The sequence below is a fragment of the Temnothorax americanus genome, unplaced genomic scaffold (genome assembly GCF_048541705.1).
Source record: "Temnothorax americanus isolate GAGA-0224 unplaced genomic scaffold, ASM4854170v1 Scaffold88, whole genome shotgun sequence".
Lineage (NCBI taxonomy): Eukaryota > Metazoa > Arthropoda > Insecta > Hymenoptera > Formicidae > Temnothorax > Temnothorax americanus.
Window position 1 is genome coordinate 361,789 of NW_027509811.1, and position 144,179 is coordinate 505,967.

A 144,179-nucleotide genomic window follows, 5' to 3' on the forward strand; every position below is an offset into this window, starting at 1 on the left:
CGTGTCTGCGCGTGCCGACACGTGCGTGCCACTCGCACAGGTCCGACTCCATTTAATTACTGGATCGAGCGAGCTTTCACGGCCGTTAAAGGAAATTAATTGCCCCAGCAACGTCCATGCTGCCGGTTTCGACAGCGTACATGATGGATCAAGCAGGACGCCAGATAGGAAAAAATTCTGTGGGTGAAGAAAATAAATTCTCTCACGCATGGTGGTTTATGTATTGTGATTTTTTATCTGCATATTGTTGTTTATAACGCTAACGCTTTGATATTTTTGCGCGCTTTTGTCAGGTGAGAAGAAAATTTTAATAATGCACGAAAAATATAAAATAAAGTAGAATATGTCGTTTCAGAAGATATTTTTTTCCAACGTCCACATTTCGAATTTTTTACTGTTTTGAAGGCATTATTATCACAAGCGATATTATATCGAAGCATTATTATCATCGCAATGTCATCCAATTTACTTTTATTATTGCGGAGCTTATTTTATATCTGCTTTTCGTTCGACAAAGTTCCCGCGCTATTCACTATCTTTGATCTATCCTATCCTTGCTTGCCTCGTATTTATCGGACTTCCTCCCGAGAGCGCGCGGTTGCGAGATTTCCTTCCTCCTGATCTCTCTCCTCGCCAAGTTGTCTGCTGCTACGCTCCTCTTCGAGTTACCGTAAATTGTTCTACTTAGCTAAGACGAGTAGTGACCCTCCCGAGCGAAGTTTAATTAGCTTTTAAATCCCTGCCGCTCATTATGCCCTCCTTTTTCTCTTCTAAATTGAAGGGACGGGGGGGGGGTTAGCTTCTTCTCTTATCGGCCAACTTCTCGCGCAAGTAATCGCGCGGAAAGGAAAAAGGAAGCGCGCCCTTTTCAGCAAGAAATCCAACCGGGTAAGGAATTTCCACCGTGAACGACACACCGAAAACCGATCGGCGATCGGTTTCGATTTAATTGGCTGGCGGATACTTTTACTCGCTCGACGCGAGTAACACAAGTAGGGACAGTGCTCGATAAGCAACGCTGCTGTCTGTGATAATTAAACAAGAACTTTACACTGACAAAGAAACGAAAATTGATACCGATAATTAATTCTTAGATCCTCTCGTATTCTTAGGTTCTCGCATTTCTCAGTTCGTTATGTTTAGTTTCTTGAATTTCCTTTCAAAGTTCTTGATTTTCTACTTGGTGTTAGCTTCCAAGCGTCAATATCTGTTGAAAGTAGAGGAAGGTGGAGTAATTCGAACCACCTTAAGCCTTTTTCAAGACAAATTGAAGTCTATTAAAGATAACTAAACTTCGTTTTCGCTTGTTACAACGTGTTTCTAACAAATTTGTTTATTTATAGTAAGTATTAATGTTATAACAACTTTTTCGAAGATAGATTTTTGTAAGGTAAATTGAACCATGTTGGACAAGGTGATACACTTTATTAATCTTTGTAATTTTTCTCGTATTTTAAGGCATATTAATAATAATGAAATAGTTTATAATAATTGTTATATTACATAAAGAAGGATAAAGAATTTTACTTTATATACCCCAAGGGGCCTTAAAGGGCGTTTTGAAGGGACGTACCCAACCCTAACCTCCAATTCATCCACACTACCTTACTGTTTCCTCCTTTGGACCAACGGTTCAACGTCTCTTCCGAAAGACGGAGCCCAGTTTTCTCCGCATCTTGCACAAAAGGGCGCGGTTTTTTCGGAAAAAAATTTTTCCATGATTCATCCCAAGCAGCATTTTGACGTCCGCCCGACGTTAAGATAAACACACTTAACGTTGGTATCCAACGTTTTCGCTACGTCGTTTCAACCCTCTTTTGCACTAATTTGGGGAATCAAATTTAGGTTGTACCAACGTTGGAATCCGACTTATATAAGTTAAATTGAGGTTACATTTTTTCCACCAGTTTTAACGTTGGTATGTAAACTTTGATTTTGTACACTCTGCTAGACCTGAGGTTATTTTTTCACAACGTACATTTTAGGTGTAGTTTTCGTGCTTCCATTCAAACCATATGACGGCATTGGTGTAATAAATGTATTATAATACGTACTTATCAATTTGGTACAAATAAAATGGCTTTATAGGAAAAATATAGTTTGCGCAGTCTTTGATACTATTGTAATTTTGCCATAAATACACGAACCCAGCACTGAAATTGTATAACAAAACCCACTTTATTGATAAATGTGGAAATGATAGGTCAAAATTAGACGAATCCTTTCTAAAATATTCCAATTTACTAAATATTCTAATAAATAACTAAAATTTTCCAAAGTGTAGATTTTAATTTTTTTTCATCAAAATTACTTTTAAGATAAATATGTTGTCAAAACTTTAACAACAGATATTATATAAATGCTTTAAATTGTTAATAAAGTGCGTTAAAAAATTTAAATCTAAATATACTGGAAAATGGCGGATTATTTGCCTTCCTCTTTGAGGAATGAAAATGGCGAAGTCAGCGTTCCACACTATATCAAACTTTACGTAGTAAAAGGTGCGATAAATTCTACTAAAATTTGTCTTTTCGTATAAAATAATTAACTTTTTCCGACTTTTCCAAACTAAGTAGTATACCACTGTAGGCAAAATTGTACCTATATTGACTAAAAGTCTTAACAAGGTCGCCAAACTGACTTAACATGTCGATAAAGTATTAATTAGTTGAAAATTCTATACTAGATTTGTGAATGAGTCGTATATCTTAACCAAATCCGACCTATGCAATACCATCTATATGGTGATCTAGAGCATGGTTATGGCAGCCGTGCAGCCGAGCGAACGCGCTCTCGAGCTGTGAACCGCGCGGCGCGCGCGCGTTATTTCCCGACGACGCGACGATAACCGCGTGAGATGAGATGGACCGGTTCGGCCGTGGATCGTCAACATTCGTCGCATAGTCCTCGTAGCTCACGCACGACGCCGCGAATTGCCGTCGACGATGCCCACTTGACGCAGCAGTAATCTGCTCTACATTTTTTTAGGCAGAATTTGTTACCATTTCTCGCGATTTCTTAACGTCAGTCAGAAATGACCACAGGCGACGTTTCACAACGTTAGCGTTTTACAACGTTTGATAACAAAACGTTGGTTTACGTTGGGAATTACGTATTGAAGTCGCTCGAAAAGTGTAGTGCAGAGTATAACGTCAGGCGAACGTTAAATATCTTAACGTCGGGTAATAGGACTTAAACTGTTTCGAATTTGACGTTGGGAAAGTGATAAAAAAAGCACGTCGTAATTTTAACGTTTAGACAACGTCCAAAAAACGTTAGTAATTATAAGTTACATTTTATAACTTTCTTGAACCGCTTACAACGTTGTGATTAGTAGAAAAGTAGTCCTTAGTCGGAAAGTTAACCGAAAAATGCTGCTTGGGATGGCTCTAGTGGACTCGAACCTGGTTCCTCAGATTACGAGTCTGGCGCTCTGCCACTAGACCACACCGCCGCCCTTAATTGTTATATTACATATTTATTATATTCTAATTTATTACAAACTCTAATTTTTGTGATCTTTGTAACAATTTCATACAAATATATGTGACATGTTTAAAACTTTTACTCACAATAATACGTAGAATAAGTTCATATACTAACCTTACGCTGTAAGCGATACACACCAAATCTTCAGTTTTAATTTTTAACTTTATGACACGTTGTGCCACGCTGCCGCTTTGTACATTAAATTAGGGAGTTAGCAGCTAGTAATTCCACTACTGCCCACTAGGTGGTGACACTTATATTACAAATATCGTGATGGTTCAAGTTGCTCGCGTGGTTTACATTACCCCAACTTCCTGTAAAATAAATCGATCCCGAAAAATAATCGGTATTGAATCAATTTTGATAAGGTATATAACTGGTACGAACGTTTAATACGAACGTTTAATACGAGAGAAAGACATTCTTACTAAGCTATCGCTAGTCATTTCCGGCGACACATAGCGCGTCTTTAGCGTCCATCTTTTGATTTATCACAACGCGCGGCCACCCGCGGGGTAGGCAGCCGTGTCGGAAGGCTCCTCTATACGCGGCGATGATAAATCTCGGGCACTCTCGGCTACAGGCGCCGCCGCTAAATCTGCGCGAATCACGCAGTGTGCGGCCGGTATCGCTGTAATAAATCGCGCTTCGATCGCAAAACCGTCTTGTAATACACGTACCGCGCGAGAAAAAAGATCCAGATATAGTAGGATTTATCCTCTAATTCCCGGGGGAATTAAATCCCCGCGGATTGAAGCGCTTCAGAAGAGAATAGCGTACGAGATCAACACCAAGTTGGAAACTTTATAATAATTTCGAAAATGACATTCAAAAGAAAAAGCTGTACCTATATCTTATAATTTTTTAATTAATAAAATATTAAAAATAGTAATTTGAAAATTATTTTAATGCAACTTAAATAGAAATTACAGTATTAATGATAACTACACTGAAAAAAAAGAAGCGTAAAATCAACATTGATATACATACTTGTATATACGCAAGAATATATATTCTTCTTATAAGAGTTTCAACTTTTTATTTCAACTTTTTTTTCTTGATTGAGAACTACATAAAACTTCGTTCAACTGTTTAAATGACTTCATTCAAACAAGTTTTCTACTCGTTTAACGTAATATAGTCTCATTTCAAGATTATATATATTCTCGCTTATATGCAAGTATATTTAGTGTTGATTTGACACTTCTCTTTTTTCTATGTAATCTGAAAAAATTGCGTAGTATCTAAAATTCTCTCGACAAGGGATGTCGTGTCGTTACAACGCAGCAACCGACATACCAGCATATATCGCCCTAAATTTCAACCAATAACCGTTTCACCGTAGAGAGAATTCCCGCCGTATCCATGCACGGAAGCAGCCAGTTTTACGTTCGAATGACTTTCCGTTCTCGGCGAAAGAGATAGAACATAAATGAACCTCCACTTTTGCAAAATACTAACGCCATTGTGTACATTTATAATATACAACTTAAATAAAAAAAGTTATAAAACTCTCTTCTTGCTTTTTTCTTACGCAAAAAAAATAAATAAAAATAAAATAAATATGTATATTATACATTAATTGTGAGAAAAAAAAGCTGTTGCTTCAATTAAAGTGCTATCACAGAGTGCCAAAAACGTAATTAGTTTATTCAATTGTATTATTATTAGACCCAATATCTGGATTATTAAATCAATAATTAAATTATTGGTTTCATAACCCAGATATTGGGTCGAGTATTAGGTCTAATAATAATACAATTGAATAAACTACTTATGTTTTTGGCACCTCGTGATAGCATTTTAATTGAAGCAACAGCTTTTTAATAAAAACTAGAATAATATATAATAATAAATATGATATACATTACATAACAAATACAATCATATAACATTTAAATTAGAAACAATAAATATGATATGAAGCACTGATGCTTTGAGAGAGAAAAAAAAGGATATGACATCTCGTCGTTTTGGCACAATCTCGCGGCGAGAACATCGTCCCGTTGTGCATTATGGAACGGCGAATATGGCGAAGATCCTTATGATCCTTCTTGCTATCAACTTGGCTCGCAAAATAAGTACGCCCGAGATTCGGCTTATTCTGAATAATATATCAAACTTATGAAGGCGGCTTTGAGGTCGACGTCGCGGCAAATCCTTATATTATAAAGTAGAAAGACGAACGGACGAAATTGCATTTCGGCGACCCATGTGTCTAAACGATTACACGTATTTCGATAAAATCCGATAATCCGCAAACGAGGATTTCATGTGACACACGTGTGGTGAAGGCGCGAGAGCGAGATCGAGAGAAAGAGAGAACAAATATGTTATGCTCCGTAAGTATAAAAAAGCGATTTTAGATCCTGTATCAAGGACTCAGAAGTGAAAAAATTAACAAGATCTAAAAATTCAGGGCATTAATTGCCTGCTCTCTTCCTCTCTCTCTCTCTCTCTCTCTCTTTCTCTCTCCCGCTCTACCCCTTCGAAAGTTTCTAAACTCTAAAGAGCTAAACTTCCAGTTATAAAATCCATCTAGGCGAGGTTCCTAGACAGCATCTACCCTTTCCCCATCCTCTTTGTGTCTGCGAGATGAGCTAAGTTTATTATCGTAAATGAGATGATTCCGAAGAGAGCTACCCATCTACGGAACCAGCTACCCGCGTCCCGAGGGGGATCGCCTCAAAACCTTCTTATCGTAGATTTAACACGTCGTTACGTCCCGTGAATACGCTGTGAATACATGTGCGTAGACGCAAAGCAGATAATTCGGATACAAAACTAATTTTGCGAACTCCTTACGCGCATTAAGCTCGCCGGCGACTTCCTCCGAGAGTTTCGCGCATTTATCTGGAACTCCGAATAACGCATTAACGTAGATTTATTTAGCTTGAGAGAAAGTTGTAATTTGTAAAAAATTTGCAAAAAAATGGTTAAACTGGATTAAAGTTAAATTCAAGTTTTGCATCAAAATTGAGTTCTACTCAACTATAGGGCCAAATCAGTTTCATTATTTCAACATTTCTATTTAGATTTAACTTGAACTAATAATTGTTTATTATATAAAGAATTAATTAATAGCATTAATGGAGCCAGTTCTAAACATTATTTTAAGATTTTGAAAAATAATATAAAATAGTTACTTGACAATTTAATATATAAAGTTATTGAAAAAAAAACTTTAACAAATTTTTATTTCAAAACAACATAAACTTTATGTTATGATTTATTTCATGTATAATTCCAATTTTAATATTTATTCTTTTGCAATTCATACATCAGAGATCGACGCATGCAATATCGCTATTATTTATCAATTTGATCTCAAGAGCATATCTTTCAAACTACGAAAGTTCGTGCTTTTCGCGTTCTCGCGGATCAATGAGCACAAACAAGCATCCGGAGCGCAAGTATCTTCCTCTCAACTCGATGCACCTCTCTACTTCTAGACAGCCGTCGACGTGCATATGCGGACACATTTCAAACAACAGAGACGATTTGACGAAAACGAAAGTTTCCGCCTCGAAATTCGCTTCGCCTTGGCGGCGCGCGGCGTGGCGCTCCGTTCGAAGATTCATCCGCGATTTAATTTTAGAAGAGCTTTTCGCGCATATGCGCCAGCTCAGTCCACTCGTAAGTTTCATCGGGACAAAACGAATTTTCGACGTGTGCCTTCGTCGCGAAAGAAAGAACATAAGTGTGTCCGATTATTCAACAATCGTCAATTTATGTGACACTTTTAACAGTTTTAACTGTCCAATCCAAACTGTTCGGCGATAACGATGTGATTGGAATGTGGAGTGTAATTACTCAAATTAAATTTATCATATTTGTTAAAGAAGATACGTGAATCAGGAATACGTAAAAGGAAGCGAGATTTATTGTTGCTGTGCTATAGAAATCTTTTGTCGGGCATGCGAAAAGGGGTAAAGAGTCAGTCCTCGACTATTTTTGCGACGCGAGAACCTCTAAAAATAGAAATTGTTGTACAACGTAACAGCGTAACAATTTGCCGCAATTTCGGGTATACATTTTTGCCCGAGAAAACAATTTTTTTACAAAATTCGTGAAATAAAATTTTTTTCCGAACAAGAGATACAATAGCGGTATGATAACGGGGGCGGGATAACCGTGGCGGGATTTTCTCACCTCTCGAAAAATCTATCATAAACATCGGCGAAAGTAAAAAGAAGTATTAATGATGGATGCGGTGAATTCCTATAAGCTTATCCACCACAAGCGGTCGGCAAAATAGGATTTGCCGCAATAATCGCTTACGCTCGCTCGTTCAATCCTTAATCCCTTAACAACGCCAGGAAATAAAAAAAATTGTCAAAAATATTTTATTTTATACGCTATTGTTGCGGAATATATATATATGAATGAAGTTGACCTCGTTAATAGAAAATATACAAATTAAAAATATACATTTTAAAGTAAATAAATATACCATGAAAATGTTTATATAGATAATATATTTAATACACCGCTGTATAAATATACTGTAGATATAATTTTTCTTCATCTTAAAAAATACCTTTTAATAAAATATCTTTTAATACATTTTTAATACATTGTTTGAATATTACAAAGACAAAAAAATACTTACTTTAATAAATGTTTTTCTGTTTGCCGAGCGTGTAAATAGGGAAATAAAACGAAACGTTCACGCGTGCAGAGGCAACATATCGAGCGCATGGCATCAACTGTTATTGAGTTCTCACCCTGAGAAGCGCTCATCGATGCGAAAATGTACAATTCGGCTCTGTTCGTCGAGGAGGCTCTAGTTGTCATCGTCAACGTTAAAAATAACGTTGACGGCTTTTTCACAAGTGTGAATCTTCTCGCAAAAATTTCCAGGAAAACTTTGATAACATCTTTTTCTTTATTATGTTTTTCAAAATTATGTACTATCACGTATACACGACTTCTCTATTTTATTTAATAGATTTTCTATTTGTGTTATAGCGTGGAAATAATAAATTACCTTTATTAAAAATAATGTACGTCCTACCATTAAAAAATTCTTCAAAATTTTAGGATTGTTTATAATTATGTCTAAATAGGCCATAAAATAATATATTTTCTTACTAAATATGTCTTAATAACAGTGTTATTTACTAGAAAAGTTAATATATCGAAGTAGAACAGCATTTCGAATCTCGAGAAATTTGTAGTGGAAATATTACGTTAAAAGAAATTCAAAAAACTTGGGAATTGGTGTTGCAGACTACACCAGCTTGACAGGTAGAGCTGATATGGTCTGAAAATCGTGCGGCGTGTTCAAGTCTTCAAAAGTTTGCCCACCGTAAACGTCACAAATATCGGATTTAGTTGGTTGGCGCTCCCTCCCTCTCTCTCTCTCTCTCTCTGTCTCTCTCTTTTTCTGTCTTGCATTTTTCCAGGTTAGTTTCGAACTCAACGTCATTTATCCGACGTAAATTACAAGACGCTCGCGTATATCGCAAAACTGCGAGCAAACTATTATCGCGATACTGGGAAATGAGCACTTCGCCCGTCACGCGATCGAATTTTGCGCGAACGCGACTTGCCGCTCGATGTTAACGTGCGACGTTTTATAAAGTTTTTTACGTCGTTGCCCATGTAAAAATATCGGTGACGTTCTTAGGTGCGAAATTTTTTCTTATGACTCCACAAAATATTCTGGATAGAAACATTTCGGCGAAGTATGTATCGTTAAGAAAAATTTTCAGGAAGTCATTTTATATAAACTGTTCGTTTAATAATTTCGACGCACTGCGGTTGGAGTTCTTGACGTTATAAGTTGAAAGGTCTAAACGCGGCGACGCGCGCGGCGATGTCCTCCTGGAGGCGATATTCTTGGCGGGACAAACAAGGGTGAACGCACGTACGAGGAGAGAGCGACGGCTCGCGCGACTGCACGTACTCTTCGCCCCAAATAGAACGCGCCGCCTGTTGGTAAACTCCGCTCTCTCTCTCTCCCGTGCATCTCGATCGCCAGCTCGTTTTCTCTCGGTGCGCGCGATTCCTTTCGCTTAAATACAGCCGAGGAATGCTGTGTCTACTAAAACAGTCGCAAGAAACATTTCAAAATAAGATAATTGATAATACCATCGCTCGTAAGCCCGTGAATATGGATACATTGAACTTCAATCCTTTTGAGTTTAATGGGAGAAGTCTTTGACTACAGAAGAAAACTAAAAATAAAGCTATAACTATAACTGTAACTATATATAGCTATAGCTATATTTGTATCAATAACTATAACTATAACTACAATTATATACGATTATAACTACAATTATAACTATACTAGGACTATAACTATGACTATTTACACTTTTAACTATACTTTCATAGTAAAAAGGAGAAGTATATATATTCTACTATTATTCAGATGTGTTATTCAAATTTTTATTACAATTTTCAGAGAACATGTATCTTTATACATTTTAAATCTGCTTTCAAAAAGATAATTTTAATAGAAAAAAAATTTGATTTAAACGCAGCAGAGCTGTATGTACAGAACAGAATTATACGTTAATCGCGCTAAATATAAAACACACGTGTTTGTTTGATGCACAAAGTCCCGGCCGACGGAGATGTTTAAAAGTTCGAAAATATAGATACAAAATATCAATGAACTCTGCAATAAATTGTAACTCGGATAAAATTGGAGTGGCGTCCCGAAAATTGTTCGATAGCTACGAAAATGTGAAGCTCCGCACGTATAGAAAAGTAACTCCTCTCAATCCGCGTAAGGCAGCGGAAGCTACGAAGTGAAAAGTTCCAACGACGGCCGAAAGAGCAGTCGTTCTCCTTCGCATCCGGTTCTGAGCGGCAGCCGGAAAAATTATTTTTACTTCAATCGCGAGTGTGTGTGCTACGTCGCAGTTGTCGCTTCGTGCCATTGTGAATTTCTTAAAGATTATATTCTACAATATTTTTCTACTTCTGTGATTTTTTTCGCACGGTGTTTCTTTCGCGAAAAAAAAAACGCTGATTGTGAGTTGTTCTAGAAATTGCAACAAATTTGGTGATAATTCGGACTGAGTGCTCTATTCTCGTAAATATTAAGTTATTATCACGAAATGGAGAATCTCAGATTTGACTAAATTGCTGAGCATTAATAAATTTGGTGAGACAATTTCCAAAGCACTGAACTTGGTGTTGTGGAAATCAACAAACGCGTGGCAAATGTCCAAAATGTTGCGAATAGAATTAGTGGGCCTACTATTGTTGGCCTGCACGCAAATTCTTACGGAGCACCGCGACTTTCATGAATCACGGGATCAATATGGTTACCATCAGCGACACTCTTTTCACGACACTCAGGAAAGAATAACGAGGGAGGTGCGCGTCAAGGAAGGCCGATTACGCGGCATGGTGATCCAACCCAGAACCAATCACAATTTGCAGCTGGTCGACGTCTTTCTCGGTAAGTTTCAGAACGCCATTACGTTTAATTATAAAGAATTATCGTTTACATATAGGTAGATAAGAAATGATACATTGCTTCGCGAGAACCTTCAGCTTTCTCGTTGCGTTACATTTAATGCTAAAAATGGACGTTGATCCTTCGAAGAAAGGATGCATAGAAAACAACCGAACCATGTACCATTTATATCGATTACATTTAACTCGATGGAGACGCCAAGCTGGTTGACGCAAAGCCGTCGTTTCATATGCAACAACCTACTACAACGGTATCTTGATAACGTTCCGATACTCCGAGGGAACTCGGCTCCGGTCAGTGAGCAAAAGTTTCCTGGCAGCTGCATATATCCGCGCTTTGAGAATCCCGATACGTCAAAGGATCCAAAACGAGAAGCGCGCGTCCGTGTATTTCGGGAACAGATATTACTGCCGTCTCTTCGCGGCATGGCATGGCGCATCTCTCCCCTCTGGTTTTCTCCGTCTTCGCTTTCCACTCGACTCGCTCGACGCTGCGCTGCGTGGCGTCCGTCAACTTGCACCGCCACGCGTCAAATTGCATCCGCGTGTGCATCCGTATATGCAAAGTCGAGCCCTTCTTGATGTTGATCCGCGCACTTGAGTCGCTTTTCGATGCGAAAACCTGTCTCAACCTTGATAAAGATAACTGAATTAAAAAGCACCGATGGGAATTGCAATCACGAAATTTGATTAAATTGAAAACCGAATCGAGGTCGGATAGAATTTAAATAGGAATTGATGTTTAATTGTGTTAAATAAAATTACATTGGAATTTAATTATAATTAAATTTCAACTGATATGCAGAGAAACGATATTCAGCTTAATGAGAAGCGAAGTTAAGCGGCACTGACGTAAATCCTTTTTCAAAAATACATTTAACGCTATTAATAGCAAGCACCGATGAATAGTTTGTTTCCTCAAACACATTTGTTTTGTAATGGAGATGTCAGTTTACCGTATTAGTTTGGTATTACGTCATGAATCTATGGAGCCAGTGTGCAAGGCGGTCCTCTCCCCTGTGTTTTAGGAGTTCCTTACGCGGAGCCTCCCGTGGGATCCTTCAGATTTTCTCCGCCACGCTCACCGCAGCCGTGGAGGGGGGTGCGGCAGTCGCAGGAATTCGCCCCAGTTTGCCCGCAAGTCTTGCCGAATCTTCGTGAGGAAGTAAAACCGGGCAGGTACGAGTACCTGGAGAGACACTTGCCGTACCTGAGGAACCAGAGCGAGGACTGTCTGTACCTCAACATCTACGCTCCCCATCAAGCCGAAGGTGAGTGCGAGAGTGGTTACGGGAGAATAGGATGAGTAGTATTGCCGCGGAAGTCATTTGGTATCGATACCGAAACTGGATCAAATCTACAAAGTCCGGGTACATTGAGAAGTAACTCATCTGTTTCTGACAAATTATTGAATTAGATGAGAAATTTGATCGCGATGTAGCAGAATCTTCATAATTCAGTTTAAACTTATATTTTGGGTTATACGGATCAATATTCAGCTTAAAATACTATTTTGAGTTACACATTGCAGATTAATATTCAGCTTGACTGTACTATTTTGGTTATAATGATGTTTACTTGAATTTAATAACCATTTCTATTATATAGCTTCCAATTAGATTTGATTCAATTTAGGAACGAAATGTTCTCATACTTAACAAATTTAATGGGAAATTTTTTATTCACATAACTTATTGTTGGGCGTGTACAAACTATAAAAGCAAGTAATCAAAGTATTTTACATCTCTACTGTATATAATTCGCGAACACGATGATCCTCATATTCGAAGTCCGGATAATCCGTATAGGTGGAATAATCCTTCGACAAAAATGGGAAAAATATCCCGGATGAATTGAAACTTCCTCCGGATTTTCCCTTGCTAGCAAACGAAACATGGAATATCCAACTGGAAAAAAAGGAAGGATCGGATCGACCGTCCCGTCTCGTCCCATCTCGCGCGGGCTCGCGCGATTATGCGGGTGCATTCGGCTCTGCAACGAGCTTTTCCGCACGGTCAACTGCGTAAAACAGCTGCCATCGATTTACGCGGGGGCCGGCGTCACGGTGGAAGGAACGGTCACGTTGGGTTCGGCTTTCGCGTGCGCGTTATAAATTCATTCCTCCCCTCTTGCGCGTTCGTATATATTCATTCCGCCAGTCGGTCGCTCGGTCGGTCGCCCCCGTCGCGCCGCGCCGCGCCGACGTGCGTATATTCACCGTTTTACAATACCGTCGGCTCGAGTGGGTTAAAACTCGCGTCGCCAGGCCATTTATGAGCGTATGGAAATATCTGCAAGAATTCCAAATCGAATTGACCGGCGGGGGCTATCGGTATATAGCCTTGCTACGGAGAGGTATCGCTCGCAAAACCGCACCATCGCGCCGCATCAGCCCGTTTGTTTCACGCCGCGATACATCCGCCATGAGCTGAAAATTTTTTTTCTATTGCATTTCCATGACGGAATATGATTTTGAATTGAACTCTCATTTTTCGATATCCACTTTAGAATTTCCCCCACGTTTCACGCGGGATCGAAACCGATATAAAAATAATCATGGAAAAGAAATCGATACTGCCTAATGTTCCTTTTTCATAAAGCTTCTAAATTTCTTATGACTCAAACAGTTTAAGGTAAAATTAGGGAAGATTTGGTTGAATCGCAATCTTAGGTTTCTAACGTTCAATTTAATTTTCGCGTTGAAAATATTTCAGATATATTATAATAATCTGGTCTGATTATGATATAATTCGCTTATAAGTTAACTTCCGCGAGAATGTGGCGTATCTTCTTTATCTATGTCCCCCTCCTAATGTGGAAATAATAGGTTAATCTTTTTATCGCTGTTTGTAAAGAACACTTCTTATCTCCTCAGATAAACACGATAAGCAGCACTGGATTTCCTCAGCGTTTTCTCGGGTAGGCATTAACCCCTTAAAGCAAGCTCGGTTCAAGGATACCGCAATTACCGCAATTGCGGCGGTTTCGTTATCTCGCGAGATCAAGATTGCAAGTCGTCATTGCAAAAAATAGATTAAAGAATATAATATAATTTAATACACACGGCGTTCTCTAAAATTCTCGAAACTTTATGGAAACTCTGTATCGTCCAGTATTACACTTTATTAATTCCGCGAACTCTCTTTATTTCCCAGTTTATAGAATATATTCACGCGTTGTGATAATTACACTTCCCAACACAGAATAATTCAAGCAATGCGATACGTCGGAGTTATCGCGTTGCTTCCTCCCTCAGAGCGATACAAACGTTTCGTTGGAAAATTCGGTGGATATATGTTTTAATTTTGTTTCTATCTCAACGCAACGACGAGCTTAACTCATTAACGAGCGCATTAAAAGAGAAACCGCAAACACGGAATTACTATTACGCGTCACGGAATTATACCATCCCGCGAAAGATACGTCGGGGTTTGCGGGATAAAGCGTGCGTTGATGACTACTATACCTTCCTCGGTGGAACTCTCTCTCTGCTTTGGGGTTCAGTGAAGCTAGAGTAGAAAACGTGTGCACGAGTGGTACTCGAGAAAGTCGCCAGAGCCAACACGAGCCTTTGTACCGCCTTGTCGTTCTACGGTTCCAACGAGACCAATTTCTCTTCCATCGTGCTTTATCCAAGAAAGGAAAGAGCACGGCAGAGCGGATGGCGGGAGGGAGAGAAAGAGGATAGAAGGGCGCACGTACTTGCAGTACTTTGTGCTTAGTGCCCTCACCGAAGTACATACGTATATAATTATATCGGCGATGCATTCATATGCACTCGTACTTCATTTCCGAATGTGAAGCGATTTTCGCTTGTTAATTTTAACCTAAGCCCTCCTCTCTGCAATCTATTCGCGAATGCGCCTTATGCGTTTATTAGGCTAAAATTAAGCTGTTTTTATTATTGTTGAAGTGAAAACAAAGCGATTCGATCATTATAAAGTAAAAAAATAATAATAATTAGTTTTTCTCAATTTTAATCGACATATTTTAACTCGAGATTACTTTGTTGGATGGAAAACTGAAACGACTAAATAAACGAGAAGCTAAATCAACTTTATATAGCCTAATTATTCGCATAATTACGCATTTTTTTAGAGCATGAATATCGCTGCGAGAGTCGAGAGATGCGTAAGTAAACACGAAAATTATTTATTCCGTGAACGCTGTATAAATTTGCCTTTCATGGGAGCAAATCGTTAGAAGGAATTCTTACGATGTCTCTTTGAATCCTGCAAATTAATGGAAGGCAAATAACCGGTCTTCTGAAGCGATGCGAGTATGTTTAATTCTTTTAGAGCTTGCTCTCCGTCTATATAAGTTCTGACGTGGGCGCGTGAGATCAAATGTCAATTGAATTCGAACGACGAATTTACTATTCTCTGTTTCGTCATATATGTAAAGATAATCCTTGGATTCTTCAAACCCTCGCTTGCTCGCGATTTCTGATCCTCTTTTGGATTGTCTGCTCGCGGATACGAATCTGAATATCGGAGGTGAGAAAGCTAGCATTTGAGATTCTCTTTACGGTCGACGCATATTCGGTACGTCGTCATATTGCTTCCCTCCGGCGAGATTTATTTGACTGTGCACCGTAGATCGAGCATTAATGAATTTTCCGATATTTTACAGCGCCGCAGGGGTTGCGATCGCTGAAAGCCAACCCCCCTCGCCCCTCTTCTTTAGCTTCGTATTTTTCGCCTTCATTCTCATCCTTTCTCACTCAAACGTATACGTATACTTTCTCCTATTTCACTCATGTATATTCATGAGTAGCAGAAGCCTGAGAAGTAAGAGAGAAAATCGTGGTTCGTATTATAAAATTATAGTACATATAAAACGCCATTTAACAATTACATGGCACATATAATGCTATAAAATAATTGTGGGAGAAAATACAAAATACTCTTGTCTAGTGCAAAATTCAACTCCGTAACTTTTTATTCTCAAATCGATTATTTCTTTAATCGTTATATAAGTTATTTATTATAATTGAATGATTAAACGAACTTACCTGTAAGTGAAGTTCTATCATAATTGTATGAAGCGCCTCTTCCGAAGAGATCAAATTGTAGTACCTTCTACTATATACCGATGTCGCCACAATATTCCAAGTATAAAACTTTTGTACGTTGTCTATCCTGGTAGGCGTGTCGCTCATTCGTATTTAAAGTGCTTTCTTTTTGGGAAAAATTCTCGGATTTATATGTTGAGAATTAGGGAGTATTTGTACTGGGAGGGATTGATCTCTTCGGAAGAGGCGCTTCATACAATTATGATAGAACTTCACTTACAGGTAAGTTCGTTTAATCATTCAATTGTATATCGCGCCTCTTCCTCGAGATCAAATTGTAGCTGTTCAAAGTCTTTTACAGCACTGATTTCACGCCCAAAATATTTATCAGCAACATTCGTCTATTTATAGGTACACGTACATATTATCTTATTAGTATTATGATATTGCTATTAGTAACATTAGTATTAATATTTACTTATCTAACTTGTTTTTTTTTTTTTTTTGTTCAAAATTGCCAACGCATATGACTTATTGTCTGGAATAACTGGACGGTTATAAAACCTGGCAAAAGTCTTAGATTTTTTAGTCCATCCGGCGGTTTTAAGAATTAAATCTACATTGATGCCACTACGCTCAGCAGCAGACGTTGATGCATGCCTTGTGCTATAAGCACTGAACTTAGAAGTATCTAACCCGCTATTATTTAAGACAGATTTTATCCATCGACTTAGAGTTTGACTTCCTACCGCTTTGTGAGGCTTCTTTATTGCAACAAAGAGTTTATTCTCTCCACCTCGAAGAGCTTTAGTTCTTTTCAAATAAGTAGTCAATGCAGTCGCTGGACATATTGACGAGTTACTTTCAAAAACCGGTATTATCAGGTTTGGTTGAACTTTCCCGGGTTTCGAAGTCTTTATATTTTCTGAGATCTTAATTTCGTATTTATCCTCATTTTGCATAATATTCCTTATATCTATCAAGGTCAACGTTTGCATACGATGGCCTGTGACCAGAGCCAGCAAGGTGACTAACTTTTTTGACAATTCATCAAGTGTAAGATCATCATTTGAGTTTAGTTTATCTAGATACTCTAAGACTATCTTCGGATCCCAGGTACAATCGTATTTGGGCCTAGGAGGCTTCAACTTAGCTACACCTTTGAAAAAACCTTTGATTCTGGAGTCATCTGCAAGACTGGACCCTTGGATCTTCCCGATAGCAGATCGGAAACAATTTAAGGTTCCGTATGAAGCACCATTTTTATATTGTATGGTCAAAAACCTCAAGACCATGGGCACTGTAATCTGATAAGGGTCAGACTGATTGACGCCGCAGAATTTCCACCACTTCTTCAATCCAGTATTGTATTGCTTCAGCGATGATTCACTAAGTGACGCTATAATAATATCTGTAGACTCTGTCGGTGTCTCGTTTAATTGGAGTGCTCTCCTGATATAATTCCTGCAACCAGGGTAATCCTCGACCAAAGGGGATGAGGTTCCCTGTTCGAAAATTGTAACAAATTAATATCAGGTTTGAAATAAATTGGTGATGACTCAAGCATGGACATGTACACTGGGAACCAAGCCTGAGCTGGCCAACGCGGGACTACCAGAATCCCTCTACTTCTTTCGAATCTAATTTTTTCAAGAGTACGCAAGACAATTGAAAAGGGGGGAAAGGCATAGAAAAAATATTTTTTCCAGCTCACAGTAAAGGCGTCAATTACGATTGACCCAGGATCCTTTTTCCATGAGATGTATTGCTTACATTTCGTGTTCGTTCTAGTAGCGAAAATATCAATTTCTGGATTTCCAAACATTGAGACTATTTGACGGAAAGCTGATTGTGCTAACGCAAATTCTGTCTCGGGCTCTAGTCTTCGAGACTCAAAATCTGCCTCAACGTTATCTTTAGAGGCTATGTAGCTAGCGAATATCCATAAATTTCTATTTTCGCACCACTGCCAGATTTTCTTTGCAATTTTTGCTAATTTTGGAAATCTAACACCCCCTTTTTTGTTAATATAAGCTATGGCTGTGGTGTTGTCTATTCTCAATAAGACATCACAATCTCTTAACTCTTTAGCGAAGCATTTTAAACCGAACCACGCGGCCAATAATTCCAGATAATTAATATGCTGATCTCGTTCCTCCTCATTCCAGTAACCATTGACTCTATGTTCGTTACAATATGCTCCCCAACCTGAAGAGGACGCATCCGAAAAGATTTCAACTGCTGGGTCGAATCTCCTTATATGATTCTTTGCCTGACTTATATGTTTACTCCACCAATCAAAATCCTCCTTCAATTCAGACGATAATCTCATGATAGCCTCAAAATCATCATTGTTACGTTCAAGCGCCAAAAATCGTTCTCGTTCGAAGGCTCTCATGTAGACTCTCCCGTACTTTAAAGTTATACAACACGAAACCAAGGTTCCAACAAAAGATGCAAAGTCTCTTATTTTACATCGTTTTATGACTCTGAAATTATCAATTTTAGATTTTACTTTCTCTTGTTTTTCCAATGGAAGCTCTACAACCATTTCTTCTGAATCGTAGATGTTTCCAAGGAATTTGCGCCTAGTTGAAGGAACCTTGTGGCTTTTTCGTTCATTAATTAAAAATCCTAATTTTTTGAGTAACCTAACAGTAACCTGTACGCTTTCCAGACATTTGATTTTAGAATTCTCAATAAACAAAATATCGTCCAAGTATATGACTAATGTATAACCCAAGCTCCTTAAATATGAGATAACTGGTTTCATGACCTTAGTGAATGTATATGGAGCCGTACTTAATCCAAATGGCAAACAAGTAAACTCAAACAATTTTTTTTGAAATCTAAATCTTAAAAATTTTCGATCTGACTTTCTAATTGAAATGAGATAATAGGCGTCTTGAAGGTCGATTGATGCCATGTAACAGTTGGGAGTTAATAACCGTCTAACAACTTTATCATCCTCTAATTTAAAATGTTCCGTATCAATGAATTTGTTGAGATTTTTCAAATTTAAAATTAACCGATACGACCCATCTGGTTTCGTAACTAAGAAGATTTTTGAAATAAATTGTCCTTTAGTTGGAGTTACTTGACAAATAGCACCTTTTTTAAGCAGCTCATTTAACTGTTCACGAATTGCAGTACTTTCCTGCAGTGACCACTTAGGTTCTACAGGTGGAACAGCCTGTGATACCTTGGATACAAATGGTATTTTATACCCTTTAATCCAGCTCAGGATTAGCTTATCAGACGTGATGTCCGACCAGTGTGACTGAAAATGCCTGAGTCTACCTGCTAACCCACTTACAGTCGTTACTCTTGCTTCTTTGCTACTGACTGATTGTCCTTCAGTTGTGTTGATTGACGGCTGGGCTGTTTCTGCTTCTGGTACGACTGGTAAGGCCTCCGCCCGCTCGACGCCGAGTTGCGCGTCCATTTGGACGGTTGACGACGGAGCGGGCGTTTCGAGTTTTTTGATTGACCCGTCTGGTTCTGTTGAGTGTTAGGCTTCAAACTCTTGCTCGAATATTCAAGAGTTTTTGCGGCTTTTACTTTTTCTTCCAACTTCTCTCCGAAGAGCCATTCACCGACGGTGGTTGCGTTAAGCGTCTCTCTCATCGATGCATTGATGTTCTTTACAATAAGGCTCCGACGAACGCTGGATTCTACATGCTGAAGATCTGCCATGAGTTGCAAAACTCCCCACAAGGATTCTGTCAATTCCTTGGTTGGCAGCTTCTCTTCGCTTTTAAGACTCGTGATTTTAACGAGTACGTCCAACAGACCCGCTAGACTAGTCGTTATTCTCGCTTGCTTCTCAACGATTCGACCGTCTCTCTTTGTTATGGTTTCCTGAAGGCAAACTTTTAATTCTGGATTCAATTTGGGAGGATCCATCATTAGACAATTCTCGGGTGAAGGAAATTTTTCGAGCAACCCTTTCTTTTTGTCCGCAGGAAGACCTTTTTTGATTACTTCCTCTATTCCGGCCACGAACTTTGTGTGTATGGCAGGCGCTAGCTTCCTATCCGGATGAACCCTTTCTCCTATAGCCTCAAGGATCTCGGGGGCAAGGTCTGGTTCTTTCTGTATACCTGCTGATAAGGATTTCTCCTCAGATTGATTCAGTCCTTGAACAGGCGTAGATCTCTGAGCGACCTGGCCAGATTGAACAACCTGATCTGTCAAGGCCACTTGGTTCTGTTCGCCAGCGTCGCTGATTGGCGTTGTATCTTTTGGATCAACGTCTTCTGAACTCTGAGATCTTCCTCTGTGTCTTGAAGATACAATGGGACTGTTATTCGAGACCGAGCTTCCTCGTGATCCACGATCATGGTGTGAATCACTACAATTATCATTTTGCGTCTGATTAGGGCTTCTAGTACGTTCTTGACTTGAACGTCGTTCACGACTGGCGCTGCGACTTGAATATCGTCCCCGTCGGTCATAATAATAACCATAGGTATTATAATGGACTCTTCTATCGCCATGTCTGCTAGAACGTTCCTCACGATAGCGCCTATCATGATAATCCGGATACGATCGATGTCCGTGTTTATCGTCTCTTTGATAACCTGTTATATCAAAATCAGATCGTAAATACACTTAGATATGTCAAACTTTTGCACAGTTGGACTGTGAACGAATTGTTATTTCTATCAATGTCAGTTGGACCGACTTGATAGGTTATGCATGTCGACAGTTGTCAAATACGGTCGGACCGTACGTGGTAAGGTTATGTGTAACGTTAGCATTGTCAGATGTCGGTTGGACCGACCTGACCGCAACTTGGCACATAATTTTGATAACATTTGTTCGGCGTAATAATATGCAACAGCTCTTCCGCTGTGTACGCTCGATCGCCGGCTTGCGAGCCGGTCTCGTGTGCTTCCGATTAGGAGAGCAATTACGAGAGAGCGAGGCACGTTCCGCGTGCCGAAAAACGAGCGAGGTGTCGTTATTGCCGCCACGGCTTACGAGCCGGTCGGCGACACCGCCCTAAAATTAGGTTAAGTGTGTTTTTAACTTACCACATGATTTATCTTTCTTTTGACGATCAATTCTTTTCTTTAATCGCTTAATTTCTTTCCTCAACTCATTCTCCTTGTCTTCATCTCTTACTGAATGTCTTTTCCTTTTGTTCGACATTATTCTCTTGCTGATAATTTTTTCTCGTGTGACGTGTTCGGCACAAAGAAGAAGAATGAGCGACACGCCTACCAGGATAGACAACGTACAAAAGTTTTATACTTGGAATATTGTGGCGACATCGGTATATAGTAGAAGGTACTACAATTTGATCTCGAGGAAGAGGCGCGATATACAATTTATATTATATAGGTAATTAATCACGCGCTGGTCGCGCGCATTAGGTATTCTTGATTGAATAGAAATATTCCGATATAGAGCGCTTAAAGATAGTTAACGAAAGTAACATTTGCATAATTTATATTACTTTACATTCATTAATATTAAGTATATGTAAGAAAAATACAAAGTTTTAATAATAAAGTATTATACATATGTATATGTTGAAAAATACATACCTACTTTATATACGAGGGAAGCTTTTCTCTTTTATATGCTCTTCTAGCATCTTTTCTCTCCTAACGAGTAACGGTAACGAGTTACTTTGTACAAAAAGTAACGGTAATAGTAACGTATTACTTTTATGAAAGTATCATTTCCAACTTGGACTAAATCTTAATTTTAATTTAGAAATAAGTATTAGTTAGGTTAGTGTTTTCGGCGAGGGGCGAATTCCCTCAATATTGTCAATATAAAGAGAAATATAATAAAATATTTGGTAATATTATTAATTAATACATAACTTTTATTTGCAAACCTATACGTTTAGCTATGTAAATGTGTCAAAGAAATAAAAAATATTTAATTATTACATATTCGCAAAATGTTCAAATAAAATGTTCAAATAAAGCCATATGTTGATTAAATATTTTTTTATTCTTTGATTTATTTACATAACTAAACATATATAAATTTGCCAATAAAAATTACGTATTAATTAATAATATTATGAAATATTTTTATTCTATTATTCTTATTAACCTTCATCTTTTTCATCCGTAAAAATCCGTTTAAAGGTGTTTATTTTGAAATTATTTACAACATTTTCACCAAAGAATATGTAAATAGAACGTGGATAGTTCTTTGGAAGTTTACTAGTATCTACAATTCACCTCACAAACATCATCTTACCGTTGGAAAAAAGAATATTGTAACGTTTACACACTCCAGTGAAATTCCAATATTTAAGAGAGCGAACATATTTTACGCGGAGAGCAACCCCTTTAACCCGCGGCCGGCCGGACGGTTCCGATTTATTCGCAGTCTCGGCACATCTCTCATCGCCTGACCGCGCGGTCTTTTCGCATGCTCTCGCCAGCCGAAATGCACTGGGAATAAGTTTTGTTTACCAACCGCGCCGCGAGCGGTTTCAAATTAAAACGTCGGAGCGGCCGCGTGGGGCCGATTTTTCCGCCTCTCACGATGAAGGTACCATAAATCCGTAACAACGGCCCCTCAATGACGCCGCTGGACGTTTATGAAGGCCAAAGAGGAGAGACGTAATAAATGAGGGACGATTAGCGGAGCACAGAGTCATGTGTGTGTGTGTGTGTGTGTGTGTGTGTGTGTGTGTGTGTGTGTGTGTGTGTGTGTGTGTGTGTGCGTGTGCGTGTGCGTGTGCGTGTGCGTGTGCGTGTGCGTGTGCGTGTGCGTGTGCGTGTGCGTGTGCGTGTGCGTGTGCGTGTGCGTGTGCGTGTGCGTGTGCGTGTGCGTGTGCGTGTGCGTGTGCGTGTGTGTGTGCGTGTGCGTGTGCGTGTGCGTGTGCGTGTGCGTGTGCGTGTGCGTGTGCGTGTGTGTGTGTGTGTGTGTGTGTGTGTGTGTGTGTGTGAATGTTGAAAGACATTGAATATATATCACAAATCAATCGAAACTCTCTATTATCAAAATTAAAAACATTTATCAATTTGTTGATAATATCTGCTGCTTTATTAACAAAAAATTAAATGCTTAGTGAATAACTTTAATCTTTTATTATTTATTAAAATTAAATATTTTAAATTTTTTACACGACAAACCCGCATGTGATAAGTATAATATATATTTCATAAATCTAAAAATTTAAGATTTTTAGTTTCATTAATCGAGAATCCGCGTAGCGGTACCGAGGTTCCGAATGTAAGAAGCCTGCAGAATTTCAAGCTCTCCGAAAACATCTAACAAAAGATGGCAGGAGCTCTTAATCGGTTCAAGGGAGTCGATGGCCGCTTACACGGTACGGTTTCTTTTAAAACTTCCTTAGTTGGATTTCCTTCTTTTCCGTGAAACTTAAGCGAGAGAGAGAGAGAGAGAGAGAGAGAGAGAGAGAGAGAGAGAGAGAGATGCTATCGGCGAAATGAAACAGGTTAAGCTTATTTTATCATCCTGTTTAACTCCTGAGATGATGCTGGGAACACTCTTCGATGTCCTCATCACTTTTATCAATATTAAAATCAAAGTTTTAAAGTGTGCTTACTAAGTCTGCTTAATAAAAAATTTGTCGATACATCGTCGCTTCATTAGGAAACTTCGATAAATAAACTTCGAGAACTCCGCTGTTCCCCAGGCGAAAAAAAAGTCCGTCGGTGATAATCGACGTTTTCGAAAAAAGTTTGGATCACCCGGGAAGTTCGGCCCGTTAGCAGCGTTACGATCGACCGCGCGGACGCCCCAAAGAAATTGGCTTTGTTACGTCAGAAAGCGAAACCGTGCGTTTCCGTCATGTTCTCGAGTTTCGTGAAATACATCGCTCGTCCTCAAAGGCCGCGCGTCTAATGGCTCGTGTCGTAAAAGTTGCCCCAGTCAGTCCCGCTTCGTCTCTTTATTGCTACTTCCGTTTAACCGGCATCGCATCACACACATCATTTATTTATACAGGGCGTAAAGACAGATAAGTTTATAAGACGCGTGGAAATTTTAAAGCGTATCAATTCCTTATCGGACGAGGAATATAACAAAATAATAAGGAAAAGTAATGATTGTGAAGATCAAACAATTTCAGATCGTTTGAGTGATAATTGCTTTTACTTTCAAAATCCTTCAATTTTGAATGTCTCAAAAAATCTATAAATCCTACCTTCGAAATTCCCTGAATTTTTTCTCTGAGGAAACTCTTTGGAATTGGCTTATTCGCATTTCTGGGGCTTTTAGAAACTATATACATTTCTCGGATGTTAACTGCATCGAGTGCTAGACGTTTTGAATCTAAAGTCTCTTGAATTCAAGATCCGTACAGTACCTACGCTAATCCTCCCCCAAAAAATTTAACTCAAGCATAAGCGTCTGCCGAATTTGCTGAACTGTTTTAACGTCATTAATATCCATTATCCGCTTTCATCGTGCCTTTGTCATCTCGAAGACCTATTAAAACCACGTAAGCAGAATCGGGCGGCAGTAGTCGACGGCTCCTTCAATACGCGGGGAAACAAAGATCCCGACGTACCGGCCAACAACAATGACGAGAAACAGCGGAAAGTATCGTCTGAAGCGAAAGTTGCAGCCGTCGCAACGAGCACGCCGTTTATTTTAAGTTCTTTCAAACTCCGCGAGGAAAGGAAACAGCGAGTTGAAAGAGCGCTGAAAAATGGAGGGGAGATGTAAAGGAGGAAGAAGGAAAAGGAAAGAAAGATCGACCGAGAGAGAGAGAGAGAGAGAGAGAGAGAGAGAGAGAGAAGGGAGGGAGGGAGGGAGAGAGAAGGTATCGCGCTGAAAATAGAGGAAAACGGAGAAATGGCGGTCGCTCCAAACCATTAGACAAATTTTATATATAGCATCGAAAAACTCGTTTGTTTTTACCCACACGTCGATTATTGCTTTTCACCCCTAGAGTAATAATCGACATTTCGACACGCTTCGAAACGAAAACATTATCTTTTTCTTCCTTTTTCATACGCGATAATTGAACAACTATCGTCGTCACGAGCGAGGAAAGTTTCTTTATGGGAACAAATAATTCTTTTCCAGTCACCGGATTGTTCCCAGAGGAAAGAAACTTTTTATATTTGGGCAATAAATATAGAAACTACATGATAACCCATGTTCGCGCAAAGGCGATAGATCTACAATCTCAATTACAACAATCAATCGTGATTCCAAGGATTCGGTAGGTTTCCCTTTCTCTTCAGCTTCGTGGATTCTATGGATCCCGCTCTCTAAATCTCATAGAGCACATGGTTTCGCCACGAATATATTTAGAGTGACTGCGATAGTCACTCCAAAAGAGACGGTTGTCACCCTAATTTGAGTAAATGCGGGCACTCATAAGGTAGGAGTGAATTTTTCACTCAAATTTTTAGAGCGGTTACTCTACCGGAGTGATACGATCTCACTCTAAATGCTATAGTGAATCACGATTCACTAAAGATCGACTGATAAATAATTGTAACAGAGTGAAATTTTCCACTTAAAATGATAGAGTAACATAATTCACTCCTGGACACTGATCTACTGCACTCGAAAAAAGTGCCCTTTCACTCAATAGAGTGCAATTTAATTTTTTCTTAGAATGACGAATCACTCGAAGTGCACAGGCTAAATTTTCACTTTTTGTTACACTTCCGTTTCACTCGTTTTGAGTGACCTTTCACTCTTGGACTTTCAAAGAGTAAATTTCTCAAGCGAACAAAAGTCACAATTGGCGATTCGCAACAAGTAATCCGCAAATTCTAACTTGTTAGCGCCTCGATTTGTGTTACTTGAGTGTAATGAAATCTCGGCCGAGGCAGTTCATTAACACATGGATCACGTTCGATTCCTCACGCGGTATCTGCGGGCAACCGCGGCTAAACATAATCGGCTGAATAGACGGATATTCATGCATGCGGGTCGCCAGAAGGCACCTTCTTGAACAGGGTCAAAAGGAGGGGAGAGGGGGAAGGGGGAGGGGACGGCATGATTCGAGACTTACATAATGATGAACCGAAATCCGTGGCATGCACGGCCGATATGTTACTGTCTGCTTCGATGGCGTCTGGCCGCAAGTAGATAGGGGATGAGCGAGGGGCGTATGGCGCTTTCCTTCCATATTAAGTGGCTAACCCGCGGCCTGCCAGGATTCAGTATAAGGCATTCGCGTGTAACTTCGCCGGATGCTCGCAAGAGGACTCGATGGCGGTGGGAAGTCCTGACTCGATTACTGTCGACTGCTAATATCGGAAGTCCACTTCATGCGACCCTCCTTTCTTCCCCCCCCTTTGAGGACAAATTTACAAGAGGTTGAGGAGAAAGGAGAATAGAAGTGAGAAAATAAACAGCGAAAAATGTATTGTATTTTGGACGGAATCCATGAAAGCACTAACAAGGAACTCCGTGGAGCAGCAAACTTCGATAGCTTAAAGGATGAAGTTAGCATTTAGTTGACGTGGAGAGAAAAAGACTCAATTTTGAAGCGGCGGGAAAGAATCATCTGCGAAAGACTAACCCGTCGACTTTTCTTTATATGTCTGATAAATATTTAAAAGATGTTTTGTAATAAAAAGCGGCAAAACATTGGATTTATAGTAATTTATAATTCATATTATAGTAATATTAATAGTATATATTATAGTATATTATATTTATAATACACTAAGAAAAAAAATTTGTTAATCTCAAAAAATATTTAGTCCGATACGTTCAACTAAACATTCTAGTTAGTTAACTAAACATTAGTTTAATTAATTAATTCTTGATTAACTAAATAAATTGTTAAAACAACAAATGTTTAGTTAATTAACTAAAATGTTTAGTTGAACGTATCGGACTAAATATTTTTGGGGATTAACAATTTTTTTTCTCAGTGTAAGAGAATGATAACAACACAATTCGTTTTAAAATAATTACTGCAACGGCCGGATTTATATTTGTTTCAATTTTTACCCGATAGAGATTGTTAGATATCAAGGGAACTTAATTAAAACAATTGCAATGATTTTGCTTGTTAGAGGTATTAGAGCATTTAATTGGACGAGTTTCTAGAAACGGCCGGGAGTCGTTTATGACGCTAATAAATGGAAGCGATTTGTCGGCAATAATCACAGGATCACAGAAAAACTTTATGGGCTACCGCGTCATTTGTCGAGAAATTTACCTCCACGCCATTTATCGCGCGCTAATATTTATCGCTTGTTATTAAATTAACGTTTTGTTGCAATTGAAAAAGTTCATTTTTCCTCAATTTAAAATTAGATCTTGATTTATCACGCACTTCCAAGAGAGAAAAGAGCTTTTCCATATTTTCTTCTTTAACGTTATTTTAGTATTCCGCTCGTTTCTTCCCTTACGCTATTTCCACGTTATTTCTTTTCCTTTGGACTATTTTTATTTGCATTCTGATCCTCTACAATCATTTTATGCGTGTTTATTGAAACGGATGACTCTCGCAAAGAAACGCATTGCAGCTTCATCGATCTTCTCGTGCGGCGATGCTTCGTTTCGCGGGGGAAAACGTCTTCGACCATTTCCGTACGTTTGCACGGGCACGAAAACACGAAGCTACCACCGCACCGCGAACGGCGCACCACTTCTTCCCCCTCTCCCCACCTCTTCGCCCACGCCATCGGTGAGAGACAAATCGATGCTTCATGAATTTACAGCGGATGAGTCGCTCGGTCGTTCCATGAAATAGCGCGTTACAAACCGATCCCCACTCGATTCGCTGCGATTTGTAAACCATCGGTCGCTTCGATCCCTCGCTCTCACCCCTCGCCCACACCCTTTCCTCCTCCGTGTCGCAAGAAGACGCAGCTGCTAAGTTTTCGTCCGACAAGATAAGCGGAGCAATTGTGGCACGAGATGTCCTGGGCGGAGTCGCTATTTCCCCAAAATGGATTTCTGTGAATCGCTAATATGCTGAGAAATAAGATTTAACGGAATTCCCCGGACTTCGGAAGAGAGTTCGCAAAATATCGTAATGTCCCGAAAGATGTATTACGTTCTGGCAAGAAGTACGCCAGCGTTTTGTAGTACGCCTTCTCTTACAGCACACTTATTCTAAACTTGAATATCCACATTTTTCAAGACACGATTAGGCTTCAAGTCCAGTTTCTCTCGCACGAGTTCAAAACTTTTCAACCTAAAATACTGAACGTCTACATTTCGAAACGTATGGTTCTTTAAATTTCTAAATTCCGGCATTTTCACTACTTTCCAAATAATTTTCATTTTTCTAAGTTATATTTATTTACATCTATAATATGTTATATAGCAGTTATATTTGGTGTTTGCTGAATAGTTATATTTATATAGTTATATTTACATAGTTATATTTACATATAGTTATATAGTTATATTATATATATACAGTTATATTTATATTTATACATCTTCGCTTAAAGTGCAATATTATATTTTCACCATTTTCATTATTTTAAAAATAGATTACACGCAGGGATATCCTTGCAATTTTTTTCTTTTTCTCTTTACTTACTTAACGTTTGTTACTAATCGCGTGCGAACTTTAGTTTTCACAGTCTCGAATAGGATTTATCTTGAACTGATACAGCCAATGTTTTTTCGCAGAATTAACGTATAACCAATAAGGTTACGCAAATTTTGGCGAACTCTCGCAAGCTCATCTACGCGTTTTACCGGTGGCTTTTGCCTATACGACTGACAATATAGCTAGCACTCAGCCCACTGGCATCCACCGAAGCCACCCTTAACGCATTAACATAATGGAAAAGTTATCGGAACGCTTTAGAACGGATCTTGAAAGTTACGGCAACAAATTCGCGAACGTTAACTTATCGACTTCCTCTTTAGAACCTCGAAACTAATAATGTATGATGATATTATTAGTTTTCATGTCGAGAGAGGAAAGCCGATAAGAGAAAAATGCTCGCTGATGTTGAAACTGCCGCGCGAGTATACGAATTCAATATTGCAACTTCTAATTGATTTTATCTCATTTCACATCACGCGCGCGATTTTGGAAAGATTTGAATAAATTAATTATGAATTATTTTCTAATTATACAATTATCAAAGAAATATAGATTATTAAAAATATCTTGCTTGATATATATTAAATTAAATATAGATTGCGAGAAATGCAAGAATGCAGGCGTATCGTTATAAATTATTTTAGGCGAAATTTCATACGGCTCATTTTATCCGATTAACTTTATACGATTTGGTTTGCGCAAATCATTTTACGCGAGTATTATTGAAGAGCATTTTGCAGCGATGAACATGGAATATTGATGTTGGAATTAGCGAGCTCTTTTGCAACCTAATTAATGCGGTGTCTGTTTACCATACTGACCGTATTTAACGTGCATTACGTCAACATATTACAATATATGAATATACAAGCTCGCGTTGTTTCTTTCGACAGTAAATTCTTTTAAGAATTCGGATTCGATTATTCGCCATATACTCTCACAATTTTATTAGTAGAAAATTTAAAGAAAAATAAAAAGACATTTTTCAGCATTTCCACTAGCGAAAGCGGCCGATTCCTAATGAAGTCGGTGTAGTTTATCGCGAGAAGCACATCAGGAATTATGAATGGCGGCCGTAAACGGGAGCCAACACTTTTCTAGTTGCAAGATGGCTGCAATGGGTATCGTGCAGCGGGTGCAACTCCCATTAAGCATCTCCGAGCTGCAAGTAGACCGGACTAACTGCGCTCTGCCCGACTTCTTACATTCTAATGAATATAAATATCGCCCTCTCGCTCCGTCTGAGAGAGCCGTTTCTTCCCGGCCCCGGCATCCCGTATAATTGTTTCCGTGGAATCTCCTAGACTTCCAGATAAAGTTCCTATTGATATAAAAAGGATTAATGACCGAGCAACAATAGTTGTTAAATAATTAACTTTATTAATTTGCATATACGATATATAAATTGGTTAGGTTTCGACTTCACTGAGTCTTCTTTAGCCGTGACATAATAAAACATTTAAAAACGGTAGTATATATATTGATGTATATTATATGAGAACAGATTTAAATACATAAAAGTCAAACGTTGAAACAAACTATATAAAAGTAAACGGAGAAAAATAAGATGTGGAAAGTCGTAATCTAATAAAATTATCATAAGAAGCCACATCACAGTTTGAAAGCATGACGAATACATAACTAAAAATTGTCGTTGCATCTGTATGAAGTCAGAATGTAAAACGAAGATGAAACACAGTCAGCGGTTAGATTATCCATCATTAATTTCTCGTTCGGAGGCGAGCATAAATCGGGTCAAATAGTAAGAATTAAAGTCGTCAGAAATGATTGGTTAATTCCGGTTGGGTAGTCAATCATGTAAAAAAATTTTCTAAAAAAAAAAATTGAAGAATAAAGCTCTGCCAGAGAGAGAAAGAGAGAGAGAGAGAGAGAGAGAGAGAGAGAGAGAGCCTCTCTCCTTCTCACCCCCTCCCCTTCCACCGCTAGCTTCTGTATTCCCCCCCCTCCTCCCGATAGCGGTCGAGAGCCCCGCTCGAAGTGAACTCTCGCTCCGCTCGATAAAATCTTCCGCGGCTCCACAAATTTTATTTATCGCATTCTGGAAGTACTTGTTTAACACGTACGTTCGAAACGTATCGCTCGCCGAGAATCGATACGCGCGCCCTGCGCTTGCCACGCCCCCGCGTTTATTTTGACGGAATTCCTGCGAGCGAAATAGGTATATATATAGGTATATCGTGCTCAAAAGTACGTCGCGCCGTCAAAAATCTGCGGAAAGTCGTTGAAGAGGCTAATAGAGATTCAACGTATCCTAATTCTTGTCGACAGCATTGGAATTTTTACTTTGAATTCTGACGTCAGAATTCAACTTTTTTGTCATTCTGAATTCCTGACGCGTAATTTTGGCTTTGATTTCTAGAATTTCTGCGTCTCGGAATTAATTCGTAAATTTTTTAAATCTAAAATCTAAACTTGGCACTTTGTAGTTTTATTCTTAGAATTATTAATGTGCATTCTAAACTAAAGTTTTAACATTGTTTCTACACTCCATTTCCTTAAATATTTGATATTTTCTTAGATTTCTGTACTTTCTAGAATTCTCTATATTTTAATTATTTTGAATTTTTTAATTTCCTCTTGTATAAACACTTTTTTACTGCCTTTTGGAATTTTTACTTTAAATTCTGACGTTAGGTGTTTTTGTCATTTTGAATTCTTAACGCGCAATTTTGGTTCCGATTTCTAAAATTTTTATTTCTTGGAATGAATTCGTAGGTTTTTATATCTTAAGTTGGCAATTTGTAGCTTTATTCTTTGAATTATTAATGTCTATTTTAGATTTTCGACACCTAAATTCCATTTCCTTAAATATTTCAATAAAAGATTAATATCTGAAATGATTTACATTAAAAAACAAACAAACGCGAACGGCATAAATTTGCAAACGGACACGGAGAATTTACCAGAACTGTATATATATTATAAATGTTATTGAAGGTCTTGCGAAAATATAAACACATTGTTTGTTTTCGACGAGACACAGTCCGTTCCATTATTGCTTGCACGGACAGTTGTACGGGGAGAATAATTGCGATGTAACTAATGACTGCATTATTTGTAAGTGCGTATCTCATAACTTGTTATATATATACAATCCTAGTGTAGTTGTCACTCTGAGTATCTATACAGGTGTCGTTTTAATCGAACCATGACGGAATAATCTGCAAACAAATTTCCTGGCGCTCAAACCAGAAAATCACACACTAAAATATTTAGGAAGGCTTCGGAGTGTGCATCTGCCCAAACGACGGTTAAGAGTAACTGATTCGCTAAGAGGTTTACGGAGAAGGAAGATCTCATGTAGATAAAAAAAGAGTCGAAACGTACGTAATATTGTAATTGACACTTTAATCGTGATGTTGATCATTTTGACATGTAATAAATTTTAGCGATTGTAACCACGCTCGGCTCTTATTGCCTAATTAATTCAAATATTAAATATTTGATACTTTCTTAAATTTCTATAACTTTCTGGAATTTCTAGAATCTATTTCAATGCTTTCTAAAATTCTCCGTGTTTTAATATTGGATTTTTAAATTTCCTCTTTGCGTAAACACTTTTTCATTTCTACCTTTTGCCATCGCATATATACGCGAGCAAATAAGAACACCGGAGTTGTCGTGAATGTAATTATGCCCGCTGTTTTTATTATAAAGCCATCGCGCAGCATTATTGCAATATGATATTTGCAATTGTTTGCGATATTGAATGTCAAATGTGAAATGCTGCTTTTAAGTGACAGCTAGCCAACGGCGAGCGGCGTCATTTAATCCGATTCCACTCTTTTGTGCCTGATAGCGCAGCGGGCGTTCATATTTCATTCCTTGGAGCCCAGCGACAGGGCCGGGATGTCATTAAAATATTTATTTTCCCGGCGGAAATAGCTGTTCGAACGCAAATACAGTTCGCTGATGCTCCGCGTCTATGCGTGGATGCGGACACGTTCGCGGATCTCGCGCGCGAACTGTTAATCTCTCGCTACGTATTATCTTCAATTAGCCGGATGGAAGTGAGACAAACCCGTGCCAGTTGACCATGGTTTAAACCTCACTTAACCCGAATTAAATTATGCATTTCAATGTAGGCTATAAACGACGTTTGTCTTAATTTTCCAAGCGAGTTTCCACGCCAGGATTACATGGCAGGATCTAGAGCGGGGATTGTAAGAGAACGGGATTCAGTAGACGAAAATTACAGGCAACGAGGTGGATGAAAATACGGGAGCGTAGATCGCTTCCTAGATCGCTTTAAGCGGTATTGCATATAAGCAATGTCATTGAAGCAATTATCGCGTCTGGGAGCGCAGTCCTTAGGATGATATCGAAATTGTCTACTTGCCATCGTAATTTTCGATTCTGTGCTAACAGCAAATGTAAATGTTTTTTATACAAAAGACAATAATATTGTAATTATTTCTTCAATCTCGACAAAAATTAAGTATCGAAAATCTCTTCTAAGGATCTGACACTTTAAAATCTCGAACTCTTTTAAGAATCCGATAAAATTACGGAATCTACAGATATATTAAAAAAGAAAAAATTAGTATGTCTCGATCGAACTATAATCCAGATTCTAGAAAATGTTGTAAAAGACATTTCAAGTTAATTGGACATTTGGAAGAATAAAGCCAAACTGTTTGGCGATAAACATTGACGTACTTGGAAGTAAGTATCTTTGGACTTGTCCGCGCAAGTTTAATCGATCGAGACGGCACATAATCGCGAGGCACTCGCGGTGGAGCTCCCGGCATGTAACAGAACATCGTAAGTCCTCTTAACACTGACTCGCACAATGGCGGGCAGTAAGGCCGATGTGTTTCCATGACCGGGTCAGTTCCATAATACCACGCGGACGGCGGGGCGCGGCTCGGCGAGAGCCGACCGTGGGAATCGTGGGATGAATGTTACATGTGCATGCCACTCAGTAGATTGCAGCCGACTGAAGTGCAGTCAGATATGCCGCACAACGGTAGTAGCATCATCCTCGAATGGCGCGGACACTAGCGATAGCGCTCATCGAAAATCTAAGCTGTCCATTGGCGTAGCTAATTTATACCATTCGGTAAACAATATCGTTTTAATTTCGTAGTTTGCTTCAATTATCGCTCCTTTTTTACCGTTTCATTAAACAATTTCAGATTTTTAACAAAAATTATAATTCTTTAATAATACGCCAATTGCTCAGAGCCTTTCAGATAATTGACTAATTGAGAATTATAGTAATATAAAGAAATTAATGAGAAATATAAAAAATATATATTTCTATGTAAAAACGATCTAACAAAATTAAAAATATATGTATTAAGAAAATTCAAAATTAAATGTTATAAATAACAACACAGACGCCAAGTTCGAAATCGCTCAAAGTGAGTTTTAAGATATATATCACATATATTCAAAGCTCCACAAATTGTGCTAAAGGTTAACAATTCCAACTATCCAAAGTATATACTAACTAAAGTTTCGCAGATTGAAATTTTCAAAGATTCAAAGTTTCAAAGTTTGGAAGTTCTAATGGCTAGAAGTTTCAAAGGTCCAGTGTTCTAAATATCTGAACTTTCAAGAGGGGGGCCCGGTAGATACCAAGATGGCGCCAATGTAAAGGGTAGTTTGCCATCGTAAAAATGCCGAGCGGTCATCTATACAGCTGGCGGTACGACGCGGTCGAAATAGTTAAATAGAGATAATGGAGCGGAATGGGATTGGCTGCCTCGATGATGCTGCTCGTTGTTCGGATTATGAAGATGGATGAAAGCAATCACACTCGCCGCAGACTGTCCGTAATTTCACATTTTACCCGGAACAAATCATGATCCAAACCGCCCATTCGCCTCTCCATCTTTTTTCTGTCGTTTTACACATTGCTTCAGCACTTCCGTCATTGTAAACACAGCGAAATGCGCAAAACACAATTTTTAGATTGTAAAATTATCTTTGGTAACTACATATATAATAATTATTTTCTGTTATTATACACCGTTGACCTAAAAAAATCGGTGTTTCCATCCTGGGAAAAATTTGTTATTGCGATAAATATTACCACATGCCTCAGTGGTCGAATTCGTACGACGCCCTACACAGAATGAGGGAGGTTCCAGGTTCAAACCCTGGCTGAGGTAATATTTTTCGCAATAAATTTAATAATTTAATTTAATAAAAATGAGATGCTTATATGTAAGTATCAAAGATTAGATTAATTTAGAAACGACCAAAACCTATATATGGTCGAAAAAGTCTTGGCAATTAATCTGACCAAAACCAATGGTCGAATTGTCACATTAGCCAAACGTTGTCGAATATAAAAATAGAGTCTTTCTCAATTATTTTTTAATTGTAAAATTAATTATTAATATTGTTTATCAATATCGCGTATTCAATATATCCTTCGAATCTATTTAGTTATTTGTATCGCACGCGCCTTTTACAATTTATATTGTGATAATTAATAATAGCGATTACAAATATTAAAAATTATAACATTCCGTTATTTCACCTTCAAACGAATACTTCTTATTAAGCTCCACTGTGTGTGTGTGTGTGTGTGTGTGTGTGTGTGTGTGTGTGTGTGTGTGTGTGCGTGCGTGCGCGCGTGCGCGCGTGCGTGCGTGCGTGTGTGCGTGCGTGCGTGCGTGCGTGCGTGCGTGCGTGCGTGCGTGTGTGTGTGTGTGTGTGTGTGTGGGTGAGAGAGTGAACTCTATTGATATATTCTGCTGTTCACAATTGAGCATTGTCTTTAAAGAGGCAAACATTAGACATTGTGTAAGCCACAATATTAGGTCTAATCTCATCCCCCAGTAACTGAGAGATAAAGGTAAACAACAGTAACCATCAGTAGCAGCAATGATTGAAACGCGGCGCGAGGTATCCATTACTTAGAGAGTACTTTCAGTCAGCGCGGAAGTAGCCGTTCTTCATTTAATTATTTTGTCCCGATATCTCACGGCTCTCTGAATCCATCTGTAAATTAAGTTGGCCGCCGCGCACCGCTCGCCTCCCTGAAGGGGTGGCGCGCCGGCAAAGATTGCGAAAGCGAGGCTCCACAGACATCTGCAACCCTCGTTTTACTCGGTACAAAGAGAGGGCCCCCCGACCCCTATTCTTTTTCACAGCACGCGTCTCTCTCACCTCGGCGTTCAATTATCCACCAAGGGTAATGGAGTCGCCGACTTCTCGACCGAGAACCTGCCTCTTAACGTGTTTCCGCGCTAGCCTCTCCGCGCGAACAATTTACGAGTGTTTTCTTCAAGAATGCATTTACCTCGGAATACCTGGCGTATTGTACTCTGTAAATTTGACATCTACAATTTTCCTAGCGTAGGCTGCCTTCGCAGGCCTGTTCAGAGAAGATTGTATTTTTAATGCGGCATTCACCTGCGATAATTAAATCAATTGTCTGAGAAACTAGATAAGTTAACTGTCTTGCATTTCAGGAAAATAGTAGAGCAGGAAGGTGGGGTAATTCGAATCATCCTAACCCTTTTCAAGATAACTTGAAAACTATTAAAGATAACTAAACTTTGTTTTCACTGAGTTGTAATGCCAAATGTTTGTTACAACGTGTTCCACCAAATTTTATTTATTTATAGTAAGTTTAATGTTATAACCAATTTTTTAAATGTTAGGCAAAATGAAACACTTTATTAATCTTTGTAAAAAAACAATTTTAAGGCATATTAATAATGAAAAAAATAATTTATAATAATTATTATATTACATATTTATTATATTCCAATTTATTACAAACTCTAATTTTTGCGCTTTCATACTCATACAAATATATATGTAACATGTTTAAAACTTTTACTCACAATAATATATATACTTATAATGTATACTCATCATAATATTATTACTCCTAAAAGAAAGGAACAATAGAATATGAAATGCAATACTTCTAAAAAGTATATATTATACAGATTATCTCAAAATTATCCGATATCGCTATTTTTACCTTTATATCATACACTATAGAAATGTACACTTGCTAAATAGACATTAAAGTTCTATCTTAGTTTTACATTTAACAAAACTCGACTAAGAAACTATAAAGTAGATTGTCTGCAAAATAAAAGTTTATATACTAATCTTACGCTATAAGCGATACCTACACACCAAATTTTTAGTTTTTATAATTTTTAACTTTATGACACGTTTGTGCCACGCCGCGCTGCCGCTTATGTTAGATCAGGGAGCCAGCAGCTAGTAATTCCATATTGCTGTCCGCTAGGTTGTAACACTTAAGACTTAGGGTCACTACTTCCAACGTCTGTTATTAACTTCTAATTGACCATTAGCTATCGAAATCGCCAACTTCTATTGGCTATTCTGAAAAGTTAACGATCGGTTAGAAGTTAACAGACGTTGGAAATAGTGGCCCTTAATAATTTAGATATCGTGACGGTTCATGTTGCCCACGTGGTTCACACGTTACCCCAACTTTCTCTATTTGTCCGTTTTATTCGAGTTTCACGTGTGAATTCTTCAGCGCGGTTCGATTTTTTCGCACGTTCCCTGTTACGAGAGATTATTTTAGGCTTTCGAATTCACCCAGATTTTCGGGACACGTTTGTTTCAGCTTAACAAAGTGTAGTCCGCATTAATGCGGTTTGCATACAATCGATAGCGCGATTTCAAAAGGCGCAATATTGGCAAAGCAAAATTTCGGAATCGCGGGCACGTTGGACCGCGATGCGGTAAATGATAATAGTTGCTCCGAATTTACGTTTTCGGAATTTTTCATCGCCTAGTCATTCCTGATGAATGGAAGCGCGGAATACAATACGCGGGTGTACGACGGTTTAACATATTTTACGTGATATATCGCGACGCCTTTTGCCACGGGGCCATTGATCGCCATGGGTATCCGCGCGATATTTCATATACGTTTCGATGAGGTATTTTGAGATATAATCGTCGGAATCTGGAACCAGCAGCGCCGCGATAAAAAGTCATAATGCCCTCATTTATAATGGCCTCAGGCTAAGCGCGCAATCTGCCAGCGACAAATCGATATGCATTTTTGACCGTGTTAATTGGAAAACCAGTGACCCCAGAAACACGCAGATTCACACCTCGTTTCACTTTATCTCACATACAGTTAGGTCCGGTTAGTTTACGTTGTTTACGTTTATATTATATACCTATATTATGGGCAGATCAAAGTCCAATTTTAAGCAATCTAAAGCGCAAATAATCTCTAATATCATAAATCAAATGTCTAGATATATAGAACAACAAAGATAAAAATTTGAGGAAATTAGAAATCTAAAAAACTCAAAATTTAAGAAAGTTCAAATTCCAAGATTAATTAATTTTTTTAAATTATTTTTATGTAATAATTTTTAAAATCCTATTAATTTGATACTTAAAGAAATATTTTTAAATTACAAAAAGTTTTAGCCCTGGAAGAACTTTTAAGTCGAAACGGTAGCTTAAAATCCGAGAAGTCCAAAATTGCGACGCACCAATATCTGCGCATAGTAGAGTCGGCACGCTACAACGAACAACTCGACTATGAGTAAACGTAAATGGCCAGAGGAGTGTACAAGGGGGAAACGCGTTGTATACGAGGGGAAAAAGGGAAATACGCGAAGCTGAATGCGAGGGCGTAACGATGTAACGACTTTTGTGCGAGGAATGCGCGCGATACCCGTGACGAGCCCCGAGTGCGAGGAATCTCTACGGAATGCCCCGAGATACAGCAATATGCATATACGAAATGCAACTCGGGAGTTATGCATAGCATTAAATGTAAAGTGTAATATGGGAAAATGAGGGCCTTTTTAGTAGCGAGTTCTGATCATGATAATGGAATGTTAATAATTTGCTATAAATCATGCCGACAAAAAAGTTTCAAACTCTTAAAAAAATCCGAAATTTACAGAAATACATTTTACAGTCGCAAAGTAATCCAGTCACGTTCAGCTATTTTTTGTTTCGTTGTGCAAAAAACGGTTCTAATGGTGAAAGCATCCCTTTAAAGGGAGTCTCTTATATAGTTTCAGGCTGATATTAGCAAAAGCACAAAAATCTGGATTCTTTTTGAAGGAACATTTTTACCTGCGGTGTTATTTTTCCGCTAAAACAAAATGACTATGCAATTTTGTTTGAATATACTACATTTTTTGTAAAAATTATAGATTTGCCAAATCTAGAGGAAAAAAAAACTCATATACAAATTGAAATTGGCGAATAGCAGAATTAATAAAAAATTTGCAAAGTTTATAAGTTTACAGGTATAATAATTTAAAAATTGTTTAATAAATTTATATTTTAAAAAACTTTGAAAACTCAATATCGTAACATCGAGAACACCAATTTTCACGCAAACAACCGCCACCAAAAACCACAGCGGATTCACGGCGGTTGCTTTCGTGGCGTCTAGACTGATGGTGATGTATTTGACCGGAAGTGAGGTCGATCGATTATAGTGGAGAATGTATAACGATTGACGTGCCGCGGTACATCGCTCAAGCGGATGTAACGGTATCGTGTCGTAATTTCGGAAAACGACGCTCGAGGCAACGCTACACTCGCCGCGGTAGAAATACAAACAGCGGGGGACACGGGGAGGCGGGAGGAGTAATACAACCTCCCTCTCCCATTTCGAATTGCCAACTCTCCAGTCGCAACCCCTCAACCCTCTTCCCGTCAACCCCTCCGCCGCGCCGGCTTCTCTGCGATAAATTATGTGCGTAGCCCGTGGGGTAAACTGCGACCTGTGGCAGGTATGCAGTAACGATCGGAGGAGTTAGATTTGGACGGCCACATTTCCAACCAAACTTGCTTGATTTCGAGGGAAGCTTCATGATCATTGCAAATCGAAATTGTAATGTTGCTTGGGAACTTCATGATTATTGCAAAACTGAATTATAACGTATCGAGGGAACTTCATATATATAACTGCTGCAAATTGACATTGTAATGTTTCATAAGGTTCTGATAGATTTCTATATAAACTTCAACAAATATTTTTGAGCTTAAGTAAATATATATTCAAAAATATTTATGTATGTTGTATAAACTTACATATATGTATAATATAAATGTAATTAAAAAATGTACATGTTTGCAAAATGAACACAACCAGTTCAGCATTAAAACAAAATTTAATAAAGAGTATAAACTAATTACCTCTTTTACGCAAAAATGTGATTACATTTAATTGTATATTTTATTCAACCGAATAAATGCGGGTTGTAATTAAAATTTTTTCCATGAAAATATTTCGATGCTTTTACAATGGAAATTTAGAAGTTATTCAAAGCTTATAAAATCCCGCGAATATCATATTTAAATATTCGAAAATTCGCGTTTTTTCATTTTTTCCCCCCTTTAATTTTCATTACGTTCCCTTTGAGGGGAGAAATGGGACATGAGAACGTTTTTAAACATACGAGTTATTGAAGATGAAAGCCAAAATTAATCTCACGTCGAGGTCAGTACCGCATTACCGGTGGGAGGGGGTGAATGCAGATATAAATTCTTGAATAATAAAAGACTATTTCTCTGATAATAGAAGTTTGAGTTAATCGCGTTTCCAGCGGAAAGCGCGAGGCGTTACGGTATCGCGTTATTAAATGCAATAAAGCTTTTAGAGAGACGCGTTTAAATGCATGAAGCGTAGGACTCGCAGGACTTATCCCGCGGAACCTAGCTGCAGGAGTCGCGCGGCTTATCCCGGCGTGGCGGACAGGAAACGGGCAGCTACCTCCGCGTCTAGACATATTTACGCGCACCACGATAACCGGACTGTCTTTTTTAAAGCGAAGCTTAAAAGCTTTCTCGCCCCGCGAGAAAGAAAAAGTCACACTACGGCGTGACCGCGACTTAAAACGAATACTAATGCGGCTTGGAAATGCCTCTAGATTTTTTTCTTTTATACTCCGTCTCACATTGCGCGCGTAATTTGTTTATAAGCTGCGATACCTATATGGCGTTTATGATATACTAATGAGATGAGTATTTTAAAACTGCCGCGTTTTGCTGAATGCGATTATTTTAATTGTGAAAAATTAAAATAATTGTGTATTCACACGCGTAACAGCATGTAGAGAGACATATAACGTATATTCCATCTCCTGTCATAACGTCATAAATCCTGGAAGATGTAAAAAATCGCTGTTGTTACTTTCGAGCAAAGAGAGACGCGGACATTTTTATAGATGCTTTCTCGTTACTTCAATCCTGGGCTATGGCGTCGGACCAGCTGCCGAGGATGTTTCGCATCTTGGAAAACGACTACCACCATTACTCTTTCGACATTGATAAAAAGAACAGTCAACGGCTCGGAATAAGATGGCTAACGCAATTCTCGCACGACTCTTTTCGTAATGAAAACCAGCTGGGAATTAATGAGATCCGGCGTAGGTGACATATTTTATTATGCTCTAGTTTAATCAAACTTTTTTAATTTCTAATGCGTCAAGTCCGTAACTAAAAACTTTCATTCTTTTCTTTATACTCTAATTTTTTCAAATACTCCAGCGGCAATTAAATCCCGCATTAAATTGGCAAAATTTCGACCAGTCTCGGTTGATTCTTTTCGGAGATGCACTTTGGGCTTTCCCTCAATTCGTGAATGCAATGCTAACGCGAGGTAATCGTATACGTGCTAAAAAGCAGCGGGTTAACGTGTCCGAGGACGTTCATTCCTTATATGCAGCTGCAGAAATTGCATCTGGCTGGCAGTGGAAGATGTTCGCCACTGAAATAAGCGGTCACATTGTTCCCAGTATCACAATCCTGGAACGAAGACATGATAAAATGTAGAGTGAAAGAATCGAGAATGGAATAAACAAGGAGAACCACTCATGAAAGGCATGCGGCAAATCGTTTTCTTCCTTTTTCCACTTTCTACCCGCGTCTCTCGATGGACGCCGCGGGTGACCACCGTAAATATTTCTCTTGCTTACTTTCCCATCAGTGCTATTATTAGTGGAAATGTCAACGAATATACCGCTATCGTCCAAGCAGATGGCGAATTTCATCTCGAGATCGCCGAAAGCAGAATATTTCGGTCGCGGAAACAAGTCGAAATCGCAGCAAGGAGAGAAAATAGCACGGAAAATAACAAGATTTTTTTCAAGTTCTCGTCTTACTTACAAGAAATAATGAAACGTATCGTTAGAAAAAGTTGGAAATATTCTGTTGAATAATGAATGTATAACTTGGTCACACAATAATATTGAAATTTACTATTGCTCTCCAAAAATACTTTTTTAAATATTAAGGGAATATTGATTTTCGTTCTTTATTTCAGCATAATTAAAATCGGCGTTTTAGTCATTTTATATAAAAAGATCGTCCCATTTATAAAAAATATATACACTATTAAAATAATATCTTTAAATTTTTAGAATAAGTCCTTTTTTAGATAATCTATAATTTGTGCGGGGATTCAGGATAGAATTATATTTATAATTCATATGGCGTGTGTAATGCAAAAAACATTTAAAAACTCAAAATAAAAATAAACAACATAATAAATAAAATACAAATTTATATTAATATTTGTATTAATATTTATGTTAGTATTTATATTAATATTTATGTATGTACGATATATAAAATTATAAATAAAAGTCTACCGTGAATTTCACGAGCAAATTTATATATTAATATTTATATCAATACTTATACGGTATGTAAAATTATAATAAATAAAAGTCTATCGTGAAATTTGACGTGAATTATAGATCATCTAAAGTGTGCTCCAGACATAATTTATTGAATGTCACTGGCCGCGATAGATTTAGAGAAGAAAAAGACAGAGTGATTTTGAATTTTCCAGTCGAATACATTACGAGCGGTCGATAAACGTGCACGTTCATGGAGAGCAGCGTACGTGAGGGGGTCATCGTTCCGTCATCCTATCTGCTCCAGACGCTCTGCGTGTACATACATTGGAATACGTGTAGTACGGATTGAATAACGTCGTCCACGATAATGGAAGGCTTTGCCAAACCATGTATCTACAACACCGCACCTATCGGTATCGAACATTCGGATCTCTCACGGTGCACCGCGGTTTCCTCGAAAAGCTAGAAAGAGCGCAAAATCCCACTAATCACTGAGGATTTAACAACTCGATCGCTCTACGGATTAGGCACGATGGTATAAACTCGGATTTTACAGCATCTGAGATTTCTGTGTGAGTGTATGTATGTGCGTCGGAAAGAGAAAAAGAAAGAGAGTGAGAGAGAGAGAGAAAGAGAAAGAGAGAGAGAGAGAGAGCACAATAGATAAGAAAAAACACACTTTGTGCAGAAGAGAAGTTGTCGATAAATCCTGTAGTTTGTAACAAGAAAGCAACGTTGCAGTGTTTTGCAACAAATAAATCTCTATTTTTATACGAATTCCTAGTAAACTTATAATAATATAAAAGCAATTGATAGAAGATTTATGTAAAGATAATTTTATTATGTTTCTATCTATACTATTATTATAAAGCAACAGGGTTTGCAGTTTTTCAGTTCACTATGATCTCGAAAACTATTTGACCGAATTTTTACCAAGCATATATGAAATAGGGGTAGAATTTTCCGGGGAGTGTTATAGGGTGTATAGTTTTTCGTTACCGATCTTCTGGAAACCAATTTTTTTAATTTCCGTCAATTTTTCGGTAAATAATAATTGACGGAATTTCAAAGAATTGTATATAAAATAGGAGTAGAATTTTCCGGGGAGTATTATAGAGTGTATAGTTCTTCGTTACTGATTTTTTTGAAAACCGGTATCCAAAATTTTTTCAATTATTTGGGAAATAATTGACCAAATCTTCCTGTGATGTTATTTTGTGACCCGGTATTTATTCTTTTTGAGTAGAGACTAAATAGCAATATAGCAAAAGCTACGCGTATGAGAGCCATGCATATGAGGTCGCGAGCGAAGCCGCGAGGCATGCCAGTGTTACATAAAATTATGAGTAGATCATTTTTATATTTTAAAAATTATTTTTAGTGATCGGATTGTGTGTGTATGTAAAAAAAAAGGACATATTTAATATAAATACATTAATTTATATAACCGTAATATTTAAATTAAATTTTAGTAATGTTACGCTGAAGATGATCAAAGAAAGGGTCGAAAACGTTCGTATTTACTTGTTAATATAAGATTTATAAATTGCGTAATAATTACTGCGTATTTGATTTTGATTTACTAAAGAGAAACTCCATACATTTTTATTTACAATATTAAAAATTCGCGACGTCATTATATTGCTGATTTTAAAAACACACGTATCTTTTCGAAGGATGCAATGCTCTAATCGCACAAATAATGGCCCAAAAGGTACATCGAAATGAAGCGTAACAAGCTGGTAGCCAAGAAGCTTCCCCAGGTTCGCCTGGGGGATAAAGTGAAAGAATACGGAGATGATGAGACTCGCGGTCGGTACATGTTCCGTCGTTTCTCCAATTTCCGGCGTTCAACCGGCAGCTCGCGCGATTTTGCGAAACGGCCGCCTCGCAAAAAATTCCCGACACGACTCCGCACTTTGCCCGAGCGAGACGAGTATATCGCTTCTCTGAAACTGCTGCCGGGAATCCCCGTCGCTTGTGACCGAAAATGGCTGGTGATACCAGCCGGGGATTTCAGAAGCTTGAAGTACAGAGCGATGGAAAAATAACTCGCATAAATATAGACACGATTTTTCTCTCCAATACACACATATACATATCGCAGGATATACATAAATAATCATAAAATAATCTTTACTTTTATAAATTTATAGCTATTTCATCAAACTTTCTAAAATTGGTTGTCATCCAATTTTACTATAAAAATAAAAATTTGCAAATTTTTTGCTTCATTCAATAATAACTAACTAACGTTAATTTTTATCTTTTGTTTGATTAAGATTCTGAATTCTTTTAATGGCAACAATACAGAATGTCAACAATCTGCAGAGTTAGTTGATGTCCTGCTGGAAAACAAGAGATTGACAGTACATATAATTTAACGGAATTAAAAAAATAAACAAAAAAATATTGTTCGGCTAGAGATGATTAAAGATGGCGGATTTTCACGGGTTTGAACGTATTGATTTGTAACCTCGCGCGAAAGTCTTTGCGAATAATGACATTTCCAATTTCCACCCCCGAGCAAAATAATATCTGTGCCGACATCTGTACAGGGTTGTGGCAAGCGGTGGTACCAGAAGTTTCCCGCAAGCTTCGCCAGATGGCGAAGGTTGACGCGTTTTCCACCCTTCCGCATCCCGGGGTGGTTTATCACCCCCGTCTTTCGCGTCGCTCGCAAAAGAAGCCGTTTCCGTGTCGCAGGCGGGGAGGAGGAAACGAGCAAGGGGGGCGGAGGAGAGAGTATCGGTCGATCTTTAGAGAGATTTTCGTTGATTTACAGCGCCATTATCGATGCTGCGCTCGCTCGCGTCAACCGGGTTTCTCCGGGTATATGGAGACGCCGTAAAAGGGCTGTAAATCCATTATTTACACGAGCATGCGAATATCGACTGGAAGAAGGTCGATCTTCGAGACGCCGTGAATTACGGGGACCGACGTTTCTGCGCGCATCGCGCGACGCCTCATGAATATTTATCCACGTACCGGCCAGAAGCAACGCACCAATAAAACTGATTATTACGTCACGCGATAAAAACCGTTTCGCGTATCGGGAAATTGATTTGTTCATGGCGATTGGAATTTTTCCGTGCTAATCCAGATCTGAACAACCTATTTCAATGAAGAATGTCTCGATTAATCCGCCGATATATATTTTGCAATCTTAGTCTTTAATGGAAAACGTTAGTCTTTACTGGATCTAACAGATATTTTATTTTTCGCAAACACACAATACTTGGAACATATATAATTAAAAAATTAATTTATATCTTATTTATTATGTTTGTGCTTTATATTTATTTATCCTTTATTATGTTATTCTATTACTGAGAGAAAAGTGTTTGGTATTTGCGACTGGAATTACATAATAGAATAATTATGATTAAGGTTTTTCTTTTTATAGTTATTATTGCTATAATATTAGTAAAAGTAATTTTATGTACATAGATCTTTCAATTATGATCGTTTTCACTATATTTATACTTTATAGTACGATCTTACTACATTTACTATACATAAATCACAAGTTATAGTGTATGAAACCGTGTGTATGGTTGAATGAATGCATGTTAAAGCTATGACAATACATAACAATAATAAATGTAGTATTGAGTCAACATATGTTAAAGCTGCATGTAAAGCTATGACAACATATGACAGTAATAATGTAGTATTGATTCAGCTGTAATTCGCATTGCAAAAACAACTATAAAAATATAGTTGTAGCAAAAACAACTAAAAATTATACTGAAATTGCGGTATTAACTGCAACTACTTTTTCTCTCGGTATATTTAGTATGTTTATTCGTCCTGTTATATTCTACATCTGCACTTATTTTATTTTCTATTTGTATATCAGAAACCCCATAACATTTGGTTTCAACAAATTGTCTGCACGTTTTCTTGGGCGAACGGAAATGCATCTCGCATAGGCGACCTTCATAAACGTTTCGAGCAAAAGTTACGAGGGTGCGTGCGTTTTTTTATGGTGAAAAATACATACCATCGTTCGGATGGAGAGAATGGTTTTCTTTTTATTAGGTTATAGCTTCACGCGAAGTGATTTATGGTGGCGAATGGCTTCGTTGCACGCGCGCGCGAGCCGCGCTCACGTGACGCAAGATGAAAATATCTCCGCGCATGATTCGCGATACATCAATTTTATGCAGAATGCATCGGATCGATCCGCCTTTCAATTTTCATGTAAATTTCGTGGCGATCGCGTGTCCCTGTCGCTTTCTCTTGTTCTCCTGGCGCCTGTTCCGGCTCGAGATCGCTATGATGTATAGGACCCAACGGAGGGATGCGAGCGTGGACGACACGATTGTGCGGCAACTATCGTATAGTGTCTCCCGTACAGGAGAAATGAGACAGAATATTTGTCCGTTACAATGTCGCCTGTGTTTCATAAATATTATGGACTCCGATATGCGAAACTCTTCTTCTCCTCGTCTTCTTCTTCTTTTCTTCTGAAGAAAATGCATACTTAGATAGCTTAGCTAAAATAAAAGTATGATTATGCAATATTATGGCAATGCAGCAAAGTTATATTATATTGTAAATTATTTACAAATTATTATTTAAAGAGCAAAACAAATATGCAGTCGGTTGGTGTAGCTTTGTTATTGTTTAAAATATTTCTTCTATTTTAACTACACATTCACTATTCTCCAACTTGCTCCAAAGAGGCTTTTAAGCATTGATAAATCGATATTCACACCGTGAGATATATAGGACGAGTTGTCGTTGTCAGAAGGGAGAGGCAAGAAGATTCGGTAGGGAGAATGTCACGATCGAGTGTCTTGATTTATCGAGATGTATCGAGTGCGCGGGAGCCGTTCTATCGAGCGTTTCGGGAGGAAATAGGAGATACGTTAGGTTCGACAAACGGCCGTCGGTGATAATTGAAACCGTTAATTAAATCTCGGGATAAGCGTCGCGGCTAAATGAGTTTTTAGATCGCCGCCGTCTCTCGAAGTCGCCAAATCTCTGCTATTTCATTCCCGATGTGGCCCGTCACGTAAATTATATATTTATGTCTCTTTTCTTTATATCGTTTCATCTCATTCAAAAAAGACCTTTTAAAAAAATATATATATAATATATTAAATATATATTTATTTTAAAATTTAAACAATCAATATTTTTTGGCAAAAAATAAATTTAGTTTTATAATAATTTTTTTTCTTAGAAAATAGATATTAATATTAGAAAAAATAAAAAATTTTATTAAATAATCGAAATGTAGTAATCCGTTATACATAAAACTGATAAATATCGACACTCATATCACTGGACAATCGCGTTTGATCTGCTGATGTTATCGTCGCATTCGACGGATGGAATGATTTACTTAAAATCAGCGGACAAATTCGATATTCAAATGTCAGCAGAAAGTATGGCGGAACGGATTTCCCGATAAATCTTACAGAAGACTGTCGTCCCAGTCTAATTTGCGGATCGTAACGCTAAAAGGAAACTACGTCGTTCGAAAGGTGAAGGTGGAAAGAAGAATTTATAGTTACCTTAATATCGAGAACTCACTGTGTGTGAATAGTTCGCAAGGAGGGTGATATAAATTTCGGCTCCTAATCCCCTGCTTCCATTTTCGCCGAACAAACTCCGGTGATAATTTTTCGCCTGATGTAAATCAGAGATTCTCGAGGAGCGTTCCAGGGAGGATCCGAAAGCTTCTTAAATACAATTAAAAAATTACCGTTGCTGCGGACGATAAAGTATTGCCGATCGCGCCCAAGAATAATGTCGCGATGGAGATTTTATCCTTACTCGTCGATTAATATGAAAGAATCCTTCGAAGAAAAAAACTGAAAGATTTATTTTGCAATCAAAAAATCATAAATATTAATAACGAGGAGAGCAAATGACATTTGCGATGTAAATATTTGTACAATTATAAAATGTCTAATTTGTTTATATATATATATATATTGTTTCAGGTCAGAAATCTCTGAAAAGGTATCCGGTTATGATGTTCATCCATGGTGAAAGTTTCGAATGGAACAGCGGTAATCCTTACGACGGTACTATATTGGCGGCTTACGGCAACGTCGTTTTTGTTACGATTAATTTTCGACTTGGCATTCTAGGTGAGAAAAACGTAAATTTGTTAAAGAATCACAATAGATACGCAGATCATTGTCAGCAGAAATAGATTTCCCTTCTTTGTTACTCTTATATATTATAGGCGGAAAGCTGTCGATCGATCCACCGAGCAGAAAAGTACTAACGCCTAATATATTTTACTGTGTACCGTGCTGTATAAATAACTTTGTTACGGTTTGTCGATTACCAAGGCTGCTGCCTGCTTCGCAAACTTCCTATCTAAATTTTTATCGCTTCGAGCTTTTCAATATTGGACTTCGCCTTCAAAGAAAGTTTACCGAGGTCACGCGGTACGAGGCAGTAGATTTATCATGTCACCGGAAGTGTAAATGATGCTCTTCGCTGTATCGGCTTAATCGCATCGCAATACTTAAAATTAAAAAAAAAAAAGAGCGAAGCGTTCTTGCGCGCTTGTGAAATTCGCGGGAGTAACATAGATGTAACGTGAAGTTTTATCTTTCGGATTGCTTGAATCAGTTATAAAAATATTCGTATTCATGCAAGCGATTTAACAACAACGAGGTCGTGCTAGATTGCGGCTCCGGTATACTTTCTGGTATGAAAAAACGTTAAATTATTCCACGAATTATCCGGGCGTGCACTTTTCTCATTGTTACGTAAAAAAGTATATAACTGATGTGTAGCAATAGTATATATACTTCTCGCTGCACGAGGGCGGTCATGCGAAAGCGTCATTATTCAAAAAGTTCGTTAAAAACTGCCATCCAAAAGCGCGTGGCACCGCATCGCGCGCGGCACCTGCACAATCCGAAATTGCCGTGTACAGTGGTCGTCCTCGAAGGGGTTAACAGCGAAATTCCGGCAATCCCTTCTCGCGAGATGACAGCGCGACGCGACGCGGCGCGATGCAAATAGACGAACTAGTGGTGCGGCGCACGTGTAACGCGCGCGCGCGCGCGGGTGTGTGCGAGGGTACATTCGGTATATCCGGTAAGTGGAGTGGTTGGCGGGAAGAAAAAAAGAGGCGGACGCGAAACCATAATCATAAATTAGGTTAAAGTGCTGGGGAAGCGCTTAGTAACCCCGACCCGCTCTAGGCGGCTCGGAGTTAGCCCATGAGAAGCCTGCGGATAACTTCAACCCGCCCTGCCGCCGCCGCCGCCGCCATGTCCGCCCTGCGCAAAACAGGGGAAAAATATGGTCCCGAGCGCGCGAGAGGCGGCCGCCGAGCAAAAAGAGCCTCGGCGATCGCGTTACCGCGCGAAAGTGCTTCATGTTTAAGCACGAGGGGAGAGAATTTTGCATCTCCGCGGAGCTAATTAATTGGGACACTGAATACACGAGTCCCTCGGGGGGGATCTTGAAACCTGGAATCCCAGTTATTCGAGATCCTCAATAAGAAATAAAAAAAAAAAAAGAAGAACAATAAGGTGTGTCTCGGAAGCTTTCAGGTTGTCGAGCGGCTGAGTATTTATGGGACTTATTTTAATGAGCTTTATACTTCTTTCTTACGCGGATTCTTGGATTTTCAGGTTCTAGCAGGTCTTACCGTCTTGAAAAATTCAGGGATACCTCTCTTGGATTATTCCTTAATGCGCGAGTTTGTAGCTCCTTGACTTTTTAGATTTTTAATTGGATCAATAAATTCTTACTTCGTTATTTGTTTAGGATTTTACGGTTGTTTAGGGTTCCAAGTCACTAAATCTCAAGATTTCAAGATTTCAATTTCTTATATTCTTTATAGTTTCCTCAGTTTTTCCTCATTGTTATTATTTTTTAATATTAAAAAAAAAATAATTAAAAATATGTAATAATTAAGAAATTAAATGTTTTAAAATAATTAAATAATTTCTGTAATAACTGCGAGACTTTTGTTGCAGGTTTTCTAAGACCTGGAATTAGAGATGATACAGCAAGTAATTTTGGACTGTTGGATCAAATAGCGGCACTGCTCTGGTTAAGGGAAAACATTGCGGAGTTTGGCGGCGAACCTAATAGCGTTACTTTGATCGGCCATGGAACTGGAGCTATCTTTGCCAATCTGCTTCTAATTAGTCCAGTTGCTAACAAAAAAGGTAAGGGGAAGAACAAAAATTTATATATTTATGGGTGTTATATTATAGTCGATTATGTTAGTTTTCTTGTCCCTTTTATAGAGCCTTTTTTCCTTGATGTTTCTTTTCCATAGTTCAGTTTCCCTTTCCCGTTTTATCGTCATTCGATTCTCGCTAATTTCTGCCAATCGCTCCGGGAAAAAACTCGAACATCCACTCGTAATAATACTCTCGCTCGCAAGAACCGAAGGACTATATGCAATCCGAGCTAATCCCTCTCTTTGCTGTAATTGGAAACATTATCCATAGTCATAGGAACGTACTGTGATCGCATATAGAGATTACGATTCCCGAGTCGGCGAGAGATAATCGTGGGATTAATTGGAGGAATCAGGGCGCGAGAGAGATAGGCATACGTGCCGGTGCACTTGTATTAAATGCAATACACCTACGTGTATACGGTCGAAACAATATTCGATCGGTGTGCGCGCTCTTTCGAATGAATGATTCATTGGTCGTGAAAAAATTTACGCTGAATTTGCGATTAAAACTGACAGGGAATATTTATTACAGTGAAATTATGGAAAAGCAATAACTATTTAAAATATAGTCATGCGTTTAGATAACTATTGAGTAATTATTGGATATAACAATATAGCTGTTAGATTGCAAAATACTATATACTAGTATCAGTGGTCGTTTATTCAGATCTCAACGACTTCGATTACTTCTTTCAAGTTTCCCCTTTTCCGAGTTAGGAACTTGCATTGTGATATTTTTGAGTTTGACAAGGGACTAAGAATCGCTAGTCTACACGTGTTCAATGGCGAGCGCACATCGACCACGAGCACTCAAGCACTCTCGACGGGCGCTCCGGCGAGGGTCAGCGAGAACGAGCAAAAGCAAGAAAGAAGATGTCGACCATTTTTCACTCGACCGGCTCGCAATGGCGGCCGGGAAAAGGAACTTTTCTCTTCCGGCCGGGCGCACAATGCCGCCACGTCCGGCCAATAATTATATTGTGCAATGAAAAATAACCGGACTTAATATTTTACACGTCGAGACAGAAATGCCCGTTGCCATGCCGAGGGTTCTCAAATATTGGTGCCATTTTATATTTATAGCGGCACTCCTTCTTTATCCACACATGACAGAAATGTGATCATTTGTTAGACCATATATAGTTGGAAAATACAGCATTGTTATTGTCAGAAAAAAAGGTTGGCGTATAACAAATAACTTATGTATAATGGCTGAAACAATTCTATAAATTCCTTCTTTAATTATGATAAATGATCCTTAAAAGCTTAATTTTAAATGCAGAAATTGCTTATGGAGAATGAATTTACACAAATTAAATTTTTACAATCTGAAATTTGAGAATTGTTAATGTTAAATAGCTTAATTGTTAATCAGTTATACCCTTATTTTGTTGGTGCAGGATTGTTCAAACGGGCTATTCTGATGTCTGGATCAGCAATGAGCGCGGACGCCATCGGCAAGGCGCCATTGCAAATTACCAAGCAGGTAAAGAAAGACGCCACTGCATAATAGTCGCGAATAAAAACGCGAGATGAGGATTGATGTGCTCGGATTTCAGTTTTGCGGAATGACAAATCGCTACACGCGGCATCTATTATCATTAATTCTATGCGATTGACTTAATTTCAGAATTTGAAAGACCTCTACATCTTTTAGTTTTTCTCGAGTTTATAAAATCCTAAATTAGATGCTTAGATTCTCGAAACGTCGAATCTTTTTGCACGAAGAATTCGCTAAATCTTGGATTTCTATGATTCTGAATATTTTTTGGAGAATATTAAAGATAAATTTTCAGATTATATATGTGTGTAATAGAGTGGCCCATTTTTTTATGAATTATAGTCTTAATTTATTTTGATGTAAAAATGTTAGAAACTTTTCGAATTTTATAACGTTTGAAATCGTTAGATTCTTATTTTTTTGTTTTGCCCTTTCACCTAAAGTCTCAACCACTTGAGACTCTTCAAAAATTGATGTTCTTGGACAATTAATTATTGGCAATTTTCCTTATTTTTTTCTATTCTTCAGTCTTTTCTACCTCTACTTCATATATAATTCTTTAAGATTCGGTAGATTAGATCCAGCTTTATACATGATCAAAGGTCCAAAAGTGAGGTCCATACAGACCATGTAACCTTTAAGAGTGAATTCTTGATATATAAATTTGCTCTCTTTGACAATAAATTGAGTTTTTTTTTAATTTAAATGTAACTTTTGTAGTATTATGATTTATAAATTTTCAAACTCTAAATTGTTTGAATCCTCAGACATTTGCCATGATCTTCAAAAAATTCCGAAACGGAGGAATCGCCGTTTATCACAGTTTTTACCGCGGTAACGTATGTTTCAACAAACAGCGGGCGTCGTGTTTCTGCTCCGCCCCGCGGATTTGAATTCGAACGGAAAGACATATCGTTGCTCGTCACGGCGAAGAATCGTTACACCAGAGTTACATCGATCCTGAGGAGGGTACAGGGTCGTTGGCCGCGTTCATTGCGCTCTCGGTGAGCAATGGCGGGGATCGTTTTTCAGGTGGCTCACGCTCTCAACTGTCCCACCACCAGCGACAGCGAGCTGGCGCTCTGCTTGCGCAACCAGGACGTAGACAGGCTGCTACATGTGAAAATCCACAAGCCGAAATACGTGCCGGCCTACGCACCGCTGATCGACCGTGCCGTCATCCCCGACAAGCCGCTCAGTTTAATGGAGAACGCCCAGCTCTTCGGCAGGTATACGATTTTTAGGGGATTTTTTTTATTGAATAGTACACAGGAAACAAAATTGATCCAATGATCCTAGAATACTAATCATGGATATTAATCTTAATCAGAATGCTTTATTATTTAAAGTAATAAATTACTGAAAAATAGTATGCGAGAGATATAGCCAGGTGGGAACTATCAATAACATTTACCGATGACCGATGACTACTATTAATATTGCTAATGATTAATGGATTTTGAGATATATTTGTTCCCCCAAAGCATACAAAGGAATGAAAACATTGTGAGCAAATTTGAGCAAATCCTCCATTTATATTTGGCAAATTAAAAACAACAAACTGTATGTTGTTTTTAGGTTCGATCTGATGTACGGCGTAACGGAATCCGAGAAATTTCACATCCTGCCACCAGTTGCTTTGTTACACGGCATGCTTGATGGACAACGAGATGAAATCCTGCGAGACCATGCCAAAGTAAATTTACTCCGTGTGTTGAGTTCGTTTATCCCAATATGAACCAATCCTATGTTCTATTTATTTTCCTTCTTATTGGATTTATCTTTGAGACATTTTTTTTCCTTAGGGCTTCGAATCTCCGGATTTTTACGTTCTCTTCAGTTTTCTTCTTTTTCCATCAGCTCTCAAGTCCTTACGTACTCCGCAGATTAGAAATTGCTGCTCGAGACTCCTTCAATTTCTAGACTCTTAAACAGATGTAATAATTATAGGTTCTTCCATTACCGGATCTTCCCCATACCGTGTTCCCTCTGAAACTCTCGTAATTTTCTGTGTTATCAAAATATATCTTCAGGCGACGCACGAGCTGGAGCCGGAACTGATCCTATCGAAAGTGTTGGAGCAGTACGGCGACTTCGCGAGCGGTTTCACGAAAGAGTACGCGACGAAGAATCGGGACATGGTGCTGGAGGCGCTCTCCGATAGTGGCACCGTGGCGCCGTTAATAATGACTGCCAATTTGCATTCAAGGGCGTACCCGAAGAGCTACATGTACGTCTTCTCGCATCCGAAAGCTATGCAAGACTACTCTGGCGTAAGTAGGTCTCGACGATACAACGAAGATCGATTATCGCGGGCTCAGACGCCCCTCGACAAAGCGAGACCCGACATGGAGCGAGAAAAATGTTGCACCGCTGCGTCAATGGGCGAGGAAAGGATGCGAGAAGGGTGAAAAAGGAGGGGGGGAAAGAGGGACGGTCTGGCGGGGATGATGAGTTAAAGTGCACTTCCTTCAACGCTCCAATTCGTGCAGTTTTATGCAACGTTGTTATTCGTCGATGCGGAGTGTTGCGGTCCTAAAAACCGAGGGCATTTTTCATTGCCCGTACTTTATCGGGCAAATCTCTGAAATGGGAAATTTACTTCTTCTAATTCTCTAGCCGCAAAAGAGAGAATATAGGAAGGGGAAAAAGGATATCTCCGTTATGATTTTTCGCAAGAAGCGTAAGATTGTTTAGAGAGCAACGAGCGGAATGTTGGAAAGATTTTAGAAAACAGGCTCTTAGAATTAGCGGATGACATTTCAAGAATTCTATTTTTAATATAAGCTACTAATATATTAAATATTTAAAAGTTATTAACATTATTACCACAGAAATAACATCTCTAAGAAATTATAAAGGACGTTCTTGCTCTAATGTTTGCAATAATAGAAAATGGTATTAGCAACGGTTTCCGGTCGAAATCTCTTAAAGGAAAATCAACTTATTTGCCAATGAACTGAACGAAAGAGGGCGCGGAATTTTCGGGGACGTCCCGACATAGTTAGCGCATTGTACTCATTGTCCTAGGTTATCTTAAGTTTCGGGAGGGACGAGCTGTGACCTAGTGGCGTCCATTGTGCTCACACAGTTCGCCGAGAGAAAAATCCGAGCTGCGAACCCATTTGGATTTCGGCCAACTATTTTTATCATCGTTGCGTGCGCTTCGTTGCAACGACCACGCCATGCGGTAACCGAGAATATCGTTAAATTGAATGTACCTCCGGGTACAACGCGCCATCCTCACGTCAACACAAGGATATTAGATTTTAAATCTGCAAATAGCGATTCGCGGCGTGCATCATTTCCATGTCAAGTTACGTCAATCTCTCTCTCTTTTTTTCTCGTAATCTCTCTCTCTCTCTCTCTCTCTCTCTCTCTCTCTCTCTCTCTCTCTCTCTCTCTCTCTCTCTCTCTCTCTCTCTCTCTCTCTCTCTCTCTCTCTCTCTCTCTCTCTCTCTCTCATCTTCTCTCTATCTTTCTCTCGCTCTTGTATATACGTAGCGAGCAAGGTCAATGAATTTTAATTTCCACTCGTTCTCGTAAATTCTGCCTTTTATTGAACTTTGCAAATTGACGCGTTTATAAATACGCTCGGTTTATCGTGCTAAAAATAATTACGATTCCGATAAATCTGAGAACTCGCGCCCAGGAAATTCCATTTGAAAATTGTTAATAGGATTGATGACGAGCGAGTTGAAACTCAAAATAAACTTTATTTTAACAGGAAAATTAATTAAAAATGGCTTGTTAGGTAGCTATAAATATTGATATATCTACATTTCTTTATTTAAATAATTGTAGATACTTAAAAAAACATTAGAATAAATTTAAGAATTTAAATATCACCGAGAGAAATAATAATTTTATTAACAACCCACAAATTAAAAAGTTACTAAAAGATTTCAAACACGGAGAAAATTTTTTCTTAAAATTTACCCTGAAATCATGGTAGTTGTGGGATAACATGTACCACCAAGAATTTTATGCGAGCTATTCTGATTAATATCCATCATGATACAAAATATTAATATCTATTACATTAAAATCTATAATATATTTGATTAATTTTACTAAAATATATCTACGAAATTTCAATAATTTTTCAAAATTTACCAATCTGCTTGGTAATTTTTATCACATTGTTTGTAAAATGTATATTTTAAAATTTCCTTGGTTGCCAAGTTGTCCCAAGTTTGTAGTGAATTTAAGGGTAAAATATAACAAAAAATTCTCTAAGTAAAGCTTTATAAAATTAAAAATGGTATTTTATATTTGAATTAAATAATACATTTTTTTAAATCCATATATTTGTTTTATAAAAAGATACATATTATCTGAAATAAATATAAATTATATTGAAAAAATAAATTAAATAATAAAAATAAATTAAAATAAAATAAAATATGAAGAGTTGTAAAAAAGGACACTGATGGTTGGATATATCAAAATGGAAATTTTAGAGGATATATGTAGAAAGAGAATAAAAAAGGAGAGATGGACCGCGGGAAGTGCGTTGAAAAGGAGTAACAACCTGAGCTTTGATATTTTCGAGTTATGCGAATAGCATATAGAAGTGTCGATAAAATCCGCGTTTCGGTATAAAAGCACATCCAGTGATCTCGTTATATTGCAGCAACAGCGTCAACACACGGTGCACGGAGAAGAGTTGCCTTACGTACTAGGTGTTCCATTAGGTAGCAAGTACAACTTACGGGGTCGATACGACATCAGAGAGACACTGTTCTCAGAAGCCATTATGAATTGGTGGTGCAGCTTTGCCTACGTCGGGTGAGTTACCGAGAAAAAGTATTTAGCCATAAACCTCTTATAAAATAACTCATACATTGTAAAATTTAGAAATAGTTAACTGACCTTTAAAAATTTCTAATTAAAAAAGGTTTTAACACTTTTTTAATTACAGATAAATATTGACATTTTAATTAAATTTATTTTCATTTTACTGTAGCTCGAATTATAGCTTAAGATTATAGATAATCACATTATACATAATAATAGGAATTAAAAGACATTAATTTAATTTATTTGTAATTTTTACAAATTGAAAATTTATTCCTCCTGCGCGACTCATATTTTCAGAAATATTTCGCGTTTTATTCACTGCAGCAGATTATTAATTAAATGTAAATAAAATTTGCAGAGCTAGATATGGTATAGTGATTACGAGAGTTTGAAAAAAAAGAGAATAATCAATTCGCGTTTATAATTTGGAAAATAATCGCAATGCGCATTAAAGTTAAATTTTAGTTAATATTAAAAGTTCAACATATGAGCAGGCGGCAACCGCGTAGAAACAATCGCATTTAATAACAAGTGGCGAACAATTGTTGTTGGGTGTTGACGCGAAAATCCGTAGTTGGTAAAGTTGGACTTTGTATAACGCACGTATCCGGAAACGTGATTTTCAATTAACTAAACACATTCAGGCGTTTAATTAAATCAGGTGGTAATGTATTTTTCCGTTGCGCATTTGGAAACAACTGAAGTTTATAAGCACATCTCAATTCAAAAATAAACGATTTAAACGATTTGCAGAATATGTTATAAATTAAAAAGCAGATAAATTTGCAGAAATGGAATTTTTAAAAATACGAAATGTTCATTTATAAAAAATAAATTAAAGTTAAAAAATATATAAAATTATAAATTGTTTGAAGAACATGCGTAAATTGAAAATAGATAAGTTTTACAATGCGTTTGAAATTAGTTTAAAAATTACAGCTTTGGTATATTATGTTACAAACGCGGTTTTAGGTATAAACAAATTTAGTATACCTTTCAGAAGCGACATATCGTGATGCTTTTAATTTCAGACAAAAGCAGGCATTGTTATTCCAAACGCTGAATTTACAGCGTTAACAAAATAGGTAAACAAAGTAATGTCGGAAAAACTACAATGGAAACGCAATTTCCGATTGCGACATAATTTCATTTCTTACTGTAAATACGCACAGAGACCGTAATTTATATAAAAACTGCGGAATAATCTCTTTCAAATTGTCGCCAAACTAAGTCACCGATTCTGTTATCTTTCGGTTTGTATACCACGAATATACATGCATTATACGCGCATGTTCGGGTTTCGCTCCTGTATCGCGCTCTGCGCAATTTGACGCTTGTTATGCTGATGCTCGATACTGTCGAATTAACGATCCGGCGAAACGGCCCGTTTTAATTTGCGCGATGAAAGCAGATTTATCCCACAGAATTATTTCGATATTTCGTTTTATTCAACAAAACATTCCGCTTTATTTGGTTGAACAAGCCCAATATTCTCGCTGTATAAAGCCGCTTTGTTTAATGGGAAAATACTGCATTTCTAATTGTATTAAAAATTTATTCGCAATTGCGAGACGTCGAATTTTTAATTACGTTAAAAGTTTAAAATCTCGAATTATAGAATATCGAATCTGTTACGTGTTACAATTAACATTAATTATATCAATTCATTTATGTCTTATCATTGACAATTAAAAGAATAAAACAAATCAAGATGCGAAAATTTGATGTTATACCCGAAATCTGTACCACGAGGAATATACTGAAATCATAAATTACGTATTAAAATATGAATTAAAAATAATTGTTTTACATTTCAATTGTATGCTACTTTAACATTCGTACACGGCATTTTATTTCTTTCTTTGCGGTAATTCGTTTCTTGCGGGATACATCTGTAAAACTATTTTGTATCACAATTAACCCACGCTATTTTTTGTCAGACACTTTGAACATATGGCTCGACTAGAACGCATACCAATGCATTACGATAGTGACAGAACTCAGTGAGAACTAGGTCAGCGCATTTAAGCAAAACAATGATATTTGAATTTAACGGGGAAACGCTATGCGTTTGTGTAAACGCCACAGCTGATCGATATTTCATGCGTTACCGTATCTCGTGCCTCATAAGGGCGTGTTTCTTTGCCATAATAAACGACGCGCGGCATCTGTCCTGGAGCACCGTATAGTCCGTGATAACGAATGGCGGAAAAACGTTGACGGTTTGCTCTTTTTTTTTTGTTCCACGTTGTATGAACCACGCTGCCGTCACGCATGATCGATCGGATACGTCGCGTTCAGTCAACCCGTCATTAAAAAATCATTTCCTCGCGATGCCGAAACCATCCTTGTGCGCGCGGGCGGACCGTATCTTTAAAATTGATAGAGATTTTTAAAAGTCGATGGCCCACCGGGTAATCTGCTGGGCCCGTATTCCGTTCCTGCCTAGATAAGTGTCGTTGCGCAGGTTTTTCATATCGTGTAAAAGCTGCGCAACGACACCGACAATTGTCGGTAAGCGGATTTTAGCGGAACAGAATACGGCCCCCTGGATTGCTATGTTACGATTCGGTATTTTAAATATACAATATAAGAGTCTATGGAATTTCACGACTCAATAAAGAAGGTTTAGATTTTACGAGTTTTTTAGATTTAATTTGCAAAACGCGCGCGTGCTGAACTTTTCGTGTAACTCTAAAAAGCGTTCTGAAAACTTGAAGTTTTATGAAATTGAATTCTATATGAGATTTAACTGCACGATATCTTTACAATAACAGAAAGAAAACCGGTATCGAGAGTATCCCCATGGATTATTCCGGATTATCCGATATCTTCTTCTGCTCCTATATCACTCCATTTTTCTGACGGTATTAATCCCAAGCCACTCTCTGTGCGGTTTAACAAAAGTTATTGGTAGCGTTTTCTACCGCGCTGCTACATTAATCATTTCCGATTATTTATCAAAGAAATTATTCGAATCCCCCCAGGAGTCCCAACAGCGCGAAGCGATATTCCTATCTCACTAACGTGTTCAAGGAATGGGGTCAGTATGAGATCGAGTGGCCGGAATATGATCCTGTCAATCAGACGTATTTCAATCTAAGTAAGTCTCGAAGCATCCAAGCGCTAACAAAAATGTAACGAAATATTGTTGAAGGTTTCAAATTAATGTGTCTGAAATTAATCTTTGGAATTAATGGAATTAATCTCTCTTTCTATCTTTATTTTGCGTCACGTGGTCGAAATAATAACGATAAAATAAAAATCTTCCACGTTTGATTGAGAATTATATTTTTTACGACTTATTTGGCATATGTTACGTAACATTTTCCCTCGCACGCAGCCATACCGCCTAACATAGGTGCGCACTACCGCTCGGCGGAGATGCAGTTCTGGAATGAGGACCTGCCCAATCTGCTCAGGCACCCGAATAAAGACATTTCGAGCCCGACACGACCGAGAGGACCGCGACCGCAGATTCTTGACTTCGCCGACGGGATTGGCAAATATGCCAATCGGAATTACGAGAGCCACGATACTGGGTCAGTAATAATTAATTTCATGCATTTGAAATTCTCCATCGCTTTATTGTTAAATGTACATTTTTATTTGGATGATCTTTCTAAAGATAATTTTATTTGTAAATTTATTTAAAAAAAATAATTTTATAAAAAAAATAATCAATTTGAATTTAAAAAATTTGTTTAATTTCATATAGTTTAAGTACAGAATTAATATTTATACATTTTTTTTCATGCTTTTCGAGAGTTGCGGGTTGTGTAAGATATTTTTCCAGCAGGTATACGTCCAGCAGCACAGAGAAGACGCAACTTTCAAATGCGGTTACAACGGGTGGGAGCGCCGGGGAGGGCTCGACGATAGAGCCGGGCACGTTAAGAACCTCGTCGGCGATGATGATGGTGATTGTCTTCTTCGTGGTGTTTATACTGATAAACTTCACCGCCTTCCTATACATCTATTATAAGAAACAGAATATAAAGAGGAAAGAGAAATCGTTGAAGAGACGTGGCAGCGAGAAGAAAAACGATTCTGTCAAGAGGTCAAAGACTGATAAACACGAGAACCATTACGGCCAGATAGGTTACAAAAGCGACAGCAAGCCGGATTTGAACGACGTGATAAAGAACGACAAGGCATACGACAACAACTCCAACTTCGGGCGCAGATCGAAGCTATCGAGGCAGAATTCCAGCTCCACCATCGACACCCATATCAAGGTTAGAGAATGGATTCAGCAGGAGATTGTGCACAGGTCAGTGAATCTCGGAACAATGTTTTGCATAATTAATCTTTAACATTCCTTTTTTGCTCTCGAATATAATAAAATAAAATTGTGAATAACATTTTATTGCAAATAGTTATGAATGTTGTATTTCCATTTCATAAAAATAAATTTTTGTTTTTCAAAAAATTGGATTAATTTAATTATCAAACAACGTTTTTTAAAAGATTAAGTTTAAAATAATTTAATTTTTTAAAAATAAATTTTAAAGCGCTCGACCTTTTAATTTTTAGCTTTATTTTATTAAATTAATTATTCGAGGATTTCTTTAAAAGATTTCTGCTTGTGATACCTATTTTAAAGAATGCCTTTTTGGAAAATTTTTTTAAAAAATAAAAGGGAAATTTTTTAAGAAAATTTTGCGTTTTTTTTTAAAGTTAAGAAAAAAAATTTTAAAAAACTAATTTATGATTTTTTTAAGGGGGTTCGATCTTAACCGGAGTAAAAAAATGCGACTGAAAAAAAGTCATTGCAGCCCATTCGAATTATTGCAATATTGTATAATTATTGTGGATGCTACTTACTTTCTTAATTTTTTCAAATTTTTAATTATAGAATATATAAATATTTGGGGGGATAAGCGTCAACGACTCGGGAATCGCTTATTATACGCCGGAACCTGTATTACTTTGTGACGATAAAGCCTTCAATCCACATGGTAAAGTCCGATTTTTTAAGTCTTTACACAATCCTTGATGTTTCACCTATCAAATGTTAGTTTTTCAAAGTCCTAACGTGGCTATATAAGTGTGTACTAAACTAGTGATAATCTACCTCGGAGCGACTTTCTCCATGAGCAGGGTATAGGCTAAAAGTGGTCAACTTCTGAATAATATTGTAAAAAAACTATATGGTCAATATTGCTCAAGTTTTGCGATTATTTGTGTAAAGTGTTTATGTAAATCATATAAAAAAATTAAGGCTCCGCCGTGCCTGTCGAGTATAGAAAGCTTATTGTCACAAAGTGACCGGTTCTAACATATAATGTTGGCCAAATAAGCAATTCCCGAGTTGTTGACGCTCTCATCATACCCCAGTATATGTTTGTTAATATTTTATACACTAATAATTGACGAAGAATATAGCACGTAAGTAGCATTCACAATTCATTATACTAATATTGCATATAATTCGGGATCGCTGTAATGACATTTATTTTAATCGCATTTTTGACTCACAAGTAATGATCGAACCTCCTTAAATTACTCGCCATTTCAACGCCACTCTATATTGTACGCCACGCGATGCTCTGGTAGCAGTTAACGTTTTGAACTCGATTTGTACGTCTTTCCTAATTGCGAAGAGAGCTGAAGATACTTGTGAAACGCTTACCCTCGCAAATTCGTCGATCGCGGTAAGGGGTTGCGCGACCCAGTAATCCAATTAGAGGGTTCCGCTTAAAGAGTGGGCTGCTTTGAGACGTGGCCCGTATCATTCAAATCGGGAAATTCAGTCCCCTTTCTCTCTTTCGCTCTACTCGAATATTTCGTTAGATGTATTGACTCGTGGAAAAACGCTTGGCAAATGCTGGTCTACAAAGCTAATTGACAAAACAATTTCCGTCGCCAGCAAATAATTCAAAATAAGTCGTTTTATTTTCGACCTAACTGGCCAATTGAAACAAGATTGCACAACGTTTCGACCGAATTCCGGTCCTTATCAAGTGCTTTAATTTAAGTTACACCGGTCCGCATAACAAATTTAATTGCATCGTTGACGTGGTGTTCTGACAACGTCAAGACAAACGCAAAACTAAACAAAAGAGAAAATAATACATTTAACAATAGAAAACTATACAAAATCGTTACAATATCGCGCTGGTCAAAAACAATAAATTAATTAACACTGTAAAAATCAGTTAAAAGCTTACAATTCTTATGCGTTCCAAAACAAACGGTGAAAACAAAACGTCACAAGCCATATCGAGGCACAACGTCCAAACAGTAAGACAGTCAAAGTGAAATGAAGTTGTCAAACGTAATCCGCGGATAGCAAAAGGCGCTCTGGTGGGAAAAACGAGCAGAACCGAATATACAGGGCCGACTAAGTAATACCAATGACACGGTTATAATGTTAATTGAACTCGACTTACAGCTCGACTTCCTACCTCGTTTATCTAACAAGCGGCATCTGGTTTGCAAATGACAATATTGTTTTTGATTGTTGCCGTGCTAAATTAAAAAAAAATAATAATAAAAAAAAATATAATTTAAAAAAACGTTACGCACATACAATAAAAAAAAATTGTTGTAAAATTTGTAACGTGTACAAATTGCGTGATAAATATTTTATAAGATAATTCCATTTGCAATATTTTGAATTCCTGAAAAAAGGAAAAAATTCATTTTTTATTTTTGAACTGTATCGTAATATCTACTACAATATGCAACATTGTTTGCTGGTTCGTGTAATGTAGCTGTAACATATGACGTATCGTAAAATTATATATCTGAAATATGTTTAATTACAAACCCTGCATTATAGGACACTGTATATATAAAATAAACAAATGTAGTACATCATTAAATAAATGTGTTTGGAGCAAAGTACCTTTTTGCCTGTTGGCATAACGTACGAGATTAAAAGTAATTAATTAGCTCCGGGATGTGAAAGTACAACCGCTATTATTACAGGTTGTTACCAAAATCGCAAAATTAATGCGTACCTTTCATTCGCGCAATACGTAAAATGGTTTCCTATGATCAATAACTTCCAATAATTCGACGCAATAACTGGTCTGCAGTTATAACAACTAGTAACATTAACGGTACTAACGTTGAATTTTACATAGAGTTTACAAAAACATATGTTGTTATAGTAAATTGCATGGTAATTGCTTCTGTCAACAAAATTATTGTTCAACATTTAAATATTTTACATGATGATGCTGATCAATATCCTCGAGCAACTTTTGGTTATAATCATTAATAAAATTATGAAAATAATATATAATTTTTGAATAATTTAAATTAAAACAACTTTGTAATTAAATTTTATAATTAATAATTATTGTAAAAACAGTATAAAATTTTTGAAGATTGTCCCTTAACGTATTTATTTTCCTGGTTTGTGTAGAAAATCTTTTTAAAAAATGTTCGTGAATTCGATCGAAGTTTTATCCTTCAGTTTTCTTTTGTTCGTATAGATGTTCGCCGAGGTTCTTACGTAAAACGCGAGAAACACTGCAGAAGGAGCATCAGGAGAAGCTGAGTAAACAGCAGCAAGAGGAGAAGCAACGTATAGAGGAAGAAGCGTTGAAGGAAAGAAAGGACGAGCCGATATACGACGAGAGTCCGGCGTTGGTGGTGCGCCCGGGAAAAAAGTCGAAATTGCCCAAAATTTCCGTGGCCATTGACGCCACTCCTGCGACCAGAACAGAGTCCATTCTGAATCAAGTGCCGATCGAATTGACGAAGAGTATCGAAACGACAAATGAATACGAGCCGAGCGCGCAACAGTTGATGACCCCCGAAGTGGTCGTCATAGAGCACCATCACTCCAGGAGCGATCCTCTGCCGATGGAAAACGTTTTGAAAACGATGAAGCCGAATTTCTCCACTCCGAGGATTCACGAGACGTCGGATTCGGGTAGCGCGAGCAGCCTGTACGCCAAGATTAACCCGAAATTGAAGTCTCGCTTGCCCCGTCCCGGTCTGGGAATAAACGCGGAAGCGCCCGCGTTGCCCGAACAATCGAGACACGAGAAGCCGCACGACGAGGAGATCTACGTGAAGACCGGACCGATCTTGACGACCTTCAACACGAACGACGTGAATGTCACGTGTCGAGAACCCGCCGCGGAGAGAGAGTGCATCAGTCCCGAGGAGGCCTTGAAGACGATAAAACGTCGAAACTATCCCAAAGTGCTGCCGGATATCGAGAAGAGGCGATCGCTTCCGGCGCCGAGCAGCCTTTTCGTGCCGAAACAGTACGCGAATTCGTTGCAAGACTACAAGAGCGGTAATCGCGGGAACTTGTTCTCGAATCAACCGCCGTTACCGCCGCCGAGAATATTTCGAACCTCCAAGAGCTTGGAGAAGAGCAGTTTCTTCGCCGAGGAAAACGAAAGCCAGATCGAAAATGAGCCGATCACTACGAACCTGCACGTGGGTCCGTTGCTAAAAAGGCCGGACTCCGGGCGAAATAACTCCGATCCGAACATAATCGATTCCTTGGAAGGAAATAGAAGTGTCCAGGCGGGCGGAAGTGTCGACGCTATTTATGCTAATCCAAAGTGCCCGCTACACGGGAGTCAATATCCCTTCTCGCCGACCTCGCAGAGCGTCGACGACGATATCGGCAAGTCTTCCGGGGTTTTGGACGTGGGCAACCCAAATTGGTACAAACCGGCGGCAGCGGGCGAGTCGTCAGCTATGATGACGTCGACCGCGTCGGAACCGCAAATCGTGATCAGCAGCAGGGACGAGCGAAGCGCCATTGGCGGCGTCGCGACGCCAACGACGGAACCGAAGATCGTGATCACGCCGAGAACGGTTAATCCGTGTCAAATCAACCGACAGCCGAGTCCAACGGCGCGTCCCGACGATAAGATCGATCGCGAACCGCCGAGAATGATTGATCCGGCGCGAAATGCGGGATTATCGGAAGGTACAAATACTTCCGGCGCGGGCGGTTTGGTGATTTCGCGAGAAACGGAAAGGAGGGAGCCGCGGATAATCATTACGGCGCGGGAGCCGAGGAATTACGCCCCGGCGGGCGGTCTGAAACACCCGAAGATCATCATAAAGCCGACGGCGACTCTACCGAGGAGCAGGGATCAAAGGAATATACCGAAGGTGTCAGCCATACCGTCGCCGGAACAGCAGAATTGTCAGAACAGCGAGCGAGATAGAGCTGCGCTGGAGCAAAGGGAAAAGCCGTCCCTGAGGGAGAAGCCGAGGGTCACGAGGATACCGTCGTTCTCACGCAGGCGGGAGGAGCCTGGTATTGAAAAGCCGTCGTACGTAGAGAGGACAGAAATCGCCCCGAGAACGGAGGCGGCCAGTAAAATCACAAACGCGCCATCGACATCCGACGCCAAGTCGGGCATACCTATGCCAGGGACAACAGCAACGATGACGCCAAAGAGCGAGAAGACCCCGAGCACGGATTCGTCGTCCGCGAGCAACGGGAATTCCAGTAACTCGAATACCGGTACGATCAAACGGAAGCCGGCGAACAAGAAATAATTGGCGGCAGCCAATTCGAGAGCGCCACGCGTTATATCATCCCGTCCTCTATTTCGCGAACGACGCGTAGATGGAATGCAGATGGGTCTCTATCATTCCGGCCAAGTGTCGATATCCAGTCCTGATGGCGCCCAATCTTTTCCGCGATACATTCGCAAGTGTGTGCGTGCTCATAATACAGCAACGAAATTAACAGAGCGCTATTTTCTCTTTACGTTCAAACTCAATTTAAATCGCGCGGTCTCTTTTTTGAATCTTTCCTTATTTATATGATGCTGAACTCGTCAAATCACAGGATTAGTCTCTTTAGGATTAATATTATTTATTACTATTCTAGATATAGACGTTGCAATAATGCATGTTATTATAACTATATCTTTATTATTATTAATTGCATCATGCTACTTTTCTATGACTATAATTAGAATTACGCGACAGACACACACATAATCCAATTGTATATCATGTAAATAATAATGCTGTGAATGTTTATGATACTTTGAATAGAGTGACGATCGATATTTTTAAGATTTAGACTATATGTCGATAAAACATATAAATCGCTTTCGCGAGCGTTTTTAAACCGGTTAGACGTCATGAGTTAGATGTTAATAATTTTCAAGGCATTTGTTCTTTTGTACGCCCATAACTTTATACGATGAAAATAAACGTTTTTCGTACTTTTCCAACAGAAAACTCGAAATGAGAGAATACATCCTATCACCGATTCATCTTCCCTTCTTTTTTCTTACATAAACGCCATGTATCCCGCGATGTTACATGTGTCTCGCAAACTTTGTTATTAAGTGAAGCGGGTCTGTAAGTCGCTCCAGATGTAGCGGGGGGACGGCAGGTTAAAATGGTCGGCGAGTTCTCACTTATATTATACCGGTGGATCGAATTGATTTTCAAAGTTCGCCCGATAATGGGATTCTCCTCTCTAACGTCGCCGTGCGGAAAGGAAGAGGCCATTTTCACGGTGAACCCACTTCTACCCTTCCCGCAATCAGTCTGTCTCTCTATCGCCTGTCGTTCATCTCTTTCACCCTACTTTTCTCGCGTTTTCGTTTCATCTTGTTCTACGTCATTCGATCCGTTCAAAAGCGACAGCCTGATAAGAGTTCAAAGAGCGAAAAAAAGTCGGCAGAGAATTATAAATTATAAAAATATTTTCTAGTCTCTAGAGAGAGAATCTATTCATTTCCGAACCTATTCATTTCAAGGCAATTGATTATAATTTTTATAATATAATAGTTAATTTGTAATATATTTTTATATTCTTAACATTTAATTTTTTAATTTTTTCTATAATAATTGTAGGTTATTACACAAAATAAATAATATATTCAATAAACATATTTTATGAGATTAAGTAATATTTTACTTTACAGAACACTTTACCGCTATATACATTCATTATTATCACTGCATTTTAAATAAAAATTTTAATATAATGTCCAATAATTGTTAGAAAGATTGTTCGTGATTCTTTTATGATCTTTTTTCTCACACATACATTTTATTTATATGTGTACCATAATTTTTACAAATCCATTGCCGTTGAATTAAAATAAAATAAAAATAACTCACCGACCCATGCGCAACAGCGGAGTTGGAACTCATCTGCGTTGATCTGAAACACAAATATTTTTACATTAAAGTAAAGTTCAAGATAATCAATACTTGAAATTAATACTTATATCGCGTCCGTCAAATTAAAAAAAAAAAAACATTTTAATAGATATCTGATTTTAAAATGCTTACGAAAAACAATCGCGGCCACCGCACATCATGGCGCAGCGATATTACGACGGTCGTAGTCCCGCAGGTAGACGCGACGAGTGATGAGTGACATGGCGGAGAGAATTTCGTATTTCGTAAGTTGCACGGCAACTCGCCAGAAGCAACCGTCGCGAGGACGTTTAAACGTACGATGTTAAGGTGGTCCTTTCGTGAGAACAAGTATTAGATAATAAGTACTTAAATTTGATACATGTTAAATATACAGTAATAAGGGACATGTGTACGAAAAATCAAGTAAGGTTACCGACACTTTACAAGAAATAAGTCATTCTAAATGTGCGTTCGCGAAGCGTGCCATTGTCATTCTATCCTTGTTTACATCTAATGAACGAGAAAGATAGAATATGATGCAAATCGCCACGGCCGAGGTTTTCAACGAATAATACATGTACTTAGCGATCAGATGAATACATTATTCATGTCTTAAAATATTCCCTGAAGTTTCCGGATTTCGTACGTACCTTGAAAATAAAAGCTTGCCGAATGTTTTGCGCTCTGATATATGAGGTTAAATAAGTAGTGGATCCACGCGCATATTGCTTTACTCGTACTGTCATGCCTGACCTAACATAAATCGAGTCCAACCGCACTACTATTGTGATATTTTTTTTATTAGTAAATAATTAAATACGATTAAATCGTGCGTGTAAAATCATGTTATATTATTATAATTATTGGGATGTTGTGTAATGTTTGTCACTATGTTTGTTTTCAATTACCTCATAACGGACTGTTACTTGACTAGCTGGGTCCGCGAAAGGACCACTTTAACAGAGACCGTGAGCGATAATTAAACACGTCGCGGCGTCACTCAATTTAGGGTGCACTCGTATACTCTTTATCCGATGCGAGTCAAGTTAACGGTTGAGATAAGCGAGACTGATCGTCCGAAAGAATGTAATCGAATGCGATATACCTCGGTATCCGTATAAATCCGCAAGGCACGTGTATTAACGTGTGTATGACCATTCGATATATCACGTCCGTAATCTCAACCACCGGAGTCCGACGATACGTGTAAAAAAATGTTTCTGTAAAATTCGTAATTTATTGCATATCCCCGCAGGGTTCGCAATCTACTACCAATACTGTCCTTCTCCTCTCACTTTAACCCTTTAGACCAACACGACTTAACGTCTCTTTTCGAAAGACGGAGCCCATGCAGTTTTCTCCGCACAAGAGCTTATCTTGCACGGAGGGGCGCAGTATCGGAAAAACATTCCATGCTTCATGACTATAGTGGACTCAAACCTGGTTCTCCTCAGATTACGAGTCTGGCGCTCTACCACTAGACCACACTGCCGCCCCCCGACGATACGTGTATAAAAAGCCTTGTGTACACGATACACGATACTAGAAATCGGTCCGAGTTTCGGTTTAAGCCAATCAACTTGCAGCTCTTACAGAAAAGCAGCAGTTTCATTGGCTTAAACCGAAACTCGGACCGATTTCTAGTATCGTGTACACAAGGCTTTTACTCCACGGTCCGCGCCATCCGCGCTGTGATCCTAGAATTGCAGAACAATAATGTGGTAAAATGACGAGCGCGCGGTGCGTCGCTTCTCGTCAACATGAGCGGTAGGGGCGCCAGGGGCGGAGTGGGGCTAGACAAGGCGAACGCGCATCGCGCCTATAGTCACCTTGCCCGGCTTGCCTCTCTCTTTCCCTACTGCTCTCTCGTGTTGCCGCGGCGCGACTCCGTTCTACCATTGGTGCTCTCGAGCCTCGGATCGCAGCGCGGAGTAACTAACGAATCGGCAGTATAGATTATGGAAAACTGTGATACATCAAATGTTTATTTAATACACTTTGTGGAATTTTTATACGGATACTGAGGTATAGGTACCGCATTCGATTACATTCTTTGATTGATATTTCATGTGTCGTACGTACGACAAATTTCTCAAGTATGTTAATTGTCTGCAGGATAGAGAATATAATAAGTTCTCGAGTTTCTAGAAATCCTCTATCTTGTAGCCAATCAGTACGCCTGACAAAACTTATCGTATACGACACATGAAATAACAGCCTTTCGGATGACACGGCTTCCGATAGGTTGAAAATGTTGTCTATTGCTATTCGCTATCGGTATCGCCTATAGCATTGTGCAAGGGGCTTTAACTTGACTCGCGACTCTCGCGTCGTGTCGCGCGACCGGCGCGGCGTGACTTCAGAATAAATTAAGTTGCCGTCGTTTTCGGAGCACAAATGATAGAAGCGGACCCTAAATCGTGTGACGCCGCGACGTGTTTAATTAGCGATCACAGTTTTATTAACTTCGTTTTTAATCGTGTTTTAATATGTGATCGTAGGGGATAGACACAGTGTTCATAAATTGACGATTTGATTGCGGTTAACTAAAATCCCGTCACAAGCGCAAGTGTATAGCGTCCTCGCGACAATTGCTCCTAGCGACCTAGCGAGTGAAGTTGGCCGCGCGATTTACGAAATTCTCCCCGCCATGTTAGTGTCTACCTGCGGAACGTCACGAGCGTCAAGCGGATTGTATAGCTTCGTTCGTAGCGTCTCCGTCGTAATATTTTTGTTGCCGTGTAACAAAAGTACGCGCCGCGTTGCGAGATTAATACCGGGGGAGGCCGTGCAAAGTATATCGCGTGACGATAATCGTCGATTTTCGCTCGACGCTCGTGAATGTCGTGGGTGAGGCCGCCGACGGAGATGTGACAACGGATCAACGGAGGAGGATCAAAAAGAGGAGGAGGAGGCCTGGGGCCTGAGAAGCATCGGGCGACGGCGGAGCAACCGTGAGGTGAGTAATTATTATTCATTTATTATTTCGCTGTCCTGTGTGACGGATTTCGCCACTTTTCGAGGTTTAACTCCGGCGTAATTTCGGCCGGAGTTCGATCTTCCGCATATGCCGCAAATTCTTCGTAAATTACTCTCGACAGAATTACGTATTCGGAATTTGCGAGTGAGGCTCATCAGTTTAGCGCGCTGAACTGCAAGACAATCTGACAGCGATAACTCGGTCGTATCCTCGGATTTCGGGTATATGCATCCGCTAAGTTAACGTTTAGATGCCCGCGCGGTGTTGCCCTCTCTACCTTATGCACGACAGCGCTGCAGTAAGCGCGCACGACGAACGGGGAAGGCCTTGTACATACTCGCCATGACAGGTGCGTGACACTGCGTGACCCATTGTCAGAATGATATACTATCAGAAGTAACGGAGGGAACAAAAGCCATCAGAGATCCTGTTTTCTAGAGATGCTCCCCCCGAGGCTGGATTCCGATTTCTGTGGAATCACGATAATCGCGACGATGAATGACGAGCTTCATTTTTCATCTTTTAGATCTTTGTCAACTAAACAAGTTTTTTTTCTGTACATCTGTAATATAAAAATTATGTTATTAAAAAATAACGATTTAAAAATTTTTAATCAGTAAATAGAACATTGGTAAAAAAATCTGTAATAAATCTAGTTTTCGAAAAAATATGAATAGAAAATGTTATTATATATAAATATTATAATATTTTTTATTGATATTTCTAAATAGTAATTAATTTCAAATAACATATTTTGATAATTAAACAAAATTTTCATTAAAGTCAAGTAAAATAAAGTTACCGATACGGTTAAAATTTAAGGTAATAATTAAAAAACAATGTTTATAATAAAAACAATTGCTTATACCGTAAATTAAAATTAAGATAAATTATAATGGCTTGAGGTACGTTTACAGTTACGCTACGCAAGTTTGCAATCGTTTCCGTATCGTGATTATCTGCGGCACGCGCGTCTAATTATCACACGATAATCAGCGATTAAGCACGAATGTGCGGCAACCTCATTACTATGCCTCTCGGACGGCGCGGCGTCGGAGGGACTGCGAGTGTAGTAGATACATAATTTTGTCTTCTCCGTTCTGAACCAATTAATAAATTTGCACGGGCGCTGCCTGCCCCCGTAGACAAGGTCGGTCCGTCTATTTCCACTAGTGGCCATTGTTTCCGAGACAATAAGCTACTTGGCAGTTGGAATACATTGTGCTGCTTTGAGAGTTGGCTACTGTGAACATGAGATGTCAGATTAATTAGATTTTGAAATGAATACACGACGTGTCTCTATAAGTAACTTCTCTTTAATTACAATGCATGTGCAATGACATTTAAAAAAATATTACAGTTTTAATAATTTTTAAATAACAGACAATTGTTTTAAATTTTTTAAACAACGTATGATTAATCACGATTCACTTTTCTCGCGTGTTCGGGCAATCTTGATTAGTTCATGTTAATAGTTTTCTATTAAAAAATTGTTCAAATGACGATCTGCTTTCTCAAATACAGTTTGTGTTATTTACGCAAGCAACATCAATTAAGAGCGGTGTGATTACAAATAAACATCTCGTATAATTCTATAAACGATCCCTCTTTCAGTTTTAAGCTGGGTGCGGGAAATAATACGTTCGGTGGAAATGACAGTAACGCGAAGAGACCGCGCAGCCGTCCGCAGTTGTAAAAGTTTCCATTGGCGAGATTTGTAATCTCTATTGGGTCCGGGGATTTTCAATTTCCAAGGATTTTAAAAGCAAAGTCTCCAAGAACAATATCTGTACAATTTAAAAGGATTAAAGAATCTCAGGATACGAGATATCCCCTCTTCTTTCCCTCCCTCCCCCGAAAAATAAATAAAAAATATTCGGTTAAAAAATTCCTGCAGGTTTCAGAAACTCAAAGATCTAAGATTGCAAAGGTATAAGAGAAGGAACATTCAAACGTCCGAGGAGATGGTTGAGAAAATTCTTGAGCAGGGCACAAACGAGAGACAGAATCTAAAGAAAATATCTTTAAATGGAAGCTTAATCTCACCTCGAAATAGCTATCTGATCCACGAGAAAACAATTCAATGTCTATGATGAGCCATGTCTGATAGCTGCTTTATCAAGTTTTTTTTTTATCAAATGGCTTCACATTTCCCATCGTCCCTTTTTTTTTCATTAAACAAATTTATTCAGTTCTTTTCACATCATATAAATTAAAGAAATTAAAGCCTCTTTTCAAATCAATATATCAAGATTTGAAAAAATTACAATAGTATTATAAATGTCAATTTTCTTACATTTTTAAATTTTTTACTCAAAGATATATTTTTTAAATTTTGCATCCCATGTTCATGATTTGTACAGTCTATCTGTTTCAATGTCTGAAAATTAAAAAAACTTGACAGAACGCAGTACATATGTTAATAAATTGATTGTTTAAAACATTTTTACGAATTTTTCCCGGATTACGTATTGCGACTGATGAGATGATGTTTTCCAACGTAATTAGCCGGGTACCAATACAGGCTCAGTAATTCTTTATTAAGAAAGTTCCGAAGGATAACTTCATTAATGTTTGTACCTGTTCGACAGACGCCGGGGGCGATCGAAGTTGAAAATTGTCCGTCGTTGCGGCGACACTCGATAGCAACTTGCAGCAACTCAAATCCAATAAAAAAGTATATGTGCCCCACAATGTCGTTACGAAAGATTAATTCTCATGAATCGACAGACAAAGTTTTTGCATTACGTGTATCGGCATTATAAAATTGCCGATACACGTTAACAACTGTTCATAAATAAATCTCAAAGTCTCTGAAATTGTTAAAATAATTAAATTATAATTTCTAATAAATGCTTTATATATTCTCGGATCTTTACTCTGATGTTTATAAATAAATGTCAAAGTCTCTGGAAATATCAAAATTCTTAAAATAATTAAATTAAATTATAATTAAAAATAATTAAATATAATGTCTAAGAAACGCTTTACATTCTTGGATCTTTATATTTATCAGCGCTTCTCTCTTTAAATCTCTATATATATAAAATAGAATGTCTGTATGTATGTTTGTTCTTTATACACTCTTAAACTATTTGACCGAATTTTTACCAAAAGTATATAAAATAGAGGTAAAATTTTCCGGAAAGTGCCATCATATGTATAGTTTTTTGTTACCGATTTTTCTAATTTTTATAATTTTTCGGGAAATAATTAACCGAATCTTAAAGAATTATATATGAAACAAGGGTAGAATTTTCCGGGGAATGCTTTTACATTAATCTACCGATTTATCGATTTAGTTAAAACCGGTTTAAAAATTTTATTAATTTTTCGAGAATGGGTTTAATTGCCACAATGTGCATTATTTTTCGATAATAATTTATTTTTTTTTAAACCGGTTCAAAAATTTAATTAATTTTTTGAGGATTTAAAGGATTCTTTGCAATTGCCTGATAAGCCATTGTCTGATAAAGGAATTTTTTTTTTATTAAGGATATTGAAACACAAATGAAGTTGTTTGAAGAAAAACGACTCCCGGGCGAAGCCCGGGTAACCAGCTAGTTATCTCTATTTATAAATTAAATCTTTTAATTTGAATATTCAATGCAATTAACCGGCAATTTTTGTATAGTGAAATAATATATTTATAGTTATAGGAAAGCACAGAGCGAAATAAACTTATCAAACAAGCTTTTTTCTTGAATGCTCGCTGTTTCGCATTAGGTAGTCTTTGTGAATCCTCATTTCCATCTGCGAGGTAAATCGAATCTTCTCGCCTGTGCTTCTTTTCATCCTATTTTCGCTTTGGCGAGAGAAGTGGGAAAGGCAGCGTGAGAAGCGCAATTCGGCGTTGTTGCTTGTTGCGAGACGCGAATGTGATTTTGCTTCTGCGTTCGCGTCTCGTTAGAGTGAAAATCTTTCGACACATCGGTCGCTTCGAATTACCCAACGATCCTTTATAGCATGCTTGACGGCGACGTGTGATGATAAAGTTGATTGCTCGACTACTCAAAATGTAAATTGTGCATTAGCATCCTCGATCTTCGTATATTTCGCCTCAAAAGAGAAACGCACGTGCAATCAATACTTATTATTCCTCTCATTTACACAATTAAAAGTTATACAATCAAAATTGTATAATAATGAAGATTACATATTTGTTATTAAAACATAAACGTTTTAAAATAAGTTCATTATTTTTTTCATGTAATAGAAGAGTTAACTTTCTTATATCTATATGCTTTAAAAGATGTATGATAGCACTTCTATAGTCAAATGGCTATCTTGATTCGGTAAATTTCAAGATAGTAAAATAATTGTTGTTAAATTACAGAATTGTTTCTGAGCGTAAGTACCATATTTTATTTTTAGTTTGTTATTTATTTCTAAATGAATTATTAGTTAATTTTGAAGAAATTAATTTATGAAATAAAATACAGAAGTTCTCTTGATTTCATTATTAATCTATAAAACACAAAATTTGTGTACTTTGGATCATTTCTTTATTTTTAGAATTATAAAAACATCTATGTGTCTAATACATTGTTTTATATACATATTAATAAATATCTTATTGTTAGTAAAATATTACGACAATGGTGATGTTATCTTTGAAATTCTGACATACATCTTTAATAGATCGAGATTACATGAATAATTGCTTTGAGGACTTTTGAAGGACCTTAGATTCGAATATCTTTGAAATTCGCTCTTTTGTATGCCAAGAACACCGTTCTGGTTTAAACTATTGAAGGATCACTTACGTCTTACCGCGTAGGCCTCGCAAGCCTCCCATTATTCATTGCGATCCGATTACGCGAGCTTCAGAGTTACTCGCGGCCGCATTCTGGATGTTCTCGTTAAGAACATCGACCGAGCTACGGTTTCCGGTTAACCGCCCTCTTCAAGGAACGTCTTCAACGTCGTCGCTTCGCGGCCTTGTCTCGCCGAGCAAATTGAATTTCGTTCGCAGTCATTTCCGCCCGCTGAAACCCGGCCGGGTGAAGAGGCTGTCCACCCTTCCGGCTGACAAAGAGTACGGCTCAGCCCGGACGGAAGAGATACGGTGTGAGTCGTTTTCTTTCATACACTTAGACATCAGCTACGTCTGCATCCTGTCTTTGGGATGCCCAGCAGACCGATTCATCTTCTCAAGAATTAGAACGGGTTGAACGCGTCTAAAATGGATTGGATCCTTAGAAACTTGAGGTTTTTTTTAGGTCCACAGATTCTTAGAAATCCCTTTGGACTCTTTCAAGTAGTTCCTCGATTTCTCTCGAAAATTGAATTTTTGGGTCAAAACTTTGAAGATCATTAAACAATTTACTTTTTATGTTCTTTAGGACTATTTATTCTTTTCAACAAAGTCGTTAAAATAATTTTGAGATTTCACAAAAAGCATAATATTTTTGTATTTATTTAAAATGAAATTGGGAAAAAATAATTAACTTATTACGAATAAACTTTTGAAAAGGGCAACGTAATATGTACAACAAAGTGGCACTCGGAAAGTCTTTATCTTTTCGAGGATTTTTGTGGTGGAATAAATTTCATTCACGCGCGAAAGAACTCGAAGACTCGGCCGTTAACGAAATTAGTAGTCCCGCCGGGAAACTTTTTCCGCCGATCCCTTCTGTACGTTGAAAATGTTTCAAACTCTTGCATGCTGCCAGCATGGATAGAAGTCTCTGATATATCTCGTCGAATTTCGACTGTGCGCGAGATCACAATAGAGAGCCTCTGAAAAAGGAGCAGCGGAAGCACGAGTATATCACTTAGCTTGCTCCGTTTACTTCGTTTCGGCTCGTTGAATTACTCTAAACGCGTAACGCTCTGCGAGCGTGACGAATATAAGTGTTAAATTCCTATAGATAAGGAGGGAATGTTCTATCGCGATTTGGCCTGCATGCCTGCGAGAATTAGAGAATTTTGCACACGTGAACGTTTATATATATAGTATTATAGCTTTGCTATATATACGGTATGTAACTACTTAATAAATCCTAAGAGATATTGTGAGGAGAATCCGTGAAAACACATTTTACCCCTTTTCACTCCGTTAGGGGTCAAATTTCTAAAAATTTAGTGGGTGCAATGCTTACGTCATGGAAAGAATATATCTACTTCTCAAATTTCATGTTTCTTAGGTTTAGGAGTTTTGGCTAGGCGTTGGTCAGTCAGTTTGCAGTAATTTGTTTATATATATATATATTATAGATGTAACGCTCGCAACAATGTGAAAAGATTTTAATCTGGAATGATATTATCAGAATTTCAACAGTATAGCTTACGGGTTCTGGATTTTCGACATTTTAGCCGTATGACAGTGGTTATTATCTCGCAAATTTCATTGGAATCTGAATAATTTGCACAAGATCAGAATTTATTGGGAAAAACTGTCACATGCCGCATAAAAAGTTTGCGAGCGCGCGCGCTTGCACATAAAAAATATTATAATTTCGTGAAAGTTAAAAGCGATGCAATGATGAGCTTTATATTGTCTCTGGAATATTACATTATTTAACGTAGATCGCGCGATATATTATTACATTTTTGTATTACTGGATTCAAAGAAAATAAGGATTCATAAAAAATAATTAGTTTTTTATATGTTAAATTTGAAACATTGATACAGTCCTTTTATAAGATTATTGAATTCTTGGTGTTCTCTACTCAACGATTTTTGAATTCTTGGATTAAACCAGTTTTTGTTACATTTTAAAATTGTTGGATACCAAGATTGAGGAAAATCTCGAAAAATTCTCAATAAGCTTCAAATCTTAAAATATTGTTAAATTTTATTATTTTTGTATTACAAAACTTTTGTATTTTTTGTTATTTGTATATCTCCGCTTTAAGTTTAAGTTCTTAAGAATCCTACAATTATTTCTCTCGTCTAACAATTCAGATTTCCTGAAATCTTTTTATTTCGGCTCTTATTCGGATTATCTTATTGTTTCATCGCTTCAAATTTTCACAACCACCAAAGTGTCAAGTTACGAATATCGAATCGTGCGCAGAGCGTCAACGCATCAAACCGCAATATTGTAGACATCCGAAATTACAACGTCAACGTTTGTAAACAACATTGTCCGCTGCAGATGCACCTGAGCCTCTATGTGTCAAAAAAGTTTTTCGCCAATTGAACGTTCAACTGTGTCGTTAATCCGATGCGACATTTTTTAATAAACAATACGCTTTATGGGATGATTGTATTTCTTTGTACATATACAAAAATGTTTAAACTGGGGTTTAAACATTTAACATAATAATAATATATTTAAGATTATAAGGATTTGGGATAAAAGTATATAAATTCTGATTAAAAATCCAGAATTTAATTCTTGTACGAGAATTTTTTTTTTAATAAAAGATAATTTTGTATATAGAGCAATATAATATAGTAGTATTTTTTAACTACGCAGTGGCCCAGATTTTTTTTGCAACGTTGTGACTCTTACACGGCCTTTTTCCGCCTGAATAAACCGGCCCGCTATTCACGCATAAGATTAATTAGCTTCAAGATCTCGGGCAGAAGACGGTGTGTGGGATACCCGACAGTGTAATCGAGCAATCCAATTAGCGGTCTTGGCGCAAAGCTCAAAAGCTCTCGAGCTCTTGTGGTCGATGCGAGTTTATTCGGCGCGTTTGGACTCGCATGTCCTTCGAGAGGACATCGATCTACCAGGTTACCGCCTTGTAAGGAGCGATACGTACTCCGCGACAAGTCCCTAGACGGCCCTAAAGTCACTGCAAAAGGGTCCGTTCGTTGGCAGAACTGAATCGATAACCGACTGTCCTTTTCTTCGCGCGTCCCCACGAGTCTGCGCGGCGCGCTTCGACGACGCTCGAGCTTTCCAGACATTCCAGCTTGCGAGGCCGGGTTACGCTTTACGACTCCTTCGATTTTCTCATTTGACAGAATTTCTGATGTACTTACGCCACGATAAGTCCACGTAACTCTTCATAGGATAGTCAAGTCCTATATAATTCGTTAATTATAATATAAATAAGCTCGAGCTTTGACACTGATTAATATGTAGTTGTAAGATAGATGGCCGCTCTTCTTCATTATTTCCTGAAGCTTTTGCACAAGTTAGGTACATCTATTTATGAAATTAAAAATAATTTATTAAAAATTAATGTTGAAGTTTTTAACAACAATATTTAAAACGCTAAATTTAAAAAGGTAATAAAATTCTAAAAAAAGTTAGCATTTAAACTTCTTTTTGTGCTTTTACTTTTTTGATGCTTTTTTCCAAAAATTAGAATTTTTAAAAGGAGCTTTTTAGGGAAACTAATTATTAATTTCTTGAATAATCCGAGTTAAAACAACAAATATATTAAATAGTATTAATGTGATGAATTGATATCTCGAGATATCAGCGAAGCTTAAGCGAGCCCGGGAAATGCAGTCAGCAGTCACGCTTCTGGTTTCACAAAAGGGAACCCTCTGTCCGCCCGCGGGGTTTCGCGGCACCCCCGAAGTGTAATCCGTGGAATCGACCGTGGCGCGCTCGGCAGACGAGAATGGAGGCTCTGGCGTCGCGTTGCGCGAGAGCTTGCGGAGCTTTCCATTCCGGTGCCGTAGTTCGTCTCGCGAACCTCGCGGTGACGTTACACACGTCGCGTCGTGCCGGTTACCGTGCCGCTCCAACGTCCGAAGGGTGCCTCCCCCCTCCCCCAACCCCTCTCGCCGCGTCGGTCGCAACGTCGTCAACCCTCAGGGTGTTAACGGGTGTCTGCGATAATCCGGGCGTCGCGCTGCGTGGCGTCTCTCGGCGCCGCGCTCGTCGTGCGTTCGCGAGCGGAATGCGCGCGGATGCGGCATCCGCCGCCGCTGGTCCTGTGAGGGTTGAAACATTCCCTCAGACTCACTTCCGGTGAACGCGGGCCGGAAGACACAAGTTCGCGCTATTCGAATATCCGGCGTTGACGTTGATCGAAGTGTGATACGGTTGAAGATAACGATAAAATAGGGAAGAGTTAATTAATTTGACGAAACTAAGGAATGTTACGAACTGAAATGTGTGTAACAATTAGTTAATTAAATAAATTAAATTGTTTATGGACGTCAAAACTGAGAGATTTTAAAAAAGTAAACGGTATCAACGAAGAATTAAAATACTGAATGTTTCTACCGGTAGAGACCGTTCGTGCAATTAACGTAACGCATTATAGTAATATATCAGCGATATCGGATCGCTGTACAATTGTTTACTCTGCCCATGAATGAGGAACAGATTAACTGGCGGAAGAAGATGAAATGTTAGGATAAAGAAGATTCATTGCGTCGTAAACTTGTGCAGTGTGCGGTTCGGTAGATTAATCAAAAGTTCGCGTGTTGATTGAGTTGATTTAAGCTCAACTTTCGGCTACCTACGCTCAGCCATTTGTAAAACGGGGAGTGAATTTGCGTTTGTGTGTTTGTGCGTTTAAAGTGATTATTAGGAAAAAAATGTGAATTCAGTGAGCGGAGTCCTTCCTCTTTTGATTCCATCGAGTGAAGCCTTTTTTATTTCTGTGGTGAGTTTTAATAACAATAATTATTTTTAATCTTTACTTAGCTATTGTATTAATTATATCTTTTATAGCATATTTTTTCTGCAACCCAAAAATTGTAGATTTCTTAAAATGTGCGTTTAATCATCGTTTTATTGGGTATTATTAATATTTATTCAAATAAATCTGTGTAATCTAATAATAATGATAATATTAATAATAACGATAATAAATTAAAAATAATGAAAAAATATATAATGCAATAAAAAAAATATATAATGCAATTAATGTACATCGAGTAGGAACAAGACTATTGTATTTATTAAAGCATTAATTATATAAATCGTGATAAGTAAGAGTTGCAATTACAAACTTTGAATTTTTGACATTGCAAAACTATCATTTTGAAATAATATACTTTAAATTATATGTACAGAATATAACTCGCATTAATTTTTATTAACAAATTTAAAAAAATTAAAGTAGATATTTTCTTGCAATTGTTATTTATTTATTTGAATGAGCATTTCTCGTTAAAAGGAAGTTAAAGATATCCACTATATAATACCTCGCTCTATCAGTCAATGAATATCTAAATAGCTTTAATTAAAAGCATTAATAGCATCCCATATTATATGTGAAACATTAATGCATTTATAAACAGTTTCGAAGAGAAACCAGTGCCGCAATAAATATTTAAATTGTTAAATTACGAAGCAAACAGTTTTTCACGTTCGTTTTTTCAGAAATTCAATCATAATAATAAAAAAATGTTGTTCATTTGTTGGACAATTGAAATGTTCAATAAGTTAAAATTAATGAGGGAAGATTTCCGCCGGTCCCACGTTGAATTCGGAGCCGCGTGGCGCGGCGCGGGCGAGCGGGGGGTTAAACGAGACCTCATCGTTTCGATCTTCCACATCACGCGGAAACATGGCGGGCGTTCTCGTTCAACAGTGAAATTCCTGTTTTTCCAACGGTAACCTGCCGCGGGGGTTTCCACGTTTAAATATTCCCGAAGTATGCAAATGCTGTAAATTCGGTGGAAAATATATGTGGAGAGCCGGGGCAGAGCGTATAGCCTGCCGAGGTATCGAATCGTTATAGATATCGCGAAACGTTGCACGCGCGCACGCGAAAATGTATTAACCCTGTGGCCCGCCGATAATTTGCATAAACGGCCGACGGAATTTACGTGCGACCGCCATGTCGCCGATCCGCTTGCGCCCGCCCGCGTGCGCGCGCGCCGACTTCAAAGCGGATTATACAAGTTTCTGACGATTTACGTGCTCATTATACCTTTGTGAGCTCTGTGGCGGTTAGTGCCGAAGCGCACTGCAAGAAGTTTCAGACACTTCTGGAATAAACTCCGGCGCGATATATCTTTGGCTTCGGCGCGGTTACACGAGGCACGTATAATGTTGTTCCAACCCTTAAGAGCGTAGCTTAGCATATATACACTCTTTCGAGCATGTAAACATAATTAAGTGTCTGCAGATGCAATTACCTAGACAGCACGCATGTCTAAAAGATGTATGTCGCAAAGACTGAGTACATTTCTCCAAGATATATATTTATAAAGATAATTCCGACGGGGATCAATCGCGATAATAATTGTGATTCACGTCCCATTTAACAGGAGATTGCCTTTTTCCGCAATATTTTTTGCGCGTGTCGCGACATTTTGAATAAACCCAAGTCACATCATAAAAATACCGCCAGAAAAATTTGTGCGATTCTACGAGCGGTGCGATATTGTTCTCGAATCGAAACGTGTCTTTCGACGACGACAAACGTCCAATCTCATATTCTGTATTTTCTTTGAAAATACGCCTCTTGTATATGTAGCGTATTGGAAAAATAATCCCGCCCGCGCCGCCGCGCCACGCCGATCTGGCATGGGAGCGAAAGAGGGCCCGAAAATGCAAATGTGTTTCTATATTGATAAATGTAGGAGGCGCGGCTAACAAACACACACGATTCTCGCGCGCACACTCGCGCGATTCCCGCGATTGAATGAAATTTGTTCTGCTTACGTACATATAAGATGCCTGATTTATCTTTCCCGACGCAACGGCGAAACGCGGATTACGTGCCTCGCATGTGTACACTCGGCGTTTCCCGTCTCAAGAAATATGCGGCGAGATTCGACGGACGAATGCGCAATCGCTTCCGCTATCATCGCGCGAAATCGTTTATCACCATCTTAATATTCATGACGACACGGGCGAGAACCGCGGCGCCGTACAAGACTGTTGATGAAAGTGCAAAGCTTACATTGTGCGGGATAAATATTAACGATATCAATACGTGCTTTCTAAATCTTAGCGCGTATGATCGTGATAGTCACTCTAAAAGAGAGGATTGTCACTCTAATTTGAGTAAATATGCAGACACTCATAAAGTAGGAGTAAATTTTTTACTCAAATTTTTAGAGCTGCTGCTCTACAAGTGATACGATCTTATTCTAAAGTTACAGTGAATCACGATTCACTAAAGATAGATTGATAAATGACTCTACAGAGTGAAAATTTTCCACTCAAAATTGTGGAGTAACATAAGTCACTCCTATAGACACTGATCTACTGCACTCGAAAAGAGTGCCCTTTTATTCAAATGGAGTGCCATTTATAGAGCAATTTTACTCTTTCTTAGAGTGGCGAATCACTCGACTTGCATAGGCTCAATTTTCACTTTTCGTTACACTTGCATTTCACTCGTTTTGAGTGATATTTCACTCTTCGACTTTTAAAGAGCGTGCAGAGTGTAGTTGCTTACAAAAAATGTACATATTAAAAAAAAATTATTTTCTATAATTACAAACCTACCTTTGTCTCTGATACATGCAAGTTCAAGAGTGCCGCACATACCCATAGAATTTTAGATTCCAACTCTTTGTTCCTCTTTCTTACACACAGATTAACCATCGTCGCTAAAACTAAAAGGAAATTCTTCGACTTTCTCCGCACGTAGCCACTCGCAAGATTACTTCAGGTAGTTGGAAACTTATTTCATATGCTGTAAATGGTCTCGCTCATGCACACGGAGTACGTCCGGAGTATATATAGTAAGTGTTCGGCTACGCGATATCCGAGATTGAGAGCCTGATTCACACCGTTGCGCGGTAGTGAATAGGGCATTCGCTCTCGCGGTGACGAGACGAAAGCCGCAAGTTTTGATGAAACGCATTCTATGCACTGCGGTGTGACTATATAAGAGGAAGACTTTCGGTAGGCGTATGCGTGCTGTTGTAACGCGTTTCTGGTTAGGCGTGCGCATACACGAGACACAAAACGGGAGATCGAGACAGCGAGCGCGAACAGGAGAATTCATCCCTTTCGTCGGAGGCTCTCCTCTTCTTGGCTCTACTTCGACTTCATCTCAAGTTGTCCTCGTTTCGCGCCATAATCAGAGTTCAGCCAACTTCGCTCTTTCTTCGCTTCTGCCGCAGTCCCCTTCAACTTTAGACGTATTATTCTTTCTTTCCCACTTTTTCCTAAAGTTTCTTTTCGGCGTGAATAGAATCTTGCCGGTTCAAAAATCAAAGATCCAAGGTTCTAAAATTGAAATATAAGGGGTTTTGTAAGGAATGTGTATAACGATCCCGGAACTTAAAACTGCATAAGATTACAACGACTCGATAAAGAACTCAAGTATATTATTATAGTCCTCTAGATGAAAAGGCCGTTAAAATGTAAATTTATATATCGTATTAAATTGTGCTTAGAAATTGCTTAAGTTTTAAATACGGGCATTTTTTATGTATATATTGTCGATATTCTAAGTTTTTAATTTGCATCCTCATAATTATTTAAATTTTAAGACCTGTGAGTATACTTTTCAAAAAATTTTTACTTTTTTGATACATTTTTAAATGTCGGATTTCAAATCTTTTAGACTAAACAATTTTGGGAAAAACGTTTTAAATTTCAGATTTCCTGAAAACTGTTAGATCTTAAATGTATATTAGAATCTTTTACATCTTAAGCCTTTTAAATCCCAGATTCTTCAGATGAAGATAAGAGTATCTTTCAGTTTTAATAAATTTTAGAATTAAAAAATTTTTTTGATATTCGTTATCTTTAATTATTAAATCATGAGATTATAAATTTTCGATTATATACCTTATCTTCTTTTATCGTCTTATCTCCTTACATTTTCTAATTTTATCTCTATAACTTTTTTTTTTATAATTTCAAGATTTAATTATTTTAATCGGGTATAATACCTTTTCTTCCTACGCTTTTACCAGGAATTTTTTGAATTTGTTTGAGCGTTTGTATACAATTATAAGTAATGAGAAGTCAAAAATGTAACAAATTATTTTTCACTCATTGATATATAATAATAAATTATATCAATATAAATTATATAACGATTTATACGGATTTATATGAAGGGCGATCTCTTCAGTAAGAAAAACGTTTATTATTATTCTAGCTACTAGTCTCAACATTAATTGGATGACAAAAATTTGTTAGCGTCTGTGTATTTGCAGCATATTCGCGCACATTGCGCCACATCGGCGCGTTATATTCCGTCGAAAATTGCGAACGGAGAATCCTGCGGACGCGTGGAACTCGGCCAAATGCAATGTGCACACTATGACGCGCTGTATCTCGCGCACGCGGGCACTGGAACTGAAAAATGTCTCACTTTACACCGTAGTTTTAGTATCGCCATTTAAGTAACATATCGCGGTAACTTCGCCTACCCTCGAGCAAGCGAGTTTTGGGCCACGGGTCGATAATCCGTCGTAGCGGATTTGATTACGATATCGCCTGACGCGCATTTCTGGAATTATCAGATGTCGACTCCGAATCTATCAATACATATTTGATATTTTTACGATATGCTTCAAAGTTTGGATTTTTCAATGTCCTCCAGTACTGAAATCCTAAAGTTGCAGAAATATCAAATATTTGTTTAATACTGTGGTTTGAGAATGAAACTTTTGAATGTGACATCAGTGCCTCGTCGCAACCGTAGATTTTCAAAGCTTTGCGATCTTGAATTAGTTTGGAATTATTGGTGAAAAAAAAAAAGATTCAAAATTCTGCTATATGTTTTAGACGTAAGGTATAAGATAAATTATTCTTCTTGCATTTTTTGTTGGTTTTCCAACTTCCTCTAAGGAATACAAGAGTCATATATAGTGCTAAGATCGTCTAATCTCCAAAAAGGAGCAGTGCAATTTCGCTTCTCGTCTTTTGTGATCGAACGGCAGGAACGATTATTGCCCGTGATGTAATTTGATTCCTGCCGCGTTCGGATATGGACAGTTCGATCTTGGTTTACGTGAGTGCCCTAATACCTCGGGATATTTGGATCTTAGAACGGAATCAAGCCGAATGGCCGTAATCGCCAATAGCGCGTCAGGGATTTCATAGCAAGACCAGTTAATCCGATCGCTTCTCTTAGCTCCGAAAATGAAAGGGGAAACATTTTATAAATAGCTATTGGATAAGACCAACTGTGTGTAAATTTAAAAGATGGTATTTGTATAAAAGCCACTCAGTTATTTGTCTCGTGATAGGAGGAATCGAAGTTGTTCCAAATGTAAACGTTTCGCGCGGCTCTTCGATTGAGTGAGTCTCTTCACTTCTCGGGGGGGCTTTTGCTGGAAGAGGACGACGTTGATTTATAGAAAAAGTTTGTGCCGCATGCGCGTGCGCGCGCATAGAATCTTGTTTCGGTAGCGTTACGTCGTTGTAAGTTCTTCTCGAAAATCGTGGGAGTTTGGGGCGCGCTCGATCTTGCGATGATCTGCTTGGGAAAGTTTGCCGGTGAATCAAGATTCGCTAAGTTTTTATTTACTGGTAAGACTTATTTACCGGCGTAAACGTGCCCATAATTTTCCCATTCTTTGCGTCCATATTGCATGCATTTTGTAAAAGTGCAATAAGTTTCGAGTATTGTTGGGATACTCTGCTTATTGCTAGCGATTACCATTCTGGTTTAAAGTATTTTAATAACGACCTAGACAGCGTTATATCCAAAATCGGACATAAGACGTCTTAAAGATATATGTCTTAAAGATGTATTTAAAATGTTTTATGTCCCAATTTTGAACATGCTTGCTGTCTGGGTAACTTTAAGTACTGACAATGAGTGTATTACAAGTTATAGTCAGTCGATAAAAATTCTTATTTATCCTTCTTTTTCTGAGATGTCATCAAACTTATGGGGACATATATCAATATATATTAGGAAAGGACAATTAAGAGCTGCTCCCTTTTTTTTTGTTCCGTTCCTTTTCTTTTTTTGGGGTCACCTTGACAACCGCTGTATCCGTACGTATGTATAGAGTGCACGTACGCGGGGTAACAGGGACCACTAATGCCGCCATGAAGATTTATCGTCTCGTGCCAGACCAGGAGGTGCTACGTAAGGTTAAGCTCAAGGTCGGGGCGTTAGAATTGAGATCTGCCGCCGATCATTCTGACAGCTCTCGTCCTCGCAATCATGTAAATCCTAATGAAGCGGAAGCTACTACTCCGCGATTCCGCGAGGATCTTCCCCAAGATACACTGCATATGCGGAATGGAACTGTACGCCGCATACCTTTTAAATCCCGACGCTGCTGGTTTACGACTTCGTCATCACCGCGTCCCGTTTACGACTGTAAAGCCGGACTTTATCTACGTTGGATTCATATCGCGTTCAAATCGCGGTTAATGCCTCGTACCACACCGATTTGTGATTTACGAGGCCGGGAGCAAAACACGCGATACCGTTTTTAATGAATAGCCATGGAATTACGATTGAATCAATTTCTACGGCGCGCATTTGTTACAATCGTAATATTGAGCAAATTTTTATTTTCCGGTCGCGCTCCAATTTTCCCTCCGGAGATTGTGCAATGCGAGCTTTGACGCTTCATACACAGATTTTCCAGATTATCCAGAAGAATTCAAAAATGCCATATTGACAAGAATCTCATTTTAAAAGATTTATGACGTCAAATATAACATGTTAAAATCTCTGCTATAATTAGTTCAATTAGTTAAATTTGAAAATGTTAAAATCTCTGCTATAATTAGTTCAATTCGTTAAATTTGAAAATGTTAAAAACTTCCCTTCTTTCTTTCATTCATCAGAAGCACTTAAACACGCAAAAACGCATAAATTCAAACCAAAGAACACAATTTAAAAATACTAATAAGAAAAAGTGTATTATAATTTTCAATAATTCGGAAAAATATAAAAAATAGCATAGTATTTCAAAAGTAAATTTTAAAACGATAGAAAGTTTCTGACGTTTAAGGTAGTTCGATGATGAAGGGCCGAAGTCACAACAATGTTTATGATTTTTTTATCCAATCATTTATATGATCATAAAAAAATAGGATAATGCATTGCAAAGCTTCGTAACAACGTAAAAAGACCATCAGTAAGTAATTTATACTTTGTAGAATAATATTTTGCCTGAAATAGATTAAAATGAAGTGTGTGTGTTAATGCGTCGCTTGACTAATTTTCAACTTGTGCCAACTCTTGAGTGTTCTATTTCGGAGATTATTTCGATTGAATTATTGCGTTATTATGGCGATTTACTGAAATACAGTAATTTCGCCACAAGGTGCATGTCATTTTTTACATAAATAATTTTCCTTGCTGCCCTCATGTACGATGAGATGAGGGCAACGACTTGGCAACGCCAAACAGTTCGTGCGGTTGGTACACTTGTTTGTCTTTGCGCTCACTCACACCTAACGTGCACCTAACCTTACGCCGACGATCCCAGCGTGCGGCGTTGCCACGTCGCCACGCTCGAGTTGTGAATTAAATCAGCGTTTGAGCACCGGAAACCATACTTTAATTATTAATTTAAAAAAAACTGTACGGTGGATCGTGTTCACCTTCAACTATAGGCTTCTTCACAGTGCAGTGTCCTCTTTCTATCGATATATATTGTTCGGACATTTTTGGCAAAAGATTTTTCGCAAACTCGTGTTATTCATATAGGAAAATATCTTTTTTCCTATTAGACCAATGTTAAAATCACCTAATTTTAAAATTAAATATCTTGAGAACGGGACGGTGAATTATCTTCTTTCTGGGCTTAATCGATTCAGGAGAGTTCCTTATTCTTTCGATATAAAAAATAAAACTTATCACTTTTGGCAAAAGTCGTTCATCATCAAACTACCTTAAGGAATGTTTCTCAGTTGATACAGAGCATCAATTTCTCCTTGTAATAATTTTGTACTTAACATATATGTTGTTACATTACATTTTCATTATTGAGTACGAAATTATAACATAGATGTAATGTAACTGATGCTCTGTGTCTACTGGGTCGACATTTTGTCGTAAAAGTTAGTTGGAATAAAAACTGTGTAAATTCAAAGAACAGATAGTAGATAAAAGTTAAAGCAGAAATTAACAAATTTGAAGGTTCAATCTATGTTTGATAACTATGAAGTAACTAATGCTCCGTGTCGATCGGGTTAACATTTCGTCGTAAAAGTTAAATTAGTTGGAGTAAAAATTGTGGAAACTCAAAGAATAGGTTCCATATAGGATTTTATGACCGGCCCAGTACTAAGCCATTACTGTTTCCCAGAGTTGGTACACTGGCACAGTACTGGTAACCGTACCGAAATAATACTGGTGCAACCATGGATGATAACTCTGGTCCAATACTGGCAGACAGTACTGGCCCAGCCGTTGTCTACTTGTACTGCCCCAGTATAGGATTTACTATCGGCTCAGTACTGCGCCAATACTGGTTGCCAGATTTCAGACTGCTTGATAATTAATTAAGAAACGAGTTTTGTTATAAAAGACATGCGTTATATATATATATATATATATATATATATATACATATATATATATATGTTTTGTTTATTTAATTATTATCAGTCTTCAAAAATAAGATTTTATATTAACGTTAACATTAATCCAAAAGTGTGTCACATTTTATTATAAAAGTGGACTCCACGATACAACTGATATAAGTTGTGCAGTTCCGTCATTTATACATCGTTCTTATAACATCGTTGGTCGTATTTTAAATAAGAGAAACGGATCCTATCAAATGCCATCTATTGGATGATTCGGACATTTGCATAGTCATTTGCTAGTGATGGTTTAGTACTGTCTGACAGAATATTGGCCGATGTGCGGGTGCCAACTATTGGCCAACCGTAGGGCTTTGACACAACGCCTGGCTATTCTATAGGTATAGGCAGTCAGTTATTTACCACTGTTGGTCGAGTACTGACTGACAGAAATCTGGCCGACAGTTGGCTGCCCTACGTTGGCCAAGCGTTAGCCTTCATCACAACGCTTGCCTATCCTGTATAGGTAGGCAGTCAGTTATTTGCCACTGTTGGTCGAGTACTGGCTGACAGAACTCTGGCCGACAGTTGGCTGTCCTACGTTGGCCAAGCGTTGGACAACGCTTCGTTGTAACGCCTGACTATTCAACAACCAGTAAATTGCCAATGATGGACCAGTATTGGCTGACAGATACTTAGCCAATGGTTGAACGCCTTTATATAGCTCCGGCCAAGCTTTGGCTACCTTGCCACTACGGGCAATTCCTACATGGGGTATAGCGGATAGAAATCCAAGCGGAAACTAACGAATTCGAAGGTTTCTAACTAGTTATGTTTGATAACTACGATATGCAAATATATTCATATTTGACTCGAAACTTATATGCAATGACGCGAGACAGTTGAGAATAGTCCGCAATATCTGAGGTTCAATTTTATGGAAGTGACTCGTGGTGGTTCACTCACGTCTCTAACCCCGCGCGCGCTTTCAGTTTCAAGAGCGATCCATCGTAGTCCATATCTATGGTCGATTTCATATCTGGGAATCCCAGAGTGTGCGGTAGACCCTCCCCGGTTTCCTCGCGAGCTGCGCGAAAGATAGATATATAGGGAGAGACAGAGAGAGAGAGAGATGGGATGGATGGAAAGAGGGCGGAAAAGGGCTTCCAGCGGCAAAGCGAGAAAATCGAGTAGATACATACGTTAAGCTAGATTACGTGTCCAGCGGCTAGATTGCGGCGCGGGTTGTATGTTGTATCTGCTGGATTTATTAAGCAACGCCATATGTATCCAGTAACGTGACACCGCGGCCACTCCACCTCCCCACCCCTCGTGAAGGCCGAAGAATTACAATTTCCAATGGCAGATCATTGGCACGAGCAGCAAGCTGGTGTCTCACGCGAAAATGTTATTTTCATTTCAACGTCATGGGAAATGTTTACGTACGATTTAATATGCCGTTCTGCGCGTACGCAAACGCGTTTTTTGCCGAAGTGTAACTCAAATAAGGTTGATTGTGAATGCAAATATTTTACGAATTTTCGAAAACAGACGTTGCTTTAATTATGAATTTGAATTTCTAGCTACCAGCAAAATTTCATTTAATATTCTTGGGTTTAATGTATTTAGGTGTACGGCGCACCACGCCAAATTTTTCAAACTTCTCTATATATCTATTTTGTTAAGCTGACGTATTCTATTTCGTTATTTTATTTTCTAAATAATTTACATTGGATCTTCGACTGTGAATGTTTAACTTAAAAATAAATAAAAAAAAAAAGAAACTGCAGCACGAATGAGAACGTCGAATTGAAAATTTACTGATGAAGTGTGCAAATTCCTTAACGAATAGAAACCAGGCGCAGAGTACGGGATTTTGACTACACGTACTGTAGAATAAACGATTCATGCAAATCTAAGCTGTACATGGTGGCGAGTGCGCGAGTTTCCGTGCTAATAGGAAAGTATTTAAAACACGGCAAACCGCAAAGAGCGGAGGTAACGGTACTAACCGTATCGTTGCAGGCATGGTTGAACGAAAAGAATTCCTACCGCGTAAATTTCCAAACTATTTGCGCAATTCACTTTTATTAAAGCATTTTGAACGGTTCTTGAATCGCTCACCGGCACGTGTTGATTATTACACGGAATTTTTTCCGATGATTATAATGTCGGATATTAATCTTTTTGAAGATAAAATTGAAGCAAAATTTCTATCAATCTCTATTCATCCGAAATATTCGACAATATTAATGTTCGTAGATGGTATAAATCAGAAAAAAAGAATACTTTTTTACAGATGGACTTGTTTGTTTCTGCTTAATCCAGATGACGCAGAGAATTCGAAAAAAATTCTTTTTTAATTCTTGAATTATGAAACGAATTTTTTTCCATCCTATTTTTGCTCTAAAAACATTCCTGAGAGTAAAAATATTTCACTGAGCTTTCATGTCACTGACAATGAGCTCTAAGCCCTTTTTCAGATTATAAAAAGAATTTTTTTATACTCTATAAGAATTCGCAATAAATTCAGAATAGTCCTTGAATACTATTCTAACGCGCAGAGCTTCATAACAGGTCATTTTATGTTCTTTTTGAATTTTTAAACTTTTTTAAACTTTAAAATTACAATACACAAAAAATAGTTTTTTTTTATTAAACGCATATAAGGGGGAATATGCCACACTTAACAAAAATTTAATTTTTTTTAATTTTTCTTTTTTTTGAAGTATCTTTGCATACTGGTCTCCTCTTTCTTTCTTTTATTTGTCATTTGTACATGAATTTAATAAAATATTTTGATTGCTTACTATTAAAAAGAAAGAAATACAAAAGTGTTGCAAGATGGCATATTACTCAACCATATGGGTAATATGCCACATAGTATAAAACAATATACTTATACATACAAATATGTAGTAATAACTTCAAAAGTTACTTTATTCATAAAAACATTACAAATAATCTTTAAAATAAGTCACAACTAATTTTAAACATAAAAAATAATATTTTAAAATTAAATTGTATAAATAAATAAATAAATATATATATATATATATATATATATATATATATATTAAAATTATTGTAATATTGGATTGCAACAATTAAAATTAAAATAAAAAATAAATCTTAAAAACTTTAAAACCTTAAACTTCTTACATATTTTAAAACCTTATAAAACTTAAAATTTTAAAACTTTGTAAATTTTATAACTTTAAATTTTATAACTGTCAGCTACATTTTCTTTAACTACATTTTTTTTTATTCTTCCTCGTATACACTCGAGGCATTATTGTTTAAAACAAGCGTTCTAAAACGTGTAAAAAATGTGTTTTTATTACTTTTTTTGAATTTCAATAATATTATTAAAATAAAAACTATAATACTGCCAGGAAATAAACAAAACTTATGCAAAACATCAGATATAGAACTATGAACAATTTCATGGTATTTACAAGAGCGTTTTTAGCCGTAGCTTTGTTAAACACAACGAGTCGCATATTCCCCCGAGTTACCCTATTTTTGTTATGCACGTAATGCAATATATAAGATTTGATTATCACCACGCCTGGATAAGGTTGTATTTGAAATGAATAAATTCAGTAAAAATTCAGGAAAAATTAAAATTAAAATCTAAAATACTATGAATTTTTATAAAAATGATAGTAAATAAAAGTATTGTACTACTTTTTTTACTTGTGTGTCAAAATGCAGAGGTGTAACTCAAGCAGTTTTTGACGTTTATAGACGTTTGAAATTTCGGGGAATATGTACATACATACACGTACACACATAAAGGACATTAAAAAAATGCGATTTTTCGATGTTTTAAAACATTCTGAACACATTGACATAAAAAACTAAAAAAAAAAAAAAAAAAAAAAACTGTTGCAAAGCTTTCTCTATAAAAAAGCAAAAAAATAAATTCTTTTTGAATTTATAACAATTATGAATATTATCTGTGTTATTTGGAATATACTATAAATAATGGAACAACAATCTGTTTTTTGGTTATACATAAGATATGTTTGGATTACATGTTCTTGATTTAAACAATCAAATTGTATGGAATACTGTTCGTGCAATTTGCATTTACTCTCGTTTCGTTCTGTATTTTAGGAGTTGTCTCATAATTTATTGTAACCCCTTTTTGCAGAACATGCGCTTTGCAGTTTGCTATTAGCGATCCTTCTTTTTTTATCTTTTTCACCCATCGTATTTTGAAGTCTCGCTGCCGATACGTTCCGATTTTTCGCCATCGGTGACAGCTGCCAGGGCGTTATCGAACCCTCGAAACACAGCGCGGGAGTCGATAATGCACGAGTTGGTTGCAATGAAAACCGCAATAGCTAAGAGCGGGCGCGAACCTGTTTCACATTTTATCGCCCACCGAAACTGATGTCGAGTTGCGCGAGCAGATAAATACTTTGACCGCAAAACTGGAAGCTATCGCAAAATTATTCGGTTCTCTTTAAAGTTTGAAAGAAAAAAAACCAGTTCTAAAATTCGACTCGATTCACGATCAAACCGAGTCATTTTCTTGAGGGCGAACAAACAATTGCATTAATTGCTCGCTCTAAGTTGCAGATAAATCAGGTAGATCAAATTCTGATTAGTCGAAACTCGCGGAATGCCGTCGGAATCTTTCGCTCGTATATACGATAGACTCTTCCTTGTTCTACGCACGCCTTGTTCGTACATCGGTTCGTTAATTGGCTGCCGGCATTGTTCAGATTTCAATTCGACGCGCATGAAATCGCCGGTTCTGTATCTCCATCGACGCGTCTTATTAAGAGAGAGAACAACATCACAAAAGCAATCTGTGTATAGCGATACGCGAATTTCGCACGGCTATGTTCTATTAGCCGCCACGTTATTCGCGGGAATCGCTCGAAACGGGTACAATTTAACATCGCGTTACACACCATGGGCAACCCACCACCGGTCGGGGCTTTACATAGGGGTTTTGTGTTAGAATTATCTGCCCGGAAGCACGTAGCGGTTAGCCGGTTGCTGCCGCTTCTTGCATCGTGCCGTATAGCTAAAGCATGTTCAATGCGCGGTTAAACGCATTCACTAAATTCTTTTCTAATTATTCCGGTCCGAGATATCTCTGATTGCTTTATCTCTCGGACTTGGAGAAAGGATTTTAAATTTTCGCGATATTTGAATCGCGGTGTAGGATTCTAAACTAATAATTAGTGGATTTTGACACTGGAGCCCTCCTTCTCACTTTGGTTCTTTACTTTTCGTACCTTTTTAAAAGTTGAATTTTATAACTTGGAGATTTTAACACTTTATAATTTGGAATCTTCAGTGCGTTCGCATGTATACTTTAAAGTTTCGTAATTTTAAAATTTTACAACTATTTAAAACTTAAATTCGAGCTTTGCAGTTGGGAACTTTTTTCAATATCGAGACCAATCAGCGTGTAATATTGCAAGCGTATGCGACGAGCGTATTCTTGCGACTATTTGGATTTCTCTTTCTTCGATTTTTGCGATGGTTGTCGATTCCGCGGTCGTAATCTTCGAAAGAGAAGCTACGACGCGATGATGATTTTTGAAATGCCTTCTTTATAATCGACTTATCTTTGTCGTTTCTCTTAACTCACGGATCATGAAATGTCTGCCGCATATATGCGCCGCATAATGCGCGAGAGAGAGACTCAACGTACCTACGGCGTGACGTACCGAGGGCGCAAATGTCATATCAGAACATTAGCATCAGTCTGCAGGATGCCTGATGATTTTCGACATCACGGAAACATTCGCCACGCTTATCTCCTGGTACTACGGAATCTTAATACGCGATAAAAGTGAAATAAATTTGAAGGAACTACAATATGATATAGTAGAAAATTCTGCGGACTAGCAATTTGCTTTTATTTTACTTATGAAGCACAGAAACAGATTTTATATATACCAACTCATTATTTATACAGAGATGTATATAATCAGTAATTATAAGTTTTAAACAAGTTATACGGTGTATCTAATGTAAAAGTACGTATTTTCTAAATTATTATTGCTTCAATTAATAATTATAATTGCTTTAATATCTTTCTGCATTTCTCTTATTTTACATCGCTTTTTGCACAATACTATAGAACTACCAAGGGGGTCTGTTTAACATTTTTCCTAATAATTATTATTTATTTTTGAAACATTACTTTCTGAAATTTTCCCTGATTTTTATTGAAATATACAGATAATTGATTTTATAACTTTATTTTTTCCTTATCTCTCTTTTTTTCTCATTTAGATAGGATTTTTACTTTTTGGTATATAGAAATATAGGTATAGGTTAATCTTCGGTAGCTGAGTTAAAGTATTTCGCTTATCTAACCTTAGCCATAGATGTGATATTATTTGTAACTTGTAACTCTGAGGGAGGGGGGGGGTCAAATTTTTAGCAGAATACACAGTTATGTGATGTGCTTGTAGTTTAGCCTCGCGATTATTTTGCATGCATGCTGGAGAGTAAATTTCACGAAAGGATTCCAAGAAAGTAGGTTGGAATTTGAATTTAAACGAGGAACCCTTATCCACTCTCGGTGTCGGTGTCGAGCTTTCCGGTCTTCCATACGCGCGGGCGACAATAAGTACCGCCAAAAATTATTTTTGGCCACATTGGAGAAAGCAGCTTCCGTTGCAGCGTTTCATGTAAAATAGCGCGGATATACGTGTGAGACAGAGCAGAATACATCGTGAAATTTAAGAATCGATAAGGGAGCAAGCGTTTCATTCTTCGACAAGTTCAAATAAATTCTTCCATGGCGGTAATTTGATCTGCAATAGTATTTAAAGTTAAATTCGATCCGACGAGTTATTATTGCCCGGCGATGAAACCAACTTAATTTGCAAGCTCAATTAGCTAAAAGTACGATCTTGTTATTTCGTTTACAGTATTCCAGTATTCCTGTAGCTTTAATCTGAAAACTCCTTGCTTTGCCGTGTTAACTCCGTATAACAAGGTCTTTACTTAAATTTTCGTTAAGGAAAAGTTGCCCCTAATTTTATTCAACGGAGCATCTTTATTGAAAATGTTCGCAGCTCGCGAGAGAAATCTAGCGTTAGCCGGGGTCCTTCGTTTCCTATTTCTCCGCTGCAGTTCTCAAGTTGCAGCGCGGTGTTGTTTTAGAGGTTCTAGATTTTAGTTTAGTCGAGTTTCAGGATGTTGCTCTAAAGTTTACGGATTCTTGACGTATCCTTTTACGGATCTCCCTTTTCCCGTGAAAGTTTTATTGTAGCGCGAGAGGACAATGTACACGCGATTCACGATCTGCGGTCAACACGTTTGGTTAGAATCTAGTTTTCTTCTATATGTCGTTTGCGCAATTCTCTTAGCAAATTTCGACGCGACTATTGTTGTAGAGCGCGATAAATTCTGATAAGAAAGATATTAAAGGACGACGGTAAAAACGGTGAAATTAGCTGGAGTGCATGTCGCACTATAACTTTTCATCCTTCACCTCTGGCTCGCCAACGATTTACTATCATCCGTTACGTTTTCTTTCTTCTCGGCTGGCGCATTTAGCACCGAAATGAGTGTGAAGCAAAAATTCATGGGCTCGTTAGAAACATGGCGCAAAAATTTCGCGGCAATGTTATTTTATGTTACCGCGTTTCTTTTTTACGACGTTTTGTTTGACCAAGAAATATTCATTCGACGACAAGTTGAAATTAATACCTATCGTTCGTCCCGCTTCGAAACCGAGCGCTGTTCAATATAATTCAATAGAGATAGTTTCGTATGCGCGCGCACGCGCGCGTCTGTATTTTTGTTTTATATTTTAACTGAATTGAATTAAATATATCAGTATGCCGCGGTGACAGACAAATATTGAATTTAATTTTATATTCTATTCTATAGAGAGCGAAATTTTTAAATAAAATTTTTAAAGTGCCGCAATATAAGATGCTTAAAGCGCAAGAAGGTACAAACAAAATAAGTAAATAAAAAATAAGTAAAATAAATATACAAAAGACGCGTGGAGAAATAAATAATATATATGTTATTGAAAATAGTGACTATATGCGACTCATGTCAATCTATAGAAATACGATTCTGCGATATCAAAGGTTTATGGAAGCACGTATTTTTACTTCTATAACAAAATAGGGAACTATAAATACGAGTCCGTGAAATAAAATATCTATGAATATCTATACTCTGGAGATCTAATAACTGACAGAATTGTTCTGAGAACATTTTTAAATGAGAGAAATTAGGTATATTAAACTTGTAGCAAAAAAACTGGGATAATGATCTGGAGTAGTGAGCTGTAATATCAAAAAACTTTATATATACCAAATATAAAATATAATTAAATATAGAAATGACAATGTATGGGATTGAAGAACTACAAAAAGCATGTAGATTTACAGTGTCATAATAATATGCAGTATCAGAAACATACTGAAGGTGCCTATGTTATCAAAGATTTATTTTGCCAAAAAAGTTTCTATATAATGCCGCAAAGATCTGTGACGGTGCGTTTCGGGAGCAGCCACGCGAGAGTGTATTACGAGACAACAGTTGAATATTGAATTTGACGCAACGCCGTGCTCAAATTGCTTTTCAACGGGAATTTCTGGTTACATCTCAGTTCGGAAGCACGAAACACGTATTCGGGTAATTGACAAGCGTGCGGAGAGCTTCTCGATAATTCGACGGGCTGCGCCAAATTTGCACATGCACGTGCCGAGTAAAGGTAAACGATGTACACAGTGTCCCCCGATCTGCATTTAATTACGGCTAATTTTATTGTTGAATAAATAATGAAACGTCAGCGTTCAGGGATAACTGGGGACAGTTTATTTTATGTGCTCGATAAAATGTACACAATTATGAGTTTTCAACTATATTTTTTTCAACTATATCGTGTTTTCAACTGTATTGTACATTGAATTACAATATAGTTACTATAAGCTTACAGTACCCTAGGGTACTGTAACCCTATTGTAGGGTAAATGCATATTCTCTAAGAATGTTTAGAGGATATCGTAAAGTATAAGATATTATAAGGATGTTCTCTCAGTATATGTTAATATTAAATATATCCTTAGTATACTAAATCTAGCATATCTAGTTATGCAGGATATTATTGTCGTTAGGGTATAGTTTTCGCGGTTTTTCTGGATTTACAGTAACATCGGTAACATCAATATTAATTCCATTTATCCTTATTAGTCTTAGCGATTCTATACTCCTGCGAATTCCGACAATGATTTGCATCTGCAAAAGGAGGAGCGACGACTTATTCCTATGGGAACATAATTTGTCTGCCTTGACGGCGAAATTTGTTCGTAGGGACGTTACTATCCTGAACTTTAGAGCAAGTTTCACAAAAGACTCATGGGTAGTACAAGAGAGGTCTTAAGGGGGAGCGCGAGGTTACCTCTTCCCGGCTTCCGCGGATGGAGAGGATGGACGTATTGTCCTAAAATGCATCCTTTCCGAAGTATAATGCTTAAAGAGCTATATGCACGCGCGCGTAGATAATTCACCTACGCTTTTTTTTGCAGCGCACGCTGTAAAGCGGGTACATTAGCAACAAGTTTATTCCTCAAGGAATCTGAAATTTTTTTTCATATGAAAAGTTTAATAGAGTTTACTTATCGCGAATAGTTATCGCAAACTTTCTTATAAAAAAAAAATCACAAATTAAAAATAGAAAGTAAACACAATGTTTATTTTAATACATTTACAGAATACAATCTCTATCAAAATTATTGATTTAAAAAATATTAATATTATTCTGTAAATTGTAAAAGAGAAAAAATATATTTAGATAAAAAACATTTAATATTCTTAATATAATATAGATATTAATTATATAAAAAATTTTGAATAATTAATGTAACAATATTTGTAAAAAGTTGATTAGTGACCTGTTTATCCCTACAGATTAAACTATTACTGTTGGTTGAGTTTTTGCATTCATTCCACCTCCATCACATAAATTTCAACTGGACGTAACGATCTTCATTGATTTTTCTCGGGAATATTACCATTGATGCAAGCAAAGAAAAGGGCGTTCGTGCGTATCGGGAGCGACATTGCTCCAGTTGCAAGGTGGGGGATGAGGGAAGAGGATGTCGCGGTGTAGAGGCACTCTACTGACGGATCCGCCAAGAGAGTACGAGTTCAATTTTCCAATTTCCCGAACTGTCACTCTCCCCCTCGCGGCCGTTCGCCCGGAATATTTCCTCGATTTGCCGGCACCCGGACGCGACGCCACCCATCCCTCTCTACTCTCCCAACACCTCGTGCCCTCAGTTATTTAAGATTCCCGCGGACGCTCCGTCTTCTGTTTTAAAAATCACTCCCGTTCGCTTAGTATGCCGGGACGGCTCGTGCTAGTCGACTGTGATATTGCCTCCGCGCGCTATTCGCCCCCACTCTCTAACCCCTTCGTGCCCTCCGCCGACGTTGCCGTCCCCATCTTTCATCCAACCCCCATCGGCCTTGTCTCTTTTCGTTTCTTCGTCTCTCGGCTTTTACTTATTCGATCCCGCATACCCGGGATCCCAGAGGCTCTTTCCCGCGAGTACCTAGATAAAATATAACTATATATATATATATATATATATATATATATATATATCCTTGGCCTCTTGCACATTTTAAGCCCTCTCTCCGAATTCGGAGATTTAAGGATTTGCGAGATACTTAATTCTTGGACACCGAAATTCCTGGAAGTCTCGGAAGATATATCGCGCGAATTACATATTGAGATAATACACGTTAGAAATATCGCGGAAGATAATTCGCGAGACGTGAAATTTCCTTATGGTATCAACTATTTTAAACACGCGAGAACGTTATTAAGCCAGCGGCAAGAAATTCTTGATACTTAGCGCAGTACTTTAGCAAGTATCCGTAAGTTTAAAAGAAAAAGCGCGGCGTTAGACGGCGAGAATATTTCTTGAGATCGATCCCCGAGAGAAAGTATCTGATAGCTTTAATTATGTCACTTATCCGCAGTTACGACATTTTCCGATAATTACCGGAGAATCCATAGAGCGTGTCTTACAAAATAAAAGAAGTCGAGGGGGAGGTATCGATGAAACAAGCTAGACAAAGTTTCCCAGGGGTCAGGTTAAAACTCGGTGATTCGGTAACGATTTGATCGAAACTGCCGGGACTTTTACTTTTTAATGCATGGAATTTAATGAAATTAGCTTATTATTGCTGCTTTTACCGTGCCTCATGAAAATAATGTCCAATTGTGCCACCGTGACACCGACAAAGTTTCGAGTTATCCGCGTTTCTTCGTTTTCTCGCAAAAAGCTATTGATAATCGATATTCACTAAGGAAACAGCATGAGAAATTACACTTGTAAATATTTTACGGCGGTGAATAAAAACCCACCCGGTCGTTCTTATTTTTATTCCGCCGGCATCGTCGCACGTTTATGAAGGGGCCGCTTCAGAAACTAACAATTCTGCAGGATTATGGAATTGGAAATTCTTGGAAAGCTGGAATTCTATAAATTTCAAGGATGTAAAAGATGCAATATGGATATATATAATCAATATAGAATATTGAAAATAGATATAAAAATTTATGGAGCTAAAAATTCGTGTTTTCAAGTAGAAAAAAAATATAACAGAATATAATATTTCTGCAAAAACATTGCGATAATATTTCAATTTGTTATTTTAGACTGATTGTGAGTAACGCATTTTTTACAAACAGAAAATATTTCTAGTTTTGTATAGCCAAAAGTAAAATAAATCAGTGATGTATTAAATGTTATATTTATAAATCTGGTCATCATATGATAATTCTAACTGTGTCTTTAAAATCATTACTTTAAACGTAATAACTTCCAGTTATGTTAATGTCTTAAAACATTTCTTTGTTTAAACAATAATCAAAATATCTAAATATAGAAGGTCGGGGCTGGTTGTGACAAGGTAGGTTGTTACTGCTGTTCTATATACTTTATATAATTTCAACCAACTCCGTCGATGTAACACATAACCTCGGCATAATATAGCGGTAGATATTTTAATCTTATGTAAAATTTCATCTTTAACACGTCTCTTATTACATATCAAAACCAGTCAATACGGAACATCAGTTAAATTATATCTATATTATAATTTTGCACTCAATGTAAATGTAATGTAACACATATATTGTTACATGTTGTTATTTCTCTTTAATAAATATATTATACTTTGAAAACTGGATCTTTCAAAACTTAATCCAGTACTGTAACAACTTACCCCGTATATGGGGCTGGTTATTGCAAATGTCGTCGCCTTATAATTGTTATTGGTGCAACAAAATTAATTATACTATTCAGTTAAAAAAATAATTTTTGTGTTGTATATAAGCATGTATATAAGCTATTGAAAAATTATTTTGCGGGTTGTATTCCATTTATTAGTTACGTGTAAAAAAATCTTAAAAAAAGTGTACCAACACTAGCCCCTACTATACAAAAAATTGATTTAATTAAAATACAAAACATTGGAAAGTGCAAATTAAGACTAAAAAATAAAACCATGTAGAAAAAAAATACAATTTAAGAAATTAGAGAATTAGAAAAACCAATTCTAATTCTCTAGAAATATGATTTCAATAGCCAGAAATTTCAAGCATTTAAGATCTAAAAGTGGAATAGCCTTCGACTGATTGAAATGAAACTCGGAAATTTAGTTAGTTAATTTCTTATATTCCCGCATCCATATTAAAAGACGGAAAATTGAACAAATTTGATCAAGGTTAATAACTTAAGTTAAATCTGGAGAAACGGCATCGGCTATCCTTGTCCCGGGGTAATTCCCGTGATGAGAGCTGTACGGTAGGGGAAAGTTACTTTCATTTAATTGGGTACAGGGCCATCGAGAAGTTCTTCATCGTGATGCCGATAGATTCTCTGCCGCGATAGCGGAGTTCCAGCCGGTATCTCTGCAACTCGACTCGCTGACAGGAGTCTGACGAAACGTGACGGGCTAAAATCCAATTAGCGATAATTAAGGTTTCCACGCGACTTCGCCCTAAGATGCTCGCCGAATTTTCTCGCTCTTTCGGCTCGATTAACCTCTGTAACAGACACCAAAGACATAATTATGATACGTACACCCTTGAGTCTCAATATTTGCACTTCGTATATTAATTCTGTCCTCTTGAAGCCTGACGCCGTTTTTCAATTTTTTCGGTTCAAGTCTTACAATAGTTTCATAAAGTGTGGAGATTTTGATATTAAATCTTCAACATTTTTAATTATCTCTAAAGTCGTAAATTTTTAAATAGACTTTCTTAGGATTTTTAATATTGACAGGTTTTCCAAAATTTACGATCCTAGCTTTATTCTAATTTTTATTTTATAAATTTTTTGCTCGATCTCTATCAAGTTTCTTGTAAATCAGACTATCGTGATTACACACGCGTCCTATTTCTCGGGCAAATTATTTTTATCACAGCAGGGAATATCCCTTTATTGTCACGATAGTGAAGACTTTTGCGTATTAAGCAAGTAATAAGAAGTTTTATTAGCTTCTTTGTAAGCCCTTTGCTAAGATACATAAAGATACTTTAATGACTGTTCAATGAAGTCGTTAATACGCCCGAAAAGCTGACCGACTTTTCCGGGCTTGAGGAATACTTATTCGTTTATAAATTTATAAGAAATCTAAAATAATAAGAGCTATTCCAACGTACTTCGATAAAAGGCTTCTCAAATTTAATATCCATCCAGAAGTAACTTTTCCATATATTAAAAAGTTTTAAGAACAGTTCATGATCAAAACTATTATTTATTTGAAAGATGTTATTAACACTTTTGTCTTTCCGCAACGAAAATTTCTATATTGAAAATTTGACGGAAATAATACTGTGCGAGTGCTCCCGTAAAATGATGGAAATAGAAGTAAATTGTATATGCGTGATACCGTAGACGATGAATGACGCAAATTCGGAACACGAAACCGCCGTAGCTCCGGCAATTTGTTTGTTTTATGGCTAGCCTCGTGGCAGATTCGCGTTGCGTATTATACAATGCGTTTGTCGCTGGAAATTCCGCATGCCGTCACGCCAAGACGAACGGAGGCGTCAGCCGTGGGGCGCATTAATAACGACTCACGCTGGATTAAAAAAAAAACGCATATTTTTTCGATCACGTCGCAGCTTAATATCTCCGTACATTTTTATGCGCAACTACGCGCGTACTGGTTCTGTAACATGTACGGTAACATGTAACGGATGCGCGAAATATCAGTAGAATAATCGTATTTAAAGTACATAATTGCATGACAAAAAGTTAAGGCCAAAATTCGTAATTGTCAAATAAAACAAAATGTTCAAATTAGATAGACTTAATTCTTAATTTTTTTGTAAGTAAAATACCGCAAAACGCGCATCATTTATTTTCAAGCATTAAACATTTTTAATAACATGTAGAGGAAATGGTAATGTAAAACTCCATTTTGTTTTTGAGCAATTTCTTGTAAATTATAAGATTTATTTTTTTTTATTCCTGGTATGCTTAGATTCCTTAATTATTCTATTGACAATTCGTTTCTAACTTTCAATTTATAATTCTTTACTTATAAGAAAAGCTGTATAAATACTGAAAGAATGAAAAATAGGTTGTTTTATTAAAAAAGATTATTATATAATAAAAAAATTGAAAAAGAAAATTCATTTTCTTTTGTCTATCAGCAAAAATTACACGTATTCTTTTTTCTCTGCTTCTGCACACTCATTGTGGACCCTGCAGAGACTACATTGAATCCACAGACATTGACCCAGCATCTTGGTGATCCATAATACAAATATTGCCATTTTGAAAAACAATAATATAGCGCCTACAGCAAAAAGAAAAAGACTGAAAAATATTTTTAAACACGTGGAAATGTTAATTAACATCATATGTTAAACTTCTAGCTAAAAGTTACCTGTTACAAATAAACAAAAGTTTTACGTATCTTTCAAAGGTTTGTAACTAAACAGAAATAGGTTAATTAATCTACCGCGCCATTAAAGAATTAATGAACCTAGCGCTCTCACCGCCTAGAGAGCAACCTAATACTCCTAAACAAGTTCTAGTTGTCACTTTTAAAGTACAGCTATAAGTCTTCTTGAGATATTGAGGGGGTTCCATATACCACCTTCCCTTTATCAAATTTAATTTTTACATTTATTTAACGTCATGCATCAAGATAATCAAAATCACGATAACATATCATTTGTGAGTTGTCAAACATGATTTCCGCGCTGACAATTATTATACTGTCGAAGCGAACCAAGCGAGAGAGCCAATCAGCATATTGCGGAGAAGGGGGAAGGGGCAACAATGAATTTAATTTGATTTAATATGGCTTTTTTAAGAGTGCGGATATAATAAAAAATCAAAGTTTTTCCTTTTACTGTGTAACATGTGTGTTGATATTCAACATCTTTTTTTGACTTGTAAGAAAAATGCTCGCGTTTGTATATTCGGAAGAATTTTGAGGAGATTTTTCCTCTGGAGATACGCTTCAATCGCTGAATCCTCGGCTCATCGAAATTCTCAGAATTTTGATATCTACTTTATTCTACGTCGATATGATGTCTACATAAGAGACTGAATGCTGCTTAATATTGAAAAGAGCAGCCGATATCTGCTGCGGTGTATCGACCAGCCCCGGCCCGGCGACGCAGCTACATTAAAGATGCTCGTGGGACATGGCGAAGTTTCGATACTCGTCCAAACGATCGTCCTCCTCAGCGTTTCTAGTAAGTGTCACGTCCCGGAAGCAATGCCCAGAATTATTAATAACCAATTCCTAGTTAGATCTAGAGTCCCGTGAGAATAGGCGCGAGGAGAGGGTAGCTTTTCAAATTGCGCTTTGAATCCTCGGGATATACTCGGGTACCCGTGGTAATTGGATTCCTGGGTCATCAGATCCCCGAGTTCTATACATGTACACCTGGGAACGGGTCCTCGGGCACTCACTTTCAAGTACGTGGAGGAATCGTCAATTTTCCCCACATTCTTAAGTTTCCCCTCCGAAGAATACCATCACGGAACATATACATTTTTATTATGCGCAACAATTTGCGCTCGCTATTTCTAACGTAAGTAAGAAGAGAGGAGGGCATGTGCGTAGAATAATTACACGCAAGAATACGACACAAATAATGGAACACCGAAATGACGTTAATCGGATTTAGGTGGACAATGCAGGAAAAATTGAGAGAATGTAGCTACAGAATATTTCGTAAAAGTATCGCAAAAGAATCGATAGCGAAAAACCGCGGCAAAACGCGAGCGAGAGAGCGACTCGTTACGATAATTGGACTGGCGTTAATTTATTTTAGCGAATCTACGAAGCGGCACAGCCGACTCGGCAGCACACCAAATAAGTTTTAATTTGTATAACGAATTTCTGTCTCCTATATTGCAGCGTCAATGAGATACAAGAATATACGGTCCGACACAATACCAAGCAATTACCATCAGCTCGTCCGAAAAGTTTAAGTGATGTCCTGCGTTAAATATTCATTTATAATTGAGGGTGACGAAGATCTATTTGCCTCGCAATTTATTTGCCCATATCTATTCAGTTACTATCGGTAAAACTAATATAGATCGCAGATTTCTTCTAATTATGAATATTAAAATGTGGAACGAGCGCGACGACGAAATTACGAGCCGCGGTAATTTAATTAAGGTGGAAATACTCTTGCGATGAATAAAGTTAATTAAAAAATTATATTCTCGTCTCGCGCAAATTGTACAATAATTTTATTCGACAATTTATTTTATACTTGTATCATATTCTATCTTTTTTAATTTCTTTAACGATCCTTCAAGTTTTAGGTTACACCCTTATACATTTCATGAAGCAGCGATAATTTTTGCACTCACTCAAGCGGAATTACATCAAACACGCTGGATTACAACGTTTCATAACTTCTCTTTCCTCTTTATCCTTTGTCTATCTATACATGTTTTAATCCTTGAACGGTATGTACACCATGACTCTCTCATAACTGACGTTTCTTTGGGGGTAGGTTTCCACAATATCCTTTCTTATCAATTCCCTCAAGATCACTCGCAATTTCACCCGAAATAACCAGCACGCGCTCGCAGGGTGACATGAGCGACATTATCGTTACGGCGTCGTTAAAAAACGTGAAAAAACTGTCTGTGACGTGTCTCGCGGGAATCCACGTCCCGGAATGACAGCGATATCACCCATGCAGAAGCTAATCGTTGGAAAGCGGGATATCGCACCTGGCGTGTCAAGCATGTGCTAACGCAAGTGACATCGTCGTCGTCCTGGGATGAATTATGCGAACTTGGCGGGATCCTAAATCGGGGGGACGGGGAGATCTATCCTTGCAAGTGCAACATGCGGAGCCATAAACCATTTATCGGTCTCCGCGTGCTTGGAACCGCAGATAATGCATTGGACGCGAGTGAGCGAGCGAGCGAGGAGCGAGCGATCTGCCGAGCGGCGCGGGAATCGGCGCGATTGAACGCGCCGTCGCGCCAGGTCGATCGATCAATCAACGTTAAATGGCCATCAAATGGCCTCGCGAATTTGTACGCGCAGCGAGGCTGCACGGCCGCAAATTTGTAAGCGTGGACAGCTGCAATGCGTTCCGATTCGTTCTGTACTTGCCCGTTCAATTTGCAGAAAATTTCATTTGAGAATGATTTTTCAACGGACGCCATTAATCCGCGCTATTACTCTAGCGAGACTGCAAGAATTTCATTGACTCAATCGAAGTGAATTTGGTGATATCAAATTTGCATTGTTTGATCTAAATAAGTAAGATCGTTTCGCTCTAGTTTCTTTTTTAGTTAATTTTACATGGATTTAAGTTCGAGTTGCCTTGAAGAAGAAAGTTACATCGCCTTGAATTTTAAAATTAATGTTAATTTTATCTTTAAATATTTACTAAATTTAGTTAGCTCAAGAATTTAGTTAAAGCTTAAGAAAGTTAAATTAAATTTGGATTGTGTTAATAAAATTTCAAGTATCTTTGGACTAGATATTAATAAATGTTAGTATGTTTTACTCCAAAAGCATTTCACGTAGAAAATTGCGGACTTTGTGAAAAAAAATTATAAATTGCAATTAAATTTTTATTAGAAAAAAACATCTGCTGCAAATTTATCGGGAGAGAAAAAGGAAAAGCTGCGCGGCTTCTAAATCCTTAAATCAAGAACGAACAATTATAGCTTCTAAGGCGGTCTCGTGCGCCCGTCGTTGAAACGTCTGACAGCGTTTCGCCATCAGTTTTAGAAGCAAAAACTGGATAATAAGGTATAGACGTTGCTTTGAGGATGCGGTTGACAGAGCCCGGTCGCCTGTTCGTCCCTTAGTTTCCCCTCGGTGTAGTAACGGCAGTTGCGATAGTAATCGAGGAGAAGTTTGTCCGGCCCGCTCGCTTTTGAGGGGGTGCATGTGTACCTACTCGGCACTCGGATCGATCTAAGAAGGAAGAGTCGAGACATCGGGAGGAGCTCTCTGAGGTCGATGGTCCATTAAATGTGGATCGGACCACGAGCCAAATCGCGCACTGAAGACGTCGACGGAGCGTTGAAATTGCGACGTAGTTGTCGCAGAACTTTATTAACCCTTCGTCCGTAAAAAGCGCGATCGTTGGATCGTCACAACATTTGTTTTCAAACACCGCCAGATCGCTCTGCGCTTCTGTATAACTTTAAAACGCAAACAATTTCTCAACGAAACATCAGCGAAACATCATTTTTTTCGTGCTGCCGCGATATACATGCAATGTTATCTCATAAGGACCGTTATTTGTTAGCTAAGAACTTGTTTCCCGGTATACATTTTAACGCTAGGAAATATGAATGGCGACCGAAACAGCACTGATGGTTACCGCGCTGGCGGTCGACGGCGCCGTGCATTAATTGGCGAATCAACGCGTGTTACATGTATCATATATACGCTCCCCCGCAGAATTTAATTACGGTTCACTAACGTCCTATACTGTTTTTTGAACCTGTACGCGTATATAATGCAGCTCCGAATTTGTACTGTCGCGCGGATCGTGTTGCAACGATGTTACGTCCGACAGGGAATTGTATTTTAGAGCGCACGCGGCTCCCGGCCGCGTCGCAATTTTTTTTAAACCGTCTGGACACTCGACATATCCCCGCGCGCCTGTGTGCGTGCGCGTGTGTAGCGTATAATACGTAGCGCGCGTGTTCGCAAATTTAAAAGTATAACGCGTTCCGACACAAAGTCGGACGTACGACTCGGCGCCGCCAAAATGGCCGTTCGTGTGTCCGGCAAGAGCGATTTTTCAGCGGAAAATTTTATTTGCCAGAAACTGTCGCGCGCGCGCGCGTACCTCAAAATGCTCGAGCAAATTGAAGCGCCTCTCGGGAACGTTGATTTACGACGCTTTAAGAATTCGAAGACGGCGCCCATTACACCGAATCGAAGAATAAGAAAAGAACAAGCTTTGAATCATCCTGTATAAAGCGCAAATTACCCAAGAAATTAGTTGTGCGGAAAATGTGACCTGTATTCACTTGACTATTGCAGCCATCTTTAGATCGATGATTCTCTTTAGAAACGCAGTTGCCCGTTAAATGATGCATACGTGCACGTGCATTCATCAAGGTTCCATAAATGTGCCGCTTTTTAAGGTAGGCGTCTCGCTACGTGCTATAGTCATGTGACTGTTTGTAGGTTTTTACGTTCAGAAATATATTTCAGGCAATTTTTGCTAAGGGAAAAATAATTTTATGAATTATGGTGTAAAATTTCATACGTGACAAAGTATGTTATTATACTTTTTCTAAATTATGTGATTTTTTTCATTTGACTCCGTTTTGATCAGCTGATCATGCGAGTCGTCGAGAAAGGTTACAAGTGAGGTTACATCTCCTTTTTGATTGAATTTTGACAATTACTAAGAAAGGGTTTCAAAACGCATGACAGGGGTGTCAATCACTATCCAATTCGAATCCAATAAGAAAGACGAGCCCCATAACCTGCAACTACAGTGATTAGCTAGCGGCGTTGCCAAGTCTTCCCAATCTCACCTCGACCAAAAAATGTCTGCTCGATTACCGCATTTTCACTAAAATGAACTAAAAATATAGCAGCGAAATCTTCGGTGAACTATATATTTTATGGTTGCATCGAATTCTTCGAAATCTAATGTACAAAAAGCAATGTTTTTTCTCACTTCATCTAATCGAAAAATGTGAAAATATGTGATTGAAACCGTGATAGAGCCTTCTTTTTCTGGCCGTCTGTATGAAGTAATGCAAAATTTGTGATTTTTGAGATCGATTTTCTAGAGTAAATAGTCGGTAAGGAGCCACAGAAAAAATCGACTGCAAAGCTGATCATATAATTTGATATAAAATTCGAAATTGAAAACTTTATCTAATACATGCCCTGACGAGACGACTACCTTAAACCTTATTATACTCCGCAAATTACCGCAACCATCGCGGCTTTTAATTATGGAAGCTTATTCTTTAATAACAATCGTTCAAGTTAAAAAAAAACTTAATAACTGATTATGTATTGTCAAACTGAATATGTATTTATGTTATTGTTTTCCTTGAATTCTTAATTAATTCTTGTTTACTCTGCTTTTGGTATATTATTCATGTTTTAAAATCTAGTATAGAATTTAATAACGCACATTTCAGATTCTGATATATGAGTCGAGTTCTTTTAGTTATCGATTCTTATTCGTGTGTAGTTTTGCTTTAGATGATTTCGAAATTATCTAAGTTAAAGATAAGAGAAAAATCCGTAAATTTATCTCTTGTTAGATGAAGATTATTTTGCTTTTAATTAATCTAGATGAAAAATTATATGATTATTGCGATTTATCTAGATATTTTTTTAGATAACTTTGTGTTTGTGAGATTATTCATAAAAATTGATATTAAAATTTATATAAAAAGAATTACACAGATTATAAAAGGGATGTTAAAACAGCACTCGCAATTTTATTTTAAGTTTATATTTCTCAAAAATAAAAGTCTCGAACGTTTTATCTAACAAGCGGCGTGATTTCAATTGGACACACTTATTTGCTGTGCTAAACTAGGCGCTCTATTGGCACCGACGATAGCAGGAATGTATTATATTTAAGATTTCAATATTTGTAAAATTCATAAGAGATTGGAGTTTCTCCGATTTAGATTCCAAATCTTTCGATGTTACCACTAATAGCCATTTGCTCATTATTCTCATTTTATTTTAATATCGCGGAAGAAATCTTTCTCTCCACTTCTATTTGAAGTTGATCTATTTTCGAGATTTTATAATGACATTATTTTAAAATATTTTAAAATAATCTACTTCTTTCAAAAATAGATCTTTACACAACTTTACACATTTTAACGTTTTGGGAATCCAATTTAAATTTAAATCGCGGTAAAGAAATAATTGAAAGAATGAGAATCCTACTATCTTAGATAATTTTTAGATAAGATGATTTTTCATCTGAAATAAAGAGAAATATACTTTATACTTTTTTCATCTAAATAAGATTAACATGATCCTATTTCTTCTTCAGGATGATCATAGACACCGGCAAACATGTTCGTATGATTATTACATTTGTGATTTCAAGCGCACGTAAACGTAAACTCTTCCTACGTTATCCTTTACTTATCAGAACTACATATATATAAACGTTAATAGAACGTTGTCAAAGAGACAGAAATGACAGGGAATCGGCAATGGCAGTCGTGGAAAGTGGCGTTTATATGTGTGCCCGGTCTCTTTTAGGACTGCATGTTGTCTAAAATGAAATCGGTCCCTCGATGCGCTGTCGATCGCCTACCATTCGCGTGCATATACGTATATCTCGCGTTTCCCGTATTCCCTATAATAGCCGGTGCGCATCGAGAAAGCCCGAACGTAGGCATACAAAAGAGGACATAACACGCGACGTTTCGTGAATTTGATTACCGTCGCCTAGCAGCAAAAGCGTGTGTTTTCCATCCTCGATCTCCCGTCAATGCATTGCTACCCGCAGTCGTACGTATCGTAGCGAATCGATAATGCTCAGTTTCGAATACCGCCACGAGACGCTTGTTTCCACAAAAATATCTATCGTAAAACGGTATTTTATGCGCCAAATTGTATACGATAGTATCAACAATGTAACATGGAAATAATTTTCTTCCGTTTTCTTCTAGATAGAACGCATTTTGATTGTTGCTCAATGTTATTAATTTGCATATAAGAGAATGTATTTTGCCAAAAGAATCTTTTACCTCCCGGCATACTCATCCCATCATATTTTATAACTTCCCGGTCATGAATAAAAGTATGTATAATTTATGTAGTTTGCATTAGCGATATCGATATCTTCCGCATCCTGTCGGATGCAAACGAATTTACCTCATAGAGGGCTAGACCCTCCGAAGTTCTCCGAAGGAATAGCGCTCGTAAAAGTACATACGGAAAAAACCGCAATCATAAAAATATAAAGTATAACTCCACTTTACGGGACGCTTACGAAATAAAAGAAAAAACATATATAATAAAAAAAACTTTGCCAATCGGATGAGCTCGGATATCATCCCGTCATCCATTACTTCCGGCGGCAAGTTCGCTGCCTTTGACTTCCAAAGTTCAGCTCGCAACGCGACATTACTTAAACGGACGTCTGCGATTAATGAACTCGATGTTACCTGTGTACATGGGGGACTAACACGGACGCGCGGGTGTACTTGTGTGTGTTTGTGTGTGTCGTGTTGCACTCGACAGGGTCGCCAGAGAGTACCGGCACGGTTATCGATTAGATGGTCGATAAAACGAACGCGGGCGTTCGTGGGCTCGCGCATATACGTGCGCGCGCGCGTGTGGGGACGTGTGTGTGTGTGTGTGTGTGTGTGTTCGTACAACGGCCTTCTTTAACACTTTGTACGCTGGAAGCTGCTCGGAGCTTGATCGAACGGCGATGCCCGTTGTCGCTGATGTACGTAACCTTGCCAGGAGATTGATTAAATTGGGAGCTCGCGTTTTTTCAAGCCTCCTCCCAGGCTGATTGCAAACTCCCTTTTTAGCTGGCGACCAACTTCCTAGGATTTTAAATCACTGCTGCTCAAGGAAGTTAGGGTATCCTCTCTTTCATGATTAAACGTCCGCTCTAACAGTTTAACGGAAATCAGGTCCGATGGTGTTAAAAACATTTGAAGTAATTAGAGAGTTTGCTTTGTATTTTTTTTAAAGTCAGAAATCAAATTCAATTTATTAGAATTACATAATTACAATTGTTTGAATGAGTGCGGAAGTTATTTCTCAAGAAACGACGTTTCCGGCAAACTATGTAAGATAATGTAAATATACTTGGATTGGAGTACTTCGGATTCAGTATATATTTTCTTTGCAAGAGAGAAAAAGAGTGAAGAAATATCCTCAGCACGCTTCGCGTCTCGGATATCTCCGATGTCTCGCAGGGGCTCGCAGACGTCGCGACTATTATTTTTGACAATTCTCGCTTCAACTCGATTTCCTACGACTGCGTTACCTAGATTTAGTTTCTTCTTCCTCGGACGATTTATTCGCAGGATAAATTCCTAGGACTATGATCTATACGTTATCCGGTTGCGTAAAGCGGGTAACCTTAAAAGAAGTTTACCGAAGTAGGTAATCTCTATTCAGATCGCTACATTCCCCGGGTGGACGTTCCATTTACACATCGTAAATTTCAGGGAGGTGCACTCCTTCGCGATATCCGCGAAGAACGTTACTTTTGGCGTTTCCGGAACCGTGTCTGAAGTTTTCTCTTTCATCCACCACTCGCGGAGATGTTGAAATACTTTTCAACAATGTTCCAACGCGGAAGACTGATTATTCGACTCAATGTACCGTTGCCTTTGCCTGAAATTTCACGCCATTGTTACAAACTGGGGGTGATTCGCGGATCATCATTTAACCGACTTCTCATCATCAGCCTTCAGCGCACGCGGCAATAATTTCGCGATTTATATTCGGGATTTGGAACGATCTTCCCCGGCGGTTTTATACCGCCGGATTTTAAATCCCGAAAGAAAACGCCTTATCACTGGCGCGCCGATAAAAAAAAAACCCGTGGTCGCACCCGCCGCGAGAACATACGAGTTTAAATTATACGTTTTTCGATACGATTTGTGTACGCGAAAACGCGCGCGGTTAAGACCCGCGATACTTACCGCGCGAAAAGACATCTATTTTTCAGGCGGGATAAAATGCAAGTTAATTCAAACATTCGGATGATAATAAACCGCGCGACTTACTCCCGCGCGAAATATTAAAGCGCTCGTATATGCGCGCCGTCTTCCGCGCGGAGGACACGGAGGGGGATCCTGTAATTTTTGTCGCTCGCTTTCGTCTATAGCCGGGTTCCGTCTAAACCAGCCCGAAATCGCGGACACCGAAATTAAAGTAACTGCGTGCTCTTTTTCTAAGGGCCGACGTTTACGACGGCAGAATGCGCGGCGACCGCTCGGCGGATCGTAAAAAATTCAAAGCAACGGAGCACTTTGAATGAAGTCAAACGCGCTTCCACGATCGTTACCGCGCCGTTGTCGGACTGCATTCTTCAATGATAAATACGACCGCGGAAATCGTGATTTCTCGCTAGGAACCTCGGATTCTCTGCAGCCAGCAGCCATGAATGCGAATACAACCTCGTAACTAGTAACGAGGAATCTCTTTTGCAAATTTTTTTCAATTTGATAGCTTTGAAATAGGTAAAATTCCATCGACTGCTTTCATGACAGTTACACTTAATCACGTAATATTAAATAGTAGAGAAATGAAATATTTGAAAATTAAAATTTAATCAAATAATATTAAAATTATGCGACTATTATTATTAAACGTTTATCTTTATCATTCGGAATTTTCTGAACACGTGTCTTCTTTGTTCTTCAATTTAATTTCGCTGCAGGCAGAAGTCAGTTCGGATATTCCTCGACTCCGCGGATTGTGCGCTTCTTTTTAAAACAGGAAATATAGCTGCGGCTTTCTCGTAAATTGGGGGACGTGGAGCTCGAGAGGCAAAAGCCGCGGTGGAACAAATTACTGCTAACATTACCGAAAGCGATCCGGGATGCATAAACGGACATGTTCCCAAAACCTCAATGGCACGAACCACCACAACGCGTACACCCCTCCGTCGCTCACGAACCCTCGGCCGACCCCGCCAGCGGACCGCAGATTCCGCCTTGCCCCTCAGAAGCGGCGAGTGTGCAAACGGAGATAAACCCTAATTTTTCACGTGATCAATTAGATCGCGTCGATCGAGGACGGACAAATCGCGATACGATAGCGTAGGATGAGCAATGAGGCTACAGCCGGAGGATGCCGGAGCGGAGAGAAAACAAATCGACGTTGAGGGGGCGTCGGGACCGAAAGATAAATATACGAGATCTATCATGTGCTCAAGACCTCGATCTTCCACGATGGTGCGAAATGTGCAACCCGACTTCCGCAAGGTTACCGCAAATGCGGTAATATCTTTAACTTAGTTTTTCGAGAATACAGGTGCACACACTAAAGGAGATCGAATTTGAACTACGTAGAGGTAGAAGTGTAATTGAAAATAATTGAAAAGTCACGGAAATGTTCGTAGAGTCAAACACCAGTTATTCTCTTTATTATTTAGCCGAAATTTTTATTTCGATATGTCTATACTTTCTTAAAAGTCGATCCTCTGCTCTGTTAATCCTTGGAATCAGTAGTTATGATTACTGATTCTTGGTACAAATTTTTATCAAGAAACAATAATGTGTAATTTATTACCAAAATTATAATATATGTATATTTTGCAAAATAATATTTTGTCAGATAGTATCGAATATATTATTTTTGCGCGATTCACATTCGCTCGATCGCTTGGGTATCGTATATTTCCAAATATTCGCGAATACAATTGGAATTTTTCTAAAATTGTGATTCGCATCGCGTTACTTGTTACGTTAATTACAAAAACAAAACGTTTATCGGTAGCGGTTACAAAGCCACTAAGCCCCGGCAATAAAAATGTCTCCTGGGCGGCTTCATGCTTTGGTCAAAGTGCAGCTGCGGCACTAAACCGTACGTGCACTTAAAAGCGACGCTTAAAGAGAGCAAAGGGATGCCGGCTAAAAAGGCCAGGAAGCTCTCGGTGCAAAAAAGTGGGATAAATTGGGGCAACTGCTCGTAACGTTCCCTACATCGTATCGACAAGCGTGCAGCGAATACGTGTGTGCAATCGGCCATTTCTATGTGAATGACGTATAACACACGAAGGATAAACCACGTCAAAGGATTCAACTTTTTAGAGAATACTACCCAGGCAATCGCGTAGGTCATTACTCTTTGACCGTGCACCGCGATCTAACTTTTTCTATGTGTCGATCGAACGACATAAGCATTCTTGGGATCCCTGTACATTCTTTGTCTTCTCATGGTCACTCCTCGATAATAACTGTCGATTTTTAGAGTAAAAGTTATTATTTTTGCGCCAATGTTTTCCCTTCTTTTTCTTTTAAATCTTGATTTGTTCAAAATATTAATGTCTATAAACGGTTTTGTATATAAATTTTAGTTTTAAAATGAGTTTTTAAATAATAGACAAACTTTCTAATCTCAGATCACATAAAATCTTCTTATATCTCTTTTTTTTCCATATTATATATATTCAAATACTATATGGAATCTTCGACCTCGCAATATTTTAATTTTGGAACCTTAATTTTTTACTCTAGTAATTTTTATAAAACTTTATACTGATGTTGAAAGCGCTTGGCCTTTAAAAGCCATAGATGATTCTCTCGAAATCTATTTCGCCGAAAGTGTCCGCTTCAATTTAAACGTCACCGCCGCGAGCGGGAAATATCGCAGAAATTTTTGCGTTCGCTAAAACGAGAGGAAATTGGGGGAAAGGTTCTCCCCATTCAGCCTCGGCCATTCTCTCTTTGCCCGATATTCGGTATGCATAATCTATATAAGGATATCCACCTATAATCCACCGACGAAAAGCACTCCGTTGGCCGACCACCAAAGGGAGAAATGAGAATAATTTATATTCAAGTAGATGCGCACCTCGCCCCTCAGGCCTTTGGTCCTTGAATTGGATTTGTGTTTTGTCTCCGCGTGGTCAAATATTAATGTTGTCATAATGTTGGCATAAAATCGTTCCAGTCAAGGATTTACGTGCCAAGCATTTAAGTCATCCGCACTAATCTCCATCTTCGTTCTTCATTAAGGTCATTTGAGAAGATCTCCATTAACGATATATTATCAGCTCTCTGAACTATTTTCTGAGAGAATGATACGTGCACGTTTGTATATACGCGCATGTTGAAACTGTCTGCGTATAGCGGAAATTGAACATTGAGAACATTTAAATATTGAAATTTCCATTTTATTGGCGTTATATTTCTGTTGGTTTGACGATAAACATTTGCGCGAGTTTTACGAATTTATAAACAAAAGAAAATAAACTTCCAACCCCTAAACGCAAATTTGTTAACTGTAATATTTGTATTTTCTGCAGAGCTGTAATATAGTATTATAAACCAACATCTTCAGACATTTCATGATGTACAAGATCTGTTCAAAAAGTTTGTTTCTATAATTTTTGGGGAATTACTTACGACTTATTCAGCCTCCTATCTGCGAAATTATACACTCTACTCCCAACACTCTGTCTCTACTTCTGGAAGCAGTCCTTTATTTTTGGATAGCGCGTATAAGTTTGTCTGCAAATTTTCCTTGATGTCTTTAATCGAATCTTCGGTTTTTTAACTGAAATTCAATTTTGGAAAAAAAAGTCCCCGGGAACACAAAAAAGATCCAAGGAATATTTGCGGACGGACTTATAAAAACTTGCACCGGGATTGGAAACGCGTTCCAGAAATGGAAACGGCATTGAGAGTGATGTATCAATCAAGAAGGAACATATTTCGAAGGAGATAAAGCTAAATAAGTAATAACCTAACCCTAACTTAACCTAACCTATAATCTATAAGTATGAGATTATATATACGACCGTGTAAGATATACAATCAAAGGGAGAAAACGCCGTACTCGGTCAGGACTGGATCTTGTTTGCCCGAATAATATATTAATTCTTGAGTGACTTTTTACGTACAATTCTTATGCCCTGGCAGACCACGCGCCGTTACTTTCGGCAGTCTCATAACGCAGTCTCAACCAAAGCCAGAACGATACAATCACACAATTAAATTGATATCAATTTAATTATATTAAATATACACAAAAAATTTGGAAACAAATATGCAAAAATTACGGGATGTAAATATATATATATATATATATATATATTAATTTTGTGTGACATTGGTTGGTGTTGTGGGTTAGTTAAGAATGCAGTAGTGATAAGTAAGCGCGTGGTCAGAGGGCAAAAAGTTTACCAGTTAAACAGTCATCAAAATAATCAAATAATGTCGTGATCGGTAAGCAAGAGTCCCGCTGACCGATAATGGCGGCGCGTTTTCTCCGATGGCTAGAACTCTAATCTAATCGCAAGATAATGGAAAAAACAATCAGTAATTTTTCGAACAATCCACACTTAAAACCAAAAAAGTGTATCATTCGTCTCGGCGAAGTATCCGTAATGAGCATTGCGATAAACTAGGGGGAATTCCCAAAAAGTATGCGAAACCTTACACGAACTAGTTTTTCGTGCTTTATCAATGGCAAACGTATCTTTGAAAACAGCGACACCGTTAACTCACTAAAGTCTGATCTACATGGCGAACGCTGATACTGTAAACGGTTGCCGAACTTTGTGTTAGCCATAACGAAATCTACATCGCAAAATGCTTAGTAATACGTCAAATCGTGTGCGACAGATCGACGGCATCGCGCGTTTAAATTCAATCGTCGTAAACTACTCTTACTTTAAACTTTAGTCTTCACTATAAGACAGATAAATGTATATCTTCGATCCCTGAGCCCATCATCATTTCGAAACTCCCTTCTCCCGTGTCTCCTTTTCTCATCCGCATATTCCTTTGTCTAACATTATCGTCGACCGATTACATTTGTTCCCAACTCCGTCGATTTTTTCACTAAATCATTAGTTAATCAACACATATTATGAATTACCATTGTTTATTTGTATTATTTGTTATTTGAAATTACGCATTGTAAAAATAATTAACGCGCACACAAGCATTCTCGTGTCAAAATTATATATATATATTATCGATAGTATATATATTTGTTTCCAAATTTTTTGTGTATATTTAATATAATTAAATTGATATCAATTTAATTGTGTGATTGTATCGTTCTGGCTTTAGTTAAGACTGCGTTATGTCCGAATAAAGTAACGGCGCGTGGTCAGCCAGGGCATAAGAATTGTACGTAAAAAGTCACTCAAAAATTAATATATTATTCGGACAAGCAAGATCCAGTCCTGACCGATTACGGCGTTTTCTCCCTTTGATGGCTAACCTAATCTAATCGCAAAAAATGATAAAGACAAAATTCGAGAATTTTTCGAACAGATCTCACACCTCTGAACCGGAATAATCAATGTTAGTTCGTGCCTGGAAAGTATCCGTATATGGGAGATTGGCGATAGCCTTGGGGGACATTCCCCATTAAAAGTATCGCGAAAACATGCACGACTACATGTTTTTTCGTTGCTTTTAATGGCAACGTATCTTTTGTAAAAAGCGGCATCCGTTAACTCCAACATCAGCTTGTTCTACATGGGCGCGCTAATAGTAAACGCGTTGCCGAATCGATCGGGTAGCGCATAACGAAATCTACAAGCGCAATGCTTTTAATATGTCAAAGCGTAGCGGAACAGTATCGACGGGCATCGGCGCTTTTCAAAGAATTCAGTCCGCCGTAACAAACGCATTATTGCCGTTGTAGTGTTGCACTGAATAATACAGATAAATTATATCTCGATCGTGAGCACCATATCATTTGCGCCCTTCCCCGTGTCTCCTTTTCTCATTCCGCTATTCTTTTGTCTAACAATTTATCGACGACGATTACATTTGTTCCCCACTCCGTCGATTTGTTTCATTAAAAATACATTAGTTAATAAACATAAATTAAATGGAAAATGTACCATTGTTTATTATAGTATTATTTGTTATTTGAATTACTGCATTTGTTAAAATAATTAACGCGCCACAAGCCATTCTGTGTCAAAACCATTTCATTTTCAGAGCAGAAGAATTAACCTTCCAGAATTTTAATATGTCCCGGTAATCCCTAAAGAATACGATACTATACCAGGAAGTTTGTAACACTTGTAATTGAAACTGGGGCGTTTAATAATAAACTTAAAGAAAGGAAAAATTGATTTTCTAAAAAATTAACCGAACAGTTTAAGTCGACGGAGCAAGAAAGAATGCGAAACGTGTAGGACACCATATATGCATCAGTGGCAAATCCTGGAACGGCGTGCTTGGGGAACGGTATAATCTTGTTTCTGCTCTTATTCGAGTGGCTAATTAAATCTGAGATATTGTGCTAAGCGTAAAATTACTAACTCGCAACAATGTCTGAGAATGAAGGAGCACTCTGAATGGCGGAGAAATTCTCAGAAAACCCCCTATCCCCCCCCCTTCGCGTTGAACGCGCTCGAATTTCACGAGCGAAAACGAACGCACTTGCCCATTGATTAAGTATAGTAACACAATTACGCGCTTGTATAGAAACCAGTTCTAGGAAAACTGCTCGAAGATTGCAAAATTTCAGGTGGTTTTATTGTAATGCGCATAATTAATTAACTTTTTAGTGAAACGTGGCAATTAACCTATTTCAATGCCAAAAAATGAAGTAGGTATTAAGGGCTACAGCATAGTTTCGTAAATTTAGAGATCCTTGGTCTCTTGATACAAGAAACAGAGGATTAAATGTTTGTAAAATAAGAAGACATAAGAATTGAAAGAGGATGTGAAATTGTGAAGCTATAAAACAATTATAAAATTACGATAGTAGAATTTCTTAATTTAACAAGCAGAATTTGGGAATTTGCATATATAGTTTAAAATTAACTGGATTGAAAATTAGTATTTTGAAAATTTAAAATTTTAAATAAACTATATAACTTCTACAAAACATCCCATTCACGCAGGCTATAGTCCGTCAAAAAATGCAGGATGGTCTATTCAAATATTCAGGTTTTCTCTCCTTGTGTAATTTTAATATGAAGTGATCGTTAACACAATAACAATCAGTTGAGTTAATAATTTTCATTAACTTAAAATTTTATTATGTCAACCTCTTCCATCGTCGTTGTCCCCATCGAGATGCGGGTTTGCGACGAAATGAGACCGCGGGAACGGGGTCTCATTTGATGTCTGCGCGCGACAGTGCCTATTTAGTTCCCGTTGGATTGCGGGGTGAAAACAAGAAGGCGCCGTGGCAGAAGAGGAAAGCGGCGGGAGGAAAGAGGGAGGCAAGGATTCGTTTCGCGAATCTCTGGCCTAAAACCGGGAACGCGAATACAACACGAAGGGGAGATATGCAAAGTGGCGAGCGCTTTATGCAGAAGGTCTTCTGCCACCGATTCACTTTCCGCCCGGTTTATCGTTCTACGTACGCCCGCCCCCCCTTCCATGATGTCTCACGATAGCCCCTTTATTTATCCTCATGATGCTCTTCCATATAATAATGCATTATCGCGGATATTGAACGAATTTTGGCAGCGTTTATACAAAGTTGATCGGGAAACTTTTATCTGTGGTATACATAAGATAAATGCAATTTAAAGCAAGTATGCATATGAAATGGACCTCAGAAATTATAAATTTATTCTATTTTATTTCCGGATTTTAGCAGACATATGGATCGTGAGATTTTTTATTTTATTTTTAATTCTGGATTTGTATTAATCTTTCCAGATATATCTGCAAGCTCTGAGGAGCTTCAAGCAATAAACGCAAATAGAGTTAACAAATATTTTTACTATATCATGGATTTAAAAAAAATCGGATTTACTGACAAATCCGCCGTTGATTATCGTCGACGTTATTGGTTCGTTTAAAAGTTTGACAAGTATTGGACGTATATGTATAAAGCATAGTGGGCTGACGTTGCCCGCGGTGCAGAAAACCGGAAATTGATTCAAGCGTGTTGCAAAAATTGTCGAAAAAAAATCACTGAAAAATAATGAGCGGCGTATTATATCGGCGGAAAAGGATTTAAAAAATAACGCACTATTGCGCGCGAACTTTCACAAAATAATAGCCGAACGTGCTCTCTACACCTAGGAAGAACTACGCAGGAGTTGCGTGTTGATTAGCGTTATTGTTCATGGGAGCTGGACCCGGTTCGTGTATTGTGAATGCCATTGCTGCTACACGCCCAATCTGGTTTAACCAGACTATCAAAGCAGCGGGGATTACATTTACACACACTTGTATCTTGCACTGCGAGAAATCAGCGCGCAGCAATATGGCGTTTGTGTTCTCGTGTCTCCCAGCATGACGTCGCAGCTAAAATAGTAGTGGTACCGTGACTAAATTATAGTTCAAACAATTTCTATAATGCAAAGAGATTGTGTAATCTAATGCGCAAAGAAAGCTTTAAAAATGCAATAAAATACTGAGATGTAAAAGAAGGTCTTTATTTTACATTTTTTATCAGCACTCCAGACGTTGACATTTTGAGTCTTTGAATACTAAAAACTATATTTACTTTTTTTATTTCTATAATCTCTTTGGAAATTACAACGTCCACTTAAATTAAAAAAGAATCTGCGTTTTTCTTTGAACATAAATAATTATGGAACGTGCAAAAACGAGCAATCGCTATTATAAACTGATCCGAACAACTAAGCAAAGAGTTGCAGGACTTACAATTACTGCAACCTAGCCCTTTCGGGTATAATTATCAATCAAAATGCACTGCTAAAACCTTCCTGACAGTTGCGACAAGACTCCGATATAACGCGCAGCGGCCCGACAATTTTCGTCAAACTTTTCCAATTAAATTTTCGCTGTTCCGGGAGAAAAGTAAATGCTGCTCGGAACTGCGAACTCGTTCGGATGCGGATGAGACTTACGACGACGCCCGGTGATTGATGGCTATACCTGTTTACCCCCGGTAAGCCGCTTTTTCCCTGCTAAATTCCTACATAAGTACGCCGACGAGCTCTCTGCTCGTAATGTCTTCCACTTCCGGTCGTGCCTCTTGTCAACGACACGTTAAACGAGCAGGTTTTAGAAGTGGGATTGCGGACCCGTGCTGGAATAATCAGGAGATATTAGACAGATTGCTGATGACAAGAAGAAATTGCTGATAACAGACGTATAGGAAAGAGAAATTTATGTACATCCTTTTACATGTATTCTATAAGAAAATACTTGTTATGTTAGTAAATTAGTTTATTGGATTTTATTATTATATTCTTCGCAAAAAATAATTTTTACATATAATTAAAATATAATTTCAATAATAAAAAAATTTTTAATTTTACTTGTATTTCCGTGAATTTTTTCAAATTTTAATTTTTTTTTCCAAATAGCATTAAACAAAAGACTAAATTTCAAAAAATACTAATATAAGTAAAAAAAAAGCTTGGTTATAATAATCCAGGCTTGGTTAACGTGACCAAGCTACCTGGTGAAATAGCTTCAACTAAACGTATATGTGAATGTGACGAAATAATTTGGTAAGTATAAACTGATAGTTTATTAATAATTATCAAATAGTTTAGAAAATATTGTCGAACTAAGTCTGATAATTATAACAAAATAAGTTGCTAGTTGTAAACAAATTGTTTGTTAATAATTAATAAATTGTTTAATAAATATTAAAAAATGAAATAATAAATATACCTAAATAATTTGTAAATATTAACGAATTGTTTAGTAATAATTACTACATTATTTGATAAATATTTTAAAATCATGTGATAACTGTAATGAAATGTTCTGAAGTATTACAAAACTTTTTAATAATAGTTACCAAATTATATATTACACATATTACCACATCGTTTTAATATATAAAATTTAATGATTTAGTAACAGTTACAAAAAAAATTAGTATTATGAACTATTTAGTTCAAAATATTTTAATACAGCTACCCTGTTGAAATTCTTTTACAAAATATTATTAAAAAAGTTTATGTTTTGTATCCGATATATTATTTAAATTATAATTATTTATATTTAAATTATATACCAGATACACACACACACACACACACAAAACACACATATATATAAACTTTCTTTTATAATATTTTGTGAAAGAGTTTCAATAGGGTAGCTGTAATCAAATATTTCAGTAAACTAAATAGTTTGTAACACTAATTTTTCCAAATATTAAAGTATGAGCTTATATATGTATAGCTTATAAAAAGTAATCCTTGACATATAATACAAAAATATTTATTGTCTCTTACAAATAATAGTACAAAATACAGTAGTTATAAGTTGAACGCAAAATAGCTTTTAAATATCAAATACTGAAATAAAATATCTGCCATCGCCCGAAATATGATAATTGCATCTTCTTATGTTTAGTGGCTTTGAAATCTTTATTACATTTAAATCTATCAGACTATTTTCGCACGCAGGTAATAAAATCTCATATGCTTTGAAATGCATATCTAAACCTAAAGTAACGCATTTTCTGTAATAAACAAAAATATCTTTGTTTTCATCCAACTTAATATGAATCATTATTCCAAATAATAAATTATTTTCATCTGAATCTGTAATTATTACAAAATCACGTTTAAATAATATACTATTAAATCTTATCCACGACACTTCAGTCAAGCGTCCACTATAATCTATTTCAGCAACATTTGTCGATTCAATCGACGCTATCCCTATATATTTCCCTATTTTTAATGAGTCATCGAGACCTTTTTTGATTAATAATCTGTAACAAAATTGAAGTTGTAATTTTATTGCAAGTGATAAAATAATATTTCTTGGAGAAGTTACAATAGATGCATAAGTTTTTGATAACTTATGAAATTCCTCATACCGAATAGACGACAAATATTTTAATGGTCCCATTCTTCGAATAATTTCAGGATAATGAATCATGAAATGATATTTGGGTTTTAATTCTTCGTTGAATAATCGCATATACATCTCATGATGTGAAAAAATCAAATATTTTAGATAATTTACTTGATCATCAGATATAATATTTCCTGTGGTTATTTTAATAATTTTACACAATGTAAGATAGAAATCCCAAACTTCATCATAGTCGGGCACAAGGCACAAGATCTCCGATGATAAGAGAGAGATAGCACACTAACGCTGACATTTCAGCTGCGCTCATTATTAAATGACCTTTATTGATATGATCGTTTCTAATCAAAAGAATTTTATTTCCCCGATCAAAGTCTGACTGATGATTGAAATATTTGATCCGATAATTCAAGTGCTCTAATGTCACATAATTTTTATTCACAAAATGTCGTATGATCTTCGCGAGATTATATCGACACACACCTTCAAAAATATCATGCATTATATCGGCCGTATAATTTGTCGTACAATCGAAATGCGGGATTTCATTAAACACACAATTTTCTTTAATGCCATGTGAAAAGTCTACAATATCTTGGGCATAATTTTCACATGTACGTAATAAACTTTGATTTTCAAATTTTGCACAGCGTGTTACATATTTTGGAGCTCTACAAAAACGACAAAAGTATTCGCTAATAAAGCTCTCATTGAAACCTGAAAGACTATTAAGGCCCAAATTATCTTCTAATAAAGATATTACAACGAAATATACTCTAGTTGCATTATTTTTCGTATCACGTATAACGATTCCTGTGTTACTTAAAAATTTTATTTCTTCAATGACTTTATGGAAACATTTGGAATTTCCAAAGTGCGTTCTATCAGAGGAATAAATAAATTGTATTAAGAAAATGTTTTCTAATAAAGAGGCATATTCAGGCGGTAGAGTCGCTATAGATCCGTATAATGCACCTACTTTATGAATGTCTGCTGATGTTCCCAAAGGATTTCCAGTTTCGAAATCATCATAATACATGAACAACGGTATGACTATTTGATCACCATAATATTCTCGTATTGACTTCCAAATGCTTCCATCGCAAATATTAGTGTACACTTTATTAGTATATGCCAATGAACTGTCAGAATTAATAATGTTTAATACTTTTTCGTAAAAATGAGGTATTTCTAGTAAAGATTTTAATATTTTACGCATTGGAACAATTTGACCTTCGCATTTCTTAATTGTTAGAATTGTTTTCTGCTTGTTTTTCTTATCATCACATACATCACCAATAACGAACGGTTCCGGTTGAATAAATAATTTTGATTTCTTGAGATACTCAAATCTTCTATGTTCTGTTCCAACATCCTCTAATACTGATATATTAAAACAGTTTTGTAAAACATTTTGAAATTTATAAGGTAATTCTTTTTTCAATTTATTGTGAAAGTGTTCTGAAATATTCTGAATAACCTCTTGCAATTCCTCAACAATTTCTTGCACGATCAATCTAGGAACATTAGGTTTATTATACAATGTACCGATATATTTCAGAACATAATTCCGAATATCCTCAGATTGTAATACATCTTCCTGTTTTAAAGAATTATCATTATCAAATGAGAAATTATGTGTAGACTCTTCTCCAAAATGAATGTCTTCTATCGTTCGTGTATTACTTTGAATGGAATTTTGAATTTTATTGGAAACTGATTTTGTTTGATTATTTCAAAATGAACATTTTGTTAAATGTCTTTCCAAGGTAAATAATTTGTAAAATTTTCTGTAACAATTTGAGAAAATACAATTATATGAAACTTCGAATGAATGATGAGATTTCAAATGTTTTAGCTGAATTTGAGTATCTTCAGAAATTTGCTTTAAACAAAACTGACAGCTCATTTTGACTGGTTGTTCCATCTCCATGAAATAAAAAACTGCGCACAAATATTGCTTAAAACTAATTATATCTATTTTATTATATCTACTTATATATAATTATATCTTATCTTACTATATTGTATATATATATATATATATATATATATATATATATAAGTACCGTCCGTCTGTCTGTCTGTCTGTCTGTCTGTCTGTATGTACGCGAACTACTCATTCGTTAGTGGACCGAATTTTTACCAAAAGTATATGAAACAGGGGTAGAATTTCCCGGGGATGAAAATGTCGTGGCCATTTTTTTGCTACCGATTTTCTGGAAACCGATTTTTCTAATTCTTCTAATTTTTCGGGAAATAATTGACTAAATTTAAAAGAATTATATATGAAACAGGGGTAGAATTTCCCGGGGAGTGCCATAAAGTGTATAGTTTTTTGTTAACAACCTTTTAGAAACTAATTTTTTTAATTTTTTTAGAGAAAGAGAGAGCAAGAGAGAGAGAGAGAGAGGGACCGAATTTTTACTACGAGTACATGAAATAGGGGTAGAATTTCCCGGGGAGTGCCATAAAGTGTATAGTTTTTTGTAATTTCTTTAATTTTTTTAGAGAAAGAGAGAGCAAGAGAGAGAGAGAGAGAGAGAGAGAAAGAGAATCAAATTTATTAATTTAAAATCAAATGGGATGAATATATAATACTAGCTGGTTACCCGGGCTTCGCCCCGGAGGACATATGTAGTAAAACACGCAAATAATCTCTCTCTCTCTCTCTCTCTCTCTCTCTCTCTCTCTCTCTTTCTCTCTCCCCTTCTCTCTTTTTCTCTCTCTCTCTTTCTCTCTCTTTTTCCCTCTCTTCCTCTCTCCCTCTATTCCTTTACTCCTCTCTCCCTCTCCCTCCCTCTCTCTCTCCCTCTCCCCTTTTTCTTTCTCTCCCTGTTTTTATATACAATTTTTTGAGATTTGGTCATTTGAAACCAGTTTCCAAAATGATTGGTAACAAAAAATAGTACACTTTATAGCACTTCCCGGGAAATTTATATATATATTTATATATATATAGATTTTTTTAATTTTTTTACCCTTATTTTTCTTCCTCAATATCCATTTTCTTTAGATTACTTTCCATTTCCATGTATTTCTTTTTCCATATATTTCTTTTTACATTTACTAACAACTGACATATACTGAGTGAAATTATTAACTTATCTATACAGAATGTGAGAAGCCGATTAACTTGAAACTTGGTGACATTTATGAGTATATGTTTGGCTCGAACTTCTGAACTCTAATTTCTGAGCCGAACATATACTCATAAATGTCACCAAGTTTCAAGGGTAAACCAAAGGATAATGTCGCTGCCCTAGATATAGAGGTCGATGTCGAATCTTAATAACGCGAAAATATACGACGATGCGCCGCGTAGTGTCTATGTCATTTGTCTGTGTTATGGTATGAAGTTGCTGCTTTCACATATTATATGTCAAAACTGATAAATCAGTCACTTCAATTCGTGACTGTCGCGAGCAATTAATTATTTAGTGAAAACTTATTTAGTGCCACCTTTGACGTTATTAAATTTTACAGTCAATACTACTTTTGGATACCGATTTCCAAAAAGATCGGTAACGAAAAATTATACAGTTTATAGCACTCCCGGGGAAATTTTACCCCTACTTCATATATAATTTTTTTGCGATTCGGTCAATTAATTCCCGAAAAATTTGAAAAATTTCTGATACCGGCTTCCAAAAAAATCGGTAACAAAAAATTATACACTTTTTAACATTTTCCGGAAAATTCTACCCCCGTTTCATATACAATTCTTTGAGATTCGGTCAATTATTTTTCGAAAATTAAAGAAATTAAAAAAACCGGTTTCCAGAAAATCGGTAACAAAAACTGTACACATTATGGCGCTCGCCGTAAATTTCTACCCCCTACTTCATATACAATTCTTTCAGATTCAGTCAATTATTTCCCAAAAAATTGAAAAAATTTCCGTACCGGCTTCCAAAAAGATCGGTAACAAAAAATTATACATTTTATAGCACTCCCCGGAAAATTGTACCCCTGTTTGATCTACAATTCTTTAAAATTCGGTGAATTATTTCCCGAAAAATTAGAAGAATTAGAAAAACTGGTTTCAAAAAAACCGGTAACAAAAACTATACACATAGTGGCACTCCCCGGAAAATTCTACCTCCATTTCATATACTTTTGGTAACAATTCGGTTCAGGGGTTTGGGCTGGGCGTTGATGAGTGAGTGAGTCAGTCAGGACATCTTCCTTTATATATATAGATGCATGCCCCGCCGGACTTCGCCCGTTGTCACATGTGTTCGTGGCGCGCTTTACAAGCTCGTTTAAGTAAAGGTGGTATTAATGAAGTTAAAGTTAGTCGATCATCTGTGTGAATATTTGTAGCGATATACAATAAACGAGCTTGTAAAGCGCGCCACGAACCCATGTGACAACTCGTCTCGCGTGGAAAGTATATGCGTGAACTATTTCGACATATATATTAGTCATTTATGCCTTCCAATACTGACATATATTCAATTTACAATATACAATTTATCAACAACTAGCTGGTTACCCGGGCTTCGCCTGGGAGTCGTTTTTCTTGAAACGACTTTATTTATGTTTCAATATTCTTATTGTGAACAAACATAAGGAGTGTGTCGGGGTGGTTGATTTAAAGACGGTAGTTTAACTTTTCTGCATGAATAACACATTCTAGGTGCTTAAGTTTTAAACTTTTTTACTTGACAATGATTACATATTGCATCCATTTTCTCAATTATTACACTCGGATGAAATTGATATTCGTAATTTGAATCATAACTAAATGCCTCTAATTTTAAATCGGACCGCATAAATGTTTTTGTGGATTAAACATGTCGTAACCGGTCTTTTTCTACTCGAGTTTCACACTATTGAGTTATTTCCGCTTTTCCGATATTTCACTTACCGATTAGCGACATCATCTTTTGGTTTACTCAGGCGTTTTTTCGGGAATTTTGAGATTGCTCGCTCCCTATGTACCCAGAATCTCGATTTTTCACTTAAAAAACCAAGGAATATAATCGGTAATCGGTTTGTGAAATTACTAAGTTGACCTGAATCAATTCACTCTTTTGTCATTATAAGCTGCTGGTTTCACATATTATATGTCATTTTGATTTTTATAAAGAAAGAACCCTTTTACCGATTATCGCCAAATTCAATACCAATCTTCCTTTAATGATACTCTATATAAAATTACATGTATAACTTATACGTTTTTTAAACAGAAATCGGTAACCCCTTTACCGATCTTCGCCAAATTCAATAACAACTTTCTTAAATAATATAATACTGTATCCATCAAATAACTTATACAATTTTTAAGCAGAAATCGCTAACCCCTCCACAGATCCTCGCCAAATTTGAAACAACCTTCCTTTAATGATACTGTTGTATGATGTTAACTGATTTGTGTTGCGCCGAGTAAGAATAGAAATCAGGAATGTCTTATTTCAAATTGTCGCACATTGACGATTTCGAAACAGATACTCTATATAAGATGACAAATATGACATGTATAACTTACACACTTTTTAAGCAAAAATCGGCAACTCTTTCACCGATTCTCGCCAAATTCAATATAATAATATTCTATCCATAAAAAAATATTAGCTCGATATCTTAAAATTTGCAGAAATCAGAACAATTACGCAGATTTTTTTTAGACGGAAATCGGTAACTTTTTTATTAGAAAATTTTACCTCTGTTTTATATACAATTCTTTAAGATTCGGTCAATTATTTCCCGAAAAATTGGAAAAATTTCGGATACGGTTCCAAAAAAAAATCGGTAACAAAAAATTATATACTTCATATCTCTCCCCGGAAAATTCTACCTCTGTTTTATATATAACTTTTTGAGATTCCGTCAATTATTTTCCGAAAAATTGAAGAAATTAGAAAAACCGGTTTCCAGAAGATCGGTAACGAAAAATTATACACCTATAGCACTCCCTGGGAAATTCTACCCCTACTTCATATACAATACTTTCAAAATCGGTCCAATAGTTTTTAAGATTACCCCGAACAACAGTACAAACTTTTCCCCTTTATATAATTTATCAACAATTTACTGCTTTAAATGTTGTGTTTTGGTAAAGCAGCGACTTTTTCGCGAAATAAAGTATTCTCTGCTTTAACAAAAAGACTTCAATTTATCAACAATTTACTGCTTTAAATGTTGTGTTTTGGTAAAATGGGGACGGCGCGAGCCACTCTTAGCCGCTAGGGGCGCTAGCAAAGTTAGAGACGCACCGAGCTGTCACCGAGTATTCGAGTACCGAGCATTTCGTTAGCGAGAAAAGCTGTGTTCGGAATTTTTTAACATGCCGGGAATGTGTGTGGCATATGGGTGTAAAAATAAAGGAGGGCATCTGTTACCGAGAGACAAGATAATAAAAAATCGAGGGATCAGTGCTATAAAACGCAAGGATTTTTATCCAAATACAAATTCACGACTGTGCACAAACCACTTTAGACCTGAGGATTATGTTACTACCAGCTTTGAAACTGGTGAGTTTACAATAAAATTAATATATAATAAAACATATGTTTTTATTTATTATTTTTTAGTGTGATTAGCTTTTTTATTATACAGAGTTGGCGGAAGCAACAGTTCTACATAACTTGTCATATACAATATTATATTTTTTCCGCAGGTATTACACTGGTGAAAAACATTTTGAAGAAAGATGCAGTGCCATCCATATTTTTATGGAGAAAAAAATTGGACATTTTGCAAGATGCTCGTTCCAGACGACAGGAGCAAAGAGAGCTGAAACTAAACCAAAACAGGCTGATGGTTAAGAGAGCCTCATTTCCGATTCATGTTTAGCTGTTGATGTTGAAGAAAATGACAAGCTTATGGACAGTTCTCCCTCTATCTAGTGAAAACACTAATCATTACATAATTGACATCCCTATCAGTTGTGAAATTGAAGTGAGAAGTACCTCAAACTTATGTAATGCAAGTGTCAATTAAAGCATCGAAGAAAGAGCATCCTGTCCTAAAGCAAAACCTAAACTTTCTCAAAATAGAACCTTTGTTAACGCTGCCACTCAAACCATCTTGAAGAATACTTTTACTATAGACACATTTGGTAACAAGCCAGACGCTGTAATGTACTATACTGGTCTTGAATCCTTAGAGAAGTTTAAATTAGTTTTATATAGTTTAGGGCCAGCAGCTTATGAGCTAAAGTACCGCTATGATACGGTATCAAATATTAGTGTTGAGGATCAATTTTTTGTAACTCTCATTAAGTTGAGGAGAGCCATACCTGATTTAGGTTTAGCTTACATGTTTGATGTCAGCAAAAAGACAATTCAGAATATTGTTATTACATGGATATGTTTTATGTATTGTCAGTGGTCTGAAATAGACATATGGCCTAGCAAGGACCTCATAATGTATTTTATGCCCTCAGGATTTAAACAGATGTATTTTTCAACTAGGGTTATAGTAGATGGAACAGAATTTCCTATCGCTGCTCCTACAAATCCTACATTTAAGCAAGCAATCTTTAGCACATACAAGAACAAAACTACATTGAAAGTATTAGTTGGTGCAACGCCTAGTGGACTTATTTCCCATATTTCGCCAGCTTATGCGGGGTCAGTGAGTGATAGAGCGATAGTTGAAAGAAGTGATCTTATTAAGAAGTGTGATCCTGGTGACTCTGTAATGGCTGATCGTGGATTTACAGTCCAAGATTTGTTTGTTCCAAGCCAAGTATCCATAAATATACCAGCTTTTCTAAAAGGCAGGACTCAGTTACCAGGCATGACTCTTCTTAAAGATCGCAAACTTGCCAGCAAAAGAGTTTACATAGAGAGACTCATAGGCTTAACAAGGACGTATAAAATTTTAAAAACTGAATTTCTTGTTTGCTATGTAACTGTAGGAAGTGAAATTTTCTATGTGTGCTGTATTTTTTGTAATTTTCGAGAAAATATTGTAAGTGCAGATGCGTAAGGTTTGCAAAAGGATATCTATTTGAAAAAGGATTTTAGGTATGTTGCACAGGAATTTTGTGTACTCTTGTTTAAAATAATCATTTGATTGACAAATTGATTGATCAGATACAAAATAAAATACAAAATGAATGGAATGCAAACTGTTTTTTTTAGCATAGTTACACTTGAACATACAATTCAATACCGAAAAGGCCTGCATTAAAATCACTTATTGCTATACAATTTACAATAAAACAATATAGCTACATCACAGACCATTCTATGAAACTATATAAAATACAAAACATTTGAGACATAAAAAAAGACAACGTAGAATAAAATATACAATAATACTTTAATAGATTTAATAATAAATAATTATATATAGCATCTCTCTCTGTAGAACAAAACTTGCAATTTTCTTCTTTATATATCTGTCGTATCATATTTATTTTTAATTGACTTTATGTAAAAAAGTTTACCATTTTAAAAGTAACTAGCATAATGAATAATTTGTAAAACATGGCTTGATGCCGGTAGATCAAAAATTAAAAATAAAATACTGTTTTTTAAACATTTTTGTCTCCACAAAATATAGGAGATACTTAGTTGCTTAAGTCAAAATGTAAGTATATACTCTGAGTAATGCTTGTAATAATATTTATCTAAAAGACCTGGAAGAAAATACTTTTCATAAAACTGATCAAGTTTAGATAACATTACACTAATAAAAGTAGGATCTTGTTCAATTGATATTACCTTTAAATCACAATAGGTATAAACTACCAGGTAACAAACTTTTTTTTGCAATTGATAACTGACCTTGAATTTGGTACATATATTGATGGTCAGGTTTTAAACATAGAGAACCTTTTTCATCAAAGTTTTCATCAAGGAAGTCTGAGGCGAGTGAATCGAACGAGTCGAAGCTCTGGTAAAAGTGAGCTTTATTTCTCTAACATATATACATGATGACTTAGCGTATCAGCGCGTGAATTGTGGATGGGGCCTTATCTTTAGATGGCTCTTATGCCAACGCTCAGGGGCGCCGGACTTCTCAAAAAATACGGTGGCCTAAAGCGGGAGCCGGTGGCTGACTGCTCGCGTAGCCACTGTTACGTTTTCGCGGTTGTTGTTCGCGTCTATTGCTTTTCCCGGAGTCGGGGGAGTTCTGTCCAGGGGCAACTCCGGGATTTCAAGGAAGGGCAGGGCCGGTGCGGTCTTCGTCTCCCTGCTCCTTTTCTCCTTCTTCGTGCGGTCCCCGGTCTGGGTGCCCACAGACCTCCAGGAATTCGGAGGTAGGGGCCTTCCTGTCCTCGGATCGCCAGGCGCTAGAGTCAGCCCTGGTGGGCGCGTGAGTCGCCTGTGCGACTCGGGGATCGTCACCTGTGTCAAAGACCACCACAGCTCTGGTGGAGGTGCCGGTCCGGCAGTGATTGGTCGTCGTGATGGCGAGGGCCTCCTGGCCCGTCTCCTTGGTCGTGGTCGTCGGCGGCCTCTGCCAAAGCGGGCAGAGTTGCCCTGCGCTACAACCACCACGGACCGAACTTGTCCTGTTCGGTGGGTGGGAGGGGCAGACTCTCCCCTGCTCAATAGCAGGCGCAAGTCGGTGGCACTTCGTTCCGAAGAACGGTGCGAGGATTCTGCTCGATCCAGGTTGGAGCGGAATCCGCAGGTTTCGTCTCAATCTCGGTGGCTATTGCCGGTATATGTAACGCCCGGTATATTGAAGCCTCAACGTGAGAGAAGAGAACCCGCTCATCCTGGGCCGGCTCGCCCTTATGTATCTTCCTTGCCGAAATTTGATTGCGAGTAACGACAGCCGCCCCGCGGCGACAGGTGTTACTCGCGCTAGCGGCGCGCGAGTGGGGTGGTGCCATGTGCCCTTGGCCGGACGGGCTTGAGCGCGCGGACCGGGTTGCCGCACACGCAGGCGCGCCGTTCGAGGGACGGATCCGAACATTGGTAAAGTTGATTTAGCATTTATACCCTTAAATTGTTCGTCCGGAGGAAGATCAAACTGGGGAAGGACTGGATCTAAATTGACTTCGATATTAAAATTGTTATTGTTTACATATGCTGTCAACCTGGAGGGTAGAAATAGAGATTGATGACAGTTTGCACAGTAACATTATTCTAACCTCAAACTTTTATGCCTTACAAACAGTTTATTAAGGTTCATAGTTGAAGACTGTAAATATTTATCTTTATATCGAGATAATGCTTCTTTTTTACCACCTTTCATTAAAATAATAATAACTTGACAAACAAAACGTATTTACCGTTCTACAAGTTCAATCTTTCTTCCTCTCAAAGGTGCTCCCCTCTTCCTCAATTCTTCCTTCAATTCTGCAATTTTTATTTTAGAAATATTTATTCTTAATTTTTGTATTAATCTACACAATCACTATTTTCCAAATCTCTCCACTCATTAAACTTTCCACATTAAACGTAAACAGTATGACACGTCCCCAATCTCGGTGCTGCTCTCTGCGCTGAGCTTGTCATCTCGCCGTCCCCATAGCGACTTTCTCGCGAAATAAAGTACTCTGCTTAAAAAAAATAGGAAAAAAAAAAAAAAAAAAAAAAAAAAAAAAAAAAAAAAAAAAAAAAAAAAAAAACGTAATATTAGTCGTTTATGTTTCTCAGTACTTAAAATAATTGCTATATTTTTTAAATTTTTTTTGTTAATAATTTTAATAAAAAACGACCGCCGGCTAAAAACTTCTGAAGGTCACTCAAGAGTAACCTTGACAACATATGTCAAGATCAAGGTCATTGGCAAGTGGGGTCTTTTTGTAAATAATTACCCATATAAAGATAATGAAATCAGATTCCCCCTCCCCCCTCGCACTTTCCATAATCTCATGCACAGGTCGGTGTGCGTGGATGTTGTGGCGCGGGCGGGGGGAGGGAGGGCTTTGCCCACTGCACCATCCTCATGCACGGGTGGTGTGGGTGAGGTTGAAGCGTGGACAGGTGGGGCTTTGTTGTCCCCCCCCGCACCACCCCTAGGACACGTCTTCGTCGTCTTTTAGTCAACACACTAACTCTCTTAGTTTCTCGAATTGGCGATTTTGGCAAGAAATGCTTCTTCCTCCTCTTCTTCTTCTTTTTCTTCTTTTAATGGCTTCTGCACACAGGACGCCGAAACACTTGCCGCGCGGCAAGCCAAAGCTCTTGTCGCCGTTTCTTTCTCCTCGGGCTTCTTGGCGCATTCCTTGCAGCATATCTCCTTGTTTTTTTCGTTGTCACTACGTTTCTCGTCGTCATCAACGTATATCACAAAATTATCGACATTTTGATTACAATCATACTTTTTCGTGTCAAGAATTTTTCTTTTGGTTCCTGTTTTTTTTTTTCGGGGTGCAGTGTTTTTCTTGCATTTGGCAAACGGCTTTCTCGGCATTATTTGTCGCCTAGTTTATTAAATTAAAAATTTATTAAAATTGGAATATTTAAATTAAAAAGAGATTACAAAATTTATAAAATTTGTTATTTAAATTTTATCATCAGAATCTTCGTCGAGTGTGTGAAGTTGGCCCTTTCTTTAAAATTCGATAGTTCTGATTAGAGTTTCAGTTTCTTTTCAAAGAGTATAGGAGTATTTTTATGTTTAAAACCGAATAGTTTATTTAAAAAATTTTGACGACTAGAGTTCCTGATAAAAGGAAAAATTTTTTGATTTTTTTTTCAAAAAGCAAAGTTTGATTTTAAGCCAGAATAGTTCTAAGTAGCTCATTTGATTCCTTTCGAAAAGTTCTCGAGTTCCTGATAAGTAAAAATTTCCAAACCTTAGAATTGTTTTAAAATTATCATCAAAACTTATGTAAATGACGTTCACGGCAGACCTTCTTAACTAGTGACTGAATCGTTTTCGATTATAAAAATTTCTTTCAGAATTCTTAGAGTTCTACTAAAAAACGGAACTCTTGTCAAAACGTCTAGAACTTCCAAAAAAAATTTTAATGCGGACTTAGTCGAATTTCACGCGTCGAATTTTTGAAGTCGAATATCTTCTTAATTAGCCATTAAGAAGTTAATATATTATGTTTTGCTCAACATTTAGAAATTAAGTTAAAAGTACCAATATCCAGACATGTATCTATATTTGGACACCTTTATTTATAAGTATATATAACGCGAATTAAAATTAAAGATAAAAATATTTTTTCTTGTATTTTGAAATTTTAGTTATGGTATCCAAACGTTTATTTTTATAAATTTATATTTTTTTTAAAGGTATCCAGACATAGGTACGTGTCCAGGCATTGGTACATCATTTACCTACTCTTAAATGTCCGGGTATAGGTACCCTTTATACCTTAATTGGATCTGAAAATTAAATAATTTCCCTCCGCACGAGCCGAAATAATAATTAATAAGATATTTTCTTTTTTCTATTATATGCAAAATTAAAGATAAACTTTATATTCTACAAATTTAGATTTTGTATTAGACACTTAATTATTTTTAAGTGGTTGTTCGAATTTTTATTAGATAATTTGTATATGACAATTAAAATTAAATCCATATAATTAATTGCATCTTTAAGCTTATCGGTTAAATGAGTTTTTATAAATGATAGCATTTATCTTGTGTTTTTACTAAATCTAGAATTTATTGGTACCTACAGTATATTCACGAAAGAGTACATTTTAATGAAAAGTAGATTACAGCGGATATACTGAATAGTTCTAGCTTGTGAAAATATTGTTTTTTTAATGGTACCACGTAAATGTGATTTTCAAAAAAGGTAAAAAAATGGCGCTAAGTGCGCTTCTATAATATACATTAATGATACGCGAGATTCACTTACGTGTACAAGCTAAACGTCTATTGTTTTCTATTTTGTATATATTGAGTATAATTATGTTTTTTTTTTTTTAATATTTAAAGACGCACATAATGTCATCGGTTGAAGTTTGGCCGAAACAGTCGTTTATTATAAGTTTTAATACGATATTGTAACTCGCGATTTGGCGTGAAAACGTGAGTCATTGTAATGACTTAACGCATTTTTATTTTTCGATATTCTCTTTCTATATTTGTAAAGAATATATAGAAGAACGGTGCACGGAAAGAACGGTTTTGCTGAAGTATAAAAAAATTTAGCTAGATACAGATCTGAAAATAATTTTGTTGCATTATCAAAATAATTATGTAAAACATCAAACTAATTACTAAAATATCAAAATTTTTACAGCATTATCATCATACTTCAGCGACTTACTATAATTATTTTAATGGTGCAACAAAATTATTTTTAAACAGAAAACCGTTTTTTCCGTATGTGTAGATTAAAGGCGTGCATTTCCATGATGCGTGAATAAAAAACTCTGCAAGTCTCTGGCTTTTGTTTGCACTTCACAAAATCGAATTTTGTACCCGTAGTATCTAAAAATTGAGCTAGATACAGATCTGAAAATAATTTTGTTGGTCCATCAAAATAATTATGTATAATTTAAACTGATTGCTAAAATGTCAATTTTTTTTTACAAAATTATTATAATATTTCAGCGATTTATTATAATTATTTTAATGGTGTAACAAAATTAGATGTATATTTAGCTAAATTTTTAGATACTTTAGCAAAACGGGTTTTTTCGTGCACATATTTTTATCAGGGTCTAAATATCGTTAATGTATATCACTAATGTAAAATGTACATAAAAGAAGCCAGTTGTTGCCATTTGTACACACATTAATCTAATAATTTTTTCGTTTGAACGTTGTGGGAATATTATCGAATTATTAGAGAATTTTAATATCTTGAATTCGACTGATCGAGATTCAGCGGAAAGGCAAATATGTATAATATATGAGAAGCTTGAAGAAGTGCAGGATGTCTCTACTGAGATTACCCGGAAAAGGAACAGACAGTATCTGAACATTTTTAATCCTTTAGGGGCTTGTGTACATAATTATGTACTAAAAAAATTAAAAAAACCTACTAAAAATTAAAAAACTTTTATCAGGGACGTCTTTTAAGACTACCTTATAAATTATAACATTTTACCCCAACGGGATCGATGTGTGGCCCCTAAAGGATTAAAGAAAGAGAAAGTTACTACAAATGGATTAACAACGCGTAATGAGTTAATATTTATTTTAACTGGCTCATTAGATTAGTGTGATTATGGCATTTAAAATTATCATGTGAACGTTATTTGTTACCTTATATATTACTTTTTGTAAATCACGGCAGAAAGGACAAAAAGTTTATAGACACATAGTTGTCTCATGTGTTGGCGCCGAACGACCGACGACACATATAGTTTGCCTCGTTTCGGCGGATTGCACTGATCCCGTTTTGTGGTAGGTCACTGGTAGGCGAGAACCGGTTGTCTCAGTTCCATTCTACAACTGCACGTGATTTGGACGTTCGTTTTGACCATTTCCGTGTTTGCCTTATACCTTACACCGACGGTATCGGAGAAGTCACGTCGATCATCGGAGATGTTTCTTCAAGATCCAAACAATGCACTGATGCTCCTGGAACTGAATATACAACTGGCATCGCTACTCTTCGCGCAGTCACCGATCGCTTTACAACGCAAATTAGGTGAGAGGATGAATTCAAGCGCATGGGTATTTCAACCCCCATTGCTGCGCGGAGTCAACGTGGAGCTGCTTAATCGAAACCTCTGGCAGAAATTCTCCGAGAATAATACAGAAGTGACAATTACCAAGAGCGGTCGGCGCATGTTTCCGTCCTTTCAAATAAACGTAAACGGTTTGGAGAAACGTGAGAATTATTATGTCCTCATGGAGATAGCACCGGCCTTCGATCGCCGTCACAAGTATTGTGGATACCAGAACGGGAGCGAGAACAGCAATATGGGTGACTGGAGTTTTGCGGGGCCGGCAGAGCCGCAACAGCTTTTCGGCTATTGGATTTATAAGTATCCCGAGAGTCCGGCAACGGGGAGTCACTGGATGGACAATCCGATCAACTTCAATAAATTGAAGCTCACGAACAACATCAACGACCCCAATAATAACGTGGTATTAACATCGATGCACAAATACATTCCTAGGATCTGGATAGTTTGTTGCTTTGATACGAAGAACTACAACGAGCTCTTTACTCATTTAATCGCGTTGTTCGCTTTCAAGGAGATGAAATTTATTGCGGTGACAGCATACCAAAATAAGAACATCACGAAGTTGAAGATCAATAACAATTTATTCGCGAAGGGTTTTTGCGAGATGGGTCACGGTTCAAGCGAAAGCATCATTCGATCGATCATCAGGCTCAATCGGATTCCAGTCCCGACGAAAGGGTCTTATTGATCTACGATTCCGAATCGAATCAGCCGAACGAAACTCCCTTAAGGGATCCAAGCCCATTAAAGCATGCGATTATCTTTTACTTTAGCCGGGGAGTCGAAGTTGGCCGGCCTTGCAACGTGGGAGAAGCGGACGCGAATCCCGCCACCGTTGCGAGTCGATCCCCGGCGCCGGGCGTGCTTGGTACGCAGTATCCGTGCACTGCGTTTGATATAGATGGATATCCATTCACGAAATAACTTATTACTATTTATTTCTATTTTAATTTGACACGGCTACCGGAGGCAAGTCTCGTCGAGACCGTGGACATGTTCGGACGTGTTTTGTCCTGAATAATTTTTGAAGATTGCTGATGCAGCGAGTTTGGATTGAATCTTTCGAGTCTGTATTTATTATATTTGACTTGTTCTTGGTCGTTATGTGATCTTGAGGAGGATTAGGTGCCATAAAATTTACAAAGAAGAAGAAGGAAGAAGAAGGCTATTAAGGGACACGGCTACTCGTGGCATGAGTTTTGTGCGTCAAGAGGCGTAATCGTTTCTATACCCGATAACTAGCGCTTACTCTCGAGGAGCCAGCTACGGAGTCACTGGGTGTCTTCGCACTAACCGAGTCATCAATCTCGCATCGTGCGTGCAGTGCTCGGACCATCCGAGAACCCGGGCGTGAAGATTCATTCTTAACTTCTTCATATTTACTGCGTGTTGTGGAGCAAACGGATTGACAGCCGAGAGCTTTCCAGATAACCGTTCCTTTTTTTGGCTCCGCAACTCACCAGCGGTACTTGGGCCCGTATCACTACAAGCTCTTAGAGGCGCAGTCAGATCGCCATTGACGCCACTTGGTTACTGCAGAACGCGCTGGCCAGCCGACATCAGATCTTGCGACCGAGCTGTACTGAATCGGAACAGCCCCATTACAGCGGTTCAGCGAGATCCCTGGGAAGTGTTGCAGCGCATGACTTGACTGGGAGAGGCTATATATTCGCATCACCAGACCAGTAATTGACTCTGACTCCAGGCCCAAAGAGACTCGTGCAGAGAATCAATGGCTTAAGACAGCCTGACTCTTTCGATACAAAACGACAGTGGTCGCACCACCGTAGGTTTTATGCCACTTGAATTTTTGGATTCTAACACGGATTTGCCACTTTTTTCGCGTTCTTTTCTGCTATGATTTACAAAAGGTAGTCTTGCCGCTGTTAGCAACGCGGACGGGCGCGAGGCCGCCGTGGCCAACGTGATAACCGGTAGTAGGTCCGAAAGAACGAGTACGTGTATACGCGATCGCGTATTTAACGCGGATTCTGCGAGCGACCGGTCGGTTAGCCCCGGGTTTGGTACACGGCCAACAGTGCCTCCGATCACGCAATCTAACTGATCGTTTCCAGTTTCGCCGGCGTAAATTTGCTTCTAGTATTTGGGCCACGCGAAGTAAGACCATCTGCTACACAATATATTGTTAAGGTTTTAGAAGCCTGTGTACATAATTATGAGAAAAAAAAACTTATCAGGGGCGTCTTTTAAGACTATCTTATAAATTATAACATTTTACTTTAACGGGATCGATGTGTGGCTCCTAAAGGATTAATTTAACTAAAACAATGTTAATTTAATTATTAATTTGACTAGTCAATGGAGTTAAAATAACATTATTTGTGTTAAAATAATAAATTTTGACACATGGTAATTAAAAAGAACAAAATGTTATTTAACTCAAGGTATTGGTTTAAATTTTATCTTCTGATATTTAATAGCGTAGGGACAATTATAGTAATTATACCATTTTTTATTTATATAGAGTATATAGACTAATGATTGTATGTATAGAATATTTTGTAATTAATTGTAATTGCAAGCCGTTTTATCAGACACTGTAAATCTAAGTGTGTTATTTTTATTACAGTCATATACGTTTAAAAATGACACATTTGATTGAAGCTCGTTTTACATGTTTTGTTGCGTGTTAAATCAACATGTTTAATCACATTAATATGTTTAACTGTGTTAAATGGCTTTATTTAAAACGACAAGAAATGTGTAAGAAGAGTTTTAGTTAAAATGACACACTTGTATTTGCAGTGAATTAGCCGTATAGAAAAGAAATTTTTCATTATTTTATAAAATTATACTTTTTAAATGAAAGAAAGTTACGCACGTTGCACGTAACTTTCTTCAATTTTTTAATACGCTATGAATGCCTACTTGATGCATTAAATTATGCGTTTTACTTGTTGATATTGTTTACGATAATTTTATCGTTGCATCTTTAATCGATTATACGCGTATATATCGATGCTGCGAGATTTATATCAATATTAGTCCCAAAGCACATAACATGGCGTAGCGATATACGACGGTCGTAGTCTTCGACCTGACAAATCAGGATACGCCAAAGCTTGTGCGTTACTTACGTCCGCGACTACGACTGTCATATGTGCTTTGGCCTTTACTCGTACAACGAATTTCCTCTGTGAATATATTTTCGATTTAAGGTCAATTTAGACATAACCGTGCCGTGTTCGTACCGTTTACGGACAGAACGATTTAAACTTGTTTCACATGTAGGTATCCGGCACCGGACTACCGATGCCGGATATCCGATCGATTTTGTTTGTTTTCACAAACGGCTATCGGACAAACGTGTATATACATGCTTTTATATTAGTCCATATACTTTGCGATCGGATATTCGGCGTCAGTAAGTAGTCCAGTGTCGGATACGTGTGAAACGGGGCTTAGTCGAATTTCACCCGTTGCATCTTTGAATATCTTTGAATTCTTAACTAGTGGCCGGATTGCCACTAGTTAGTGGTAGAGTTGCAGGCGTTTTGATGGGAGTTTTAACAAGATATTCGATTTCGAAGGTCTGCCGTGAATGTCATTTGCGTTTTGATGATGATTTTTTAAAACAATTTTAAGATTTTGCAGTTTTTTTACTTATTAGGAACTCTAGAACTTTTCGAAGGGAATCAAATGAGCTACTTCAAACTATTTTGACTTTAAATTAAACGTTTCTTTTTTTTTGTTTTTTGAAAAAAATTAAAAAGAATTTTTTTTATCAGAAACTCTAGTACTCGTCCGAAATGCTTCAGATGAGCTATTCAAAACTATTCGGTCTTAAAGTTGGGTGTGAAGTTAGCATTCTATTTTTTAATTGCTTTTTTCAAAGAGTTAATCGCTGGAACTCTTTTTATAAACATAAAAATACTCTTATACTCTTCGAAAAGAAGCTGGAACTCTAATCAGAACTAAAAAATATTAAAGTAGGGATGCGAACTTCACACACCCATCTTCGTCAGTATCTGAATTTTCATCAGACATGTCAGAGTTTGTTAGACATTGGGTTTGTCTTTTTTCTGCAGCTTGTATGTTTGGTGGAATCAATAATTGTACGGCAACTGGTGATAGTTTTCAATTTTTTTGTGGCAGATTTTTGCAAACTAGATATATATATGGATCAGATGTGATCATAAGCCGCAAAAAAACATTTTTCATTGTTTTTGTTTGAGAACTTTCTCGAGAAGTCTTATCGAAACTTTTTATGTACTCGTTCATTGTTTTTTGGGCATCTTGAGACATTTGCTCTATCAGTAATAGAGCAGAGACTATAATTTTTGGTCCATGAATTAATAGTGTCAGAGTAAACTGCTGCTTGATAACATTTTTGAGCTTGCTGATAAGCCAAAGATTATTGGACAGTTCGTCCTTGAGCACAGACATCTGTTTCTTAAACTTTTCAATGCTCCTCCAAAGCTTTTGTCGCCGTTTCTTTCTCTTCGGGCTTCTTGGCGCATTCATTGCGGCATATCTCGTAATCCATTTTGACAGACAGCATGGATCGTAATTTATTTGGTATATTTAGAAAGGTGTATATTTTTGTAAAATAGTCGATATAATAAAGAAGATAAAAGAATTAACAGTTTAATGACTGTACTAAACTGTTAATTCCTTTATTATATATCATTAATTTATCGCATTTTATTTATATATGTAATGTTATACGATCATTAATATGTTTTTATACATTTATTAAAAGGAAGTACATCAAAATGTGACATAATTGTTTTATTGCGTTTAATGTAATTAATCAATATAAGTTAAAAAGTTTTTGCAACAAAATATAATCTTTTATCGCCGCAAATAATGATTAAATTGAAGCTGGTTTAATTCTGTTTTTTTTTTAAATATAGAGTAAAAAATTAAATGTTAAGAGTTTAAGAAAAATGTTCGATTTGATACGATATACGGAAATTCAAATCCAGAATCAATTTGAAATTTCTTTGACGCATGTACAATAAGCAATATTAACACGGCTTGTATTTAATTAGCATTTATGTCTAATTTTGGAGTTTGCGTGACCCGACCAGATCCATTCTGGCTGGTATTTTGTAAATTAGTTTTTTTCGGTTCCGGTTTATTAAAATTTTTTTATTGAAATTTGTATTGAATTGAATTATTTATATGCATACTTTGTTTGTGGATGTTTGAAACTTACAAGTTTGCGCAGGAACCTGAGCTCTTGAATTATAGAAAAAGGAACGATACTTTTCTTGTTGTTATGCACCGAAAAATTGTATTCTCAACTTAAGAATTTCCCTCTTATTTTTATAGTAGTGTCTACTAAAATAGGCACCAAAAGGATTTTCTTAACTTCAGAAGAAATTTTTCTAAAGGATAGATTAGTAGCAGAAATTCTTAACCAATAAGAATATGTACAAGGTTGGATTTATTCTTATTATTATTCTATTAATTTTTCTTATATACTACAAAATATTAAATTTTCTTGTTAGTAGTAAAATTGATTTTATTTATAAAATATGTTTATAATACACATATGAATTCCCATCTGCAGCCGTTTTATAACAAGTTGGATAAAATGAAACGAGGTTTTGATGTTCTTCATAAAACCATTCCATATTTGGTGTTACTTCATAGCAATGAAGGTGATTATTAAAACCTATGGTTTGAAAACCTGAGAGAATAAAACCAACTCTATCATTATTTAATGGTTTTATAATCCAGTGCAACAATCCAAATAAAGGCAAATTTTCTTGATTATAATTTCTTACAAGAATCATATTTTTCTTATATTTAATATTATAAATTGTTGCGCTTCCTGA

At 37.4% G+C, this 144,179-nt stretch overlaps 3 protein-coding genes and 1 pseudogene across 14 annotated transcripts; 3 read left to right on the forward strand and 1 right to left on the reverse strand.

Moving 5' to 3' along the window:
• The first annotated feature begins 7,118 nt into the window (after positions 1-7,118).
• LOC143907752 (uncharacterized) lies at positions 7,119-66,727 on the forward strand. Of its 12 annotated transcripts, XM_077424696.1 has the most exons (15): positions 7,119-7,418; positions 9,905-10,386; positions 10,494-10,912; positions 11,958-12,200; positions 47,998-48,147; positions 50,005-50,199; positions 51,620-51,705; positions 52,753-52,949; positions 53,299-53,416; positions 53,754-53,993; positions 56,357-56,511; positions 59,511-59,626; positions 59,867-60,065; positions 60,320-60,796; positions 63,972-66,727. In XM_077424696.1, exons 3-15 carry the CDS (start codon positions 10,672-10,674, stop codon positions 66,013-66,015), a joined length of 4,461 nt encoding a protein of 1,486 aa, XP_077280822.1. In that variant the 5' UTR covers positions 7,119-7,418; positions 9,905-10,386; positions 10,494-10,671; the 3' UTR covers positions 66,016-66,727. The 12 variants fall into 12 exon arrangements, with proteins under 12 accessions (XP_077280822.1, XP_077280819.1, XP_077280830.1 ...); XM_077424693.1 differs by having other exon boundaries at positions 9,905-10,912; XM_077424704.1 differs by having other exon boundaries at positions 9,905-10,912; positions 60,323-60,796.
• On the reverse strand, positions 16,431-21,277 carry LOC143907755 (uncharacterized). The gene is made up of 3 exons (XM_077424706.1): positions 20,983-21,277; positions 19,260-20,526; positions 16,431-17,448 (listed from the first exon to the last, which is right to left on the reverse strand). Exons 1-2 carry the CDS (start codon positions 21,098-21,100, stop codon positions 19,265-19,267), a joined length of 1,380 nt encoding a protein of 459 aa, XP_077280832.1. The 5' UTR covers positions 21,101-21,277; the 3' UTR covers positions 16,431-17,448; positions 19,260-19,264.
• A 64,143-nt stretch (positions 66,728-130,870) lies between the features above and the next one.
• LOC143907754 (uncharacterized) lies at positions 130,871-131,872 on the forward strand. The gene has a single exon (XM_077424705.1). It carries the CDS (start codon positions 130,929-130,931, stop codon positions 131,781-131,783), a length of 855 nt encoding a protein of 284 aa, XP_077280831.1. The 5' UTR covers positions 130,871-130,928; the 3' UTR covers positions 131,784-131,872.
• Positions 131,873-137,733: 5,861 nt separating this feature from the next.
• On the forward strand, positions 137,734-139,296 carry LOC143907759 (T-box protein 2-like; annotated as a pseudogene).
• Positions 139,297-144,179: the final 4,883 nt, after the last annotated feature.

What these genes read in the sequence shown, in the direction of transcription:
- LOC143907752 (XM_077424693.1), top strand. Translation starts at nt 10,672, where the DNA reads ATGTCCAAAATGTTGCGAATAGAATTAGTGGGCCTACTATTGTTGGCC. An exon ending in CATTGCAAATTACCAAGCAG is followed by an intron (nt 51,706 to 52,752) that starts GTAAAGAAAGAC and finishes ATCGTTTTTCAG; the next exon opens with GTGGCTCACGCTCTCAACTG. An exon ending in TCAGACGTATTTCAATCTAA is followed by an intron (nt 59,627 to 59,866) that starts GTAAGTCTCGAA and finishes CCTCGCACGCAG; the next exon opens with CCATACCGCCTAACATAGGT.
- LOC143907755 (XM_077424706.1), bottom strand. Translation starts at nt 21,100, where the DNA reads ATGTCGAACAAAAGGAAAAGACATTCAGTAAGAGATGAAGACAAGGAG. An exon ending in AAAGAAAGATAAATCATGTG is followed by an intron (nt 20,527 to 20,982) that starts GTAAGTTAAAAA and finishes TTGATATAACAG; the next exon opens with GTTATCAAAGAGACGATAAA.
- LOC143907754 (XM_077424705.1), top strand. Translation starts at nt 130,929, where the DNA reads ATGTACTATACTGGTCTTGAATCCTTAGAGAAGTTTAAATTAGTTTTA.